This window comes from Pseudophryne corroboree, chromosome 5 (genome assembly GCF_028390025.1).
Source record: "Pseudophryne corroboree isolate aPseCor3 chromosome 5, aPseCor3.hap2, whole genome shotgun sequence".
In the NCBI taxonomy this organism is placed as follows: Eukaryota; Metazoa; Chordata; class Amphibia; order Anura; family Myobatrachidae; genus Pseudophryne; species Pseudophryne corroboree.
The window spans coordinates 819,518,839-819,640,734 of record NC_086448.1 but is presented as its reverse complement, the minus strand read 5'-3'; the positions used below and the strand labels follow the sequence as shown (position 1 = coordinate 819,640,734).

The 121,896-nt window shown below is 47.8% G+C and overlaps 1 protein-coding gene and 3 pseudogenes across 2 annotated transcripts; 2 read left to right on the top strand and 2 right to left on the bottom strand.

Moving 5' to 3' along the window:
• Positions 1-2,245: 2,245 nt before the first annotated feature.
• On the bottom strand, positions 2,246-85,357 carry EIF3E (eukaryotic translation initiation factor 3 subunit E). Of its 2 annotated transcripts, none has more exons than XM_063924506.1 (13): positions 85,177-85,357; positions 83,181-83,298; positions 82,346-82,463; positions 73,468-73,510; positions 72,992-73,096; positions 60,958-61,083; positions 60,304-60,428; positions 43,751-43,877; positions 42,236-42,337; positions 33,370-33,479; positions 11,568-11,670; positions 3,072-3,206; positions 2,246-2,425 (listed from the first exon to the last, which is right to left on the bottom strand). In XM_063924506.1, exons 1-13 carry the CDS (start codon positions 85,282-85,284, stop codon positions 2,387-2,389), a joined length of 1,359 nt encoding a protein of 452 aa, XP_063780576.1. In that variant the 5' UTR covers positions 85,285-85,357; the 3' UTR covers positions 2,246-2,386. The 2 variants fall into 2 exon arrangements, with proteins under 2 accessions (XP_063780576.1, XP_063780577.1); XM_063924507.1 differs by having other exon boundaries at positions 85,195-85,357.
• A 10,824-nt stretch (positions 85,358-96,181) lies between these two features.
• Positions 96,182-96,300, bottom strand: LOC134930086 (5S ribosomal RNA; annotated as a pseudogene).
• Positions 96,301-105,607: 9,307 nt separating this feature from the next.
• LOC134930045 (5S ribosomal RNA) lies at positions 105,608-105,726 on the top strand (annotated as a pseudogene).
• A 6,368-nt stretch (positions 105,727-112,094) lies between these two features.
• LOC134930044 (5S ribosomal RNA) lies at positions 112,095-112,213 on the top strand (annotated as a pseudogene).
• Positions 112,214-121,896: the final 9,683 nt, after the last annotated feature.

The window sequence follows — 121,896 nt, the reverse complement described above, 5'->3', positions numbered from 1 at the left end:
TCTACTTTCTTCCCATTTGTAATGTTTGACCTAAACAACTAAACCTCTTCACCCTATAATTATGAAATAGGTAGACACTGCCCACCACCATCGGACCAGCTCGCTTGGCAAACTTTGATGGCGGTGCGCACCATCAAAGTTTGCAGAGCAAGTTGGTTCGATGAAAAAAAAAAAAGTTGGTTAGGTGTATGGTATACTGTTTCAGTTGGATGAAAGTTGGTCTTGTGCAGGCATGGTCAACCTATGGCGCTCAAGCTGTTAATCTACAAGTCCCAGCATGCCCTGCTGCAGGTTTGGTATTAGGGAATGCTAAAACTATGGCAGGGCATGCTGGGATGTGTAGTTTCATAACAGCTGGAGATCTAAGATGTGGCCTGTTTTAAGCCAGCTACTCTCCCAAAGACATAAAGGCAATTGTGTGTTTGTGTCTCTATTTATAAACCTAATGCAGGAAGATTTATTTGGACTCTGTTGGAAAGAACGTCATCTGCTCACAGATCAGCAATCATGATGTAAATGCACAGAGTTTTATGATGATCCATCAGTGCATCAAAGACCCGTTTCATGCAGTTATCGGCTGCCTCCACGTCCAGCTCTGCCACTAACGTAAGATGTTAGAGTGCTCTGCGTATCAGGAGAGGTCTCTAATGAGAATGCACCAGACAGCAGTTAATTCACTTGCGCCATTAAAAACTGTAATACTTAACATATGTATTCGTTAAGAATGACAGATAGGATGTATTGCCGTCTGAGTAGTATGCAAATAACGTCACAGCATCATTTCTCAGAGGGAAAGAAAAGGATACGTGTGTGACGGAGTTTACAAATACAGACCATGGCGTTCCAATAACATCACCCAATATTCTGTACTAGGACAAGGCTCAGATATTAAAGTCTTACAAGAAGGGGGGGGGAAGGGTCAACTCTACAGACTGCAAAGTAACTGCAGGAAACAATGAACCCGCTGCATTGTATTTAAGAACTTTTTTTATTTTTATTTCCAAATATATTAGATCAATGGTTGGCGCTTGGATACTAGGAAGCCGGTTATCTCCTAACAGAAGTAGCCGTGCAGATAACTTGCGAGTCTTCACTCTCCAGAACCCCCTGAAGGCCCCAATGGGAAATGAACTTCTCTAGAATCCGCTTTCTCTCTAATACAAGCTATTGGGTTAAATGTGCAGATTGTAAGTAGTGCATGCAGTTACCAAGTACCCAAACCCTTCTCTCCCGTAGATACAACTAAACAGCACCCTAGTTATGGTCTAAGCTGCATCAATCAGATGTTCCCTCCTTGCCGGGCAAGGATGTGCTTTTCATTTTTGCAGACACTGCTTCCCTGGTCAGTTTTGTAAATAAATAGGAACCTTCGCCTACCCTCTCAAAACCTTCCAGGGACGCCCACTAAATTCCACACTCCCTGCGGTAATAGGCACTAGGGGCAAATGCGCAGTACGTAAAACATCAGTCGACTGCGTGCATGTAGTCATTGCTTGCCGTTAGCGGCACAATCAGACCCAAATTCTTTACTATGGGGGGTATTTAATTGAAGTCCGAAACAGACGTCTTGTCAGAAAGACGGCAGTTTCCGACTTTAGGTCGTGAGTGGTTCCGACCTATTCAATGCCTGCTCCAATTTTCCGACAAGTCAGGAATTCCCGACTTGTCGGAAAACACGTGGATTGTCGGAATCCACGTATCGTCGGAAGCGCGGCCAAACTCGACATATTTTAGCCCCGTTTCTGACAATGTCAATACGGCTTTAAAAAAAGTCAGATTGACATTGTCGGAAAGGCCAAGACCTGTCAAGTTTGGCCGAGTCATTGAATACTGACCTGTTGCAAATCAGACAGGAATTGAATATACCTCTAATACTCTAACGAAAAACACCAAAATACCCAACACTAACAAGTATCTTGTCACAATATTTCTGGAGACTAAAACAGATTTATTAGGTTAGATTTCAGACTCCAAACCTGCTGGGTGATCTCTATACTGACCAGTCACAGCACCAACACACAAACCATTACTTCTCGCTATACGCTGCAGAGTCATAGGAGAATAATCCTCTAATAATGGTTCACGACCATCTCATGGATCTCCCTAGTGATATGTACTTTGGCTGTTCATGTCCAACTCATAAACTCATGGAGCGTTCTCCGTATAAACTACAAACAAGGTATCCATACAGAATCTGCAGCATAAAACATGTATTATACAGACGTAAAACACACCACAGCATTGGTAAAAGCAACTGCAGCCCGTTTTATTCAAAACATAGTGTGCTTTAATCTTACACCGCGGTGAGGGTCTGTAAGAGAAAGCACATGCCTGAGGCTTGCACAGGGAGGGGGGATTTGGCTAAATATCTGTTCAGTTTAATTCATCAATAGAATCCAGAGTCTTGAGCTGCCCAGTTAGGTGCCTGCAACGAGAAAGGAAAATGCCTCATTAAAGTCCTTTTCCATCGCACATTGTACGAACGTTCAGTTCCTTACATTACAGCATTTTCTTACAGATTGACGGGAAGAGCAGCCCAGACAATAGCTCACTTCCATTGTAGGAGACCAGAACTCTTAAGGCGGCTAGAGGACCATACAGCCCGTATTACATCTCATATGATAATACAGAGAAGACTAGATTCTCTATGACAGCATTGATTACCTGCTATGTTTAGTGAAGCGCCACAGAACAGTCAAAAGTACAATAGAAAACATAAAATACAAATACAACAATAAAATATAGATGCAGTGTGCAAAGAAAATCTAAAAAACAGGGTAAAATACCAGGCAGAGAAGAAGCTAGACCCTAACCTAAACCACTAAGCCAACCCTAACCCCTAAACTAACTCTAAAGGGCAGACCGGATGGGTCATGTGGTTCTTATCTGCCGTCAAATTCTATGTAAGGTCCTATATAACCATAACTTATACAGAAGGATATTCAGCCAGAGAAACCCTCCGTAATGTCGCCGAGCCCTAGATAATGGACAGGCGATGATCCCCGCAGATGGGCTGCCCACGTGTACCAATGACAGTGCAGCTACCTGGCAGACCTAAGTCTCTCTCTCACCTCAGTCCGTGTATTCTGGTTCATTTTCTTCTCTATATTCATGGCCAGCATCTGGCTGCGAAAAGACAGACTCTTCGTCTTCTCAATCACTTGCTGGTAGGGCGATACGGCGTTGTTTCCCATTACGACGTGACCCTACAATAAAAGGAGAGGCACGTCATGCAGAGCCTGGCAATATTCATCGTCGGCTTAGAAGAACAGACTGTCCGAGCCAATCGAATTAAAGGACCGCGTGCGGAAACAGGCTGCTCCGTATTTATACGTCAGCCAGGACAAGCGTTTCATAAAATAGTTATAATGTTGCACAACGGTGATCGGTATCACATTCAGCCCTTCTGGGAGCAAACTGGATGTATACAGGGAATCCGAATATATATATATATATATATATATATATATATATATATATATATCTATATCTATATCTATATCTATATATATATATAATTGTGCTAGAAGTAAATGAACGGTTCACTCTCAATAATAAGAATTTACTTACCGATAATTCTATTTCTCGTAGTCCGTAGTGGATGCTGGGGACTCCGTAAGGACCATGGGGAATAGCGGCTCCGCAGGAGACAGGGCACAAAAGTAAAAGCTTTAGGATCAGGTGGTGTGCACTGGCTCCTCCCCCTATGACCCTCCTCCAAGCCTCAGTTAGGATACTGTGCCCGGACGAGCGTACACAATAAGGAAGGATTTTGAATCCCGGGTAAGACTCATACCAGCCACACCAATCACACTGTACAACCTGTGATCTGAACCCAGTTAACAGCATGATAACAGCGGAGCCTCTGAAAAGATGGCTCACAACAATAATAACCCGATTTTTGTAACAATAACTATGTACAAGTATTGCAGACAATCCGCACTTGGGATGGGCGCCCAGCATCCACTACGGACTACGAGAAATAGAATTATCGGTAAGTAAATTCTTATTTTCTCTGACGTCCTAAGTGGATGCTGGGGACTCCGTAAGGACCATGGGGATTATACCAAAGTTCCCAAACGGGCGGGAGAGTGCGGATGACTCTGCAGCACCGAATGAGAGAACTCCAGGTCCTCCTCAGCCAGGGTATCAAATTTGTAGAATTTTGCAAACGTGTTTGCCCCTGACCAAGTAGCAGCTCGGCAAAGTTGTAAAGCCGAGACCCCTCGGGCAGCCGCCCAAGATGAGCCCACCTTCCTTGTGGAATGGGCATTTACATATTTTGGCTGTGGCAGGCCTGCCACAGAATGTGCAAGCTGAATTGTACTACACATCCAACTAGCAATCGTCTGCTTAGAAGCAAGAGCACCCAGTTTGTTGGGTGCATACAGGATAACAGCAAGTCAGTTTTCCTGACTCCAGCCGTCCTGGAAACATATTTTCAGGGCCCTGACAACATCTAGCAACTTGGAGTCCTCCAAGTCCCTAGTAGCCGCAGGTACCACAATAAAGCTGGTTCAGGTGAAACGCTGACACCACCTTAGGGAGAAACTGGTGACGAGTCCGCAGCTCTGCCCTGTCCGAATGGACAATCAGATATGGGCTTTTGTGAGACAAAGCCGCCAATTCTGACACTCGCCTGGCCGAGGCCAGGGCCAACAGCATGGTCACTTTCCATGTGAGATATTTTAAATCCACAGATTTGAGCGGTTTAAACCAATGTGATTTGAGGAATCCCAGAACTACGTTGAGATCCCACAGTGCCACTGGAGGCACAAAAGGGGGTTGTATATGCAGTACTCCCTTGACAAACTTCTGGACTTCAGGAACTGAAGCCAATTCTTTCTGGAAGAAAATCGACAGGACCGAAATTTGAACCTTAATGGACCCCAATTTGAGGCCCATAGACACTCCTGTTTGCAGGAAATGCAGGAATCGACAGAGTTGAAATTCCTCCGTGGGGCCTTCCTGGCCTCACACCATGCAACATATTTTCGCCAAATGTGGTGATAATGTTGTGCGGTCACCTCCTTCCTGGCTCTGACCAGGGTAGGGATGACCTCTTCCGGAATGCCTTTTTCCCTTAGGATCCGGCGTTCAACCGCCATGCCGTCAAACGCAGCCGCGGTAAGACTTGGAACAGACATGATCCTTGCTGAAGCAAGTCCCTTCTTAGTATCTCTTGAAGTTCCAGGTACCAAGTCCTTCTTGGCCAATCCGGAGCCACGGGTATAGTTCTTACTCCTCTCCGTCTTATAATTCTCAGTACCTTGGGTATGAGAGGCAGAGGAGGGAACACATACACCGACTGGTACACCCACGGTGTTACCAGAGCGTCCCTGCTATTGCCTGAGGGTCTCTTGACCTGGCGCAATACCTGTCCAGTTTTTTGTTCAGACGGGACGCCATCATGTCCACCTTTGGTCTTTCCCAACGGTTCACAATCATGTGGAAGACTTCCAGATGAAGTCCCCACTCTCCCGGGTGGAGGTCGTGCCTGCTGAGGAAGTCTGCTTCCCAGTTGTCCACTCCCGGAATGAACACCGCTGACAGTGTTATCACATGATTTTTCGCTCAGCGAAGAATCCTTGCTGCCATTGCCCTCCTGCTTCTTGTGCCGCCCTGTCTGTTTACGTGGGCGACTGCCGTGATGTTGTCCGACTGGATCAGCACCGGTTGACTTTGAAGCAGAGGTCTTTCTAGGCTCAGAGCATTGTAAATTGCCCTTAGCTCCAGTATATTTATGTGGAGAGAAGTCTCCAGACTTGACCACACTCCTTGGAAATTTCTTCCCTGTGTGACTGCTCCCCAGCCTCTCAGGCTGGCATCTGTGGTCACCAGGACCCAGTCCTGAATGCCGAATCTGCTGCCCTCTAGTAGATGAGCACTCTGCAGCCACCACAGAAGAGACACCCTTGTCCTTGGAGACAGGATTATCCGCTGATGCATCTGAAGATGCGATCCGGACCATTCGTCCAGCAGATCCCACTGAAAAATTCTTGCGTGAAATCTGCCGAATGGAATCGCTTCGTAAGAAGCCACCATTTTTCCCAGGACTCTTGTGCATTGATGCACTGACACTTGGCCTGGTTCTAGGAGGTTCCTAACTAGCTCGGATAACTCCCTGGCTTTCTCCTCCGGGAGAAACACCTTTTTCTGGACTGTGTCCAGAATCATCCCTAGATACAGCAGACGTGTCGTCGGAATCAGCTGTGATTTTGGAATATTTAGAATCCACCCGTGCTGTCGTAGAACTACTTGAGATAGTGCTACTCCGACTTCCAACTGTTCTCTGGACCTTGCCCTTATCAGGAGATCGTCCAAGTAAGGGATAATTAAGACGCCTTTTCTTTGAAGAAGAATCATCATTTCGGCCATTACCTTGGTAAAGACCCGGGGTGCCGTGGACAATCCAAACGGCAGCGTCTGAAACGGATAGTGACAGTTCTGTACCACGAACCTGAGGTACCCTTGGTGAGAAGGGCAAATTGGGACATGGAGGTAAGCATCCTTGATGTCCAGGGACACCATATAGTCCCCTTCTTCCAGGTTCGCTATCACTGCTCTGAGTGACTCCATCTTGATTTGAACCTTTGTATGTAAGTGTTCAAAGATTTCAGATTTAGAATAGGTCTCACCGAGCCGTCTGGCTTCAGTACCACAAATAGTGTGGAATAATACCCCTTTCCTTGTTGTAGGAGGGGTACTTTGATTATCACCTGCTGGGAATACAGTTTGTGAATTGTTTCCAATACTGCCTCCCTGTCGGAGGGAGACGTTGGTAAAGCAGACTTCAGGAACCTGCGAGGGGGAGACGTCTCGAACTTCCAATCTGTACCCCTGGGATACTACTTGTAGGATCCAGGGGTCCACTTGCGAGTGAGCCCACTGCGCGCTGAAACTCTTGAGACTCCCCACCGCACCTGAGTCCGCTTGTACGGCCCCAGCGTCATGCTGAGGACTTGGCAGAAGCGGTGGAGGGCTTCTGTTCCTGGGAAGGAGTTGCCTGCTGCAGTCTTCTTCCCTTTCCTCTACCCCTGGGTAGATATGACTGGCCTTTTGCCCGCTTGCCCTTATGGGGACGAAAGGACTGAGGCTGAAAAGACGGTGTCTTTTTCTGCTGAGATGTGACTTGGGGTAAAAAAGGTGGATTTTCCAGCTGTTGCCGTGGCCACCAGGTCCGATGGACCGACCCCAAATAACTCCTCCCCTTTATACGGCAATACTTCCATGTGCCGTTTGGAATCTGCATCACCTGACCACTGTCGTGTCCATAAACATCTTCTGGCAGACATGGACATCGCACTTACTCTTGATGCCAGAGTGCAAATATCCCTCTGTGCATCTCGCATATATAGAAATGCATCTTTTAAATGCTCTATAGTCAATAAAATACTGTCCCTGTCAAGGGTATCAATATTTTCAGTCAGGGAATCCGACCAAGCCACCCCAGCCCTGCACATCCAGGCTGAGGCGATCGCTGGTCGCAGTATAACACCAGTATGTGTGTATATACTTTTTAGGATATTTTCCAGCCTCTGGAGACGGTAACGCCACTTGTTTTGATAAGCGTGTGAGCGCCTTATCCACCCTAGGGGGTGTTTCCCAACGCGCCGTAACTTCTGGCGGGAAAGGGTATAACGCCAATAATTTTCTATCGGGGGAAACCCACGCATCATCACACACTTCATTTAATTTATCTGATTCAGGAAAAACTACAGGTAGTTTTTTCACACCCCACATAATACCCTTTTTTGTGGTACTTGTAGTATCAGAAATATGTAACACCTCCTTCATTGCCCTTAACATGTAACGTGTGGCCCTAATGGAAAATACGTTTGTTTCTTCACCGTCGACACTGGAGTCAGTGTCCGTGTCTGTGTCGACCGACTGAGGTAATGGGCGTTTTAAAGCCCCTGACGGTGTTTGAGACGCCTGGACAGGTACTAATTGGTTTGCCGGCCGTCTCATGTCGTCAACCGACCTTGCAGCGTGTTGACATTATCACGTAATTCCCTAAATAAGCCATCCATTCCGGTGTCGACTCCCTAGAGAGTGACATCACCATTACAGGCAATTGCTCCGCCTCCTCACCAACATCGTCCTCATACATGTCGACACACACGTACCGACACACAGCACACACACAGGGAATGCTCTGATAGAGGACAGGACCCCACTAGCCCTTTGGGGAGACAGAGGGAGAGTTTGCCAGCACACACCAAAACGCTATAATTATACAGGGACAACCTTATATAAGTGTTTTCCCTTATAGCATCTTAATATATTATAATATCGCCACACAAAATGGCCCCCCCTCTCTGTTTTAACCCTGTTTCTGTAGTGCAGTGCAGGGGAGAGCCTGAGAGCCTTCCTAGCAGCGGAGCTGTGTAGGAAAATGGCGCTGTGTGCTGAGGAGAATAGGCCCCGCCCCCTTTTCGGCGGGCTTCTTCTCCCGTTTTTCTGACAACCTGGCAGGGGTTAAATACATCCATATAGCCCCAGAGGCTATATGTGATGTATTTTTAGCCAGCATAGGTACTTTCATTGCTGCCCAGGGCGCCCCCCCCCCAGCGCCCTGCACCCTCAGTGACCGTTGGTGTGAAGTGTGCTGAGAGCAATGGCGCACAGCTGCCGTGCTGTGCGCTACCTTAAGAAGACTGGGAAGTCTTCAGCCGCCGATTTCTGGACCTCTTCTCTCTTCAGCATCTGCAAGGGGGTCGGCGGCGCGGCTCCGGTGATCCATCCAGGCTGTACCTGTGATCGTCCCTCTGGAGCTAGTGTCCAGTAGCCTAAGAAGCCAATCCATCCTGCACGCAGGTGAGTTCACTTCTTCTCCCCTAAGTCCCTCGTTGCAGTAAGCCTGTTGCCAGCAGGACTCACTGAAAATAAAAAACCTAACAAAACTTTTACTCTAAGCAGCTCTTTAGGAGAGCCACCTAGATTGCACCCTTCTCGGCCGGGCACAAAACCTAACTGAGGCTTGGAGGAGGGTCATAGGGGGAGGAGCCAGTGCACACCACCTGATCCTAAAGCTTTTACTTTTGTGCCCTGTCTCCTGCAGAGCCGCTATTCCCCATGGTCCTTACGGAGTCCCCAGCATCCACTTAGGACGTCAGAGAAAAGATATTACGTACTTCCTTCTGCAAAAATAGGGATCAATGGCAGAACTTTTAAATGTGATGGGGACATTCACTGCTCACAGCCAATCACATGCTGCAGTCTACAGCAGGGATATTCTACACGCAGTCCTCCAGTTGATGTGGAACTACACATCACAGCATGCCCTGCCACAGTGTAGCATACGCTGATGGCAAAATTGTGGCAGGGCATGCTGGGTTATGTAGTTCCACAGCAGCTAGAAGGCCCCATGCTTAAACACCCCTGGTCTACAGCATCGAAGTCATACCCCTTTAACAGTTTTACCCCGACCCCTTGCTTTATTACGGGGACCAGCAGCAGGAGTGTATGAAACATACTGTACCTTATAAACCACTGCATGATGGGTAAACGTTCTAGAGTAAGATCTGACAATGCAAAATATTAAGTGTGTGTTTAAGTACACCCTAATAAAAGTTTGATTTCAAAACTTGCCATTTGGATTGTAATTTTTCTTTATCAAATATAAACACAAACTATTTTATTTAGGCTCAATCGTAAGCCCCGTCACATATCCTCTTTCACCAATCACTACAGTAACACGTGTAAGACCACCGCTACAGATGTGGGCGCAAACATTGCTGCTCAAGTCGCGGCAAACAGCCCCTGTCCAGACCTGACATGTACACTGCCAGATTACACTGGTCCATTTATTGTGCGACATATCTGTGTGCGACTGAGCCTGAATCTGTATAGGAAGTGCTATGATGCAGCAGCCGCAGCTTTTTCTCACGTCTAGTTCCGATGTGCCTCATCTGCGACTTTGTAGGTGTAAAACCAATTCCTGCGTAATTAAATCCGCAGCCTAGCGCGGCATGGGAAAAAGACTGAGGCTCCAGCTATAGGAGGTCATTGCTAAAATTTGGCAGTGTCGCTCCATGGAGTAGCTAACCAGTATCCTAAGGGGCTCGTCTAAGTTTTCTAAAGATCTGGGAACCTTAGACCTCCCGTTTCCAGGTCTTTCGTGACTTGTACACTCCATCATTCATATCCAGTTGAGTCTACCCCCTTACCCTCCTTCTCTTTCTTCTCTTGATACTTTTATTTCTTTCTTTAGAACTATGTTACACGTATAAAATGGCTGAGAATGGATAAGTATAGGTATACATTTGTTTAACTGTTGATGTGTGTGTGTGTGTGTGTGTGTGTGTGTGTGTGTCCTTGTATTTGAGTTACATGTACTATAGCCATCTAACCTCATGCATGTACCTCTACACAGGTTGCTATTGTACTACCTCTCATTCCTTCAATACATTTGGTTGCTCAAAAAACAAAAAGCTGCAGCCCGGTGTCTCGCTGCGTCTGCGATGTGAAGAATAATACGGTACGCCGCTCTTCCTGCTGTGGCTCAATTGCAGCGGGCGCCTTGCACTGTATGGCATATATAGACACTAGGTGTACGAGGACACTAATACAAATAACTGGATCTCTCTTTTCAATATATTATCTCAATGGCAACATTTGTCATGAAATTGTATTCCAATGTAATCTTTAGCTGGATATTTATGCAGCTAAAAGCAAGTGAAAAAAACCTCCAACAACCCACAGTGTAGGATACGGATTGCGATTAGTAGGAAGGAATAAACCAAAGAACAAACGTGATGGAAGATTTTAGTGAAATAGGTGACGAGTAAGATACACAAACGTAACAGTGACTGGAGAGAAGGAGTCATTCCGAGTTGTTCGCTCGCTAGCAGTTTTTAGCAGCCGTGCAAACGCTATGCCGCCTCCCACTGGGAGTGTATTTTAGTTTAGCAGAAGTGCGAACGAAAGGATCGCAGAGCGGCTACAAAATAATTGTGCCGTTTCAGAGTAGCTCCAGACGTACTCTCTGCTTGCGATAATTTCAGATCATTCAGTTCCGGATTTGACGTCACAAACACGCCCTGTGTTCTCCCAGCCACACCTGTGTTTTTCCTGGCACGCCTGCGTTTTTTCCAACACTCCCTGAAAATGGTCAGTTGACACCCAGAAACGCCCTCTTCCTGTCAATCACTCTGCGGCGACCACTGCGACTGAAAAGCTTCGCTAGACCTTGTGTGAAAATACATCGGCCGTTGTGAAAGTACGTCGCGCATGCGCAGAAGTGCAGTTTTTTTGCATCATCGCTGCGCAGCAAACATTTTCAGCTAGCGGTCAACTCGGAGTGACCCCCAAGGTGTATAAGATGGTTGAGATACACCTAGTGTGTTGGGATGCATTGGAGGCGTTCAGCGGGGTAACTTCCCGTAGGTACTGGATGTAAGCGACAGGGTTCTCAATTCAAATTTCCAATAACTCAGTTCTCAATATCTGTGGTGAGCAGTTTAATCCACAGTGGGCAGTCATGGTCTCCACACACACACACAGTAAAAAAACAAAAAATTGCAAAACTTTTTGAACGACCCCTAGGAAGAATAAAACCTTACCAGCTTGGAGTCTATCTTAGCATCCAGTCGGGCATTACGAATTAAATTGACAATCCACCTTTCCGCCTCCTCCGGGCTCATATTCAGCTTGTCGGCCAACATACTGAAAAGTAGATTAACACAGGAGATTAAATATACATTATATATAAAAGATTTTTTTAAAAAACACACAAGAAATGTTGGTAACAGGGGTTAACCCAATGAACCAGGGTTACACCAGACTTTTGAACATTTATTGTGATCTATTAAAAAGTCAGACTGTTCTTCTTACATTTTGCCCAGACCTGTTCGGCCAAAGAGATAATTGGTCTGAAGAAGTGTTTCTAATTAACTCAATTAGTAACATGGTAGCACTCAGCCGGAGTCTTGCTTTGATGTGTTGTGACAACACTTGTTCCCAAAAACATCACAGGCCTCTGCATACATAAACGTCGCTCTTAAATTAAAACGTACGTCCCACGCATTTCCAGCTTCTGGCCACAAGTCATCAGGCACCAACAAAGCCATATACATCATGGCAGGACGTATATATATATATATATATATATATATATATATATATATATATATATATATATATATATATATATATATATATATATATATACACATATATATACACACACACATATATATATATATATATATATATAGCATTTCCAGACAGCTTATATCAATTCCCAGCCTTGCTCAATGTTTAAGGCTCATACCTTAATATGCAAATGAGCAATCATCAAGTCATCGCTTTTGGCTTTTCTCCTCTTTTACGGTTTCCTGCGTTAATTTGCCTCTTTGCTGTGTAACAAACAATGAGTAAGTTCCAGGCCAGCGCAGACTGTTCCCCTCTCACGCCAGACATGTGAGTACATAAACTTGAAAGTGGCTTGCAGAGAGCACCGCTGTGACTCACTCAAAGGTTTAAAGCTCATATTAAGTTTCCCAAGTAGATTGTTCCCTTGCATGAAAGCGATACCGTGACAGGCAGAGAGAAAACGCTGAAGTGCTGCGTAAGGATAGGCTGGAGATAGGTTAATAAAGGCTCCATTTAGCCAAAAAGGTTATGAAATCTTTAAAAGGAAGAGTCCGGCTTCAGATCCTTACAGACTCGAACGTTTCCGAAATAAAACGCCATGCGGGATAAGTACTCCAGTTCCGGGTGACCGGTGAGCACCTGCTCGGAACACGCGCAGCACCTGCGCCAACATTCCAATGCCGTATTACCAATCCCGTCAAGAGTGCCGCACAAGAAAACTCTGCAAACACTTTTCAACGAGGCGATTTGATTCTTAAGACTCCCCATCAAACACGGGGGGGGTTAATGTAGCAAAGCAAGGGGGGGGGGGGGGGATAAGTGGGCAAGTGGACCACCTTAGGTGTTCAAAGCCTAATTAAAGGTAAAGATCCATAACAGGTGGACTTCTTTTTGTTCTATCAACCAGGATGCACAAGCCTCAGAAAAAAAACGAATGGTTTCATCTCCGCCACTGCGCAAACACGCGTGTAATGGCAGAGAGCATGCAGACGCGGGGCAACACTAGCGAGAATCCAGAGGAGCACACAGTGTGTCTTAATTAGACTTACAGAACAGAAATTGCCCACAAAAAAATAAAATAATAATTATGCCTAACACCAAAAACACTAATAACTGTTCAAACCTGTTGATTCAAGATACTCAAACCCATTTCTTCAGTATGGAAAAAGCCACCGAATTACACAAAACAATATTACAAGCCGTGTAGGGTTACGCAGACGTCCCAGCTCTTAAATGATGCAACCGACAAGTTTTTTGTAATAAATTGTGTCATTAAAACAAAGTGTAATAACAAGAATTGATTTGTGCTCACCCAGTGGTACCATTATTAAAAAGGCTTTTATTTCAGTCTCTTCCAGTAACACCTACAAAATGAGAAACATCGCTGCAATCACCGGCCACGCAGTGCGAGGTCACAAGGCGCAGCGGCACCGGGAGACCAGGCAGGTTGCTGCATTAATCGAAGCAAGGCCAGCGTGCGGTTAGGCTCACATTAATCTAAAATGGATTAACGTCTCTGTAAGGTTTCACAGGTCCATCGTCTCGTAATGGGCTGTGTGTGAAATGTGTCCCGGCTCACAGGTCGCAACGCTGGAGTATTAGATCTGCACAGAGGAAAGCAAGCAATGGAGCCAGCAAAAACTGTGGATGCCTGTACACTATCTGTAACATAAATAGGGAATTTCAACTTGCAATTTAGATTGTCCTCTCATTGTCCTGTATTTTACAGGTTAAATTAAATAGCATCGCACTCTTAGAATTGGTTTTAAAATTCTTGGAAACTTTCTCATGGTCTTTAAACTAACTGTGTGCTCCCGTCAGCGCCTTCACTGTAAGTCTGCTCCGCAATAATATGTCACAATAAGGGTTCCTCTCATGCATAGCGGGGGGGGTGGGGGATGGGGGGTAATCAAGTAGTGCCGTTTTTTTTTTTGACCGGACAAAAAAAAAAAAAAAAAGGCACTTTTCTCCCGTTTTTAGGTCGAACCTACATTCGACCTATTCAATGTTGTGCCGTTTTTTTTGGACTGGCCGAAAATACACGGCACTGGCGAAAACCACGCGCATTGTCAAATTCACTGCCGATACATGTGTTTTGGCAAATTTGCGGACGTTTTCGCCCGTTTTTTGCACAATTTTCGCCCATACGAATTTGATTTAAAATTAAAGGTAAAACGGCATGGGCGTTAACACCCGCAATTGAATATCCCGTGTCGAATTAGTGCGGTTTTATCGACTGTCGAAAAAATGCCACTTAATTGAATACCCCCCCCCCATAGTGTTGAAGTGGAAAGCATCAAGGATGACACCAGAGAAATAGTGCAGGATAATCCATGTACACAGACAGAAAAAGTATATACTACACAGGATGCAGTGTTACTTGCTTTGTGTTTGTAAAATAATACCCTAGTTTGGAGGAGACGTAGAGGGTAAGCGTTTAACCACAAGGGCCATGAACGCTTGGTCGATTTTTGGAAAACGAGAAAGTCAGTGTTTTAAAGGCGTGTACTTACTGGATTACCAAACAGAGATGAGACTGGTTACAGCTATTGTAGCCATTCAGTGGACGGACATCGCCAGATGGAAACCGCACTGAGAACGTCAGTGTAAATGTAGTCCGTTGGCACAGCAGCCAAACAGTACAGAAGCTAGCGTGCCAGTGGGAAGAGCACGGAGCATGCCAGTCTACACATAGCGAGACCCACCAGATGGAAAGGGCACGGAACACGCCAGTCCACATGTAGCGTGACCACACCAGATGAAGACTGCACTGCGGTCACGAGTTTACATGTAAACCTGCACACACCGGGAACGCTTCTGGACAACAAATGTATACATACCAAGCATATAAGTGACAGCCCATTCTAGAGCAGACAATTATGTATCTTTCTAGGAATTCCCATTTACTTTTTAATGACAAGCCAAGTCAACTTCAAATCACTGTATAATTAGATTCTGCACAACACCTGTCCCTGTGGGATAAAACGCGATACCACCCGATGGGATTATTACCACCATGTAAGGACAAGGAAAAAGATAAGAATAACTAGGAGTAAAAAAAACAAAATCCAAACATTTTCTTAATAAAAGCTATAAATAATTCAGAAACCAAACACCAGGTAGCTGCAATATCTGATGATTTACATTACACAGCGATGGCCAATATACTTCAAGCAGCCAGATGTGGAAGTACACGTACAAGGGCATTAGGACAGTCCATTTTAAACGCCCCTCGGCCATATGATTTGTGTGGGGATGATCCTATCTTAAACCACAAGTTTAGGCTTTCTTACCCTGTCAATATACTACAGTGTATACAGGCACTACTGTCTGCAAGCCGGAGCAGAGTCTAGAACGTCAGGGTACTGTACTTAAAGGTCCCCCCCCCAGAGACGGACATCCAAAAGCCACATTTGCGGCAATATAACCCCATTACAGTGTAACCAAAATATAACAGACATACACTGAAGACCTAGAATCAATTGCACATAAGGATCATTTATGGACAAAGAACCACAGTTAACTTTTTCAAGAGCAAATGCTCCTTTCAGAACACTCGCAAGGAACACCTTAATTTACACAGAAGAACCAAAAATACTCTGGATGCCAAAGTGGTATCAAACAAGGGTCAGCCTAGTAGGTTAATATAGGATTTTCATTACCTACCGGTAAATCCTTTTCTCGTAGTCCATAAGGGATACTGGGGTTCATTTAGTATGATGGGGCCCAAAGGAGCCGGTGCACTTTAAATTTCTTCAAATGGGTGTTCTGGCTCCTGCTCTCTATGCCCCCTCACACAGCCAGTATAGGTCAACTGTGCCCAAAGGAGAACGGACATACTTGAGAAAAGGAACATAATGAGTGGTGAGATTCATACACCAATAACATAAAACGGCCAGCAACGGCTGGTAACAAAACAGCAACAGCTGAACAGGTAAATTTTTCAAAAAGAAAAACCTGCAGACACGTCAACGCACTGAGGCGGGTGCCCAGTTATCCCTTATGGACTACGAGTAAAAATGATTTACCGGTAGGTATTAAAATTCTATTTTCTCTAACATCCTTAAGGGATACTGGCGTTCACTTAATACGATGGGGATGTCCCAAAGCTTCCAGAACAGGCTGGAAAGTGCGGAGACATCTACAGCACCGCCTGCCCAAACCGGATATCCTCTTTGGCCAGGGAATCAAACCTGTAGAACTTCACAAATGTGTTCTTCCCCAACCAGGTAGCAGCTCGGCATAGTTGCAAGGCTCAGACTCTACGGGCAACCGCCCAGGAAGACCCACTGATATTGTAGAGTGGGCCTTCAGAGACTGTGGGACAGGTAGGGCTGCCGACACATAGGCTTGTTGTATAGTCAATCTAAGCAAACGAGCAATGGACTGTTTAGAAGCAGGGCAACCCTTTTTCTTCGCATCAGAGCACAAACAAAGAATCAGTCTTTCTTATCCGAGCCATCCTTTTGATATAAATCTTCAAGGCTCGCACAGCATCCAAGTCTCCGGAGGAGCAGTAGTGACAGAACTCGACGGGAACGCAGACACAACCTGGAACTGCTGCTTAGTCCTGAGCTCCACTCTGTCCTCGTAAAAGACCAAGTAGGGACTTTTACACGATAGGGTCCCCAATTGCGAAACACGTGTGGCAGAAGCCAGGTCCAGTATCACCACAGTCTTACCCGTGAGGTACTTGTCTTCTACCGTCATCAGAGGTTCAAACCAGGACGACTGTAGAAAATCCAACACTACATTCAAATCCCAGGGTGCCGTGGACGGCACAAAAGGAGGTTTTATGTGATGTACCCCTTGCAAGAAGGTCTGAACTTCAGGCAACACTGACAATTTCTTCTGGAAGAAAATAAGAGCTGAAATCTGGATTTTTGTAGAACCCAGACGTAAGCCCTTATCCACACCAGCCTGCAGGAAACGTAAGAAACGTCCCACGTGGAACTCTGCAGGTGGATACATGCGTTCATCGCACCAAGAGACATATCACCTCCAAATATGACAGTGTTTAGACATCACAGGCTTCCTGGCCTGAACCATGGTAGGAATAAACTTTTTGGAAAGGCCTTGGTGAGCTAGGATGTTCCCCGCAACCTCCATGCCGTCAAACGGAGTCGCCGTAAGTCCGGGTAGATGAAAGGTCTTTGTTGAAGATCTCTTCTCATTGGCAGAACGCAAGCGTCTTTGATGGACATGTCCAGAAATCTGCATACCACACCCTGTCCAAGGCCAATCCAGGGCAATCAGAATTGCCTGGACTCTGATTCCCGATTCACTTTAGCACCCGTCGGAGCAATCAAATCAGAGGAAACCAGTAGACCAGCCGGTAAAGCCAAGGCGACGTTAGTGCATCTATTACCCTCGCCTGAGGGTCCCTGGTTCTTGAGCAATACCAGCAAAGCTTCTTGTTGAGTCGAGAAGCCATCATGTCTATTTGTGGGCAGCCCCACAGGTCGATGATCTGCTGAACCACCAGGTGGTGGGGACTCCACTCTCCCAGGTGGAGATTGTGACGACTCAGGAAGTCCGCTTCTCAGTTGTCCACTCCCGAAATGAAGATTGTGTATATTGCTCTTGCATTTCTTTCTGCCCAAAAGGAGTATCTTTGACACTTCTCGCATGCAGGCTCTGCTTTTTGTCCTTCCTTGTCGAGTTATGTAAGCCACCGCCGTGGCGTTGTCTGACTGAACCTGGATTACATGATCCCTAAGCAGAGGAGAGGCCTAAAGCAGGGCATTGTAGATCGCACGAAGTTCCAGAATGTAGATCGGAAGCAGGGCTTCGTGGGTTGACCATCTGCCCTGGTACTGCGCCCCTTGGGTGACAGCTCCCCATCCTCTCAGTTTCGCATTGGTCGTGAGGAGGATCCAATCCTGAATCCCTAAACTTAGACCTTCCAGTAGGTTTGAGGACTGTAGCCACCACAGTAGGGGAAATCCTGGCCTGAGGCGACAGCCGTATTATCCCGTACATCTGAAGATGTGAGCCAGACCACTCAGGAGATCCTATTGAAAAGTTCTGGCATGGAACCTTCCGTACTGGATAGCCTCGTATGAGGTTACCATTTACCCAGTATGCAAAGATGGATGGATATCAGATTAGGACACAGAACCATTCGGACCATATCCTTGAGTGTTCTTGCTTTGTGTCCTTTGGGAGGAACACCTTCTGAGCCACCGTATCCAGAAACATTCCCAGGAACAGGAGCCGCTCAGCAGGCTCCAGGTGGGACTTCTGTACATTGAGGATCCACCCATAGTGTGAAAGAAGCTGAACAGTGTGGTCTATATGGATCAATAAAAGCTCCCTGAATCTCGCCTTTATCAAGAGATCGTCCAGGTAAGGGACAATATTGACCCCCTGGACCCAGAGCTGGATCATCATTTCCGCCATCACCTTCGTGAAAACCCTCGGAGCTGTGGAAAGGCCGAAGGGTAGTGCCTGGAACTGGTAGTGATCGCTCAGCAGGGCAAACCGCAGGTAAGCCTGGTGAAGTAGCAATATCGGGATATGGAGATAGGCGCTCTTTATATCCAGCGAGACCATGAACTCCCGTTCTTCCAGACCCAGATTCAGAATGGGCCTTACCAAACTGTCCGGTTTCGGTACCACGAACAGGTTGGAGTAGTAACCCTTTCCCTGTTGTTGTAGCGGCACTGGAACTTTGAACTGGACCAACTTCAGGATGGCCTGTTGCAGCATAACTCATGTATCCTCCAAAACTGGTAAGCTCGATTTGAAAAATCGTTGGGGAGGAGCATTGTCTAACTCCAGCTTGTAGCCCTGAGAAATAAGGTCCTTTAGCCAGGCATCCTGGCAGGAGCTTTCCCAGATGCTGCTGAAATGACTCAGTCGAGCTCCCACCACGAGATCCCCTTGGGGTGGGTGGGCACAGTCATGCGAAGGCTTTAGTGAAAGCTGAACTGGTGCTCTGTTTCACAGAACCTGCGGCTGCTGGTTTTCTTGTCCTGCCTCTCGTTGCATTGGAGGCACCTCTGGCCCTAGACCTAAATCTGGTAGTCTGAAAGGACTGGGTAGACAGCCCCGGGTAGGAACGTCTAGCCGGCAGGGCCCCAGAGGGGAGAAACGTGGATTTCCCCGTAGTTACCAACTCAACCCCTGAGAAGGGAAGAGACTCCACACTGCGCTTGGAATCTGTGTCCGCTATCCACTGACACAGCCACAGGGCTCTGCGTTCAGACACAATCACACAAGACGTGTGCAGCGTCTTGGAGGTGTCTTATGAGGGTCACCGTAGTAACCAGGGGCATATCCCCCCAAAGACCCTCCTGAATTTGAGTCGCCCATGTATGAATGGCATGCGTCATCCAGCAACCCTCAAGCACAGGTCTTTGTCATGCGCCAGAATCTGGTGTGACATACACTGCATAATTGGTGTTTGACCAGGTTTACAGTAGACAACACACACACACATGTAATACAACAGCAAGCCTGCCTTACTGTATGTGAGAAGGAGACAGAGGAACAGCACACCCAAGCTTGTCAGGCTCAGTGAGACTGCAAGCTGTGTGTGTGTGTGTGTGTGTGTGTGTGTGTGTGTGTGTGTGTGTGTGTGTGTGTGTGTGTATGTATGTGTGTGTGTGTGTGTGTGTGTGTGTGTGTGTGTGTGTGTGTGTGTGTGTGTGTGTGTGTATGTATGTATGTATGTATGTATGTATGTATGTATGTGGCCATGGGCGGCATGCACCCCACCCTACGAGTGGTGAGTGCAGATATTGCACCCAGCTTCTGGGGTGGCGAGTGCTGTGGTTTTCTAGATTTGTTTGTATATTACGGGGTTAATCTTTGGTTAACTCTTATTAACCGTGGTCACAGGCCTTTTCATGCACCCCTGTGTAATCTCACTTGTTCTAAACCTGTGTCAGCTGCTCCTTAGTAATTTATCAGCCAGTGTCAGGTGACTAGTGTACCTTTAAAAGCCATAAGATACATGGCAGATACACATTAAACCTAGTGGGCATGTTTGCAGTTATATTATGTGTGATACAGTTGCCAGGTTTTAATTTTTTAGACTTTGTGATAGTGTAGGACCTGCATGAAGGTGGGGTACCTTGGCGATGAGCGGTGTGCAGGCTTCCGTGCATTGGCCCAATTCACTAACTAAACCCCCATCATTTATTTATTGATGTTGTGAGGATAAGTGAGCTTGCTATGGTGAGTGCTGAACCTTGTTTGTATATATTTGGGTTGGTGGCCATGTGCTGCATGCACCCCAGTGGTGAGTGCAGATATTGCACCCCGCTTCTGGGGTGGCGAGTGCTGTGAAAAAAAAAAAAATTATACATATATATATATATATTATATATATACATATATATTATATATATTATATATATATATATATATATATATATATATATATATATATATATATATATATATATATATATATATATATATATATATAAATAAATAAAAAGAATTTACTCACCGGTAATTCTATTTCTCGTAGTCCGTAGTGGATGCTGGGAACTCCGTAAGGTCCGTGGGGAATAGTAGCATGCTCCGAAGGAGACTGGGCACTCTAAGAAAGAATTAGGACTACCTGGTGTGCACTGGCTCCTCCCTCTATGCCCCTCCTCCAGACCTCAGTTAGGGAAACTGTGCCTCGGAAGAGCTGACACAATAAGGAAAGGATTTGGAATCCCGGGTAAGACTCATACCAGCCACACCAATCACACCGTACAACTCGTGATACTATACCCAGTGAACAGTATGAACAACAACTGAGCCTCTAGAATAGATGGCTCCAAACAAAAACCCTTTAGTTAGGCAATAACTATATACAAGTATTGCAGACAATCCGCACTTGGGATGGGCGCCCAGCATCCACTACGGACTACGAGAAATAGAATTACCGGTGAGTAAATTCTTATTTTCTCTGACGTCCTAGTGGATGCTGGGAACTCCGTAAGGACCATGGGGATTATACCAAAGCTCCCAAACGGGCGGGAGAGTGCGGATGACTCTGCAGCACCGAATGAGCAAACTCAAGGTCCTCCTCAGCCAGGGTATCAAACTTGTAGAATTTTGCAAATGTGTTTGAACTCGACCAAGTAGCAGCTCGGCAAAGTTGTAAAGCCGAGACCCCTCGGGCAGCCGCCCAAGAAGAGCCCACCTTCCTCGTGGAATGGGCTTTAAAAGAGTTAGAATGCGGCAGTCCAGCCGCCGAATGTGCAAGTTGAATCGTGCTACAGATCCAGCGAGCAATAGTCTGCTTTGAAGCAGGAGCACCCAGCTTGTTCGGTGCATACAGGATAAATAGCGAGTCAGCTTTTCTGACTCTAGCCGTCCTGGAAACATATTTTCAGGGCCCTGACTACGTCCAGCAACTTGGAATCCTCCAAGTCCCGAGTAGCCGCAGGCACCACAATAGGTTGGTTCACATGAAAAGCTGATACCACGTTAGGAAGGAATTGGGAACAAGTCCTCAATTCCGCCCTATCCATATGAAAAATCAGATAAGGGCTTTTACATGACAAAGCCGCCAATTCTGATACACGCCTGGCCGACGCCAAGGCCAACAGCATGACCACCTTCCACGTGAGGTACTTTATCTCCACGGTTTTAAGTGGCTCAAACCAATGCGACTTTAGGAAAACCAACACCACGTTGAGATCCCAAGGTGCCACTGGGGGCACAAAAGGGGGCTGAATATGCAGCACTCCCTTTACAAAAGTCTGAACTTCAGGCAGTGAAGCCAGTTCTTTTTGGAAGAAAATCGACAGAGCCGAAATCTGGACCTTAATGGAACCCAATTTTAGGCCCATAGTCACCCCTGACTGTAGGAAGTGCAGAAATCGACCTAGCTGAAATTCCTCCGTTGGGTCCTTCATGGCCTCACACCAAGCAACATATTTCCGCCATATGCGGTGATAATGTTTTGCGGTCACATCTTTCCTAGCTTTAATCAGTGTAGGAATGACTTCCTCCGGAATGCCCTTTTCTTTTAGGATCCGGTGTTCAACCGCCATGCCGTCAAACGCAGCCGCGGTAAGTCTTGGAACAGACAGGGCCCCTGCTGCAGCAGGTCCTGTCTGAGCGGCAGAGGCCATGGGTCCTCTGAGATCATTTTTTGAAGTTCTGGGTACCAAGCTCTTCTTGGCCAATCCGGAACCACGAGTATAGTTCTTACTCCTCTCCTTCTTATTATTCTCAGTACCTTGGGTATGAGAGGCAGAGGAGGGAACACATAAACCGACTGGTACACCCACGGTGTCACTAGAGCGTCCACAGCTATCGCCTGAGGGTCCCTTGACCTGGCGCAATATCTTTTTAGTTTTTTGTTGAGGCGGGACGCCATCATGTCCACCTGTGGCCTTTCCCAACGGTTCACAATCATTTTGAAGACTTCTGGGTGAAGTCCCCACTCCCCCGGGTGGAGGTCGTGTCTGCTGAAGAAGTCTGCTTCCCAGTTGTCCACTCCCGGAATGAACACTGCTGACAGTGCTATCACATGATTTTCCACCCAGCGAAGAATCCTTGCAACTTCTGCCATTGCCCTCCTGTTTCTTGTGCCGCCCTGTCTGTTTACGTGGGCGACTGCCGTGATGTTGTCCGACTGGATCAACACCGGCTAACCCTGAAGCAGAGGCCTTGCTTGACTTAGGGCATTGTAAATGGCCCTTAGTTCCAGGATATTTATGTGAAAATAAGAATTTACTTACCGATAATTCTATTTCTCGGAGTCCGTAGTGGATGCTGGGGTTCCTGAAAGGACCATGGGGAATAGCGGCTCCGCAGGAGACAGGGCACAAAAAGTAAAGCTTTTAACCATGTGGTGTGTACTGGCTCCTCCCCCTATGACCCTCCTCCAAGCCTCAGTTAGGTACTGTGCCCGGACGAGCGTACACAATAAGGAAGGATCTTGAATCCCGGGTAAGACTCATACCAGCCACACCAATCACACCGTACAACTTGTGATCTAAAACCCAGTTAACAGTATGATAACAGAGGAGCCTCTGAAAGATGGCTTCCTACAACAATAACCCGATGAAGGCAACAATAACTATGTACAATTATTGCAGATAATCCGCACTTGGGATGGGCGCCCAGCATCCACTACGGACTTCGAGAAATAGAATTATCGGTAAGTAAATTCTTATTTTCTCTATCGTCCTAGTGGATGCTGGGGTTCCTGAAAGGACCATGGGGATTATACCAAAGCTCCCAAACGGGCGGGAGAGTGCGGATGACTCTGCAACACCGAATGAGAGAACTCCAGGTCCTCTTTTGCCAGGGTATCAAATTTGTAGAATTTTACAAACGTGTTCTCCCCCGACCACGTAGCTGCTCGGCAGAGTTGTAATGCCGAGACCCCTCGGGCAGCCGCCCAAGATGAGCCCACCTTCCTTGTGGAATGGGCCTTAACAGATTTAGGCTGTGGCAGGCCTGCCACAGAATGTGCAAGTTGAATTGTGCTACAAATCCAACGAGCAATCGACTGCTTAGAAGCAGGAGCACCCAGCTTGTTGGGTGCATACAGTATAAACAGCGAGTCAGATTTTCTGACTCCAGCTGTCCTTGCAATATATATTTTTAATGCTCTGACAACGTCCAGTAACTTGGAGTCCTCCAAGTCGCTTGTAGCCGCAGGCACTACAATAGGCTGGTTCAGGTGAAACGCTGATACCACCTTAGGGAGAAAATGCGGACGCGTCCGCAGTTCTGCCCTATCCGAATGGAAAATTAGGTATGGGCTTTTGTAAGATAAAGCCGCCAGTTCTGACACTCTCCTGGCTGAAGCCAGGGCTAGTAGCATGGACACTTTCCATGTGAGATATTTCAAATCCACCTTTTTTAGTGGTTCAAACCAATGGGATTTGAGGAAATCTAAAACTACGTTTAGATCCCACGGTGCCACCGGAGGCACTACAGGGGGCTGTATACGCAGTACACCCTTAACAAAAGTCTGGACCTCAGGAACTGAGGCCAATTCTTTTTGGAAGAATATTGACAGGGCCGAAATTTGAACCTTAATAGATCCCAACTTGAGACCCATAGACAATCCTGATTGCAGGAAATGCAGGAATCGACCCAGTTGAAATTCCTCCGTCGGAGCACTCCGATCCTCGCACCACGCAACATATTTTCGCCAAATGCGGTGATAATGTTTCGCGGTTACTTCCTTCCTTGCTTTAATCAAAGTAGGAATGACTTCTTCCGGAATGCCTTTTCCCTTTAGGATCCGGCGTTCAACCGCCATGCCGTCAAACGCAGCCGCGGTAAGTCTTGAAACAGACAGGGACCTTGCTGAAGCAGGTCCCTTCTCAGAGGTAGAGGCCACGGATCGTCCGTGATCATCTCTTGAAGTTCCGGGTACCAAGTCCTTCTTGGCCAATCCGGAGCCACTAGTATCGGTCTTACTCCTCTTTTCCTTATAATTCTCAATACCTTTGGTATGAGAGGCAGAGGAGGAAACACATACACCGACTGGTACACCCAAGGCGTTACCAGCGCGTCCACAGCTATTGCCTGCGGGTCTCTTGACCTGGCGCAATACCTGTCCAGTTTTTTGTTGAGGCGAGACGCCATCATGTCCACCATTGGTCTTTCCCAACGGGTTACAAGCATGTGGAAAACTTCTGGATGAAGTCCCCACTCTCCCGGGTGAAGGTCGTGTCTGCTGAGGAAGTCTGCTTCCCAGTTGTCCACTCCCGGAATGAACACTGCTGACAGTGCCATCACATGATTCTCCGCCCAGCGAAGAATCCTCGCAGCTTCTGCCATTGCACTCCTGCTTCTTGTACCGCCCTGTCTGTTTACATGGGCGACTGCCGTGATGTTGTCCGACTGGATCAACACCGGTTTTCCTAGAAGCAGAGGTTCTGCCTGACTTAGAGCATTGTAGATTGCTCTTAGTTCCAGAATGTTTATGTGAAGAGACATCTCCAGGCTCGACCACACGCCCTGGAAGTTCCTTCCTTGTGTGACTGCTCCCCAGCCTCTCAGGCTGGCGTCCGTGGTCACCAGGATCCAATCCTGTATGCCGAATCTGCGGCCCTCCAATAGATGAGCGCTCTGCAACCACCACAGAAGAGATACCCTTGTCCTTGGAGACAGGGTTATCCGCCGGTGCATCTGAAGATGCGACCCTGACCATTTGTCGAGCAGATCCCTCTGGAAAATTCTTGCGTGGAATCTGCCGAATGGAATTGCTTCGTAAGAAGCCACCATTTTTCCCAGGACTCTTGTGCATTGATGTACAGACACCTTTCCTGGCTTTAGGAGGTTCCTGACAAGTTCGGATAACTCCTTGGCTTTTTCCTCCGGGAGAAATACCTTTTTCTGAACCGTGTCCAGAATCATCCCTAGGAACAGCAGACGTGTTGTCGGAATTAACTGGGATTTTGGAATATTCAAAATCCACCCGTGCTGTTTTAGCACTTCTTGAGACAGTGCTACTCCCATCTCTAGCTGTTCTCTTGACCTTGCCCTTATCAGGAGATCGTCCAAGTATGGGATAATTAACACGCCTTTTCTTCGAAGAAGAATCATCATCTCGGCCATTACTTTGGTAAAGACCCGAGGTGCCGTGGACAATCCAAACGGCAGCGTCTGAAACTGATAGTGACAGTTTTGTACGACGAACCTGAGGTACCCCTGGTGTGAGGGGTAAATTGGGACGTGGAGATACGCATCCTTGATGTCCAAGGATACCATAAAGTCCCCTTCTTCCAGGTTCGCTATCACCGCTCTGAGTGACTCCATCTTGAACCTGAACTTTTTTATGTACAGGTTCAGGGATTTCAGATTTAGAATAGGTCTTACCGAGCCGTCCGGCTTCGGTACCACAAATAGAGTGGAATAATACCCCTTTCCCTGTTGTAAAAGGGGTACTTTGACTATCACCTGCTGAGAGTACAGCTTGTGAATGGCTTCCAAGACCGTCACCCTGTCGGAGGGGGACGTTGGTAAAGCAGACTTCAGGAAACGGCGAGGTGGAGACGTCTCTAGTTCTAACCTGTACCCCTGAGATATTATCTGCAGGATCCAGGGATCTACCTGCGAGTGAGCCCACTGCGCGCTGAAATTCTTGAGACGACCCCCCACCGCCCCCGAGTCCGCTTGAGAAGCCCCAGCGTCATGCTGAGGCTTTTGTAGAAGCGGGGGAGGGCTTCTGTTCCTGGGAAGGAGCTGCCTGTTGCTGTCTCTTCCCCTTTCCTCTGCCTCGTGGCAGATATGAATATCCCTTTGCTCTCTTGTTTTTAAAGGAACGAAAGGGCTGCGGTTGAAAAGTCGGTGTCTTTTTCTGTTGGGGAGTGACTTGAGGTAAAAAGGTGGATTTCCCGGCTGTAGCCGTGGCCACCAAATCCGATAGACCGACTCCAAATAACTCCTCCCCTTTATACGGCAAAACTTCCATATGCCGTTTTGAGTCCGCATCGCCTGACCACTGTCGCGTCCATAAACTTCTTCTGGCCGAAATGGACATAGCACTTACCCGTGATGCCAGCGTGCAGATATCCCTCTGTGCATCACGCATATAAAGAAATGCATCCTTTATTTGCTCCAAAGACAGTAAAACATTGTCCCTATCCAGGGTATCAATATTTTCAATCAGGGACTCTGACCAAGCTACTCCAGCACTGCACATCCAGGCTGTCGCTATAGCTGGTCGTAGTATAACACCTGTATGTGTGTATATACTTTTTTGGATATTTTCCATCCTCCTATCTGCTGGATCTTTAAGTGCGGCCGTCTCAGGAGAGGGTAACGCCACTTGTTTTGATAAGCGTGTGAGCGCCTTGTCCACCCTAGGAGGTGTTTCCCAGCGCGCCCTAACCTCTGGCGGGAAAGGGTATAAAGCCAATAACTTCTTTGAAATTAGCATTTTTTTTATCGGGGGCAACCCACGCTTCATCACACACCTCATTTAATTCTTCTGATTCAGGAAAAACTATAGGTAGTTTTTTCACACCCCACATAATACCCTGTTTAGTGGTACCTGTAGTATCAGCTATATGTAACGCCTCCTTCATTGCCAAAATCATATAACGTGTGGCCCTACTGGAAAATACGGTTGATTCGTCACCGTCACCACTGGAATCAGTGCCTGTGTCTGGGTCTGTGTCGACCGACTGAGGCAAAGGGCGTTTTACAGCCCCTGACGGTGTTTGAGGCGCCTGGACAGGCACTAATTGATTGTCCGGCCGTCTCATGTCGTCAAACGACTGCTTTAGCGTGTTGACACTATCCCGTAATTCCATAAATAAAGGCATCCATTCTGGTGTCGACCCCCTAGGAGGTGACATCCCCATATTTGGCAATTGCTCCGCCTCCACACCAATATCGTCCTCATACATGTCGACACACGCGTACCGACACACAGCAGACACACAGGGAATGCTCTAAACGAAGACAGGACCCCACTAGCCCTTTGGGGAGACAGAGGGAGAGTCTGCCAGCACACACCAAAAGCGCTATATATGACAGGGATAGCCTTATAATAAGTGCTCCCTATATAGCTGCTTTAAATATATATAATGCCACAATTTTGCCCCCCCTCTCTTGTTTTACCCTGTTTCTGTAGTGCAGTGCAGGGGAGAGACTGGGAGCCTTCCTGACCAGCGGAGCTGTGAGAGGAAAATGGCGCCGTGTGCTGAGGAGATAGGCCCCGCCCCTTTTTCGGCGGGCTCGTCTCCCGCTCTTCAATGGATTCAGGCAGGGGTTAAATATCTCCATATAGCCCCCGGAGGCTATATGTGAGGTATTTTATGCCTAAAAAAGGTTTCTCATTGCTGCCCAGGGCGCCCCCCCCCAGCGCCCTGCACCCTCAGTGACTGCCGTGTGAAGTGTGCTGGGAGCAATGGCGCACAGCTGCAGTGCTGTGCGCTACCTTAAGAAGACTGAGGAGTCTTCTGCCGCCGATTCTGGACCATCTTCTGTCTTCAGCATCTGCAAGGGGGCCGGCGGCGCGGCTCCGGTGACCCATCCAGGCTGTACCTGTGATCGTCCCTCTGGAGCTTGATGTCCAGTAGCCAAGAAGCCAATCCATCCTGCACGCAGGTGAGTTGACTCCTTCTCCCCTAAGTCCCTCGCTGCAGTGATCCTGTTGCCAGCAGGAATCACTGTAAAATAAAAAACCTAGCTAAACTTTTTCTAAGCAGCTCTTTAGGAGAGCCACCTAGATTGCACCCTTCTCGGCCGGGCACAAAAACCTAACTGAGGCTTGGAGGAGGGTCATAGGGGGAGGAGCCAGTACACACCACATGGTTAAAAGCTTTACTTTTTGTGCCCTGTCTCCTGCGGAGCCGCTATTCCCCATGGTCCTTTCAGGAACCCCAGCATCCACTAGGACGATAGAGAAATGACGTTTCCATGCTTGACCACAAGCCCTGGAAATTTCTTCCCTGTGTGACTGCTCCCCAGCCTCTCAGGCTGGCATCCGTGGTCACCAGGACCCAGTCCTGAATGCCGAATCTGCGGCCCTCTAGAAGATGAGCACTCTGCAACCACCACAGGAGAGACACCCTTGTCCTTGGAGACAGGGTTATCCGCTGATGCATCTGAAGATGCGATCCGGACCATTTGACCAGCAGATCCCACTGAAAAGTTCTTGCGTGGAATCTGCCGAATGGAATCGCTTCGTAAGAAGCCACCATTTTTCCCAGGACCCTTGTGCATTGATGCACTGACACTTGGCCTGGTTTTAGGAGGTTTCTGACTAGCTCGGATAACTCCCTGGCTTTCTCCTCCGGGAGAAACACCTTTTTCTGGACTGTGTCCAGAATCATCCCTAGGAACAGCAGACGTGTCGTCGGAATCAGCTGCGATTTTGGAATATTTAGAATCCACCCGTGCTGTCGTAGTACTACTTGAGATAGTGCTACTCCGACCTCTAACTGTTCCCTGGACCTTGCCCTTATCAGGAGATCGTCCAAGTAAGGGATAATTAAGACGCCTTTTCTTCGAAGAAGAATCATCATTTCGGCCATTACCTTGGTAAAGACCCGGGGTGCCGTGGACAATCCAAACGGCAGCGTCTGAAACGGATAGTGACAGTTCTGTACCACAAACCTGAGGTACCCTTGGTGAGAAGGGCAAATTGGGACATGGAGGTAAGCATCCTTGATGTCCAGAGACACCATATAGTCCCCTTCTTCCAGGTTCGCTATCACTGCTCTGAGTGACTCCATCTTGAATTTGAACCTTTGTATGTAAGTGTTCAAGGATTTCAGATTTAAAATAGGTCTCACCGAGCCGTCCGGCTTCGGTACCACAAACAGCGTGGAATAATACCCCTTTCCCTGTTGTAGGAGGGGTACCTTTATTATCACCTGCTGGGAATACAGCTTGTGAATGGCTTCCAATACCGCCTCCCTGTCGGAGGGAGACGTTGGTAAAGCAGACTTCAGGAACCGGCGAGGGGGAGACGTCTCAAATTCCAATTTGTACCCCTGAGATACTACCTGCAGGATCCAGGGGTCCACTTGCGAGTGAGCCTACTGCGCGCTGAAATTCTTGAGACGACCCCCCACCGTACCTGAGTCCGCTTGTAAGGCCCCAGCGTCATGCTGAGGACTTGGCAGAAAGCGGGGGAGGGCTTCTGTTCCTGGGAAGAGGCTGCCTGCTGCAGTCTTTTTCCCCTTCCTCTGCCCCGGGGCAGAAATGAGTGGCCTTTTGCCCGCTTGCCCTTATGGGGACGAAAGGACTGAGCCTGAAAAGACGGTGTCTTTTTCTGCTGAGAGGTGACCTGGGGTAAAAAGGTGGATTTCCCAGCCGTTGCCGTGGCCACCAGGTCCGATAGACCGACCCCAAATAACTCCTCCCCTTTATACGGCAATACTTCCATATGCCGTTTGGAATCCGCATCACCTGACCACTGTCGCGTCCATAACCCTCTTCTGGCAGAAATGGACAGCGCACTTACTCTTGATGCCAGAGTGCAAATATCCCTCTGTGCATCTCGCATATATAGAAATGCATCCTTTAAAATGCTCTATAGTCAATAATATACTGTCCCTGTCCAGGGTATCAATATTTTCAGTCAGGGAATCCGACCAAGCCACCCCAGCACTGCACATCCAGGCTGAGGCGATTGCTGGTCGCAGTATAACACCAGTATGTGTGTATATACTTTTTAGGATATTTTCCAGCTTCCTATCAGCTGGCTCCTTGAGGGCGGCCGTATCAGGAGACGGTAACGCCACTTGTTTTGATAAGCGTGTGAGCGCCTTATCTACCCCAGGGGGTGTTTCCCAACGCGCCCTAACCTCTGGCGGGAAAGGGTATAATGCCAATAATTTTTTAGAAATTAGCAGTTTTTATCGGGGGAAACCCACGCTTCTTCACACACCTCATTTAATTCATCTGATTCAGGAAAAACTACGGGTAGTTTTTTCACACCCCACATAATACCCTTTTTTGTGGTACTTGTAGTATCATAAATGTTCAAAACCTCCTTCATTGCCGTGATCATGTAACGTGTGGCCCTACTGGAAATCACGTTTGTTTCCTCACCGTCGACACTGGAGTCAGTGTCCGTGTCTGGGTCTGTGTCGACCATCTGAGGTAACGGGCGCTTTAGAGCCCCTGACGGTGTTTGAGACGCCTGGACAGGTACTAACTGATTTGCCGGCTGTCTCATGTCGTCAACAGTCTTTTGTAAAGTGCTGACGCTATCACGTAATTCCTTCCATAAGACCATCCAGTCAGGTGTCGACTCCCTAGGGGGTGACATCACTATTACAGGCAATTGCTCCGCCTCCATACCATTTTCCTCCTCATACATGTCGACACAAACGTACCGACACACAGCACACACACAGGGAATGCTCTGATAGAGGACAGGACCCCACTAGCCCTTTGGGGAGACAGAGGGAGAGTTTGCCAGCACACACCAGAGCGCTATATATATACAGGGATAACCTTATATAAGTGTTTTTCCCTTATATAGCTGCTGTATTGATTAATCTGCCAAATTAGTGCCCCCCCTCTCTTGTTTTACCCTGTTTCTGTAGTGCAGGACTGCAGGGGAGAGTCAGGGAGACGTCCTTCCAGCGGAGCTGTGAGGGAAAATGGCGCTTGTGTGCTGAGGAGATAGGCTCCGCCCCTCTTCTGTCTTCTGGCTCTGTAAGGGGGCCGGCGGCGCGGCTCTGGGACCCATCCATGGCTGGGCCTGTGATCGTCCCTCTGGAGCTAATGTCCAGTAGCCTAAGAAGCCCAATCCACTCTGCACGCAGGTGAGTTCGCTTCTTCTCCCCTTAGTCCCTCGGTGCAGTGAACCTGAAAATAAAAAACCTATACTTAAACTTTTTCACTAAGCAGCTCAGGAGAGCCACCTAGTGTGCACCCTTCTCGTTCGGGCACAAAAATCTAACTGAGGCTTGGAGGAGGGTCATAGGGGGAGGAGCCAGTGCACACCAGGTAATCCTAAAGCTTTTACTTTTGTGCCCAGTCTCCTGCGGAGCCGCTATTCCCCATGGTCCTTACGGAGTTCCCAGCATCCACTAGTACGTCAGAGAAAAACCTAATAATACCTTTACTAGAAGCTCAGGAGAGCCCCTAGTGTGCAACCAGCTCGAGCCGGGCACAGATTCTAACTGAGGTCTGGAGGAGGGGCATAGAGGGAGGAGCCAGTGCACACCAGGTAGTCCTAATTCTTTCTTAGAGTGCCCAGTCTCCTTCGGAGCCCGCTATTCCCCATGGTCCTTACGGAGTTCCCAGCATCCACTAGGACGTCAGAGAAATATATATGTATAAATTTCCACAAACAAAGCCGCAGCACACTTCCAGGTCAATATCTATGTGTCAGGTAAGATAAATACAGTATTTTCCATAAACTAAAGGAATCCCACAGGAACCAAGCTCAGGATAGACCAGCACACTATTCAGTCATGAAACATCTTTCTGTGTTTTAATGTGTCAATAAAGTGCAAAAGTTCCAATGCAAACATGCAGCACAGGTAATTCAGCAGCAAAATATCAAATGCAATGATATACTCAACATTCCAACAGCCGTTACGTATGCCTTCATCAGGGGAATAGTAAAATCAGCGTGCTCCGGTAACGACGTCAGAGGACTGGCGTGCCCACACCTCCCTGCGTCACACCGCCACTCCCCCTGGAGAGTCTAAGCCCTCCAGGTCCTATATATCTATATATATCTATATATATATCTATATATATATCTATCTATATCTATCTATATCTATCTATATATATCTATATATATTTACACCCCTGTACCAGTTTTCCTGCGTATCCTGAGTGTCTGGAGGAGCTGCGTCTCCTTGCTGCTGCAGCAGTGAGCAGAAGGTGCCAAAACGCCGCTGGTCCCGCTCTGAGGAAGCTCCACCCCCTGTACTGGCACTGTAACTATGTAGTTCTTTATACTGGCAATGTCTCCTATTTAGTGTAAATCACCACCACCGCTGCCAGTGTACACAGAGGGGCTATAGCGGATCCCCCCAGGGAGAGTTCTGTATACCACCCCTGCGATTGCGCCACATCAAGAAACGGGTGACCTCCCTAGCGGGGCCCCCAGTTTGTACGCATCACTCTTCTCACCTTCAGGCTATGTTAGGGGTGTGCGGCGTGATGCGATAGCATTCGCCAAGGCGCAATGCCCTGCGGTACTAATAACCTATCAGGACGGTGGTCCTGCAGCAGGGAAGCGGCTCAGACGTCTTAAGAGACCGGTAACCGTCTACCCCCCTAACTCCCACGGTGCGGGTATACTGTTGCCCAAACAGCATACCGAAAATAAAGTTTAAAAGAAACTAAAGAAAACTCTCTGGAGTTACAGAGTGTGCATCCTCTCCTGAGGGCACTTTTTTCTATACTGCCTGTGGGAGGGGCCATAGAGGGGAGGAGCCAGCACACCCAGTTGAAGAAATTTAAAGTGTACCGGCTCCTTTGGACCCCATCGTATTAAGTGAACCCCAGTATCCCTTATGGATGTTAGAGAAATATAACCAAAGTAGGATATACAGGCCTTGGACTTGTAAAATGTAATCCTTTATGTACATTTTGCTGTAGTTTTGGCCCTAGAGCAGACCTGGCCAACTTGTGGCTCTCCAGCTATTGTGAAGCTACAAGTCCCAGCATTCTCTATCACAGTATTAGCATTCTCTAACAGCAAAACCGTGGCAGGGCATGCTGGGACTTGTAGTTTCACAACAGCTGGAGAGCCACAGGTCTGCCCTAGAGCACTAATGTTCAGTCCAGATCAATGGAGACTGTACGAGCATCACGTGCAGGGTCTACGGTAACCGAAGTGTAAACCTGGGAACTTACCTGATGCTAATACACTGGTGGATGCGACAAAAGGTTTCAAATATAAAGAGTCTGGCGTTTTCTATGAAGTCCTCCAGGCAGGCCACGAGGAAGAAGTCATTTACCAGCACCTGCAAAGACGACATATTATAGTACTACAGCCCATGCAGCTGGAAAGGCAAAAAGTGCAGGAATACGTTCAATAAAAATAAGAATTTACTTACCGATAATTCTATTTCTCGTAGTCCGTAGTGGATGCTGGGAACTCCGTAAGGACCATGGGGAATAGCGGCTCCGCAGGAGACTGGGCACAAAAGTAAAGCTTTAGGACTACCTGGTGTGCACTGGCTCCTCCCCCTATGACCCTCCTCCAAGCCTCAGTTAGGATACTGTGCCCGGACGAGCGTACACAATAAGGAAGGATTTTGAATCCCGGGTAAGACTCATACCAGCCACACCAATCACACCGTACAACCTGTGATCTGAACCCAGTTAACAGTATGATAACAGAGGAGCCTCTAGAAAAGATGGCTCACTACAACAATAACCCGATTTAGTTAACAATAACTATGTACAAGTATTGCAGACAATCCGCACTTGGGATGGGCGCCCAGCATCCACTACGGACTACGAGAAATAGAATTATCGGTAAGTAAATTCTTATTTTCTCTGACGTCCTAGTGGATGCTGGGAACTCCGTAAGGACCATGGGGATTATACCAAAGCTCCCAAACGGGCGGGAGAGTGCGGATGACTCTGCAGCACCGAATGAGAGAACTCCAGGTCCTCCTCAGCCAGGGTATCAAATTTGTAGAATTTAGCAAACGTGTTTGCCCCTGACCAAGTAGCTGCTCGGCAAAGTTGTAAAGCCGAGACCCCTCGGGCAGCCGCCCAAGATGAGCCCACTTTCCGTGTGGAATGGGCTTTTACAGATTTTGGCTGTGGCAGGCCTGCCACAGAATGTGCAAGCTGAATTGTACTACAAATCCAACGAGCAATAGTCTGCTTAGAAGCAGGAGCACCCAGCTTGTTGGGTGCATACAGGATAAACAGCGAGTCAGATTTTCTCACTCCAGCCGTCCTGGAAACATATTTTCAGGGCCCTGACAACGTCTAGCAACTTGGAGTCCTCCAAGTCCCTAGTAGCCGCAGGCACCACAATAGGTTGGTTCAGGTGAAACGCTGAAACCACCTTAGGGAGAAACCGAGGACGAGTCCTCAATTCCGCCCTGTCCGTATGGAAAATCAGATAAGGGCTTTTACAGAATAAAGCCGCCAATTATAACACGCGCCTGGCCCAGGCCAGGGCCAACATCTTTAAGTGGTTCAAACCAATGTGACTTTTGGAACCCAAAAACTACATTGAGATCCCAAGGTGCCACTGGAGGCACAAAAGGAGGCTGTATATGCAGTACCCCTTTTACAAACGTCTGCACTTCAGGGACTGAAGCTAGTTCTTTCTGGAAGAAAATTGACAGGGCCGAAATTTTAACCTTAATGGACCCCAATTTCAGGCCCATAGACACTCCTGTTTGCAGGAAATGTAGGAATCGACCCAGTTGAAATTCCTCCGTCGGGCCTTACTGGCCTCGCACCACGCAACATATTTTCGCCAAATGCGGTGATAATGTTTTGCGGTTACATCCTTCCTGGCTTTGATCAGGATAGGGATGACCTCATCCGGAATGCCTTTTTCCTTCAGGATCCGGCGTTCAACCGCCATGCCGTCAAACGCAGCCGCGGTAAGTCTTGGAACAGACAGGGTCCTTGCTGGAGCAGGTCCCTTCTTAGAGGTAGAGGCCACGGATCCTCCGTGAGCATCTCTTGAAGTTCCGGTTACCAAGTCCTTCTTGGCCAATCCGGAGCCACGAATATAGTGCTTACTCCTCTCCATTTTATCAATCTCAGTACCTTGGGTATGAGAGGCAGATGAGGGAACACATACACTGACTGGTACACCCACGGTGTTACCAGAGCGTCTACAGCTATTGCCTGAGGGTCCCTTGACCTGGCGCAATACCTGTCGAGTTTTTCCCAACGGTTTATAATCATGTGGAAGACTTCTGGGTGAAGTCCCCACTCTCCCGGGTGGAGGTCGTGTCTGCTGAGGAAGTCTGCTTCCCAGTTGTCCACTCCCGGAATTGCTGACAGTGCTATCACATGATTTTCCGCCCAGCGAAGAATCCTTGCAGCTTCTGCCATTGCCCTCCTTCTTCTTGTGCCACCCTGTCTGTTTACGTGGGTGACTGCCGTGATGTTGTCCGACTGGATCAACACCGGCTGACCTTGAAGCAGAGGTCTTGCTACGCTTAGAGCATTGTAAATGGCCCTTAGCTTCAGGATATTTATGTGAAGTGATGTCTCCAGGCTTGACCATAAGCCCTGGAAATTCCTTCCCTGTGTGACTGCTCCCCAGCCTCGCAGGCTGGCATCCGTGGTCACCAGGACCCAGTCCTGAATGCCGAATCTGCGGCCCTCTAGAAGATGAGCACTCTGCAACCAACACAGGAGGGACACCCTTGTTCTTGGTGACAGGGTTATCCGCTGATGCATCTGAAGATGCGACCCGGACCATTTGTCCAGCAGGTCCCACTGGAAAGTTCTTGCGTGGAATCTGCCGAATGGGATTGCTTCGTAGGAAGCCACCATTTTACCCAGAACCCTTGTGCATTGATGCACTGAGACTTGGCTCGGTTTTAGGAGGTTCCTGACTAGCTCGGATAACTCCCTGGCTTTCTCCTCCGGGAGAAACACCTTTTTCTGGACTGTGTCCAGGATCATCCCTAGGAAACCAAGACGAGTCGTCGGAACCAGCTGCGATTTTGGAATATTGAGAATCCAATCGTGCTGCCGCAACACTACCTGAGATAGTGCTACACCGACCTCCAACTGTTCCCTGGATCTTACCCTTATCAGGGAATCGTCCAAGTAAGGGATAACTAAAATTCCCTTCCTTCGAAGGAATATCATCATTTCGGCCATTACCTTGGTAAAGACCCGGTGTGCCGTGGACCATCCATACGGCAGCGTCTGAACTGATAGTGACAGTTCTGTACCATAAACCTGAGGTACCCTTGGTGAGAAGGGTAAAATTTGGACATGAAGGTAAGCATCCTTGATGTCCCGAGACATCATGTAGTCCCCTTCTTCCAGGTTCGCAATCACTGCTCTGAGTGACTCAATCTTGAATTTGAACCTCTGTATGTAAGTGTTCAAAGATTTTAGATTTAGAATCGGTCTCACCGAGCCGTCCGGCTTCGGTACCACAACAGTGTGGAATAATACCCCGTTCCCTGTTGCAGGAGGGGTACCTTGATTATCACCTGCTGGGAATACAGCTTGTGAAAGGCTTCCAAAACTGTCTCCCTGTCAGAAGGAGACATCGGTAAAGCCGACTTTAGGAAACGGCGAGGGGGAGACGTCTCGAATTCCAATTTGTACCCCTGAGATATCACCTGAAGGATCCAGGGGTCTACTTGCGAGTGAGCCCACTGCGCGCTGAAATTCATTGAGACGGGCCCCCCACCGTGCCTGATTCTGCTTGTAAAGCCCCAGCGTCATACTGGGGGCTTGGCAGAGGCGGGAGAGGGTTTCTGTTCCTGGGAACTGGCTGATTTCTGCAGCCTTTTTCCTCTCCCTCTGTCACGGGGCAGAAATGAGGAACCTTTTGCCCGCTTGTCCACGAAAAGACTGCGCCTGATAATACGGCGTCTTCTCATGTTGAGAGGCGACCTGGGGTACAAACGTGGATTTCCCAGCTGTTGCCGTGGCCACCAGGTCTGAAAAACCGACCCCAAATAACTCCTCCCCTTAATAAGGCAATACTTCCAAATGCCGTTAGGAATCCGCATCACCTGACCACTGTCGTGTCCATAACCCTCTACTGGCAGAAATGGACAACGCACTTAGACTTGATGCCAGTCGGCAAATATTCCGCTGTGCATCACGCATATATAGAAATGCATCTTTTAAATGCTCTATAGGCAATAATATACTGTCCTTATTTAGGGTATCAATATTTTCAGTCAGGGAATCCGACCACGCCAACCCAGCACTGCACATCCAGGCTGAGGCGATTGTTGGTCGCAGTATAACACCAGTATGTGTGTAAATACATTTTAGGATACCCTCCTGCTTTCTATCAGCAGGATCCTTAAGGGCGGCCATCTCAGGAGAGGGTAGAGCCCTTACAAGCGTGTGAGCGCTTTATCCACCCTAGGGGGTGTTTCCCAATCATCACACACCTCATTTAATTTCCCAGATTCAGGAAAACTACAGGTAGTTTTTCCTCACCGAACATAATACCCCTTTTTGGTGGTACTCGTATTATCAGAAATGTGTAAAACATTTTTCATTGCCTCCATCATGTAACGTGTGGCCCTACTGGAAGTCACATTTGTCTCTTCACCGTCGACACCGGAGTCAGTATCCGTGTCGGCGTCTATATCTGCCATCTGAGGTAACGGGCGCTTTAGAGCCCCTGATGGCCTATGAGACGTCTGGACAGGCACAAGCTGAGTAGCCGGCTGTCTCATGTCAACCACTGTCTTTTATACAGAGCTGACACTGTCACGTAATTCTTCCAACAGTTCATCCACTCAGCTGTCGACCCCCTAGGGCAGGCCTGGCCAACCTGTGGCTCTCCAGCTGTTGTAAAACTACAAGTCCCATCATGCCTTTCCACAGTTTTGCAATTAGGGAATGCTAAAACTGTAGCAGGCCATGCTGGTATGTGTAGTTTCACAACATCTGGAGAGCCACAGGTTGGCCAGGCCTGCCCTAGGGGGTGACATCACTATTACAGGCAATCTGCTCCGTCTCCACATCATTTTTCTCCTCATACATGTCAACACAAACGTACCGACATACAGCACACACACAGGGAATGCTCTGATAGAGGACAGGACCCCACTAGCCCTTTGGGGAGACAGAGGTAGAGTTTGCCAGCACACACCAGAGCGCTATATATATACAGGGATAACCTTATATAAGTGTTTTTCCCCTTATAGCTGCTGTATTTTTAATACTGCGCGTAATTAGTGCCCCCCTCTCTTTTTTAACCCTTTCTGTAGTGTAGTGACTGCAGGGGAGAGCCAGGGGAGCTTCCCTCCAACTGAGCTGTGAGGGAAAATGGCGCCAGTGTGCTGAGGAGATAGGCTCCGCCCCCTTCTCGGCAGCCTTATCTCCCGTTTTTCTATGTATTCTGGCAGGGGTTAAATGCATCCATATAGCCCAGGAGCTATATGTGATGCATTTTTTGCCATCCAAGGTGTTTTTATTGCGTCTCAGGGCGCCCCCACCCAGCGCCCTGCACCCTCAGTGACCGGAGTGTGAAGTGTGCCGAGAGCAATGGCGCACAGCTGCAGTGCTGTGCGCTACCTTGTTGAAGACAGGACGTCTTCTGCCGCCGATTTTCCGGAACTCTTCTGTCTTCTGGCTCTGTAAGGGGGGCGGCGGCGCGGCTCTGGAACCCATCCATGGCTGGGCCTGTGATCATCCCTCTGGAGCTAATGTCCAGTAGCCTAAGAAGCCCAATCCACTCTGCACGCAGGTGAGTTCGCTTCTTCTCCCCTTAGTCCAGGCATGTCCAAACTGCGGCCCTCCAGCTGTTGTGAAACTACATATCCCAGCATGCCCTGACACAGTTTTGCTGTCAGAGAATGCTAAAGCTGTGTCAGGGCATGCTGGGATGTGTAGTTTCTCAACAGCTGGAGGGCCGCAGTTTGGACATGCCTGCCTTAGTCCCTCGATGCAGTGAGCCTGTTGCCAGCAGGTCTCACTGAAAATAAAAAACCTAAAACTAAACTTTTCACTAAGCAGCTCAGGAGAGCCACCTAGTGTGCACCCTTCTCGTTCGGGCACAGAAATCTAACTGAGGCTTGGAGGAGGGTCATAGGGGGAGGAGCCAGTGCACACCAGGTAGTTCTAAAGCTTTACTTTTGTGCCCAGTCTCCTGCGGAGCCGCTATTCCCCATGGTCCTTACGGAGTCCCCAGCATCCACTTAGGACGTTAGAGAAATCAGTGTTTTTCCCCTTATAGCTGCTGTATTGTTTATACTGCGCCTAATTAGTGCTCCCCTCTCTTTAACCCTTTCTGTAGTGTAGTGACTGCAGGGGAGAGCCAGGGAGCTTCCCTCCAACGGAGCTGTGAGGGAAAATGGCGCCAGTGTGCTGAGGAGATAGGCTCCGCCCCCTTCTCGGCGGCCTTTTCTCCCGTTTTTCAGTGTAATCTGGCAGGGATTAAAATTCATCCATATATGTGATGTATTTTCGCCAGCCAAGGTGCTTTTATTGCTGCTCAGGGCGCCCCCCCCCCCCTAGCGCCCTGCACCCTCAGTGACCGAAGTGTGAAGTGTGCTGAGGAGCAATGGCGCACAGCTGCAGTGCTGTGCGCTACCTTGGTGAAGACAGGACGTCTTCTGCCGCCGATTTTCCGGACCGCTTCTTGCTTCTGGCTCTGTAAGGGGGCCGGCGGCGCGGCTCTGGGACCGGACTCCATGGCTGGGCCTGTGTTCGATCCCTCTGGAGCTAATGGTGTCCAGTAGCCTAAGAAGCCCAATCCACTCTGCACGCAGGTGAGTTCGCTTCTTCTCCCCTTAGTCCCTCGATGCAGTGAGCCTGTTGCCAGCAGGTCTCACTGAAAATAAAAAACCTAAAACTAAACTTTTCACTAAGCAGCTCAGGAGCGCCCCTAGTGTGCACCCTTCTCGTTCGGGCACAAAAATCTAACTGAGGCTTGGAGGAGGGTCATAGGGGGAGGAGCCAGTGCACACCAGGTAGTCCTAAAGCTTTACTTTTGTGCCCAGTCTCCTGCGGAGCCGCTATTCCCCATGGTCCTTACGTAGTTCACAGCATCCACTAGGACGTCAGAGAAATACATTTGCTTTTATTGGTTTAAATTGTACAGGACCAACCAACTTATTATTGATGGGTGACCAAGGGCTACTGCCCCGCTTACACATCCTTCCAGTCCTGTGCATTCAGGCCAAGTGAATCAACCACTTCCCGACCAAGCACTGTTTTTCTACACAGTTACGGCCCTCTAAGCTAAAGGACAGTAATGGCGGCTCTCTGCTACAGTGCTGTGCCACAGCCTAAGTACCAGGGATTATGTTCCTGCCTTCTCAATACCTTAAAAGGTGGTGCCTTAGCTATGTGGATTTTGAATAATCAAATAATGACCCCCACCCAGCATTCCCTTAGGCGTACGCTAGGTATGCACAGGGGTGGTGCATACCTGGATACCAGACACAAACCAAGGGGGACATTTACTAAGCAGTGATAAAAGCTGGAGAAGTGAGCCAGTGGAGAAGTTACCCACGGCCACCAATCAGCTGCTCTGTGTACTTTTATAGTATGCAAATTATATATGTTACATCAATGCTGACTGGTTGCCGTAGGCAACTTCTCCACTGGCTCACTTCTCGACTCTTATCACTGCTTAGTAAATGTCCCCCTAAATCCAGTATGACCTTGATCTCTTTACAGCTCACATTTACGCTCTTATGACATCTAGGTAATCAGACCCTGCTTCACTATAAAAGGTTTTCAAAGCTAGAGACACAAATATAAAAATTAGGAGTATTATGGGGAAAAAATAATAAAATGTAACAAAGATTTACCACCAAATTAAATGGCCCAGTCACAAAGTGGGGAAACCTAGTAAATCAATATGCTTGTACCATAGGATGTAGAGAGCCACTGCCTATGTCTGCATTAACCCACATACTGAAACTCCCTTTAAAAAAAATACAAAATAAAAACACTTGTGGAAACTAGACTGGACGCTGCACCTGTAACAGCTTTCATTTATTTCTCAGTGGCTGCTGCAAACTGGGAATCGAGTCCAATCAATCACAATTTACTGACGCACACAACAGGGACCAGACTACAGCGTTTGCTGCTTAATAGAAAAAACAATGAGTAACACAAAACACTTTCAGATGTGCGCTGTAAGCGTCTGCTTGTGACGCAGCGTCCTGCAGCCTCCTACAGCAGTTATTCTTCTAATATAACCACATGAACAGAGCTGACACAAGGAGGGGACATGGACAGGACCTAGAACATAGGGCTTAAGAGTTTACATACATGTATGGAGAAAGATCACAGCACATGTTGTGACTAACAATTCACAATCACCCACATGACTCACGTCGTCATTATTTGGTTATGATTCCCCCACTTCAATAACAAGCAAGGCGGCGTAATTGTGTAACGGATTGATAGTGTCGTTCTACTAAACACAAACACTAGGAACACTCATCTACTTCCTTTCCAGGACTGGTCACCATTATTAACCAGTCTGCTAATTAGTCAGATTAATAGGTTTCCCATCACATCAAAGTGGAAGCATGTGGGTAACCGGGACAGCTATCTTCTGGTGTCGCAGGTAAATAACGCCATCTGCGGAGGTTTGTACAGATCAGCGGTCATATATTCCCCCTCACAGGTTGGATGAAGTTGCTGTAACAAGGACAGGTTCCACACGCATTATACAGAAGTGGCGGATAATAGCCACTAATGCACATGGTCAAGGCTCGGAAAAAATCATACTTTGAGGTTTTTGGCTGCCTGGGAGGCCATTTGCACATGTTACGCACACCGCTGCTGGCCGAAACGCAACCTCATCGTTCCAAAATCCAACATCAGGGCCGTATTAACGTCTATAAAATAATCCAGGTGCTGATATCTGGATGAACGACTGGAGGCCAGCCCACGGCGAGTAACTCCAGAACGGTTATAGAATGCACATTTATACAGAATCTCCATAATGTATCATGGGATGAATCCATTTACGGGTCGGTCTGTCATCCACTGAGCCAAACACGCACCTACTAAATGGAACTATAGAATAACCCGATTACAGTTAACCCCTGCAGCCACTCACCGATTCACACTCTCTTAGTTTCTTCTGTGCGCCATCAAAGTCAAAATTAACGTATAAACACTCCACAAATTCAGTGATTGGGTCCTTGTAGGTGTAAGATTCCTGTAAAAAAACAAAAAACACACAATTCAGCAAACGGTACACTTTGGGATACAAGGATGTAATGTTAAGCCTGACACTCCCTAGATCAGTGGTTCCTTGGGGTTACATTTATTATAGAGCGCTTCCTGCTTCACCGCTTTAACGAGGCGAAGCAGGAGGCAGTAGCGCCATGATGTATAAAGTAAACATCTCGAATGTCGAAGTGGGGGGGGTAAAAACTCGCCCACAGCGCACACCAGCCTAGTGCTGATGCGCTGTCTCCCCTCCCCCGCCAGCTCACTGGGCATACGCGAGATCTTGCATGCAGCCAGCGCAGTCTCCGATGCGGTGAAAGGACAATGACACCTGCAGATGTTGGAACGGTCCGTGCTATAGACTGTTCACAGATTGCCAGCTATTTTGTAGATAGCAGTTACCGATATAGACAGGGGACTATACACAGCACGCTTCCCTGCAGTAATACATGGGGGGAGAAACGTGCACGTATACCACTTCTCCTCCCCCCATAGTGACCGTTCATACATCTACCCCAGATGGACAGATTCAAAGTCCCATTTGTTCTAAGCAGCCATGTTGATCTTCTCCCCTTCGCTGCAGGAATAATTCTCTGGTGAGACACTTGGTGGTGCATTTACAGTCATATCCAGCAATACCGTACTAAGGGGCATATGTACTAAGACTTGGAGAGAGAAAGTACTAAACTGCTCCTGTCATTTTCCAAACACAGCCTGTAACATGACAATTAGGAGCCGATTGGTTGGTACGTTACATCCATTTGCTTTCTCTCACTACACAGACCCCTATGTCACGCCAATCTTTATTGACAACGTTCCGCCCTCACTAGCTGCAATGTCATATCAGACAACACGTTTAGGGGAAAGATGTATGAAGCAGTGACCCGTTGAGGAAGTTGCCCATGGCAACCAATCAGCTACTACCGAGAGATTTTAAAGAGTGTACTTGAAAAGTGCTACCTCAAAGCCGATTGGTTAAATGAACCTATGGCATCAGTGTGAAGATTCTACGCTTCCTCCGCTTGTCATTCATACAGAGCCAAAGAAATACGCAGATGTTCCCGGTTACACTGCTACATCCCGCATCCGATAGTGGCACATTCCGTTGCCACTGGTTACATACATGAGAATGACAGAGCTTTTCAGCGTTCCCTTGTAAGTTTGAGTGACAGACCCTAATGCAAAGGCTTTACATGCGACTTATCAATAGAAAAAGTATTTGAAATGTACATGAAGCCTCTGATCCAGGAGGAGGAATATTCTCTGCACTGAATGAACCTCAGAGAAAAAAAAGAAGAACTAAGCAAAAAACTGCTGATAAAAAAGTTCGTAAAATTAAGATGAAATGTTCCCCCAAAAAAACCCTTTTAAGTAGATGAGGAGGTGGTTCCTCTCTTACCTGCTGGATCACTTTCACCAGATCTTTCAGGACCTGCCTCCTTTTCCGGACGTCTTTGTTAGTGATCACGGCTGTGGTCAGGTATCGGAGGATGTGCGGGCACATGGTCTGAATGGCATTCAAATAGCTGAAAACACAATACGGTTCCCGATTCAGTAGGATCACGTTTATACTGTAACGCTTGCAATGGGAATACAGTTACAGACTCCTTCTACAGTGCGACGGGGTTGAAGCGTCACCTGTTTGAGGGATTCTGGAGATGTTGCTCTTATCAACCACTATTTTTTTTATTACAGTCTATAAAAATGATAGCCAGAATCTGATTGGTTGCTACTTCTTTCTGGAAGCTGTAGTTCATCTGCCACCCAGACATGGATTATGTCATACAAATAACTTGCTATGGACTAAACAAACTCAAATTGTAAGGAGCGATATATATCCCTACTATACACTAAATGAGGATATTAAGAGTCACTTGGGAGTTCAGTGAACTGTACAGCAGAACGTTCTTGTAATCCATATGTAATAACTACAGAATAAAGCAGCGTGTTACTTCATTACGTACGGCGCCTACTAAAAATAAACGCCACTTTAATAACCTTCACTGAATTTATAGCATTATCAGTAAAACGACTCAAGAAAGTAGACTATATCTAAATATTCTGATCTAAATAGAGATACAAGGTGTTCATAGTCCTTTTTTGATGGCAATATAAATAGGGTTTTGGTTACCTACTGGTAAATCCTTTTCTCGTAGTCCGTAGAAGATGCTGGGGTACACATTAGTACCATGGGGTATAGACGGGTCCATCAGGAGCCATTGGCACTTTAAGAGTTTAACTGTGTGGGCTTGCTCCTCCTACCAGACTCAGTCGAGAAACTATGCCTGAGGAGACGGACACCTTCGAGAGAAGGATTTAACACAGATAGTGGAGAGATTCACAACAGCTCACACATACAAGGCACATCAGGCTAACCTAGCTTGAAAACTCAGCAACCGCTGAACCATTACTTACCACAGGCCTGGCCAACCTGTGGCTCTCCAGCTGTTGTGAAACTACACATCCCAGCATGCTCTGCCACAGTTTTAGCATTTCCTAATAGCAAAAGTGTAGAAGGGCATGCTGGGACTTGTAGTTTCACAACAGCTGAAGAGCCGCCGTTCGGCCAGGCCCAACTTACAAAGTAACAATGCAGTACTCAACTAAAACGAAGTTGTACTGAACCAAATGACGATAGCAGGAAAACGAAGCGCTGGGCGGGCGCCCAGCATCCTCTACGGACTACAAAAAATAAGAATTTACTCACCGGTAATTCTATTTCTCGTAGTCCGTAGTGGATGCTGGGAACTCCGTAAGGACCATGGGGAATAGCGGCTCCGCAGGAGACTGGGCACAAAAGTAAAGCTTTAGGACTACCTGGTGTGCACTGGCTCCTCCCCCTACGACCCTCCTCCAAGCCTCAGTTAGGATACTGTGCCCGGACGAGCGTACACAATAAGGAAGGATTTATGAATCCCGGGTAAGACTCATACCAGCCACACCAATCACACCGTACAACTTGTGATCTGAACCCAGTTAACAGTATGATAACAGAGGAGCCTCTGAAAAGATGGCTCACAACAATAATAACCCGATTTTTGTAACTATGTACAAGTATTGCAGACAATCCGCACTTGGGATGGGCGCCCAGCATCCACTACGGACTACGAGAAATAGAATTACCGGTGAGTAAATTCTTATTTTCTCTGACGTCCTAGTGGATGCTGGGAACTCCGTAAGGACCATGGGGATTATACCAAAGCTCCCAAACGGGCGGGAGAGTGCGGATGACTCTGCAGCACCGAAAGAGAGAACTCCAGGTCCTCCTCAGCCAGGGTATCAAATTTGTAGAATTTAGCAAATGTGTTTGCCCCTGACCAAGTAGCTGCTCGGCAAAGTTGTAACGCCGAGACCCCTCGGGCAGCCGCCCAAGATGAGCCCACCTTCCTTGTGGAATGGGCTTTTACAGATTATGGCTGTGGCAGGCCTGCCACAGAATGTGCAAGCTGAATTGTACTACAAATCCAACGAGCAATAGTCTGCTTAGAAGCAGGAGCACCCATCTTGTTGGGTGCATACAGTATAAACAGCGAGTCAGATTTCCTGACTCCAGCCGTCCTGGAAACATATTTTCAGGGCCCTGACTACGTCCAGCAACTTGGAGTCCTCCAAGTCCCTAGTAGCCGCAGGTACCACAATAGGCTGGTTCAGGTGAAACGCTGAAACCACCTTAGGAAGAAACTGAGGACGAGTCCTCAATTCTGCCCTATCCGTATGAAAAATCAGGTAAGGGCTTTTATAGGACAAAGCCGCCAATTCTGACACGCGCATGGCTGAAGCCAGGGCCAACAGCATTACCACTTTCCATGTGAGATATTTTAAGTCCACAGTGGTAAGTGGTTCAAACCAATGTGATTTTAGGAACCCCAAAACCACATTGAGATCCCAGGGTGCCACTGGAGGCACAAAAGGAGGCTGTATATGCAGTACTCCTTTGACAAACGTCTGAACTTCAGGAACTGAAGCCAGTTCTTTCTGGAAGAAAATCGACAGGGCCGAAATTTGAACCTTAATGGACCCTAATTTGAGGCCCATAGACAGTCCTGTTTGCAGGAAATACAGGAAACGACCCAGTTCAAATTCCTCTGTAGGGGCCTTCCTGGCCTCGCACCACGCAACATATTTACGCCAAATACGGTGATAATGCTGTGCGGTTACATCCTTCCTGGCTTTGATCAGGGTAGGGATGACTTCATCCGGAATGCCTTTTTCCTTCAGGATCCGGCGTTCAACCGCCATGCCGTCAAACGCAGCCGCGGTAAGTCTTGGAACAGACAGGGTCCCTGCTGGAGCAAGTCCCTTCTTAGAGGTAGAGGCCATGGGTCCTCTGTGAGCATCTCTTGAAGTTCCAGGTACCAAGTCCTTCTTGGCCAATCCGGAGCCACGAGTATAGTTCTTACTCCTCTCCGTCTTATAATTCTCAGTACCTTGGGTATGAGAGGCAGAGGAGGGAACACATACACTGACTGGTACACCCACGGTGTTACCAGAGCGTCCACCGCTATTGCCTGAGGGTCCCTTGACCTGGCGCAATACCTGTCTAGTTTTTTGTTGAGACGGGACGCCATCATGTCCACCTTTGGTTTTTCCCAACGGTTTACAATCATGTGGAAGACTTCTGGATGAAGTCCCTACTCTCCCGGGTGGAGGTCGTGTCTGCTGAGGAAGTCTGCTTCCCAGTTGTCCACTCCCGGAATGAACACTGCTGACAGTGCTATCACATGATTTTCCGCCCAGCGAAGAATCCTTGCAGCTTCTGCCATTGCCCTCCTGCTTCTTGTGCCGCCCTGTCTGTTTACGTGGGCGACTGCCGTGATGTTGTCTGACTGGATCAACACCGGCTGACCCTGAAGCAGAGGTCTTGCTTGGCTTAGAGCATTGTAAATGGCCCTTAGTTCCAGGATATTTATGTGAAGTGACGTTTCCAGGCTTGACCACAAGCCCTGGAAATTTCTTCCCTGTGTGACTGCTCCCCAGCCTCTAAGGCTGGCATCCGTGGTCACCAAGACCCAGTCCTGAATGCCGAATCTGCGGCCCTCTAGAAGATGAGCACTCTGCAACCACCACAGGAGAGACACTCTTGTCCTTGGGGACAGGGTTATCCGCTGATGCATGTGAAGATGCGATCCGGACCATTTGTCCAGCAGATCCCACTGAAATGATCTTGCGTGGAATCTGCCGAATGGAATCGCTTCGTAGGAAGCCACCATTTTTCCCAGGACCCTTGTGCATTGATGCACTGAGACCCGGTCTGGTTTCAGGAGGTTTCTGACTAACTCGGATAACTCCCTGGCTTTCTCCTCCGGAAGAAACACTTTTTTTCTGGACTGCGTCCAGAATCATCCCTAGGAACAGCAGACGTGTCGTCGGAATCAGCTGTGATTTTGGGATATTTAGAATCCACCCGTGCTGCCGTAACACTACTTGAGATAGTGCTACTCCGACTACTAACCGTTCCTTGGATCTTGCCCTTATCAGGAGATCGTCCAAGTAAGGGATAATTAAGACGCCTTCTCTTCGAAGAAGTATCATCATTTCGGCCATTACCTTGGTAAAGACCCGGGGTGCCGTGGACAATCCAAACGGCAGCGTCTGAAACGGATAGTGACAGTTCTGTACCACAAACCTGAGGTACCCTTGGTGAGAAGGGTAAATTGGGACATGGAGGTAAGCATCCTTGATGTCCAGAGACACCATATAGTCCCCTTCTTCCAGGTTCGCGATCACTGCTCTGAGTGACTCCATCTTGAACTTGAACCTTTGTATGTAAGTGTTCAAGGATTTCAGATTTAAAATAGGTCTCACCGAGCCGTCCGGCTTCGGTACCACAAACAGCGTTGAATAATACCCCTTGCCCTGTTGCAGGAGGGGTACCTAGATTATCACCTGCTGAGAATACAGCTTGTGAATGGCCTCCAATACCGCCTCCCTGTCGGAGGGAGACGTCGGTAAAGCAGACTTTAGGAAACGGCGAGGGGGAGGTGTCTCGAATTCCAATTTGTACCCCTGAGATACCACCTGAAGGACCCAGGGGTCTACTTGCGAGTGAGCCCACTGCGTGCTGAAATTCTTGAGACGTGCCCCCACCGTGCCTAAGTCCGCTTGTAAAGCCCCAGCGTCATGCTGAGGACTTGGCAGAAGCGGGAGAGGGCTTCTGTTCCTGGGGATTGGCTGTCTGTTGCAGCCTTTTTCCCCTTCCTCTGCCCCGGGGCAGAAATGAGGAGCCTTTCGCTCGCTTGCCCTTATGGGGACGAAAGGACTGCGCCTGATAATACGGCGTCTTCTTATGTTGAGAGGCGACCTGGGGTAAAAATGTGGATTTCCCAGCCGTTGCCACCAGGTCTGACATACCTACCCCAAATAACTCCTCCCCTTTATACGGCAATTCTTCCATATGCCGTTTGGAATCCGCATCACCTGACCACTGTCGCGTCCATAACCCTCTTCTGGCAGAAATGGACAGCGCACTTACTCTTGATGCCAGTCGGCAAATATCCCGCATATATAGAAATGCATCTTTTAAATGCTCTATAGTCAGTAATATACTGTCCCTGTCTAGGGTATCAATATTTTCAGTCAGGGAATCCGACCAAGCCAACCCAGCACTGCACATCCAGGCTGAGGCGATTGCTGGTCGCAGTATAACACCAGTATGTGTGTAAATACATTTTAGGATACCCTCCTGCTTTCTATCAGCAGGATCCTTAAGGGCGGCCGTCTCAGGAGAGGGTAGAGCCACCTGTTTTGATAAGCGTGTGAGTGCTTTATCCACCCTAGGGGGTGTTTCCCAACGCGCCCTAATCTCTGGCGGGAAAGGATATAATGCCAATAATTTTTTAGAAATTATCAGTTTTTTATCGGGGGAAACCCACGCTTCATCACACACCTCATTTAATTCCTCAGATTCAGGAAAAACTACAGGTAGTTTTTTCTCACCGAACATAATACCCTTTTTAGTGGTACTGGTATTATCAGAGATATGTAAAACATTTTTCATTGCCTCAATCATGTAACGTGTGGCCCTATTGGAAGTCACGTTTGTCTCTTCCCCGTCGACACTGGAGTCAGTATCCGTGTCGACGTCTGTATCTACCATCTGAGGTAACGGGCGTTTTAGAGCCCCTGATGGCTTTTGAGACGCCTGGACAGGCACAAGCTGAGTAGCCGGCTGTCTCATGTCGTCAACTGTCTTTTGCAAAGAGCTGACACTGTCACGTAATTCCTTCCATAAGATCATCCACTCAGGTGTCGACTCCCTAGGGGGTGACATCTCTATTATAGGCAATTGCTCCGCCTCCACATCATTTTCCTCCTCATACATGTCGACACAACGTACCGACACACAGCACACACACAGGGAATGCTCTGACAGAGGACAGGACCCCACTAGCCCTTTGGGGAGACAGAGGGAGAGTATGCCAGCATACACCAGAGCGCTATATATATATACAGGGATAACCTTAAATAAGTGTTTTTCCCCCTTATAGCTGCTATTTGTTAATATTACGCCAAATTAGTGCCCCCCTCTCTTTTTTACCCTGTTTCTGTAGTGCAGGACTGCAGGGGAGAGTCAGGGAGACGTCCTTCCAGCGGAGCTGTGAGGGAAAATGGCGCCTGTGTGCTGAGGAGATAGGCTCCGCCCCCTTCTCGGCGGCCTTTTCTCCCGCTTTTGTGTGGAATCTGGCAGGGGTTAAAATTCATCCATATAGCCCTGGGGGCTATATGTGATGTATTTTCGCCAGCCAAGGTGTTTCTATTGCTGCTCAGGGCGCCCCCCCCTAGCGCCCTGCACCCTCAGTGACCGGAGTGTGAAGTGTGCTGAGGAGCAATGGCGCACAGCTGCAGTGCTGTGCGCTACCTTGGTGAAGACAGGATGTCTTCTGCCGCCGATTTTCCGGACCTCTTCTTGCTTCTGGCTCTGTAAGGGGGCCGGCGGCGCGGCTCTGGGACCGGACTCCGAGGCTGGGCCTGTGTTCGGTCCCTCTGGAGCTAATGGTGTCCAGTAGCCTAAGAAGCCCAATCCACTCTGCAAGCAGGTGAGTTCGCTTCTTCTCCCCTTAGTCCCTCGATGCAGTGAGCCTGTTGCCAGCAGGTCTCACTGAAAATAAAAAACCTAAAACTAAACTTTCACTAAGAGCTCAGGAGAGCCCCTAGTGTGCACCCTTCTCGGTCGGGCACAAAAATCTAACTGAGGCTTGGAGGAGGGTCATAGGGGGAGGAGCCAGTGCACACCAGGTAGTCCTAAAGCTTTACTTTTGTGCCCAGTCTCCTGCGGGCCCGCTATTCCCCATGGTCCTTACGGAGTTCCCAGCATCCACTAGGACGTCAGAGAAAAAGGATTTACCAGTAGGTAATTAAAATCCTATTTTCTCTTGCATCCTAGAGGATGCTGTGGTCCACATTAGTACCATGGGGATGTACCAAAGTTCCCAGTATGAGGGGGAGAACGCGGAGGCTCCTGCAGAACTGATTGGCTTCTGATGATCTGAAGTTCGGTCAAAGTATCGAACTTGTAGAACTTTGCAAACGTGTTCGACCCAGACCAAGTTGCAGCTCGGCAAAGTTATAAAGCAGACACACCCCGGGCAGCCGCCCAGGAAGACCCCACCTTACGAGTAGAGTGGGCCTTGACAGATGTATGACACAGCAATCCTGCCGTAGAATACGCATGCTGGATAGTGAACCTGATCCAGCGAAAGCAGGTCACCCAATCTTCTTGGGATCATACAGGACAGACAGAGTCCGATTTTCTGTGACGAGCAGTCCTCTTCACAGACTTTCAGAGCCTTTACAACATCCAAGGACTTTGATGAAATTGAGGAGTCAGTAACCACTGGCACCACAATAGGTTGGTTGATATGAAATGCAGACACAACTTTCGGAAGAAACTGCTGACGTGTCCGGAGCTCAGCTCTATCTTCGTGGAAGAACAAGTATGGACTTTTACAGGACAAAGCCCTCCAACTCCGACACGTCTAGCAGAAGCGAAGGTCAACAACGTGACAGCCTTCCGTGTAAGAAATTTGACCTCAACCCCTTGTAGAGGTCCGAACCAGTCCGATTGGAGTAAATGCAAAATGTAAATGTTAAAGGTCCCAAGGTGCCGTAGGTGGCACAAAGGGAGGTTGGATGTGCAGAACTCCCTTCAAAAAGGTTTGAACCTCAGGGAGGGCAGCCAATTGTTTCCGGAAGAAAACGGATAGTGCTGAAATCTCGACCTTAACAGATCCCAACCTTAGGCCCATAGCCACACCGGCTTGTAGGAAGAGGAGAAACTGTCTCAGTCGAAACTCCACTGCAGGAAATTTCTTGGACTCACACCAAGATACATATTTTTTCCAAATTCGATGGTAGTGTTTAGACATTACTCTTTTCCTAGCCTGTATCAGGGTAGGAATAACATTGTTCGGAATGCCCTTCTGAACGAGTATCAGGCGTTCAACCTCCATACCTTCAAAACATAGCCACGTTAAGTGTTGATAGGCGAACGGCCCCTGCAGCAGCAGGTCCTCCCAAAAAGGAAGAGGCCCACGGAGTCATTAAGGCGTCCACCGCCACTGCTTGCGGGTCCCTCGACCTGGAACAATACCACCGAAGCTTCTTGTTGAGACAAGGCCATAATGTCGATCTGGGGTACGCCCCAAAGATCTGTTACCTACTTGAACACCTCCAGATGGAGACCCCACTCCCCTGGATGGAGATAGTGTCTGCTGAGGAAGTCTGCTTCCCATTTGTCTACTCCCAGAATGAAGATTGCTGACAGTGCCAACGCATGTTTTTCTGCCCAGAGGATAATTCTTGTTACCTCTGCTCTTCGTTCGGCCCTGTCGGTTTATGTAAGCCCCTTGCGTCACATTGTCCAACTGCACTTGAATGGCCCGATTTTTCAGAAGATGGGCCGCTTGGAGAAAACCGTTGTAAATGGCTCTTAGTTCCAGAAAGTTTATCGGCAGGCCGGCTTCCAGACTTGACCATCTTCCTTGGAAGGTTTCCCCTTGAGTGACTGTGCCCCGGAGACTTGCCTCTGTGGTTAGAAGGATCCAGTCCTGAATCCCGAACCTGCGGCCCTCCAGAAGGTGAGGCAGTTGCAGCCACCAGAGGAGTGAAATCCTGGACTTTGGTGACAGACGTATTCTCTGGAGCATGTGTAGATGGGATCCCGACCACTTGTCAAGGAGATCCAGTTGGAAGGACAGAGCGTGAAACCACCCGTACTGCAGGGCCTCGTAAGAGGCCACCATTTTCCCCAAAAGGCGAATGCACTGATGTACAGACACCCGGGTTGGCATCAGGACATCCTGGACCAATGTTTACATCACCAACGTTTTTTCCTCTGGAAGAAACGCCCTCTTCACTTCCGTGTCGAGGATCATTCCCAGAAAAGACAACCTCCTGGTTGGTTCCAAATGTGATTTTGGAAGATTCAGGATCCAACCATGTTCCCTGAAAAGCTGGGTCGTGAGAACTATGGACCGTAACAGCTTCTCCTTGGATGATGCTTTTATCAGCAGATCGTCCAGATATGGAATTATGTTCACCCCCTGTCTGCCGAGGAGAATCATCATTTCCGCCATCACCTTGGTGAACACCATCGGTGCTGTGGCGAGGCCAAATGGCAGGGCCTGGAACTGAAAATGACAGTCCAACAGTGCAAATCGAAGATAAGCTTGATGCGGCAGCCAAATCGGAATGTGGAGGTACGCATCCTTGATATCCAGGGATACCAGGAATTCCCCCTCCTCCAGACCCGATATCACTGCCCTTAGAGACTCCATTTTGAACTTGAACTCCCTCAGAAAGGGGTTTAGTGATTTTAAGTTCAAAATGGGCCTGACCGAACCATCCGGTTTCGGTACCACGAAAAGGTTCAAATAGTAACCTTTGTTTTGCATATGAGGTGGTACTCCACCAACTTCTGGATGGCTTCTTGCAGGACAGTCCTGTCCACCAGCAGAGCTGGCAAGCCTGATTTGAAAAATCGGTGAGGGGGGAGATTTTGAAATTCCAGCTTGTACCCCTGAGACACAATATCTTGCACCCAGGGGTCCAGGTTGGATGACACCCAGACATGACTGAAATGTGTGAGTCTAGCTCCCACCAGCCCCACCTCCGGGGCGTGCAGTCCACCGTCACACGAAGGACTTTGGTGTACCTGAAGCAGGTTTCTGTTCCTGGGAACCTGCAGCTGCAGGTTTCTTGGACTTGGGACGACGTCACCGAAACAAGGTGTTGGACGGCTTGGCCTTTCTGGGCTTGGTAAACCGAAAGGGTTGTGATGTAGCCGAAGAAAAGGGTTTCTTCGGAGCAGGTGTAGCGGAGGGAAGAAAAGGTGACTTACCAGCCGTAGCCGTGGAGATCCATGCATCTAACGCTTCCCCAAAGGAGAGCCTGACCTGTGTAGGGTAGGGTCTCCACAAGTCTCCTGAATTCTGCGTCAGCAGACCACTGGCGCAACCACAGCCCTTGACGAGCCGATACAGACATGGAACCCAGGTCTTTCATGGATTCCACCAGAAATCCTGCCGAATCCTGAATGTTACGTAAAAACAATTCAACATCACATTTCTCCATAGTATCCAAGTCTTCAACTAACGTGCCTGACCACTTTACTATAACTTTGGCAATCCAAGCACTGGCAAAAGTGGGACGTAGTATTGCCCCAGAAGCCGTGTACATGGATTTGAGCGTATTATCAATCTTACGATCAGCCGGCTCTTTCAAAGGCGGTCGATCCTGGAACAGGTAAAACCACCTTTTTTGAGAGTCTGGATACTGACGCGTCAACAATAGGTGGGTTTTCCCATTTTTTCCTATCCTCTACCGGGAAAGGAAATGCCACCAGAACCCTTTTAGGTATCTGGAATTTTTTATCCGGGATTTCCCAAGCCTTTTCAGAATTAGCATTTAATTCCTTTGACGCAGGGAAGGTTAGCGAGGCTTTCTTATTGTCAGTGAAGTAAGCCTCCTCAACCTGTTCAGGTGTTGTATCAGCAATATTCAACACATCTCTAATAGGCTCTATCATCAACTGCACCCCTTCAAGCAAGAGATGCTGCCCCCCCGCGACACATCCCCGTCTGCAGTGTCAGAATCGGTATCCGTATCATCCTGCATGATCTGCGCAAGAGTGCGTTTATGTGACTATACAGCGGGGAGCCCTGAGGTACCAGAACTGGGCCAGACTGCCATAGAGTCCTGTAAAGCCTGAGTTGCAGATTCATTTTGTGCAACCCTATTTGAAATCTGAGAAATCATAGATTTGAGAGAGGATAACCACTCAGGCTCCCTTGCTGGTATCTGCGCTAAACCAGTGCAATCCTGATTACATGGAATGGGATCATCCTGAGAGGACATATCCTCTGCAGCATATGACACAGAGTCCCTGGACATTGCTTAATGGAGACCACAGACACCACACACACACACACACACACAGGGGAGGACAGACAGAGTTTCACCCCCAAGAATGGCAAGAGACACAGAGATTGGAGACAACCCACACACAGCGCTTTTAATGTAAAGGGAGACCCCTACTAGCGCTGACTGTGCACCTTAATAGGTTACACAGTCTTAATGCAGCCTCACCACCCCTTTCTACAACCCCCTGGTACCGTGAGAGATAGCTGGAGTTGCTGTGGAGGGACTTGCTCTTCCTGGACAGCGCTGTACAAGCAGGAAAATGGCGCTGAAACGCTGCTGGGTCCACTCTGAGGAGAAGCTCCGCCCCCAAAATGGCGCTGTCTTCACAAGGATTATACTGGCCTGAGGTAAAATGCTGGCTGAGATCCACAGACAGACCCCGACAGGCTTGCTGACCAGTGCAGGGTTCAGGTGCTGGCTCAGGGTGCCCCTCACAGCGCCGCACTAAGTACCGCTGAGCCTCCGGACCTACCCTGTTGCCCGCCATCTTCACACCGGCCCCGTGCTTGCTAGGTGGGTCGCTGACTCACTCGCCACTGATCTTCAGCTCTGTGAGGGGGTGGCGGCATGCTGCTGGGGTAAGCGATCCCCTGTGGCAGGGAACGATCTATCCCCTCAGAAGCTCAGTGTCCTGTCAGCGGAGATAGTGGCTCAGACCCCGCAGGGCGGACACTACTCACCCCCCCCCCCCCCCCCACCCCCCCTAGTCCCACGAAGCAGAGAGGCTGTTGCCAGCAGCCTCCCTGTAAAATAATAAACAAAACAAAACAAAACAAAAAAAAAAAAAAAAAAAACCCCACACCTTTACTAATGACCAGCTTCTCAGAGCACATTTACTAAACGGAGTCTGGTAGGAGGGGCATAGAGAGAGGAGCCAGCCCACACTCTCAAACTCTTAAAGTGCCAATGGCTTCTGGTGGACCCATCTATACCCCATGGTACTAATGTGGACCCCAGCATCCTCTAGGACGCAAGATAAAAATATTTAACTTATCAGGGATATATGTAAAAAAACATCTATACACTTTTTAAACCAAATCAAACTTATTTGGAACGAAACCTGTAGACTCAGGCAGAAGAACACAGAGTGCAGCGTCTATCCCAGAAATAAAAGCCAAATGTGACCGACGCGTTTCGGTAGCATGTGGACATCTGTAGGAGTATGTTTGCTTTTCTCGCTCTAAGACTTAATGTGAATGGCAAACAGATGTTCCCTGAACTGGAGGCTTAGAGAGGATGGCTGAGACTTTGAAGTGCAGCTGTAAATTCGGGCAATACAAAGCTCCACACCAGAATTGCTCCTAGTCAGGTAGAAAGCGCCATAAAACTGGAGTAACCCCTTCTACGCCATCGTAGCAATGTGTAAAACTTTAGAAAACCAGTTGCAAACCCCCCCCCCCCCCCCCCTCCCAGGCCTTTTATTTGCTATTTTTCTACATTTCTCTGACGTCATGAGTAATGTTCCATGTTATCTAACCTCAATGATTTAACAGCTGCAAATGCCCATCTTACTACATTATAAAATCGTGTAGCTTTACATCACTTCTCAGCTGCTTATAACAGATTCTATATTCCTCCTTTCATACATTTGCATGAAGATTAACATTTTCTGACCCAGTATAAATAGGACTTTTATTTCTGGATAAACAAAGTTCTACTTGATCTGCAGTCCTCTTCTCAATATACAGTCAGGTCCATAAATATTGGGACATCGACACAATTCTCATATTTTGGGCTCTATACACCACCACAATGGATTTGAAATGAAACAAACAAGATGTGCTTTAACTGCAGACTTTCCGCTTTAATTTGAGGGTATTTACATCCAAATTAGGTGAACGGTGAAGGAATTACAACGGTTTCTATATGTGTGCCTCCCACTTTTTAAGGTACCAAAAGTAATGGGACAAACTAAACAATCCTAAATCAAACTTTCACTTAATACTTTGTTGCAAATCCTTTGCAGTCAATTACACCCTGAAGTCTCGAACGCATAGACATCACCAGACGCTGGGTTTCATTCCTCCCTGGTGATGCTCTGCAAGGCCTCTACTGCAAATGTCTTCAGTTCCTGCCTTGTTCTTGGGGCATTTTCCCTTAAGTATTGTCTTCATCAAGTGAAATGCATGCTCAATCAGATTCAGGTCAGGTGATTGACTTGGCCATTGCATAACATTCCACTTATTTGCCTTAAAAAACTCTTTGGTTGCTTTCGCAGTATGCTTCAGGTCATTGTCCATCTGCACTGTGAAGCGCCGTCCGATGAGTTCTGAAGCATTTGACTGAATATGAGCAAATATTGTCTGAAACACTTCAGAATTCATCCTGCTGCTTTTGTCAGCAGTCACATTATCAATAAATACAAGGGAACCAGTTCCATTGGCATCCATACATGCCCACATCATGACACTACCACCACCATGCTTCACTGACGAGGTGGTATGTTTTGGATCATGAGCAGTTCCTTTCCTTCTCCACACTCTTCTCTTCCCATCACTCTGGTACAAATTGATCTTTGTCTCATCTGTCCATAGGATGTTGTTCCAGAACTGTAAAGGCTTTTTTAGATGTTTGTTTGGCAAACTCTAATCTGGTCTTCCTGTTTTTGTGGCTCACCAATGGTTTACATCTTGTGGTGAACCCTCTATATTCTTACTCTTGTGAAGTCTTCTCTTGATTGTTGACTTTGACACATATACACCTACCTCCTGGAGAGTGTTCTTGATCTGGGCAACTGTTGTGAAGGGGGTTTTCTTCACCAGGGAAATAATCTTGTCATCCACCACAGTTGTCTTTCGGGTCTTTTGGTGTTGCTGAGCTCTCCGGTGCGTTCTCTCTCTTTTTGGAACATTCTTAAAACAGTTGATTTGGCCACACCTAATGTTTTTGCTATCGCTCTGATGGGGTTTGTTTTGATTTTTCAGCCTAATGATGGCTTACTTCACTGAGTGGCAGCTCTTTGGATACTCATATTGAGTCGACAGCAACATATTCCAAATGCAAATGTCACACCTGGAATCTACTCCAGACTTTTACCTGCTTAATTGATGAAATAACGAGGGAATAGCCCACTTCTGTCCATGAAATAGCTTTTGAGTCGATTGTCCCATTACTTTTGGTCCCTTAAAAAGTGGAAGGCACATATAGAAACCATTGTAATTCCTACACCGGTCACATGATTTGGATGTAAATACCCTCAAATTAAAGCGGAAAGTCTGCAGTTAAAGCACATCTTGTTTGTTTCATTTCAAATCCATTGTGGTGGTGTATAGAGCCCAAAATATGAGAATTGTGTTGATGTCCGAATATTTAAGGACCTGACTGTACATAGTTATAGGTGATGGGCTACAGATGTTAAGGTGTGTACCATTCACTTCTGTAATAACCCTTCACGAGATTAGCGACATAAGGTCAAAAATACACCACTGAAATAAAAGACCAAGTTTGAATTGTAAACTAGAGGCAGTGGTACAATTTTGTACCAGAATCCTTGCCCCATAAAAGAAGGGTCAATAACTACATTGTAATCAGTCTTATAGGGGGGTATTCAATTGCAGCCGGAATCTGCCTTCTTGTCGGAAAGACGGCAGTTTCCAACTTTAGGTCGGAAACTGTTCCCACCTATTCAATGGGGCTGCTTACACCCCCCCCCCCCCCCCCCACCACCACCACACACAAGTTGGCAATTCCAACTAGTCGGGAAACACATGGATCGGCAGATTCAGGTGTTTTGTCGGATTCCGCGGCCAAATCTGACAGGTTTTGGCCCCAGTTCAGACAATATGTACATCATTTCTGCGTTCTCTAAAATTTGGGCTCATCTGTAATTTCTGTTCACACTGCAATGTAGATCTGAGCCTGGACATCGCCCTCTCAAATCTACACCTCTCTGCCACATCTTACACCTCCCCACACCTGCAGAGCAGCATGGTTTAACCCAGGTGCAAAAAGGATTGCTTTGCCCATTTGGATACAGCTCTGATACACAAGGTGGAGGTAACAAGATGGTATCAGGATAATATTGCAAAGGAAAGTTTTACAGCCTAAGGAGGAATTTAATTACTGGCGATGGGACGCGCAAATCGGCACGCTACAGTACTGCCGACACGGCGAGTTTTCCTGTGTACCTCTATGCAACGTGAACGGATACAAAGTGTCATTTTGGAACGACGCAAAGTGTCAAAATGACCCCCCCCCCCCCCAAGCGGGAAAACCGGATGCTTTAGATGTGTGTACCAAATGTCATTATTAAGATTTATACCTTCATTATTCAAACAATGGAGAACATAATACACGATTGTTGTGGCCTACTGTTGTGATATGGAAGATCTACAGTACTCAGGAAAAGATAGACAGGTTGTTATTCCCAATCGTAATCCACATGGATACTAAATCAAGCATATGTAGGGAATAAAATCTAAAAAACCACCCATCCAGTGTCGACCACATGGTGTCGACATATTGACCACCTACCTGGACACCTATTCTGATATCTCCAACAATAGGACACCTGTACTATGCGGTGAGAAGAGTACCTGTAACCAAGATCTAACACGTGCTGCTATTGCTAGTCACAATGATTACCGTATATACACATTACAATAGAGGGCTCAGCATTCCTACTTTAAGGAGTTTGCGAGCAAAATACTGTTCAAATACAGGTCATGTAGTCTACAAAGATTTTACGGTAGCTGTGATTCCGAACACACAGCTTAGACAAGTGCACAATTGTACTCCTGCCCAGAACGGTTCCCACTGATGCTTTACAACAAACCATCAATATAATATATTTGCTATACCACCCGTTTTGCTGCACAGAGTACACATGTAGACTGCAGGACAGTTACACGGATCACATCTAACAGCCACGCATGTGGCCAACTAGACGGACAAGATGTAAGAATGTTACGATGAAAGTAGGACTAACCGCATATCAACATCTAACGTCCTTTATAATCAGTCCCCTGCTAATCAAGGCCCCATCCATAGCCGGGAGGCAAGAGGATATGTGAAACATTTGTTAGTATTTATAGGAGCAGAACAAGTTGTGAAACAGCAGATGCACTGCACTCAGCCAGGTTTATAGGCACTCACCAGAACAGATTTGTGCACAACTCACAGGGCAAAAATCATTATTTTAATGCAAGAAATCAGATACTAGGGTACTCCAATACAAGCTCAGGCAAACTATGGGTAGTGCAGATATTGTGCAACTACAAGCTCCAGCAAGACTTAGTAGGCAGGGGGTAGAAAGCAGAAAACTTATATTTCTCCTGTCCCAGTATGCCCTAATACACGGGAATGGCTTCCGGGGCTACTACTTCTGTAAATTAGTCCAATATGAAGTGTGCACAGCAGAGAAGATGGGCTATCTGAAAATCGGTGCAATGACTGAATTCTCAACTTTCATAGGGTAAGATCTAGTCCTCCTAATCCTTAACGTCAACGTTAAATTTTTGCACATTTTTAAATCACCACATGAAGGGTACTGCAGGACGGCTGGGGACATTTGCCTGCTGCAGCTATACTTACTGAGGCTGGTAGAGGAAGAGGTCAATGATATTGTCTCGCCCCTTGGGATGGTTGAAGAACACGAAGAGAGACCAGTGTATAAGCCAGGTCCTGTGCTGGAGAGACTGGAGTGGAGAACTGACGGACTGGGGGGAGATAGAAAATAAAAGGGGTGAGCTAGAACGCAGACAGCGGTGGAGAACGAAAAAGCTCAGGAAAGAAAAACAATGAGCAAAATAAACCCAAATCCACAGCAGTAGAATAATGAGTTCTAAAACACTGAAAGAGAGAGAAGGGATTGTGTAACAATGAACATGCAGCCAACCCCCAAATAAAATATTCCACTTATCAATTCTTTATCCTTTCTGCAAGTTAATACATCTCCCCCAATATTCCAAAATGACATCCCCCTTTCTTCTTGTACTGCAGGAATGGATTCAGACTACCTGAAAGCAGGCACGTATTGTTTGCCCTGGAGCAAAACATCAAATTGCGTGTGAATATCTCAGAGGAGGGGTCACTGGCTAGATTGCATGTGAATATATACATATATAACTCTTTATTGCTATGATAAGAACAGCCCGGCCATAACAAAAGCTTTTTGAGATATGTCCCATTTACAGCGTGGAGACAGAAGGTTACTGCAGACAGACTAAGATGAGCGATGGCTCTTACATTGTTATCTATGGTCTCCTTAAGCCTGGTCAAATCTTCCATAGCAGCGTCCCAATTCTGCATCAAGATTTCCGAAGCCAGCTTTCCCCAGAGAGAGCTGAGTGCGTTTCTGTCCGTCGACGGAACCTGTTGTAAAGAGAATGTAGTTTAAGAGTCTTGACGTTATATGCCCTGCTGAGTGACCCTGCTACTTCCAGCATCTAATACTCAGTCTGTGGCCTCCCACTGGGGTCACATGACAATCCTGTTATCATACAATCACACAAGTGGGCTTGCTTCCTTAAGCCAAAACCAAGTGACGGGCATTCAGCAATGTCTGTGCTTACGTGACGAATGGACGTTAATATGCCGTGAGGGACCTTTGTGTTTTGTATTCAGCCTATCGACTCACCAGAAGCTGCGCCTCACTGGAGGTCACCAGTTCCAAATTGAACAATAAATCAATCACATGACAGATCACCCCAAGCTCACATAGCGGCAGCTTACGCAGCACAGACGACCGGCACGCCGGCTTCCGTTTAAAAGCAATTTGCAGAAGGTTGCAAGTATACGGTACCTTTGAAAGTTTCAATAATGAAAACCAGGTCTGGAAGGACGAGTTACAAGCTGGCCATTTAAATCTCTGTATGAAATAGAAGCCCACATCCCCCCCAAGATCAACAGAAGTGCCCAACCACCCCCTCTGCTCAATATCCAGCGCAGGGCTAGTTATTTTTATCCAGTTCAGTTCAAGTCTTCTGAAAGCCAGGGTAACACCGGGGTCATAAAGCTGTAATTTATACAACACTGAACTACACTAGGTCATTCAAAGTGTCAAATTCTAATCTCAGAGAGCGTGTACAATGGGCCTTTCATAGCTTCTGTTTCCGCACCCAACAAGCTAGTCCCTCAGTACGTCGCAGGTAAGGTCGTACTATTTCACACGGCCACAGAAGCCCGTCTCGCTTTCTCAGTTACCAGCGATTCTATACGTAGAACGTTTATAGATCATTTCGTTACGCACTTGTATGGTTAAATTAACCGTTTCATTCCCCATTCATTGCAGAAAAGTAAATTAGACTTTTGCAACATGTAATATATATTACAGCGTAAATATTAAAGTGACTGTGCAGACTACTATGGGGGTAACTCAGAGTTGATCGCAGCAGCCAATTTGTTAGCACTTGGGCAAAACCATGTGCACTGCAGGTGGGGCAGATATAACGTGCAGAGAGTTAGATTTGGGTGGGTTATTTTGTTTCTGTGCAGGGTAAATACTGGCTGCTTTATTTTTACACTGCAATTTAGATTTCAGTTTGAACACACCCCACCCAAATCTAACTCTCTCTGCACATGTTACATCTGCCCCGCCTGCAGTGCACATGGTTTTGCACAACTGCTAACAAATTTGCTGCTGCGATCAACTCTGAATTAGGCCCTAAGTACAAACTCCTAAGAAAGCCTTTGTGGCATTAACCCAAGTGAAGAAAATACTGGAGGAGGGTTTTATCATACAGGTTTGGAAACCCTGAAGCTACTATAACGTTCATGTGCGTTCACACCAACACGGTGGAACGGCGAATGTGCTATTGGGAGCCAGGGACTTTGTGCGGCACTGACTGTGTATAAAGTCCTCGGATCACATTGTTACTGCACCAACTAAAGCGAGTAACATCAATGTTCTTCCGTACTTAGTTGTACATAGAATAGACAAGGGGAAGCTAGGCTATGGAGTAACTAAAATATACAGCAGAATAAGGCTCTGATGTCTTTCCTTTAGTGTTTATTGGAAGAACGTATTAAACTTGATAACATCTATGGGCATCAACTAAATAAAAAATCCCTTGCAATTTACGGTCAATTACAGATTAAGTCACATTGGAGAGACTTGCATAAAATGGTCATGGAATAACCTGGTGAAATAAGATGCGTATAGTTCCTAGTAGGAGGTAGGTACAATGTCTGATATAAACTTCACTAGGGCAGCGACTGATGTGAAAGGTCCAATATTATACAGTACGGTGCAAAGGATTTGGGCATGTCTGGAAAAAATGCTGAAAAGTAAGAAAGCTTTCAAAAATAGAAGTGTTAATAGTTTATTTTTATCAATTAACAAAATGCAAAGTAAATGAACAGAAGAGGAATCTAAACCACATCAGTATTTGATGTGATCACCCTTTGTCTTCTTAACAGCATCATTTCTTCTAGGTACACTTGCACACAGTGTTTGAAGGAACTTGGCTGGGAGGTTGTTCCAAACATCTTGGAGAACTGAATACAGATATTCTGTGGATGTTGGCTTGCTCAAATCCTTCTGTCTCTTCATTTAATGGATATTGAGATCAGGGCTCTATGGGGGCCATATCATCAGTTCCAGGACTCCTTGTTCTTCTTTACACTGAAGATAGTTTTTAATGACATTGGCTGTATGTTTTGGGTCATTATCCTGCTGCAGAATAAGTTTGGAGCCAATCAGATCCCTGACGGTATTGCATAACGGAAAAGTACCTGCCTCTATTTCTTGTTAATTGGTATAAACTATTAACACTTCTATTTTTGAAAGCATCCTTACTTACCCAGACCTGCAGAAGGACCATGCCAGCCTGTGGTACATCCACTGGTAGCCATGTATTCAGTTCATTCTTCTAATCACATTGTGGCTACAAACTTATCCCAGGAGAATTAGAAACACACTAAACTGACAATGCTTAAGGATACGGATGTGTGTTCTCCCCCCCCCCCCCCCTCCCTTACCTTCTTGTGGCTGGCAGGCTTAGTTCTGTGCCAGTTAGTACCAATCAGCCAGAGTGTAGATTGGTAGTGTTCATTCTAGCACCCTGCACCTTTCAAAACCTGTGCAGTATCTCTTTCCTGCCTGGGGTGTCTCTCTCTCTGCTATGGCGCTTCTCAGCACACTCAGATCTGTTACTCAGGGCTGTGATACAGACCTGTGTGTGCTGAGAGCAGAGAGCGACACCCCTGGCAGGATAGAGGAACTGCACAGGTTTTGAAAGGTGTAGGGTGCTAGAATGAACACTAGATTGGGAAGTCTAGTTACTCAGAGTCCACTTTTAGATAATGATTTAACCCTATAAGCAAGCCAACTTTCACAGCATAGGGATTGGAGCCGCTAAGATCGCAGGATATGGAAACTAACCTGTATAAGTAAACGTTTGCAACGCCAATTTAAATAAAAATTTAATGACCTTATATCCATTAGATCAATACCGGGATAATCAAAGTGACTTCATCTTCATTTCAGTTTGAAGTGGAAGTGAAATCTAATGAATGTAATGTACAGATGGGTCCATGTTTATCTTGGCCTTTAATAGGATTAATTGAGCCAGGTCAGTCAGACTTAATCCCTTGCTGTATTGCAGTGGAGAATAAATGAATGGTTTATGCTAATAAACCATGGGGTGCCTGGGCGCAGCAAAGAAGTCAAGATAAATGTGGACCCATCCGTAAAACACTAATTCACCCTCTACATTTTCCGATCTTCGCTAAGCACTGGTGTTTTTTCTGAAGACGCAGCGGATTATTCAGTAACACTAGTGGGAAATGGGAGCACCCTACATGTGTAAGTGTGAGAGAAAGCTGGTGCGACAGACGCGTTTCGCATGGAGAACAGGGTCAGCACTTTTGCTATATTTTTGTCAACAGAAATGCACAGCTTCTTGAAACGGAGATTTGAAAAACATTTCAGGGGAAGGTAGACACAGGGACTCCGGAACACCCATCCCCCACTCTTACATGGCCTCCTTAGGGGTGTGGATCATAGGGTCGACATGGAAAAAGGTCAACATGAGTTTATATTTTTTTGATGTTTTCTTTGTGAAAAAAAAAAAAAGTGACCGGGAACCCCAATTAAAGCACCCTGTCCCCTCCCATGGCTCGCTAACTTCAGGCAAGGTGTCTCGCTCCGTAACCACTGCGCTCTGCACAGATTACTATTCCCAAATCATAGTCCACATGGATCGTAAAGTATGAAAAAGTTCAAAAAAGTAAAAATAAATAAATTTAAATAAAATATCTGGAAAAAATAAGATTTTACTCACCGGTAAATCTATTTCTCGTAGTCCGTAGTGGATGCTGAGACTCCGTAAGGACCATAGGGAATAGCGGCTCCGCAGGAGACTGGGCACAACTAAAGAAAGCTTTAGGACTACCTGGTGTGCACTGGCTCCTCCCCCTATGACCCTCCTCCAGACCTCAGTTAGGATACTGTGCCCGGAAGAGCTGACACAATAAGGAAGGATTTTGAATCCCCGGTAAGACTCATAACAGCCACACCAATCACACCGTATAACTCGTGATACTATACCCAGTTAACAGTATGAAAACTTAACTGAGCCTCTCAACAGATGGCTCAACAATAACCCTTTAGTTTAACAATAACTATATACAAGCATTGCAGACAATCCGCACTTGGGATGGGCACCCAGCATCCACTACGGACTACGAGAAATAGATTTACCGGTGAGTAAAATCTTATTTTCTCTGACGTCCTACGTGGATGCTGGGACTCCGTAAGGACCATGGGGATTATACCAAAGCTCCCAAATGGGCGGGAGAGTGCGGATGACTCTGCAGCACCGAATGAGCAAACTCAAGGTCCTCCTCAGCCAGGGTATCAAATTTGTAGAATTTTGCAAAAGTGTTAGACCCAGAGCAAGTAGCTGCTCGGCAAAGTTGTAAAGCAGAGACCCCTTGGGCAGCCGCCCAAGAAGAGCCCACCTTCCTTGTGGAATTGGCTTTTACAGATTTAGGATGCGGCAGTACAGCCGCAGACTGCGAAAGCTGAATTGCGCTACAGATCCAGCGAGCAATAGTCTGCTTTGAAGCAGGAGCACCCATTTTGTTGGGTGCATACAGGATAAATAGCGAGTCAGTTTTCCTGACTCCAGCCGTCCTGGAAACATATTTTCAAGGCCCTGACTACGTCCAGTAAGTTGGAATCCTCCAAGTCCCTAGTAGCCGCAGGCACCACAATAGGTTGGTTCAAGTGAAAAGCTGATACCACCTTAGGAAGAAACTGGGGACGACTCCTCAATTCTGCCCTATCCATATGGAAAATCAGATAAGGGCTTTTACATGACAAAGCCGCCAATTCTGACACAAGCCTGGCCGAAGCCAAGGCCAACAGCATGACCACCTTCCACGTGAGATATTTTAAATCCACGGATTTAAGTGGCTCAAACCAATGTGACTTTAGGAAATCCAACACCACGTTGAGATCCCAAGGTGCCACTGGAGGCACAAAAGGGGGCTGAATATGCAGCACTCCCTTATCAAATGTCTGAACTTCAGGCAATGAAGCCAGTTCTTTCTGGAAGAAAATCGACAGAGCCGAAATCTGGACCTTAATGGAACCCAATTTTAGGCCCATAGTCACTCCTGACTGTAGGAAGTGCAGAAAACGACCCAGCTGAAATTCCTCCGTTGGGGCCTTCCTGGCCTTACACCACGCAACATATTTTCGCCATATGCGGTGATAATGATTTGCAGTTACATCTTTCCTAGATTTAATCAGCACAGGAATGACTTCCTCCGGAATGCCTTTTTCCTTTAGGATCCGGTGTTCAACCGCCATACCGTCAAAGGCAGCCGCGGTAAGTCTTGGAACAGACAGGGCCCCTGCTGAAGCAGGTCCTGTCTGAGTGGCAGAGGCCATTGGTCCTCTGAGATCATCTCTTGAAGTTCTGGGTACCAAGCCCTTCTTGGCCAATCCGGAACTACGAGTATAGTTCTTACTCCTCTTCTTCGTATTATTCTCAGTACCTTGGGTATGAGAGGCAGAGGGGGGAACACATACACCGACTGGTACACCCACAGTGTCACTAGAGCGTCCATCGCTATCGCCTGAGGGTCCCTTGACCTGGCGCAGTACCTTTTTAACTTTTTGTTGAGGCGGGACGCCATCATGTCCACCTGTGGCTTTTCCCAACGGTGTACAATCATTTGGAAGACTTCTGGATGAAGTCCCCACTCTCCCGGGTGGAGGTCGTGCCTGCTGAGGAAGTCTGCTTCCCAGTTGTCCACTCCCGGAATGAACACTGCTGACAGTGCTAACACGTGATCTTCCGCCCATCTGAGAATCCTTGTGGCTTCTGCCATCGCCATCCTGCTTCTTGTGCCGCCCTGTCGGTTTACATGGGCGACCGCCGTGATGTTGTCTGACTGAATCAGTACCGGCTGGTTTTGAAGCAGGGGTCTTGCTTGACTTAGGGCATTGTAAATGGCCCTTAGTTCCAGAATGTTTATGTGTAGTGAAATCTCCTGGTTTGACCATAGTCCCTGGAAATTTCTTCCCTGTGTGACTGCCCCCCAGCCTCGAAGGCTCCCAGCCTCGAAGGCTGGCATCCATGGTCACCAGGACCCAGTCCTGTATGCCGAAACTGCGGCCCTCTTAAAGATGAGCACTCTGCTGCCACCACAACAGCGACACCCTGGCCCTTGGAGACAGGGTTATCCGCCGATGCATCTGAAGATGCGACCCGGACCACTTGTCCCACAGATCCCACTGGAAGATCCTTGCATGGAACCTGGCGAATGGAATTTCTTCGTAAGAAGCTACCATCTTTCCCAGGGCTCGCGTGCATTGATGCACCGACACCTGTATCTGTATTAGGAGGTCTCTGTCTAGAGACGACAACTCCTTGGACTTCTCCTCCGGGAGAAACCCTTTTTATCCTGTTCTGTGTCCAGAAGCATACCCAGGAACAGTAGACGCATCGTAGGAACCAGCTGCGACTTTGGAATATTCAGAAACCAGCCATGCTGTTGTAGCACTTCCCGAGATAGTGCTACTCCGACGAACAACTGCTCCCTGGACCTCGCCTTTATAAAGGAGATCGTCCAAGTACGGGATAATTATTTCGGCCATTACCTTGGTAAATACCCTCGGTGCCGGGGACAGACCAACGGCAACGTCTGGAATTGGTAATGACAATCATGTACCACAATTTTGAGGTACTCCTGTTGAAGAGGGTAAATAGGGACATGCAGGTAAGCATCCTTGATGTCCAGTGATACCCTGAGATTCTCCAGGCTTGCAATAATCGCCCTGAGCGATTCCATTTTGAACTTGAACCTTCGTATATAAGTGTTCAAGGCTTTCAATTTTAGAATGGGTCTCACCGAACAGTCTGGTTTCGGTACCACAACATTTTGGAATAGTAACACCCGCCTTGTTGAAGGAGGGGTACCTTGATTTCACCTGCTGGAAGTACAGCTTGTGAATTGCCGCAAGTACTACCTTTCTCCGAGGCAGCAGGCAAGGCTGATGTGAGGTAACGGCGAGGGGGAGTCGCCTCGAACTCCAGCCTGTATCCCTGTGATACTATTTGCAGAACCTAGGGATCCAACTGTGGGCAAGCCCACTGGTCCCTGAAGTTCCCGAGACGCGCCCCCCACCGCACCTGTCTCCACCTGTGGAGCCCCAGCGTCATGCGGTGGACTCAGAGGAAGCGGGGGAAGATTTTTGATCCTGAGAACTGGCTGCTGGTGCAGCTTTTTCCTTCTTCCCTTGTCTCTGTGCAGAAAGGAAGCGCCTTTGACCCTCTTGCTTTTCTGAAGCCGAAAGGACTGTACCTGAAAATACGGTGCTTTCTTAGGCTGTGAGGAAACCTGAGGTAAAAATTTTTTTCTTCCCAGCTGTTGCTGTGGATACGAGGTCCCAGAGACCATCCACAAACAATTCCTCACCCTTATAAGGCAGAATCTCCATGTGCCTTTTACAGGCAGCATCACCTGTCCACTGCCAGGTTTCTAATACCCTCCTGGCAGAATGGACATTACATTAATTCTGGATGTCAGCCGGCAAATATCCCTCTGTGCATCCTTTATATAAGACGACGTCTTTAATATGCTCTATGTTAGCAAAATATTATCCCTGTCTTAGAGTATTAATATTATCTGACAGGGTATCAGACCACGCTGCAGCAGCACTATTTATGCTGAGGCAATTGCAGGTCTCAGTATATAACCTGAGTGTGTATACACCGACTTCAGGATAGCCTCCTGCTTTTTATCAGCAGGCTCCTTCAAGGTGGCCGTATCCTTAGACGGCAGTGCCACCTTTTTTGACCAACGTGTGAGCGCCTTATCCACCCTAAGGGATATCTCCCAACGTGACCTATCCTCTGGCGGGAAAGGGTACGACATCAGTAACTTTTTAGAAATTACCAGTTTCTTATCGGGGGAACCCACGCTTTTTCACACACTTCATTCATTCATCAGATGGGGGAACAAAACACTGGCTGCTTTTTCTCCCCAAAAATAAAACCCCTTTTATGTGGTACTTGGGTTCATATCAGAAATGCGTAACACATTTATCATTGCCGAGATCATGTAACGGATGTTCCTAGTGGATTGTGTATATGTCTCAACCTCGTCGACACTGGAGTCAGCCTCCGTGTCGACATTTGTGTCTGCCATCTGAGGTAACGGGCGTTTATCTGAGCCCCTGATGGCCTTTGAGACGCCTGGGCAGGCACGGGCTGAGAAGCCGTCTGTCCCATAGCTGTTACGTCATCCAGCCTTTTATGTAAGGAGTTGACATTGTCGGTTAATACCTTCCACCTATCCATCCACTCTGGTGTCGGCCCCACAGGGGGCGACATCCCATTTATCGGCCTCTGCTCCGCCTCCACGTAACCTTCCTCATCCAACATGTCGACACAGCCGTACCGACACACCGCACACACACAGGGAATGCTCTGACTGAGGACAGGACCCCAAAAAGTCCTTTGGGGAGACAGAGAGAGTATGCCAACACACACCAGAGCGCTATAACACACAGGGATTAACACTATAACTGAGTGATTTTTCCCCAATAGCTGCTTGTATATACAATATTGCGCCTAAATTTAGTGCCCCCCCCCCCCCTCCTCTCTTTTTAACCCTTTGAGCCTGAAAAACTACATGGGAGAGCCTGGGGAGCTGTCTTCCAGCTGCACTGTGAAGAGAAAATGGCGCCAGTGTGCTGAGGGAGATAGCTCCGCCCCTTTTTCACTGACTTTTCTCCCGCTTTTTTATGGATTCCGGCATGGGTAATTTATCACATATATAGCCCTGGGACTATATATTGTGATGATTTGCCTGCCAAGGTGTCTTATATTGCCCTCAGGGCGCGCCCGCCCCCCCAGCGCCCTGCACCCATCAGTGACCAGAGTGTGAGGTGTACATGAGGAGCAATGGCGCACAGCTGCAATGCTGTGCGCTACCTTGGTGAAGACCGAAGTCTTCTGCCGCCGATTTTCCGGACTCTTCATGCTTCTGGCTCTGTAAGGGGGACGGCGGCGCGGCTCCGGGAACGAACATCAATGGCCGGTTACATGCGGTTGATCCCTCTGGAGCTTATGGTGTCCAGTAGCCTAAGAAGCCCAAGCTACCACCAGTTAGGTAGGTTCGCTTCTTCTCCCCTTAGTCCCTCGTTGCAGTGAGTCTGTTGCCAGCAGATCTCACTGTAAAATAAAAAACCTAAATATACTTTCTTTCTAGGAGCTCAGGAGAGCCCCTAGTGTGCATCCAGCTCAGCCGGGCACAGAAATCTAACTGAGGTCTGGAGGACCTTTCTTTAGTTGTGCCCAGTCTCCTGCGGAGCCGCTAATCCCCATGGTCCTTACGGAGTCCCAGCATCCACTTATGATGTCAGAGAAAGAAACCCTACACTATTGTACATTTGACATATATTGTGATGTGTAATTGTGAAAGAGGGTTACCTCTGTCTAGATTGGGCAATAATTTGCTTTTAATAAATTGTGTAAAGCAATAATCATTTGGTCAATTTTTAGTTGGTAACCAGTTAAAGTGGTTGAGAGCGCCCTCTGATTCAATTTGCTGGAGATAAAATCTCCCATCTACGCACTCACCGCCAGTTTACGACATTTTGCTGTATGCTAAAGTAAAAGCCCTAATCCGAGCTCTTTGGGCCGGCTCCATGTCATTACAGTTGGCTCCGCATACTAACCTTTCAGGAGAGGATATGGTAGAATAGTTTCAATTTCTGGATTTTACAGGGGTTACCTTAAGTTTCCATTTGCGAGGGGAACGGCACTTTCACCCTCTGGCCAGCAACAATAAATTTACTGTGCAGAGCCCCGAACAAGACATCAAATCTTCATTCTCAAAATTCACTCCCAGCATTAACAAATGATATGAATAACCAGCTCTTTTCAGGGGCTTGTAATGAAACCACGGCACCGGTTTTATTAACCTCATTTAAGCTGTTTACATTTCCCAAGTAAATGACTCCTGCGCTCTTAAATCCCTAGTAATATTCTGGAGAGGCCAGATGGAAGTGGCTGATAAGAGGAGGCAGGGCCGCTATGGAACATTACTGCCGATTACCTGCAATTTGCCAGTCTGCTTTTCTGCATTTGAATTTCGTGCTGGAGATCTAGATTACAATTGCTGATTTAGCACAGGTGGGCTACACGAGCTATAGGAGCAGCAGCAACCAGAAGCTAAATGGATCCCAGATTTGCAACGTTTCTTCAACCAATGCAGTTTATAAGAGCAGAAACCTCAGTCCCAACGCTTACAGAGAAAAATATATGTATGTCTTGGAGAATTAAACTAGAAAGGCCTGGTAAAACCTCAGTCACACACCCCCCCCCCCCCCCCCCCCCCAAAAAAAAGAAAAAAAAAAAGAAGTTTTTGCTTAACATCAAGCGCACTGCATGAAATCAACAGAACGACAGAGGGGAATATTCAGTTACACCCAAAAATAAAAATATGCACTTTATGGCCAATTCAATTATCCCACGTTTTGTGCCCAAATAAAACTTTCGATTGTTGGGACAAAACACACGATCCACAATAAATTCCCGGACCTGTGCGTTTTCAGGGCCGCAAACGTGAAAATGGGGCATTTTATTTCAGGTAAAAAAACAAAACAGATTGCTGGATTTGGGGGCAACTGGATAGCACTCGAGGGATCAATTAAGTAAATTACCAAGGCTAATTGAATAACTCCCAAAGTTTTTAAATGGTTTACAACTCTTGGATTGGATTCATTATCTGTCAGTGTGCTTTAAGAAAGAGGGGTGTGTGTGTGTTGGGGGCAGTGAATTTGCACTTTACAAACTGCATTTGTAAAGTAACACAACCATCATATTACGGTACATGACTAACGGACAGTATACACAAACAGGCTTACAGCAGGTTCTAGCACACATACACAGAGCAATTGTGAATACGCGCAACAGGAAACTTTTATTCAACTAATCTGCTTTAGACCACACGATGGGGAGTTTAGAAGTGTAAAGGGCCCTACAGACATGCCGAGCTGCCCGACGGCGGATACGGCCGATGGGCGACCCGGCGGCGGGGGGAGTGACGTTTCTTCACTCCCCCTGTCACGCGGCTCCATTGAAGTACAGGCAAATATGGACGAGATCGTCCATATAGGCCTGCATGTACAGCCGACGGGGCACCAGCGATGAACAAGCGCTGGGCCGCGCATCGTTCATCGCTGGAGCCTCCACACTGAAAGATATGAACGAGTTCTCGTTCATTTATGAACGAGATCGTTCATATCTTTCAAACAATTCGGCATGTGTGTAGGGCCTATAACATTTAGGTGTATTGTTCTAGTACACAGTGTGGAGGCTTCCTCTGATCATGAGAGAGAGCGCAGAGAAAAAGCAATGTGTACAGTCAGCCAGAAGTTTGCATTACCCTGATCCCCCAGGCTGGTGTACACACGCGTCCCTACAAAACGCAGTATCTTTCCCACGCTCTCCGACCACAAGAACCTGGTTTTGGGTTTAGTACATTAATACGGTGCACAAAACACTTACAGAAATATGACAAGTCACCTTAATGCAAAGTGTTAACATTTTAAAAGAGGTCAGACCTGCAGCCCGCAATAACACAACACACTCATTGCATTGACCCCTTGCAACACAAACTGTAATATGGTGAAACAGCAACCACTGCAGCCTCCCCCGTGTACGGACAACCCCTTACACACTACGCACACTGGAAGGTAACGTAACAACCTCATTCCTTTCACACATTTACAAAGCTGGTAATGACGCAGACTCACCAGAACTCTGAAGAAGTACAGGTACTCAGCGGCTCCGGAATAGTTGCCACACTCATACTGGAACTTGGCGTATCGGTACAGCGTGTCCAGGTACTCCTGCCTGAACTACAAGGAGAGGAAATTGGACGCAGTTGGTAAGAGCTGTATATCCAAAAAAGACAAATGCTTAAAAACAACCGGTCGTGCTTAAGCAAAACCACTGCACAAGAACGTACTGCCAATACCAAAAAAACAAGCAGGACAGGAGCGCAGAACATATAGGCACATATACAAACGCTGGATTGGAAAAACAAAGCAAAAATTAAAAAAAAACACATTACACTTCATAACATGCACTATGTGTAAATAGCGTGTAGCCTAGCAATCGCCATTGCCGCCACAGGTCCAGTCATGTTGGGTTACGGAATACATTATAAGGACTGGCAGCCTAGGTTTGTGAAACAGTGACAGACAATTCAAAAAGGAGTTCTACATACCCCATGTTTTTCTGCGAGGTGTTCAAACAGCATCCGGCCATCCCTGCAGAGAGAAGCACACAGTCAGGGTTATTGTCTCTTAGGCATTCAGGTTAGTAAATGCTAGTACGCCTCACGTGTAAGACCACTGATAACACGTAGGTTATGGGTCTGTAATGGAGAAGATAAGCACAAGGAAACTATCCTAGCTTTCCTGGTCAGTCTAAGAGGTTGTACTGTAATAGGACAGAATTGCAGCTGGTAAAACGTTACTACCTTTCCGGGCCTACACCAATAACCACCCAATCATAGGAAGAATGATCATCGCATGCAGAAGCGGACAATATTTACCCTGCATGCAAACTTAATAAATGTATCCCCCCCCACACACACACTGCAGCGCGGTTTGTTCCACGTGTAAAATTACTGGCTGTTTTTCCTGCCTCTGTCCAAGAGGGGCTCACCAATAACACAATAAGATAGTTTCTGCACACAGTAGCGAGGGTCCACACATCATGGCGGCCTTTGTCGTCACTACAAGGAAGCACTAGTGGAGCGCTGGACTGTGCCCATCCAGTCACGTGATCTAATCGCCCTTCTCAGAATCCACGGCCGGCTTATGAATTCCTTTCTGTCTGTCCATTTGGGAATTCCCGGCATCTCTAATTAGCTTTAGTGCGCACTAAAAGCCTGCAATCTCATTAGTGGACTTTACAAGGTAAGATCCAGCAACTTCCAGCTTTCAGGGAGCTGTAGATGGCCAGCGGCAGAGAAGGATGACTTGCATTGCGTAATACAGCGCCCTGGCAGGCTTTAAGCAGCGACACCACCTAATGTCATTAAACGCAACCCGAACAGTCAGCACTCCAACGTACAGTAATACAACTGCGCATTATGATAAATAAATCAGCTTCCCAATGGTTTAAAAGGGAAATAATCCAAAAACATTTTTTTTCCCCCTTAAGATCAACATTACCCACTTTATGTAAGCACAAACCCGCAGCTGTTACCCCCTTTACCCGCTACCAGCAATGGCACTACAGCAATGGTTAGTAGTGATGCCCTTAACTTGCTACTACGATCATCCTAATAGACTGGCTTAATACCACACTTAGGGGCAGATTTATTAAGCTCGGTGAAGTGATAAAGTTAGGATCTGATTGGCTGGTCCTTTATCACCTTCCACCTTATCACGTCACCGAGCTTAATAAATCTGCCCCTCAATACTGTAGATATCCGGGAACTTAACACACCTAACCGTCGGACTTGGCTAATTAGGTCACCTGCTCATGTGATTCGAGCGTTTACATACATACGCCACTACACATGTGGCGTAATGCAAAGGACAATTTGTGCTGGTTTTATATGCGCTCAGAATATGCGATGCCCTGGGCGGAATTTATGTAGTTAAAGGACTAGCGTCATTGTAACAACTGCTGTGTTCAGGTCTTCTAGAAACAGAAGCCTTCAAAACACACGTACAATCCTAACAAACATTGGATGGGATTCTTTTGCTTTAAAAAAAATAATAGAGAAACATTTTTAGGAGCAGTTTGAAAATAGGATTTTGGTACTCACCGTTAAATCCTTTTCTCCTAGTCAGTAGAGGATGCTGGGGACTCCAAAAGGACCATGGGGTATAGACGGGATCCGCAGGAGCTTGGGCACACTAAAAAGACTTAAGACTGGGTGTGAACTGGCTCCTCCCTCTATGCCCCTCCTCCAGACCTCAGTTAAAGGAACTGTGCCAAGGAGAGACGGACATTACAAGGAAAGATTTTTGTCTTAACTAAGGGCTACCAAATTACCAGCCCACACCATAAACATACCGTACAACCGGAATAACGCCAAAACAGATAACAGTATGCATAAAACTCCAGCAACCAGCTGCAACAAACCAATACACAAGTCGTGTATAAACTAACTTAACCAGTAAGTAACTATATAATGCAAGTAATAGTCCGCACTGGGACGGGCGCCCAGCATCCTCTAAGGACTAGGAGAAAAGGATTAAAGGCGAGTACCAAAATCCTATTTTCTCTTACGTCCTAGAGGATGCTGGGGACTCCAAAAGGACCATGGGGATTATACCAAAGCTCCAGAACGGGCGGGAGAGTGCGGACGACTCTGCAGCACCGACTGAGCAAACGCCAGGTCTTCACCGGCCAGGGTATCGAACTTATAGAATTTAGCAAAAGTGTTCGAACCCGACCAAGTAGCCGCTCGGCAAAGCTGTAGTGCCGAAACACCTCGGGCAGCCGCCCAAGATGAGCCCACCTTTCTGGTAGAATGGGCTTTAACCGACTTCGGCACCGGCAACCCCACCGAAGAATGAGCTTGCTGGATCGTACTACAAATCCAGCGTGCAATAGTCTGTTTTGACGCGGGATGACCAACCTTGTTGGCCGCATACAAAACAAACAACGCTTCAGTTTTCCTAGTAACAGCTGTCCTAGAAACGTAAATTTTTAACGCTCTTACAACATCCAGAGATTTTGGAATCGCCACTTCTTCCGTAGCTACCGGAACAATAGGTTGGTTAATGTGAAATGACGAGCCCACCTTTGGTAGAAATTGTTGACGAGTCCTCAATTCCGCCCTATCCGCATGAAAAATCAAGTACGGACTCTTATGAGATAAAGCTGCCAATTCCGATACTCGCCTGGCAGATGCCAGCGCCAAAAGCATAACCACCTTCCAAGTGAGAAATTTTAATTCAACCTTCCGCAAAGGTTCAAACCAGGAAGACATGAGGAACCGCAAGACGACATCAAGGTCCCATGGCGCTACAGGCGGTACAAACGGTGGATTGATACGCATTACACCCTTCACAAAAGTCTGAACCTCTGGGAGGGCAGCTAACTCTTTTTGAAAGAAAATAGGCAAAGCCGAAATTTGCACTTTGATGGAACCCAATTTCAGGCCTGCATCTACGCCCGCCTGTAAAAAGTGGAGAAAACGACCCAAGTGAAAATCCTCCGCAGGAGTCTTCTTAACCTCACACCAGGAAACGTATTTCCTCCAGATACGGTGATAGTGTTTCGCCGTAACCTCTTTCCTAGCCTTAATGAGAGTTGGAATGACCTCCCTGGGAATACCCTTACGAGCTAAGATCTGGCGCTCAACCTCCATGCCGTCAAACGTAGCCGCGGTAAGTCCGGAAATACGCATGGACCCTGTAACAACAGATCCTCTCTTAGAGGAAGCGGCCAAGGATCTTCCACCAGTAAGTCCTGAAGATCCGGGTACCAGGCCCTTCTTGGCCAGTCTGGAACGACGAGAATCGCCTGAACCTTTGCTCGACGAATGATCCCCAGCACCTTTGGGATGAGAGGAAGAGGAGGGAACACATACACCGACTGGAAAACCCACGGAGACAACAGGGCGTCCACCGCCGTGGCTTGAGGGTACCTTGACCTGGAACAATACCTCGGGAGCTTCTTGTTGAGCCGAGACGCCATCATGTCTATCAACGGAATTCCCCAGCGTCTTGTCACTTCTGCAAATACCTCTTGGTGCAGAGCCCACTCTCCCGGATGGAGGTCGTGTCAGCTGAGGAAATCCGCTTCCCAGTTGTCCACCCCCGGTAGGAAAACTGCTGACAGTGCGCTGACGTGTTGTTCCGCCCAGCGAAGTATCTTTGTGGCCTCCGCCATTGCCGCTCTGCTCCTCGTTCCGCCTTGCTGGTTTATATGGGCCACCGCTGTGATGTTGTCTGACTGTACCAGGACCGGTCGACCTTGAAGCAGACTTCTTGCTTGGAGTAGGCCGTTGTAAATGGCTCTTAACTCTAGAACATTTATGTGGAGACAGGCTTCCTGGAGCGACCATTTTCCCTGGAAATTTCTTCCTTGGGTGACTGCGCCCCAACCCCGGAGACTTGCATCTGTTGTCAGAAGTACCCACTCCTGGATACCGAATCGGCGTCCCCCCAGGAGGTGATGAGCTTGTAGCCACCACAGGAGAGAAATCCTGGCTCTGGGAGATAAACTTATCTTCCGGTGAATGTGTAGGTGAGACCCGGACCATTTGCTCAGCAAGTCCCACTGAAACACGCGGGCGTGAAATCTGCCGTATGGAATGGCTTCGTATGCCGCAACCATCTTCCACAGAACCCGGGTACAATGATGGATCGACACACTCGTCGGCTTCAGAAGTTCTCTGACCATCGTCTGCAATTCCAAAGCCTTTTCTTCTGGAAGGAATACCTTCTGTAACTCCGTGTCCAGAATCATGCCCAAAAAAGTAAGCCAAGTGGTTGGGATCAACTGGGATTTCGGCAAATTGAGGACCCATCCGTGTTGTCGCAGAACCGATAGAGACAACTCTACACTTTTCAGCAATCGTTCCTTGGACCTCGCCTTTATCAGGAGATCGTCCAAGTACGGGATAATTGAAACCCCTTGTTTGTGCAGAAAAACCATCATTTCCGCCATGACCTTGGTGAAAATCCTCGGAGCCGTGGAAAGCCCAAACGGCAACGTCTGAAATTCGTAATGAGAATCCTGTATCGCAAACCTGAGGAAAGCCTGATGCGGAGGATATATCGGGACATGTAAGTAGGCAACCTTTATGTCGACTGACGCCATAAAATCCCCCCCTTCTAGGCTGGAGATCACAGCTCGAAGGGATTCCATCTTGAACTTGAAAACTTTCAAGCATGGATTGAGGGATTTTAGATTTAGAATTGGTCTGACCGAACCGTCCGGTTTCGGCACAACAAAAAGGCTGGAGTAGAACCCCTCCCCCCGCTGAGACGAGGGAACGGGAATAATGACCCTCTGTAGACACAGTTTTTGAATCGCTGCTAGCACCACCTTCCTGTCTGGAAGAACTACTGGTAATGCCGAAACGAAGAACCGGTGAGGGGGCATCACCTGAAACTCCAGTTTGTATCCCTGAGACACGATCTCTAGTACCCAAGGATCCAGGCCTGATTGAATCCAGACCTGACTGAAAATTCGTAGACGGCCCCCCACCGGTTCGGACTCCCCCAGGGAAGCCCCAGCGTCATGCGGTGGACTTGGTAGTAGCATGGGAGGACTTTTGGTCCTGGGCGCCCGAACCTGCAGAATGTTTCCTTCCCCTTCCTCTACCTCTACCTTTTGAAGCGAGGAAGGACGAGCCTTTTCCACGCCTGTATCTATTGTGACGAAAGGACTGCATTTGCTGATGTGGTGCCTTTTTCTGTTGTGTGGGAACATATGGAAGAAACGAGGACTTACCCGCAGTCGCGGTTGAGACCAGGTCAGCCAAGCCGTCCACAAACAAGACAGTACCTTTGAAGGGTAGCGCTTCCATAGCCCTCTTGGAGTCGGCATCAGCATTCCATTGATGGATTCACAGGGCCCTCCTGGCTGATATCGAGATGGCATTGGTTCTTGAACCCAAGAGACAGACGTCCCTCGCCGCATCTTTTATGTAATCTGCAGCGTCCTTAATATAACCAAGAGTTAGAAGGACATTATCTTTATCAAGCATATCCATATCATTAGCTAAATTCTCAGCCCATTTAGCAATAGCACTACTCACCCATACTGACGCCACAGCGGGTCTGAGCAATGCACCCGAATTAGCGAAGATGGACTTCAGAGACGTCTCCAGCTTGCGATCCGCCGGATCTTTGAGAGCTGCCGTGTCAGGCGACGGAAGTGCCTTTGAAAATGCCCCCCCCCCGTTACTGGGAGAAGCGTGGAGGTCCCGCCAGCGTCTATCCCTCAGCCGCGTGGAGCAGGGAAAATGGCGCCGGTGAGCTGCGGGTCGAAGCTCCGCCCTCTTCCCAGATCGCTTCGGCCCGCCAAATTCAAACAGTGTAAAAATGCCGGCGGGGGTCCGTACACGGTGCTGAGGCACCCACAATCTTTCTGCCGCCCAAAAAAAAAGCTCCAGTAACATGCTGCCCAGGGCGCCCTCCCAGCGCCCTGCACCCAGTGAATACCGTTGGTGATGTGTGTGGGAGCATGGAGCACAGTGTTACCGCTGTGCTTTACCTTCCGTTACTGAAGTCTTCTGCCGTCCTGAAGTCTTCAGATCTTCTCATACTCACCCGACTTCTTTTTTCTGGCTTCTGTGAGGGAGGTGACGGCGTGGCTCCGGGAACAAGCAGCTAGGCGCACCAAGTGATCGAACCCGCTGGAGCTAATGGTGTCCAGTAACCGAGAAGCAGAGCCTTGAAACTCACAGAAGTAGGTCCTGCTTCTCTCCCCTCACTCCCACACTGCAGGGAGCCTGTAGCCAGCAGGGCTCCCTGAAAATAAAAAAACCTAACAAAAGTCTTTTCTAGAGAAACTCAGTAGAGCTCTCCCCTAGTGTGCATCCAGTCACTCCTGGGCACAAAGTCTAACTGAGGTCTGGAGGAGGGGCATAGAAGGAGGAGCCAGTTCACACCCAGTCTTAAGTCTTTTTAGTGTGCCCAAGCTCCTGCGGATCCCGTCTATACCCCATGGAGTCCCCAGCATCCTTTAGGAGGTAAGGGAAATCGGAGTGATTTTGTGTAAAGTAGTCCCGCAGGCAAGTACTGGTAATTATGCACCGGTTAAGACTATGGGGGTTATTCAGAGTTGCTCGCAGCAGCAAATTTGTTAGCTAATGGTCAAAACCATGTGCAGTGCAGGGGGGGGGGCAGATGTAATATGTGCAGAGAGTTAGATTTGGGTGGGGTGTGTTCAAACTGAAATCTAAATTGCAGTGTAAAAATAAAGCAGCCAGTATTTACCCTGCACAGAAACAAAATAACTCACCCAAATCTAACTCTCTGCACGTTAGATCTGCCACACCTGCAGTGCACATGGTTTTGCCCAACTGCTAACAAATTTGCTGCTGCGATCAACTCTGAATAACCCCTATGGCGTTCCAATTGTTATGGCGGTATGGGGAAAATTTAATTGTTTTGCCTGCAGCTCCCATCTAAAGCAAATCAATTGTTTGTGCCAATGGGTGTCAGTGCCGTAAGCTCCCAATATTTCTGATAGTTGGCACAATCCGGCGCAAAAAACGACTGAATTTCCCCCTAAGCATTATAAATAAGGACACGCCAGGGACCCTTAAGAGGGGGTTAAACAACAGACGATAAAGGCAACTATAATACACCACGTGCAGAACACCCCATGTTATTACGTTGCTGAGTGCTGCAGGCTTTGGGCCATGAAAGGCAGACAGAATCTCCTATAACCTTTAATAAGTTACTGAAGAAACAAACATTCGGAGATAATTACACAGAAGGAACAATTTCCCCATCCTCATTAAAGGACACACTGGCGAGTACTAACGACATAAAGGCAATTACTACCAATAGACTGCAGTTACAAGGATCAGTACTGCAGGTGGAAGGCTGTAGGATAAAACGTTTGAGGCAGGCCAGGTAGCACAGTGGAAGTTGCACACAGGAATCCGTCATGTAGCACGGGAGTTATTACTCCGCTCACACTCCTGTCAGGACACACATAAGTAGAGAAACTTTCTAACTTTCATTTACATCACTCTTTACAAAGACCATTTTTAGCATTCAAATCAGTTCTGCCAATGGAGCGCAGTCTAAACACCCTAACAGTATGTTACTGTACTCTGGGAGGAAAACCACCCTGCAATCTCCATACACACTGGGCCCTGGTCACAGCAGAAGCCATGACCCCATGCAGCAAAGCTCCCAGGACTAGCCGACAGCAGACCTAGGGACATAATAGGGGTCTATTCACTAAGTCGCCTTGGATGGAGATAAAGTATCAGCCAATCGGCTCCTAACTTTCATTTTTCAAACACAGCCTGTAACATGACAGTTGGGATCTGATTGGCTGATACTTTATCTCCACCCATAGCTTAGTAAATAGACCCCATAAATTCCATCTTAAATATCACAGCATTGTACCCCAAACTGAAACGGAATAGTTTGGTAAACATCACTGCAATTCTAATTCATCCAGTGATCCAGTCTGCTGGCTGGATAAACCAATCAGATAAATACCTACAATGAGTGTTCACCACAATCCAGTCTGTGTGCTGAGCCAATGGTCAGACAATGCATTTGCTAGGAACAAGTGACATGCTGTAGACCGCTTCTACTCAACCAATAAGCTGTATACCTAGGCTAAACATAAAATCCCTTTAAACACTCAAAATTATACAGGTTCTGTGGCTGGCTGGCTGACTTCACACCTGCATTTCATTTGATTTTAATCCGCCACAGAACCCGTGTAATTCATGAGTATCCCAGTTTAAAGGGACAGTATGGTAAATCTAGGGGGTCGTTCCTATTATCTGCGAAGAGTGCAATGTGCCGTTGCCGCAGAGTTTAAACGCCGGCAATGGCACCCGAACTCGCACCCTTCGCAGGCTGGTTTGGGGCTGAATTCGCACCAAAGTGATCAGAGCCCTATGGGACCGCGAGAACTTTTTTGCGAATCTGGGCCTCCGAAAAGTGAGGCCACTGCCGCAATGATTGGCTACTAATAGGATCGCCCCCTATCTATACTGTTTCAGTGTGCAGCAGGGATAATCAACAAGTAGTGCTCCAGTTTTTGTGGTACTACACATCCCAGCATGCCCTGCCAAAATTTAGCATGCCCCAGTAATAAAATGGTGGTAAGGATTACGGTGATGTGTTATTTAACAGCTGGAGGGCAGCACCTTAAATTCCCAGGGCTCGGAGATATTGCTATAGAAAGCAAAATTAACATTGGTTTCACTCTCGGAACAGCTGTGCCCTCTGTAAGCGATGGGTACATGTCAAAGCCAAGTGCACAAATTCATTGCACTCACGGTATGCGTGGCCTGAGCTGCATGAACGCTATAGGAGAAGTGGTAGTCCCGTTTATTCCTAACGAGATCAACTGCTCACTGTCCAATTTCACTTCCATCATGTTCCAAAACATTCCCAAATAACCATGAAGTCGCCTATCCATACCTGGTAGACTGCATCTGACGGGTCGTCTCAGGATCTTCAAACATCTTCACTATGGGTTCAGTTTCTGCCTGGAGTTGCTTCAGTTGTGCCACCACCGTGGTCCTCTTCTCCCGCAGTGCTGTAGAGAATGACCCACGTTACACGCCACCAACACACAACAGTACATATCAGCACACTGCGGTCAGTTTGGGCTATACAAACATCATCTGTGAATGGAGGGGTATGGGTATAGACGGTCAAATACATGGCTATATGCCCATTTGTGACCTTAACGCAGTGATGGAGAACCTTGGCACTCCAGCTGTTGCTGAACTACACATCCCAGCATGCCCTGCAACAGTTTTGCTCCTTGGCTATGCTAAAACTGTTGCAGTGCATGCTGGGATGTGTAGTTCAGCAACAGCGGGAGTGCCAACGTTCCCCATCACTGCCATAACATATTAATGAGACCTGGAATCGACAGATACAAGCTAAAGCAGAGTGTGCCAGCATAAGGGGAGGAGGGGCTCTTGCTGTCTCTTATTAGCACCCACAAATGGGCATCTGACAGGGCAAATTGTGGCTCAGGACCAAAGCATGAGCAGCGGATTCCAAAGTATGGCTTCATCACAAGAGATTAGGTAAATAACATATACAGGACAGATGTGAATATGGAATGCTGGCACATGCTTTGCATCAGGTGGCAAATTAAGTCAACTGTAAAGCCACCGATTTCCAATCAATAGATATTGGCCATTGTGCAGTAGTCCAGGGGGCCTGGCGGGACCATAACCCTCTGACACCCTCCAGTAGCAGCACTATGTAATGAATCAGGATGAAGCGTAGAGATAATTACCATGAGGGATCTCCTTGTCAGGATAGAGGTTTTTATACACATCCATGGCAAAGTCCACCATGTTGGTGTCACTGAGCAGGTCCAGCTTCCCATGGAGGAGCTCCTTCTCATTGTAAATCTGCAGAGACAAGACCACAGCATGAAGGCAACGCTCACACGGTGAACAGAGGAATCACGTGATAACAGCAAACATTCAAACGTGTCGTCAATCAACCCAATAAGCGCATTTAAAAAGGACCGCCCTGGGGAAAAGACAATACTGCCCTAAAGAGCTGGAAAACCACACATGGGGCCAGCTGTAATGGCGTCCGAGGAGGCCAGAGGCGCGGGTTGCTGTCTTAACACAGACGTTTCTTTAAAGGGGCAATCATTCACGAGGCATGGTTTTGCCTTGTAAGCCAAGGGGTCAAAACAATTAAACATAGAATTTGACGGCAGATAAGAACCACTTGGCCCATCTAGTCTGCCCATTTTTTTTATCCTTTAGGTAATCTCAACCCTTTTTGAACCTTAATTCTTTGTAAGGATATTCATATGCCTATCCCAAGCATGTTTAAATTGCTCTACAGTCTAAGCCTCTACCACCTCTGATGGGAGGCTATTCCACTTATCCACAACCCTTTCTGTGAATAATTTTTCCTTAAATTTCCCCTGAACCTCCCCCCCCCCCTCCAGTCTCAGTGCATGTCCTCGAGTTCTAATACTTCTCTTCCTTTGAAGAATGTTTCCCTCCTGAACTTTGTTAAAACCCAACGTAATCTCTCACGCCCCAGTGCAATGTATGGGCGATGAGCAGTTACACATCTCTTGGATACAGTAGACTAACACTGAGCATTTTCCTTAGCGCCCCTGTGATGATGCAAAGCAAATTGCAGGGTACCACCGCCGCCATACAAATACCCCCAGATCACATCTAATGGGACTGACCCCAAAAATATTCAGAACAAGTGCATCTGGCAAGCATTTATGGGAGACGATAACATTAAAACTTGCAATGCAGATCTGTAATCTATATTGTAGCTTTAATGCTGAAATGTACCCCACCACACCAGGGGCCCGGGATGCCTTGACGGCGTCGACAAGAAGATCGGCGGCATGGTCAGTGGCACAATGTTTAATACACAACTTGAAGCGTTATTATGAAGTTGGTTGTATAGTTGTAGACGTACTGCATTAACACTTACACTGCCGAAACAGTCACAATGCTTTAATCGGCCATTTTAACCTTGTCGGCATAGTGCAGCCGACATTGTCGCACCAATCGCCTGCATGTCAACGTTTTCCCTGGTGTCTACTAAGTGAAGCCAGTTCATCCGGGACTCAACCAGTAACGCAATCTGACAAGCTGTAAACGGCGGCAGAGAAGGAAGGGCGAGGTTACGGCGAGGGACGAAGAACGCAGATGTTGACGGAGGGGAATGGAAGGGGCAAATCTGCTCTCTTAGGAGACGGTAGTAGAGCTTTAAATGGGACTATAGTGTCGCGTACAGCAACGTATATATGATCACAGATGACTGGTCCCATCTCTGCGCTGGCATATGGTCGGTATAGCGAGGCAAGGGCATACAGTGGGTGCAAGAATAACACTGACATGTACCCCACCCCCTCCCAAGACTGGTCAGATGGCTAGCAGGCAGTGCTGGGACTTGTAGTCCCACTGCAATGGGACAGCGACTGAGAGACAGGCCAGGCGAAGAAAACCCCGCAGAGCTGGCATATGGTCAATATAGCGGGGCAAGGGTGTACAATGGGTACAAGTATAATACGGACATGTACCCCACCCCCTTCCAAGACTGGTCAGCTGGCTTGCAGGCAGTGCTGGGACTTGTAGTCCCACAGCAGACTGGAGAGCAGTCCCTTGCTGAGACAAGGAGTCTATGGAGCTACTGCAGCAGCACTGCCCAGGCCCACGTCCCAGCAGGGCCTATGGGGACCCCCCAGCACCATACATGCGGCTGCCCCACGTGCAGCGCCGCGCCAGGCCGCAGCGACCCACCCTGCCCGGGCCCCGCACCTCCTTCACGGACAGGAACTCCAGCAGCGGGAAGACCAGGTGCCGGTCCAGAAAGTGCGCGATGCGGGTGGTCAGGTCGTACTCCGCCATGGCTGCCGGTTGCCGGGGGAGGAAAGGAGGAGCTCACACACCCGGCACCGATATATCAAAGCGGCGGAAGACAGAGGGGAACACGGGAGAAGCACGCGGCAGAGGGAAGACAAATGGCGCGTCACGTGTCCGCAGCACTGGCGCCATTTTGTCGGAGCCCAGCTTTTCCCCTCAGACTGAGTGCATAGTCATTAAAGTCATTTTTATGAGGAAATACTCGCGAAATTTCAGCATCCCCAGGGGGAACAACAGCAGATATCTCCAGTATTTGCTACAGTTTCCAATTGTGAAAGCTACTCACTAGTTTCCTACATGGGGGCCGCTATATTGCGAGATTTACCAAGCTCTGGAAAGCACCAAAGTTTCTGGGGGAGGATCTGTGGGATCCCTCCCCAGCAATAGGAACTGACATATGCACCGTGTGCAGACTGACCGCGCTTGCATTGTAGTGCGGCCTACTTGCCTACCCTCCCGGAATGGCCGGGAGACTCCCGAAAATCGGGTGTCCCTCCCGTAGTGTGACCATATTATTTATTATTTATTACCAGTTATTTATATAGCGCACACATATTCCGCAGCGCTTTACAGATATATTATCCCTTTTACCTGAGACGCTCATGGATTACACAGGTTCTGTGGCTGGCTGACTTCAAGCCTACATTTCAGCTGGTTTTAATCAGCCACAGAACCTGTGTAATTCATGAGCGTCCCAGGTAAAAGGGATAATATGGTCACCCTACCCTCCCGGCCGCCAGGAAAGGTGGGCAAGTCTCCCGCTTTCTCTGCCATCCCCTCCGCAACCCCCCTCCTCAGCCGCCCACAGCAGTAAACAAGTGGGGATCCGATGATGCGATTCGTGCTGAATCGCTGCCCCGTGGGGGCAGTGGAGCCACGATGACGCAATTGTGATGCCACGCCCCCGGACTGCCCACTACCCTGCTGGCCACACCAGATAGCCCACCTTGCCTCCTGGCCACGCCCCTGGACAGCCCATCTTGCCGCCTGCCATGGCCCCATGCGCCTACAACGCGGACTCCTCCTTGTAGGGGGGGGGGGCAGCAAAGTAATCAAGTATGGCCAGCCCCAGAACCAGCAAACGCATCTTGAGTCCTAATGCAGAAAAGCGCTATATAAATAAAATTATCATTGCTCAGAAGTAGAGCGATCACATTAGCGACCACTTTACTATTACACATCGCAGGGATAAGCTCCTATCGGAGCACCCGTCCCTGCCTGAGAGTCTCGTTAAATGTTGGTGATACTTAGGGGGACATTTACTAAGCAGTGATAAGAGCGGAGAAGTGAGCCAGTGGAGAAGTTGCCCATAGCAACCAATCAGCACTGAAGTAACAACTATAATTTGCATACTATAAAATGATACAGAGCTTCTGATTGGTTGATGGAGAAGCTTCTCCACTGGCTCAATTCTCCGCTCTTATCACTGCTTAGTAAATGTCCCCCTATAATGTCTTATTGCTGAAATAAACGTCGATAAGTTGTTTTAATTATCAGGACCAATAATTATTAAGCAGTCCCCAACTGAGTTTAATTGATCCCCCTTGTAGCATACCTCCCATCTGTTCCGATTTTAGCAGGAGAGTCCCGTTTTGCAGGCACTGCCAGGCCGCAATGTTCAGCAATGGGGCATGGGGGTTGGGAGGGCCCCCTGTCAGCCACAAAGTAGCGGTAAATCGATACTGTGTGCAGGTGAAGAGCATCTGTTCAAGGGCGAGAGAGGCTCCCGAAGCCCTGGGCATGCCCCCCCACAGTGGCGGAAAATAGGAGGGGTTACTCATGGAGACGGCATTTTCAGAAAGTCACACCCCTTTACAGAGGCCACGTACTCTTTTTGGTATCTGCCCTGTCACAGTGACAGGAGGACTCCCGTGTGTGCACTTAGGGATGGCCATCAACTATCTATGGTTTTGCAACCATCAATGGTCTATTACCAATGCAAAGTGTTTCTGCCATCGATGGATTTCTGCCCTGATTTGGGACTGGTCACCTGCAATGTCTCTGGTGGGCATGATGTACAGCTCTGCGGATATTAAAATCCAACATCTGCTGTTCAGTGGCAGCCATTAATTTATCACAGGGATCACATAATTTATTTACATGAACATTGCTTGGTGTTGAGGGGTTGGGATTTGGGGGGTGGATCTCCAGGAATCGATGATGCATGAGGTGGCAACTCTAGGAGGGGTGCCAATGCTGTGAAAGTCCAGTGTGGATATGTGCGCATGCTCAGCTGTATTCTGAGCCCAAACAGATGCCTTGCATGTGCTAGTATAGCAGTGCACTACTGCGCATACTCCAGTATGGTTCCTCTGGGGATTCTTCATTCCCTATCCAAGATGGCCGCCGGAGATAGTACTGCACACGCAGTATTGTGTAGAGTGACAATAGTGTGAGGCAGATGGCTGCCTCTTAGCACCAGAGAGATCCTGTTCCAGCATCCTGCAGCGCTACCCGCACCTTAAGTACAGTCACCGGCTGGTAAGCTGCTATGACACTGATCCAGTACAGACTCCATTTCATGCCTCAACCAGTGTTACCACAGTGAGCACGGCTGTACTGTCCTCAGTAAACCACACTACTGGTTAAGCCACTGGACCGGTTTTTTGGTCAGGAACATTCCGCTGGTGTGTACAGTACATAGTAAATGCTCCATGATGGGTGTGGATCACAGGGTCGATACTGATTAGGTCGACAGTCAACAGGTTGACCACTATTGGTCAACATGTGAAAAATCGACATGGTCAAAAAGTCAACACAGGAAAAGGTTGACAGAGAGAAAAGGTCAACACTGGAAAAGGTCAACATGACAAATGGTCGACACAAAGATTTTTCACGGCACATGGTACCGCAATTAGTGTACCACGTCCCCTTGCATCGCTCACAATGCTTCGGGAAAGGCTACTATTCCCAATCGGAGTCCACGTGGATGGTCAGTATGAAAAAAGTAAAAAAAAAAAAAGCTGTGTCAGCCATATGTATGTCAGCCATTTACCCCTGTCAACCTTCTGTCTCAGAATGAGCGTCTCACCCAAGACGCCTGAACCTCTCCTGCTGCGAACGAATTTCCAGTGCAATACTGAAACACCCAGAAAACAGACCCCACACACCAGCCTTTCTCTAGCCGCCCCCTGTTAACCACCCCCAAACGTCAGCTCCCTGTCATTTCCTTTGCGACTAATCGCCTCTACAACCGCTGTCACAAGACATTGAAGTTTGTGCTCCTCTGAATCAGTCCCAGACTGTGTCACAGACACCTGCGGGCCCCCCTCTGAACCCGGGCCTGGTACATCAGCATCGGCTGTACTACCCTGATGGTGGCCCTGGTCAGGAGTGAAACACCACCTGTTGGCGTGCCAACTTACTTTACTCTGCCATTTTATCTTTGACCTTGGGCACAGGTGCAAAATGGGGGGGGGGGGGGGGGGGGGCACTTGACATATAGAAATATACATGTTAAGATGTATGTAATACTAGTTACCAGCCTGTTAAAATGCCAGAACAAGATAACAGTAATGTCAGCGCCAGCGGCTGTGCACGCCCGAACGGAGCAGCCCTTGAATTGCTCCGTTGGACGCTACCTAGTTGCAGTGGCACGCAAAACACTTGAATTCCCCCCATAGAGGTGAGGAGCAGCGTTAGCCTTTTATTATATAGGATATGTGCTGGCTTGTTTATCCCAGGATGGCAGTGCTGTGCATCCGGGACTCAGCATTAGGCATTACTCAACTTCTAAGCCCGTCCACAGACTCCCATTGGCTAGGTTTCACAGTGGGCGGGCTTTGAAGGACAATGAAGCCGGATGCTGCATCCTTGGTGCAGCGGCGGCTGTGACGGACACACCGCTGCCGATCCTGGGGACCTGCAGCCAGCACATATATTACATACATCTCTGCATGTATGTTTATGTGTTAGCCAGCGCCCCCTGCGCTATGTGGTGTGATCTGCAGCCCAGTGGCAGCAGCCGCCACTGATAACAGTAGAGACATAGGCAAACGCAGGGGGAGATTCCGGTTGCCTGGAAACCCCCCTCCTCTTGGCAAATGACTGAGATTATGACCAGGCCCGGCGCTACCCGCTCAGCAAGGTCCACAAAGCAGGTAGGCGCCGGGCAGGAGAGGCGCTCTCCCCGCTCTGTCACCTTGCTGAGCTATGCTATTGTGTGCACTGTTAGTACTGTCGGTTGCCGCAGACTACGCCTGTAATAGCGATATGACTGACATGCAGCAGCGGCGCCGGCAGCATAAAGAGGACCTCTCCCCCTCTGTCTCCTTATTGATTGTGCCTGGCAAAACAAAGGGGTGGTCCAAGTGTGCAGCGGACCACCCATTACCCATATAGCATACGTTTTTAAATATAATTAGCATCCGCTGTTGCCGCCCGCCCAGATTAAACTAGCAGGTCCGAGTCCCGTCCCAGGACTAGATGCTCCTGGTTATTGCGCTCCGCTCCTCCCCGGTTAGTCATTGCAGGGGGAGGGTTAGGCTTTGCTCCTGGCGTGACATCATCACGTGACGCCGCAGCTACCCGTGGATTTAAAGAAGCACACATGGGAAGCGGAGCCCGGGAGGAGGCATCAGAGCGCCAACTGCTGCTTGTCCCGGAAGAAGCGAGGAGGCACTGCTTCAACCAGTATCATGTACTGTAAGTGACAGTCATGGACACTCGTTGCATAGCATATACTCTACATATGAAGTTTGTCATCCCACACTTAGATTTAGCTGCATTCTTTTATTCTAATAATCTATATTTTTTTATGTTACACACGAACACACTACAGAACTACAGAAAGAATATGTCAGGAGAAATACTGTATGTCTTACTTCACACGACCTCACCCTCCCTCTAACTCTCCTACAGTGTCCCTACTTTCACCTTCCCCCTAACTCCCCCCCCCCCCAGCGTCCCTGCCTTCACCCTCCCCCTAACTTCCCCCAGCGTCCCTACCTTCACCCTCCCCCTAACTTCCCCCAGCGTCCCTGCCTTCACCCTCCCCCTAACTTCCCCCAGCGTCCCTACCTTCACCCTCCCCCTAACTTTCCCCAGCGTCCCTGCCTTCACCCTCCCCCTAACTTCCCCCAGCGTCCCTGCCTTCACCCTCCCCCTAACTACCCCCTCTCCCCAGCGTCCCTGCCTTCACCCTCCCCCTAACTTACCCCAGCATCCCTGCCTTCACCCTCCCCCTAACTTCCCCCAGCGTCCCTGCCTTCACCCTCCCCCTAACTACCCCCAGCGTCCCTGCCTTCACCCTCCCCTTAACTTCCCACTCTCCCCAGCGTCCCTGCCTTCACCCTCCCCCTAACTACCCCTTCTCCCCAGCGTCCCTACGTTCACCCTCCCCCTAACTACCCCCTCTCCCCAGCGTCCCTGCCTTCACCCTCCCCCTAACTTCCCCCAGCGTCCTTGCCTTCACCCTCCCCCTAACTTCCCCCAGCGTCCCTGCCTTCACCCTTCCCTTAACTACCCACTCTCCCCAGCGTCCCTGCCTTCACCCTCCCCCTAACTACCCCCTCTCCCCAGCGTCCCTGCCTTCACCCTCCCCCTAACTACCCCCTCTCCCCAGCATCCCTACCTTCACCCTCCCCCTAACTACCCCCTCTCCCCAGTGTCCCTGCCCTCACCCTCCCCCTAACTTCCCCCAGCGTCCCTGCCTTCACCCTCCCCTTAACTACCTACTCTCCCCAGCGTCCCTGCCTTCACCCTCCCCCTAACTACCCCCTCTCCCCAGCGTCCCTGCCTTCACCCTCCCCCTAACTACCCCCTCTCCCCAGCGTCCCTACCTTCACCCTCCCCCTAACTACCCCCTCTCCCCAGCGTCCCTGCCTTCACCCTCCCCCTAACTACCCCTTCTCCCCAGCGTCCCTACCTTCACCCTCCCCCTAACTACCCCCTCTCCCCAGCGTCCCTCCCTTCACCCTCCCCCTAACTACCCCTTCTCCCCAGTGTCCCTACCTTCACCCTCCCCCTAACTACCCCCTCTCCCCAGCGTCCCTGCCTTCACCCTTCCCCTAACCACCCCCTCTCCCCAGCGTCCCTGCCCTCCCCCTCCCCCTAACTACCCCTTCTCCCCAGCATCCCTGCCTTCACCCTCCCCCTAACTACCCCCTCTCCCCAGCGTCCCTGCCTTCACCCTCCCCCTAACTACCCCCTCTCCCCAGCGTCCCTGCCCTCACCCTACCTTTAACTCCCCCTCAGCATCCCTGCCTTCACCCTCCATCTAACTCTCCCCCAGCGTCCCTCCCTCACCCTCCGTGTAACTCCCAAAGTAGTGGGAGTAAGAAGAGGAAAGAGGGGAGGGAAAATATATAGGGGTGGGTGTGTTTTATATATATATATTAGTGATGAGCAGGTTCGGTTCCTCGGAAACCGAACCCCCCCGAACTTCACCCTTTTTACACGGGTCCGAGGCATACTCGGATTCTCCCGTATGGCTCGGTTAACCTGAGCGCGCCCGAACGTCATCATCCCGCTGTCGGATTCTTGCGAGATTCGGATTCTATATAAGCAGCCGCGCGTCGCCGCCATTTTCACTCGTGCATTGGAAATGTTAGGGAGAGGACGTGGCTGGCGTCCTCTCCGTGTATTAATGTTGATGCAAATATTTGTGCTTATTGCTTAATTGTGGGGACTGGGGAGCAGCAGTATTATATAGGAGGAGTACAGTGCAGAGTTTTGCTGACAGTGACCACCAGTATACGTTGTCTGCCTGAAGAACACTCCATATCTGTGCTCAGTGTGCTGCATATATCTGTGCTCACACTGCTTTATTGTGGGGACTGGAGACCACCAGTATATTATATAGGAGGAGTACAGTGCAGAGTTTTGCTGACAGTGACCACCAGTATACGTTGTCTGCCTGAAAAACACTCCATATCTGTGCTCAGTGTGCTGCATATATCTGTGCTCACACTGCTTTATTGTGGGGACTGGGGACCAGCAGTATTATATAGGAGGAGTACAGTGCAGAGTTTTGCTGACAGTGACCACCAGTATACGTTGTCTGCCTGAAAAACACTCCATATCTGTGCTCAGTGTGCTGCATATATCTGTGCTCACACTGCTTTATTGTGGGGACTGGGGACCACCAGTATATTATACAGGAGGAGTACAGTGCAGAGTTTTGCTGACAGTGACCACCAGTATACGTTGTCTGCCTGAAAAACACTCCATATCTGTGCTCAGTGTGCTGCATATATCTGTGCTCACACTGCTTTATTGTGGGGACTGGGGACCAGCAGTATTATATAGGAGGAGTACAGTGCAGAGTTTTGCTGACAGTGACCACCAGTATACGTTGTCTGCCTGAAAAACACTCCATATCTGTGCTCAGTGTGCTGCATATATCTGTGCTCACACTGCTTTATTGTGGGGACTGGGGACCACCAGTATATTATATAGGAGGAGTACAGTGCAGAGTTTTGCTGACAGTGACCACCAGTATACGTTGTCTGCCTGAAAAACACTCCATATCTGTGCTCAGTGTGCTGCATATATCTGTGCTCACACTGCTTAATTATGGGGACTGGGGAGCAGCTGTATTATATAGCAGGAGTACAGTGCAGAGTTTTGCTGACAGTGAACACCAGTATACGTTGTCTGCCTGAAAAATACTCCATATCTGTGCTCAGTGTGCTGCATATATCTGTGCTCACACTGCTTTATTGTGGGGACTGGGGACCAGCAGTATTATATAGGAGGAGTACAGTGCAGAGTTTTGCTGACAGTGACCACCAGTATACGTTGTCTGCCTGAAAAACACTCCATATCTGTGCTCAGTGTGCTGCATATATCTGTGCTCACACTGCTTTATTGTGGGGACTGGGGACCACCAGTATATTATATAGGAGGAGTACAGTGCAGAGTTTTGCTGACAGTGACCACCAGTATACGTTGTCTGCCTGAAATACACTCCATATCTGTGCTCAGTGTGCTGCATATATCTGTGCTCACACTGCTTTATTGTGGGGACTGGGGACCAGCAGTATTATATAGGAGGAGTACAGTGCAGAGTTTTGCTGACAGTGACCACCAGTATACGTTGTCTGCCTGAAAAACACTCCATATCTGTGCTCAGTGTGCTGCATATATCTGTGCTCACACTGCTTTATTGTGGGGACTGGGGACCACCAGTATATTATATAGGAGGAGTACAGTGCAGAGTTTTGTTGACAGTGACCACCAGTATACGTTGTCTGCCTGAAAAACACTCCATATCTGTGCTCAGTGTGCTGCATATATCTGTGCTCACACTGCTTTATTGTGGGGACTGGGGACCAGCAGTATTATATAGGAGGAGTACAGTGCAGAGTTTTGCTGACAGTGACCACCAGTATATATAGCAGTACGGTACAGAAGGCCACTGCTCTACCTACCTCTGTGTCGTCAAGTATACTATCCATCTAGATTCTATACCTGTGGTGCATTTTAGTTTTGCAGTTTGTTGACAGTGACCACCAGTATATATAGCAGTACGGTACGGAAGGCCACTGCTCTACCTACCTCTGTGTCGTCAAGTATACTATCCATCTAGATTCTATACCTATGGTGCATTTTAGTTTTGCAGTTTGCTGACAGTGACCACCAGTGTATATATAGCAGTACGGTACGGAAGGCCACTGCTCTACCTACCTCTGTGTCGTCAAGTATACTATCCATCTAGATTCTATACCTGTGGTGCATTTTAGTTTTGCAGTTTGCTGACAGTGACCACCAGTATATATAGCAGTACGGTACGGAAGGCCACTGCTCTACCTACCTCTGTGTCGTCAAGTATACTATCCATCTAGATTCTATACCTGTGGTGCATTTTAGTTTTGCAGTTTGCTGACAGTGACCACCAGTATATATAGCAGTACGGTACGGAAGGCCACTGCTCTACCTACCTCTGTGTCGTCAAGTATACTATCCATCCATACCTGTGGTGCATTTCAGTTGTGCGCAGTATATATAGTAGTAGGCCATTGCTATTGATACTGGCATATAATTCCACATATTAAAAAATGGAGAACAAAAATGTGAAGGTTAAAATAGGGAAAGATCAAGATCCACTTCCACCTCGTGCTGAAGCTGCTGCCACTAGTCATGGCCGAGACGATGAAATGCCATCAACGTCGTCTGCCAAGGCCGATGCCCAATGTCATAGTAGATAGCATGTAAAATCCAAAAAAACCAAAGTTCAGTAAAATGACCCAAAAATCAAAATTGAAAGCGTCTGATGAGAAGCGTAAACTTGCCAATATGCCATTTACGACACGGAGTGGCAAGGAACAGCTGAGGCCCTGGCCTATGTTCATGGCTAGTGGTTCAAATTCACATGAGGATGGAAGCACTCATCCTCTCGCTAGAAAAATGAAAAGACTTAAGCTGGCAAAAGCACAGCAAAGAACTGTGTGTTCTTCTAAATCACAAATCCCCAAGGAGAGTCCAATTGTGTCGGTTGCGATGCCTGCCCTTCCCAACACTGGACGGGAAGAACTTGCGCCTTCCACCATTTGCACGCCCTCTGCAAGTGCTGGAAGGAGCACCCGCAGTCCAGTTCCTGATAGTCAAATTGAAGATGTCACTGTTGAAGTACACCAGGATGAGGATATGGGTGTTGCTGGCGCTGGGGAGGAAATTGACAAGGAGGATTCTGATGGTGAGGTGGTTTGTTTAAGTCAGGCACCCGGGGAGACACCTGTTGTCCGTGGGATGAATATGGCCATTGACATGCCTGGTCAAAATACCAAAAAAAATCACCTCTTCGGTGTGGAATTATTTCAACACAAATGCGGACAACAGGTGTCAAGCCATGTGTTGCCTTTGTCAAGCTGTAATAAGTAGGGGTAAGGACGTTAACCACCTAGGAACATCCTCCCTTATACGTTACCTGGTCCGCATTCATCAGAAGTCAGTGACAAGTTCAAAAACTTTGGATGACAGCGGAAGCAGTCCACTGACCACTAAATCCCTTCCTCTTGTAACCAAGCTCCTGCAAACCACACCACCAATTCCCTCAGTGTCAATTTCCACCTTACACAGGAAAGCCAATAGTCCTGCAGGCCATGTCACTGGCAAGTCTGACGAGTCCTCTCCTGCCTGGGATTCCTCCGATGCATCCTTGAGTGTAACGCCTACTGCTGCTGGCGCTGCTGTTGTTGCTGCTGGGAGTCGATCGTCATCCCAGAGGGGAAGTCGGAAGACCACTTGTACTACTTCCAGTAAGCAATTGACTGTCCAACAGTCCTTTGCGAGGAAGATGAAATATCACAGCAGTCATCCTGCTGCAAAGCGGATAACTCAGGTCTTGTCAGCCTGGGTGGTGAGAAACGTGGTTCCGGTATCCACTGTTAATTGAATGTATTGGGGGTATACCGCACTGGAGAATGGTAAGGTATCTAATAGATATTGTTAGAACCAAAATACATAATACAACGAGAAAATCTGAGTTTTCTAATGTTATCTTGAGTTTGGTGGTGCACCCTGAGTCAGTGGTAAGACATACAACAAAAGGGAGAGAAGAAGACTCTTTTGTGGGTGCACTCTTGTATGTTTAAGAGGTCTCAGAAGAGACAATAAGTAAAGATTATAAATGAATTTTTAAATATAACTTTTATTAACAATAATTGATAAAATAGTAGAGTTTACTGTCAAAAATTGGAGGTAGGGGTGGGGGGGAGTTGGGGAAAAGAAAGGGGGAACACAGAACGAATTAATTACAGTGTAAATACTGAATATTGTTCTGGAATGCCTGGGTGCGATAATAACAGCTGGAGACCCTGAAAATTGAAGCGTTTTTATTCTCTCATGAGCGATGATGAGGAGACAGATGGGATGATTAAAGATGGAATGAGCAAGATGAATCTGCTGTCAGTGTTAGACGCTGAGCAAAACCGTCCAGGAATTTCTACTAAACTGAGTATTCCACGAGAGTCTCCCACTCGAGTACTGACCCAGCCCTACACTGCTTAGCTTCCAAGATCGGAAGGATTCGGGCGTTACCAGTGTGGTATGATAGTAGAAAAAATATTAGATATCGAGGGCTCGAGAATCACTGATGAGAGTTCACGAAAATGGAGAAATAAGAGAAAAGAAAAGACAAGAGAATGGGTGGAGGAGGAAAATAGGGGATCTGCTGCCACCGTTAGACCGGGATAATTACCCCTGAATCAGTGGTGAGAGTCCTGAAGATAGTATAAAGTGAGGAAAAGGAAACGATACTGATAGGTAAAAAATTTTTTTTGAGATTGGTTGATAGACAATGGGCTGCTTGATTGCAGGATGCTGATAGTACCTATGATAAAGGTACTAGGTGTGATAAAAAGCAATTTGTACACAATTAGCAGTCAAATAAATTGATTAGACCCATACATCACCATCAATTTGCTACTATCAGATTTTCTCTATCGTCCTTGTGGATGCTGGGGTTCCTGAAAGGACCATGGGGAATAGCGGCTCCGCAGGAGACAGGGCACAAAAAGTAAAGCTTTCCGATCAGGTGGTGTGCACTGGCTCCTCCCCCTATGACCCTCCTCCAGACTCCAGTTAGATTTTTGTGCCCGGCCGAGAAGGGTGCAATCTAGGTGGCTCTCCTAAAGAGCTGCTTAGAGAAAGTTTAGCTTAGGTTTTTTATTTTACAGTGAGTCCTGCTGGCAACAGGATCACTGCAACGAGGGACTTAGGGGAGAAGGAGTGAACTCACCTGCGTGCAGGATGGATTGGCTTCTTGGCTACTGGACATCAGCTCCAGAGGGACGATCACAGGTACAGCCTGGATGGTCACCGGAGCCGCGCCGCCGGCCCCCTTGCAGATGCTGAAGTAAGAAGAGGTCCAGAATCGGCGGCTGAAGACTCCTGCAGTCTTCTAAAGGTAGCGCACAGCACTGCAGCTGTGCGCCATTTTCCTCTCAGCACACTTCACACGGCAGTCACTGAGGGTGCAGGGCGCTGGGAGGGGGGCGCCCTGGGAGGCAAATGAAAACCTTTTTTGGCGAAAAATACCTCACATATAGCCCCCAGAGGCTATATGGAGATATTTAACCCCTGCCAAGATTCACTAAATAGCGGGAGACGAGCCTGCCGAAAAAGGGGCGGGGCCTATCTCCTCAGCACACAGCGCCATTTTCTCTCACAGAAAGCCTGGAGAGAAGGCTCCCAGGCTCTCCCCTGCACTGCACTACAGAAACAGGGTTAAAACAGAGAGGGGGGGCACTGATTTTGGCGATATTGAGATATATATAAAGATGCTATAAGGGAAAACACTTATATAAGGTTGTCCCTATATAATTATAGCGTTTTGGTGTGTGCTGGCAAACTCTCCCTCTGTCTCCCCAAAGGGCTAGTGTGGGTCCTGTCCTCTGTCAGAGCATTCCCGGTGTGTGTGCTGTGTGTCGGTACGTGTGTGTCGACATGTATGAGGACGATGTTGGTGAGGAGGCGGAGAAATTGCCTGTAATGGTGATGTCACTCTCTAGGGAGTCGACACCGGAATGGATGGCTTATTTAGGGAATTACGTGAGAATGTCAACACGCTGCAAGGTCGGTTGACGACGTGAGACGGCCGACAAACTATTAGTACCGGTCCAGGCGTCTCAGAAACACCGTCAGGGGCGTTAAAAACGCCCATTTACCTCAGTCGGTCGACACAGACACAGACACGGACACTGAATCCAGTGTCGACGGTGAATAAACAAACGTATTTCTCATTAGGGCCACACGTTAAGGGCAATGAAGGAGGTGTTGCATATTTCTGATACTACAAGTACCACAAAAAAGGGTATTATGTGGGAGTGAAAAAACTACCTGTAGTTTTTCCTGAATCAGATAAAATAAAATGAAGTGTGTGATGATGCGTGGGGTTACCCCGATAGCAAATATTGGCGTTATACCCTTTCCCGCCAGAAATTAGGGCGCGTTGGGAAACACCCCTTAGGGTGATAAGGCGCTCACACGCTTATCAAGTGGCGTTACCGTCTCCAGATACGGCCGCCCTCAAGGAGCCAGCTGATAGGAAGCTGGAAAGATATCCTAAAAAGTATATACACACATACGGTGGTTATACTGCGACCAGCGATCGCCATCAGCCTGGAGACGCAGTGCTGGGTTGGCTTGGTCGGATTCCCTGACTGAAAATATTTTATTCATATAGAGCATTTAATAGGATGCATTCTATATATATGTACGTGAGAGGCACAGAGGGATATTTGCTCTCTAGCATCAAGATAAGTACGTTGTCCATATCACCCAGAAGATGTCATGGACACGACAGTGGTCAGGTGATACAGATCCCATACGGCACATGGAAGTATTGCCGTATAAAGGGAAGGAGTTAGTTGGGGTCGGTCCATCGGACCTGGGGACCACGGCAACAGCTGGGAAATCCAACCTTTTTACCCCAAGTTACATCTCAGCTGAAAAAGACACCGTCTTTTCAGCCTCAATCCTTCCTTTCCCATGAGGGCATGCAGGCAAAAGGCCAGTCATATCTGCCCAGACATAGAGGTAAGGGAAGTAGACTGCAGCAGGCAGCCCCTTCCCAGGAAAAGAAGCCCTCCACCGCGTCTGCCAAGTCCTCAGCATGACGCTGGGGCCGTGCAAGCGGACTCAAGGTGGGGGGGTAGTCTCAAGAGTCTCAGCGCGCAGTGGGATCACTCGCAGGTTGACCCCTAGATAGTACAAGTATTATCCCAGGGGTACAGATTGGAGAGTCGAGACATCTCCTCGCAGGTTTCTGAAGTCTGCTTTACCAACGGCTCCCTCCGACAGGGAGGCAGCATTGGAAACAATTCACAAGCTGTATATCCAGCAGGTGATAATCAAAGTACCCCTCCTACAACAAGGAAAAGGGTATTATTTTTCCACACTATATTGTGGTACTGAAGCCAGACGGCTTGGTGAGACATAGTCTAAACTGAAATCTTTGAACACTTACATAAAAGGTTCAAATCGAGATGGAGTCACTCAGAGCAGTGATAGCGAACCGGAAAAAAGGGGACTATATGGTGTCCCTGGACATCAAGGATTACCTCCATGTCCAAATTTGCCCTTCTCAACAAGGGTACCTCTGGTTCGTGGTACAGAACTGTCAATATCAGTTTCAGACGATGCCGTTTGAATTATCCACGGCACCCCGGGCCTTTTACCAAGGTAATGGCCGAAAAGATGTTTCTTCAAAGAAAAAAGGCATCTAAATTATCCCTTACTTGGACGATATCCTGAAAAGGGCAAGTTCCAGAGAACAGTTGGAGGTCGGAAGAGCACTATCTAAAGTAGTTCTACGACAGCACGACTGGATTCTAAATATTCCAAGAATCACAGCTGTTTTCCGACGATACGTCTGCTGTTCCTAGGAATGATTCTGGGCATAGTCCAGAAAAAGGTGTTCCTCCGGGAGGAAAAAGCCAAGGAGTTATTCGACCTAGTCAGAAACCTCCAAAAACCAGGCCAAGTATCAGTGCATCAATGCACAGGAGTCCTGGGAAAAATGGTGGCTTCTTACGAAGCGATTCCATTCGGCAGATCTCAGGGGATTTGCTGGACGAATGGTCCGGATCGCATTTTCAGATGCATCAGCGGATAATCCTGTCTCCAAGGACAAGGGTGTCTCTTCTGTGGGGGCTGCAGAGTGCTCATCTTTTAGAGGGCAGCACACTCAGCATTCAGGACTGTGTTCTGGGGACCACGGATACCAGCCTGAGAGGCTGGGGAGTAGTCACACAGGGAAAAAATTTCCAAGGAAGTGTGGTCAAGTCTGGAGACTTCTCTCCACATGAATATACTGGAGCTAAGGGCAATTTACAATGCTCTGAGCCTAGGAAGACTCCTGCTTCAAAGTCAACCGGTGCTGATCCAGTAGGACATCATCATGGCGGTCGCCCACGTTATCAGACGGGGCGACACAAGAAGCAGGAGGGCAAGGACAGCAAGGATTCTTCGCTGGGCGGAAAATCATGTGATAACACTGTCAGCAGTGTTCATTCCGGGAGTGGGCAACTGGGAAGATTTCCTCAGCATAAATGAATTCCACCCGGAAAAGTGGAAACTTAATCTGGAAGTTTCCACATGATTGTAAACCGTTGGGAAAGACCAAAGGTGGTTATGATGGCGTCCCACCTGAAGCGCCAGGTCAAGAGACACTCAGGCAATAGCTGGGACGCTCTGGTAACACCGTCGGTGTACCAGTCGGTGTATGTGTTCCATCCTCTGCTTTTCATACCCAATGTATTGAAAATGATAGGAAGGAGAGGAGTAAGAACTATACTCGTGGCTCCGGTTTGGCCAAGAAGGACTTGGTTCCCGGAACTTCAAGAGATACTAAGAAGGGTCTTGATTCGGCAAGAACCGTGTCTGTTACGGGACTTACCGCAGCTGCGTTGACGCCAAGGCGGGTGAACGCCGGATCCTAAGGGAAAGAGGCATTCCGGAAGAGGTCATCCCTACCCTGGTCAGAGCCAGGAAGGAGGTGACCGCACAACATTATCACCACTTAGGTGAAAATATGTGCCAGGGTGTGAGTCCAGGAAGGCTCCACGGAAGAATTTCAACTAGGTTAATTTCTACAATTCCTGCAAACAGGAGTGTCTATGGGTCTCAAATTGGGTCCATTAAGGTTCAAATTTCGGCCTGTTGATTTTCTTCCAGAAAGAAATTGGCTTCAGTTCCTGAAGTCCAGAAGTTGTTAAGGGAGTACTGCATATACAGCCCCTTTGATGTCTCCAGTGGCACTGGGCGATCTCAACGTAGTTTTGGGATTCCTAAAAAATCACATTGGTTTAAACAACTCAAATCTGTGGATTTGATATATCTCACATGGAAAATGACCATGCTGTTGGTCCTGGCCTCGGCCAGGCGAGTGTCAGAATTGGCGGCTTTATCTCACAAAGCCATATCTGATTGTCCATTCGGACAGAGCAAAGCTGCGGACTCGTCCCCAGTTTCTCCTTAAGGTGGTGTCAGCGTTTCACCTGAACCAGCTTATTGTGGTACCTGCGGCTACTAGGGACTTGGAGGACTCCAAGTTGCTGGATGTTATCAGGGCCCTGAAAATATAGTTTCCAGGTTGGCTGGAGTCAGGAAATCTGACTTGCTGTTTATCCTGTATGCACCCAACAATGCTGGGTGCTTCTGCTTCTAAGCAGTCGATTGCTCGTGGGATTGGTAGCACAATTCAACTTGCACATTCTGTGGCAGGCCTGCCACAGTCTAAATCTGTTAAGGCCCATTCCACAAGGAAGGTGGGCTCATCTTGGGCGGCTGCCCGAGGGGTCTCGGCATTACAACTTTGCCGAGCAGCTACGTGGTCGGGGGAGAACACGTTTGTAAAATTCTACAAATTTGATACCCTGGCAAAAGAGGACCTGGAGTTCTCTCATTCGGTGCTGCAGAGTCATCCGCACTCTCCCGCCCGTTTGGGAGCTTTGGTATAATCCCCATGGTCCTTTCAGGAACCCCAGCATCCACAAGGACGATAGAGAAAATAAGAATTTACTTACCGATAATTCTATTTCTCGGAGTCCGTAGTGGATGCTGGGCGCCCATCCCAAGTGCGGATTATCTGCAATACTTGTACATAGTTATTGCTAACTAAATCGGGTTATTGTTGTTGTGAGCCATCTTTTCAGAGGCTCCGCTGTTATCATACTGTTAACTGGGTTCAGATCACAGGTTGTACAGTGTGATTGGTGTGGCTGGTATGAGTCTTACCCGGGATTCAAAATTCCTCCCTTATTGTGTACGCTCGTCCGGGCACAGTACCTAACTGGAGTCTGGAGGAGGGTCATAGGGGGAGGAGCCAGTGCACACCACCTGATCGGAAAGCTTTACTTTTTGTGCCCTGTCTCCTGCGGAGCCGCTATTCCCCATGGTCCTTTCAGGAACCCCAGCATCCACTACGGACTCCGAGAAATAGAATTATCGGTAAGTAAATTCTTATTATTACAATTATACCAAAATGGTATCAGGTGGAAAAAGAAGGAGAAAATGAACAACAATTTCTTATTTGTGTTCCGCTATATGCAGAGCTGCAGAAATACTATATAATATGATTGCAAGATGCTGATAGTAACTATGATAAAGGTACTTGGTGTGATAAAGAGCAATTGTACACAATTAGCAGATAATTAAATTGATTGGAACCATGCATCACCATCAATTTGATGCTGACAGATTATTGCACATTGTACCAAAATGGTATCAGGTGAAAAGAGAAAGAGATAATGAACAACAGTTGATTATACAGAGCTGCAGCAATGCTATATAATACGCAGTATAGAGGATAGTGATAAATTGCTCAGCCAAATGATTAGATCAATATTAATGACTGAAAATAAAGGTTTAAACAGTATCCTATGTGGTATTAAGCCGCTAAATGCCGACTATCTGTAAAACGGGTACTTGCAAAAAACAGCTTGATGAATGCTATTAAAATATAAATATGCAAAAAGATGCTGATATTGAGCAGATATTACCCGGAATTGTATGGAACGATCAGTCACTAATATGAGCAGGATACTTTCTGAGTGCGGAATGTCCGTGTCAAAGTCCAGGCAAATTGAAGATGCAGGATACACTGGTTCCCAGGAGCTGAGCAGTTCGTTTATAGCCGCACTGCCGATCAAAGTACCTGATGTATTGTGGAGACGTGGTCAGGTTGGCTGAGGAGAAGAGAGACACAATGTTCCTGGTCCCATCGCGGCAGTATCTAGCGGCGGCGGGTTGATGCAGCGGCTGCTGGGGAAAGAGCGGCTCGTGGTTCAGGATGTCCGGAATCAGCTGTCACACCCAGGCAGTGGGGGTAGGGAACGGAAAACTAGTTTCACCCGTTCACCGGGCTTGATCACTTCCTGTTCCCAGAGGGGATAGTGCAGGCTTTATCTTGCAAGGGAGCTGGTCGTTGTCCAATCAAAAGGGAGGCGTGTCCTGTGTTTGTAAATTGCTGCACAGGTGGAACGGTTGTTCTGTTTAGTATTGGTTCCCTATTATGCTTGCAATTAGTGGCCCATTGCACAAAAGGAAAAAACAGAGAATATGTGTGAGAAATATACAAGGTTGTTAGATAAAAAATGAGCATCTTGCTTATTATATAAGTGGACATAGTGAAAAAATGGAAATAAAAATAAAAATAAATAAAAATAAAATGGGGAAAATTAGCAAAAAAGAATAAATGAATGAAAATAATAAAATTGAAGCTTTCACACAGCACTCCCATTGTCAACCCACTCCTATCCCTTACATCTCCACCCCCCTTCCTCATCTCACCATATCATTATACTTCTCGCCCACACAGGATCATCACCTTCGACACCACACACACATTCCCACCACACTGCAAACCACAACACCCCAACCATATCCCAACACCCCAACACCCCACAATCTTAAACCCCCTCCCCCCTTCCCCCTCTCTCCCCCGCCTTTCCCCCCCCCCCCACTCCATCCCCCCCATTCCTTTCCACCTCACTCCCCATCCTTTCCATACCATCCTTTCTCACAATCATTCCCACCACTTCCATCGACGTCACTTGCATTATTAATCCAAATTAACATATTTATGAATATCCTCATGCAATGTTTACAACGTGTTTGTTTATAACTCCAGACAAGATATGCTGTCCTAACATATTTTTCCAGCAATTATCATTTATTATACTTAAATTTAATCTATTCTTATCATCTAAATATTTCATAAACAATTTGTGAAAGCTTCAATTTTATTATTTTCATTCATTTATTCTTTTTTGCTAATTTTCCCCATTTTATTTTTATTTATTTTTATTTTTATTTCCATTTTTTCACTATGTCCACTTATATAATAAGCAAGATGCTCATTTTTTATCTAACAACCTTGTATATTTCTCACACATATTCTCTGTTTTTTCCTTTTGTGCAATGGGCCACTAATTGCAAGCATAATAGGGAACCAATACTAAACAGAACAACCGTTCCACCTGTGCAGCAATTTACAAACACAGGACACGCCTCCCTTTTGATTGGACAACGACCAGCTCCCTTGCAAGATAAAGCCTGCACTATCCCCTCTGGGAACAGGAAGTGATCAAGCCCGGTGAACGGGTGAAACTAGTTTTCCGTTCCCTACCCCCACTGCCTGGGTGTGACAGCTGATTCCGGACATCCTGAACCACGAGCCGCTCTTTCCCCAGCAGCCGCTGCATCAACCCGCCGCCGCTAGATACTGCCGCGATGGGACCAGGAACATTGTGTCTCTCTTCTCCTCAGCCAACCTGACCACGTCTCCACAATACATCAGGTACTTTGATCGGCAGTGCGGCTATAAACGAACTGCTCAGCTCCTGGGAACCAGTGTATCCTGCATCTTCAATTTGCCTGGACTTTGACACGGACATTCCGCACTCAGAAAGTATCCTGCTCATATTAGTGACTGATCGTTCCATACAATTCCGGGTAATATCTGCTCAATATCAGCATCTTTTTGCATATTTATATTTTAATAGCATTCATCAAGCTGTTTTTTGCAAGTACCCGTTTTACAGATAGTCGGCATTTAGCGGCTTAATACCACATAGGATACTGTTTAAACCTTTATTTTCAGTCATTAATATTGATCTAATCATTTGGCTGAGCAATTTATCACTATCCTCTATACTGCGTATTATATAGCATTGCTGCAGCTCTGTATAATCAACTGTTGTTCATTATCTCTTTCTCTTTTCACCTGATACCATTTTGGTACAATGTGCAATAATCTGTCAGCATCAAATTGATGGTGATGCATGGTTCCAATCAATTTAATTATCTGCTAATTGTGTACAATTGCTCTTTATCACACCAAGTACCTTTATCATAGGTACTATCAGCATCTTGCAATCATATTATATAGTATTTCTGCTGCTCTGCATACAGCGGAACACAAATAAGAAATTGTTGTTCATTTTCTCCTTCTTTTTCCACCTGATACCATTTTGGTATAATTGTAATAATCTGATAGTAGCAAATTGATGGTGATGTATGGGTCTAATCAATTTATTTGACTGCTAATTGTGTACAAATTGCTTTTTATCACACCTAGTACCTTTATCATAGGTACTATCAGCATCCTGCAATCAAGCAGCCCATTGTCTATCAACCAATCTCAAAAAAATTTTTTTACCTATCAGTATCGTTTCCTTTTCCTCACTTTATACTATCTTCAGGACTCTCACCACTGATTCAGGGGTAATTATCCCGGTCTAACGGTGGCAGCAGATCCCCTATTTTCCTCCTCCACCCATTCTCTTGTCTTTTCTTTTCTCTTATTTCTCCATTTTCGTGAACTCTCATCAGTGATTCTCGAGCCCTCGATATCTAATATTTTTTCTACTATCATACCACACTGGTAACGCCCGAATCCTTCCGATCTTGGAAGCTAAGCAGTGTAGGGCTGGGTCAGTACTCGAGTGGGAGACTCTCGAGGAATACTCAGTTTAGTAGAAATTCCTGGACGGTTTTGCTCAGCGTCTAACACTGACAGCAGATTCATCTTGCTCATTCCATCTTTAATCATCCCATCTGTCTCCTCATCATCGCTCATGAGAGAATAAAAACGCTTCAATTTTCAGGGTCTCCAGCTGTTATTATCGCACCCAGGCATTCCAGAACAATATTCAGTATTTACACTGTAATTAATTCGTTCTGTGTTCCCCCTTTCTTTTCCCCAACTCCCCCCCACCCTTCCCCCCACCCCTACCTCCAATTTTTGACAGTAAACTCTACTATTTTATCAATTATTGTTAATAAAAGTTATATTTAAAAATTCATTTATAATCTTTACTTATTGTCTCTTCTGAGACCTCTTAAACATACAAGAGTGCACCCACAAAAGAGTCTTCTTCTCTCCCTTTTGTTGTATGTCTTACCACTGACTCAGGGTGCACCACCAAACTCAAGATAACATTAGAAAACTCAGATTTTCTCGTTGTATTATGTATTTTGGTTCTAACAATATCTATTAGATACCTTACCATTCTCCAGTGCGGTATACCCCCAATACATTCATGTATTCAGTACACTGAGCCAAGACTCAGTTTTCCATACCTTGCACGGATTTATATACCTTGCTATAGGATCTCTTTCCTTTTGTATAGTAGTCGCTTCTGTTATAACAACATTCCCTTTCCTCTTTTCATTTTTTCCCCCCACTGTATATTGTTATATTCAAGGCAATGACAGCATTTTCATTAAAAACTGAACTAACATCCAAACGTAGAAACGTAGAGGAATTTGGAGATATTTTTTCAGATACCTTCCACAATCCCAGCACTCCCAAAGACTGGAAATCTGATTTATCAAAATTACAGAAAAACCTTCAAAAAAGGATTAGGCTCACCTGGGATATCACTACATTAGAAAACTACCACAAAAATAAATTATCACCCAGAGGCTTACGACCACGTATCTTCCCCTCCTTCCCTTTGGCCACAGACAACCTTAAAACTGAATGGGAAAACAGCCTATTAAAATGTTCTAATGAACTAATTCTAATCTTGATCAAACATGACAATCTGATATTAAATCAAGTAGAAAAAAATATCGAAGAATTGGGTCAAAACTTAGAAACCTGGGAGAAAGACCTATCTTTCCAAAACACATTTGAAAAATACAAGAAAGATCTGGATATATATGAAACCAATATTATAGAAAGGAAACGCACCAAATTCCTACGAGACAAAAACGACTTCTCCCTAGGAAAAATCTTTCGTTGGCATTCTCCCACTCCACGTCCTAGAGGAGGACCACCTAGAGAAGATCCGAGCTCTTCGGAATTAGAATCATCATACAGTGAAGACTCCGCCACGGAACATCCTGAAGGAAGTACCCACACCCATAGATACAACAAAAGTGAGGACCCTTTTTTAGGGAGAGGCCAACATACCAGAGGCAGAAGCAAGCCACAAGGCCGACAAGAAGGGGGGGGACGAAACACAGACAGAAACAAGCGAGATTGGACCACCCCAAGAACATCTCACTATCCGGTACGGACAACCAGGAAGTGACAACTACCGACAAATTACAAATTATCAACCTCAGTACCAAAATCATTACGGAAGATCAATTAGAGGTTCTTAGCAAGGGTCTATCTTTTTCACCCACATCACCCTTTGATAGGTTTCTGTGGGAGAAGGATCTCAGACTCTTCGGCCGCAAATTATTATTAAAAATTTTTTTTGCTAAATCCTCTGTTGACTCAAGTATTATGACTTCACTATCCAGCCATTCAGGACCTTTGGAGGATCCTAGTGTATCAATAACACCACTGACCGAAGAAGATTATACAGCTATCCAAATACTGGAGGAGCTGCATATGGAATCAGCCTCGGACATCCCTGCTTCACGAAAAATAAGACCCACATGCAAACTGAAGTCCACCTTTTTCCCTCCTGACACCAACAGCCCAGAAATCAGGGTCTTTTTGGATCTAGTCTCCAAAGAATTTGACGAGATCCAGACCAATTCTCGCAAAAGATGTCTCACCAAAAATCTCAAATACAGAGAGAGACAAGCTCTTAAAGAGATTAAAACATGGTCTGACACCGTTATCAAACCCTCGGATAAGGGTGGTAACATTGTCATATGGCCCATCGCAATGTATGAAGAGGAAGCACGGAGACAACTGTTGGACACATCCTGTTATATCAGATTGCCACTTAATCCCACAATAAAATTCCACAAGCAATACATGCACATGATTACAGAGGCATTTGCCACTGGAGCTATCACACAACAAGAGGCTAAATACCTTGAGGTCTCGAATCCCAGGGTTCCTACCTTTTACTTATTGCCAAAAATACACAAGAATATCAACAAACCACCTGGGAGACCCATAGTGTCAGGGAATGGGGGACTCTTGGAAACCCCAAGCAAATTTCTGGATTTACATCTCAGAGACCATGTCATGACATTACCCTCCTACCTTAAGGACACTTCTGATCTCCTAAGGAAAATACATGACATATGTCTAAATGAGAACTGTATCCTAGTCACCTTAGATGTGGAAGCCCTGTATAGCAGTATTTCACACTCACAAGGAATACAAGCCACCAAATTCTTCCTGGATATGGAAGAAAAAAATGTATTTCATGATTTCCTATGTGAAATGTTGAGTTTTGTTCTCAATAAAAATTATTTCACCTTTGGTGACCAATTTTTTCAGCAAATTCGGGGAACAGCAATGGGTGCAGCCTGTGCACCCACATACGCCAACCTGTTCCTCGGCTGGTGGGAACAAACAATAGTCTTCAACGATGATAATCATATCTACACAAAACATATCATCAATTGGCTGAGATATATTGATGATATCTTTGTGATCTGGGAAGGAGATGAGAAACTCCTGTTGGACTTCATTAACATCCTCAATGTAAACGATTTGAACATTTTTCTCACTCACTCAATCAGCAGAGACAAGATATCTTTTTTGGACTTGAATATCTACAAGACAACAAGTGGGACTTTGGCTACAGAACTCTTTCGTAAGGATACAGCCACAAACAGTATATTGCACCAAACAAGCTCACATTTCCCACCTACTATTGAAAACATCCCAAAAGGGGAATTTCTTCGTCTTAGACGCAACTGCACAGAGGAGAAGGTGTTCAAACAGAAAAGCAGAGAACTTATGACCAGGTTACAAGCTCGGGGATACAGTAAACGCTCTCTGAAGAGAGCTCAACAATCTATTTCAAAAACCAACAGGGAATCCCTGATCTTCCAGGACAAACTCCAAGAACAAAAGGCTGACACCAAGATTCGATTTGTAGGGACCTTCTGTCCCGAATGGCGTCTACTAAAAAAGGCCATTCAGAAACATCTACCTGTCCTACATCTGGATCCAGAGTTATCACCTTTATTGGATCCCACTTTACAAATCAGTTGGAGGAGATCTAAGAACATCAAAGACACGTTGGTTCAGAGCCATTTTTCACGTGAAATGACAAAATCCAAACTCCCTAAGGGATCCTTTCCATGTGGGCAATGTAAGGCTTGCCCACAGATACAGATAACTGACTGTGTCAAGGACAGACATGGCAAGGATATTTCCATACAACACTTCTTCAACTGCGACACACAAGGAGTAGTCTATTGTCTAACCTGTCCTTGCAATCAACGATATGTAGGCATGACGACTAGAAAATTCAAAACTAGGATTTTAGAACATATGGGCTCCATTCGCAACTCATCGTCAGATCTTCAAAAAGGCAAAAAACTAACATCAGTAGCCAGACACTACCATGCTGCACATCATGACTCACCAAGTGATATGCGCGCCTTTGGCCTAGATAGGGTCCATCTAGGCATACGCGGTGGTGACTTAAGCAAAGAACTTATTAAGAAGGAAAGTGAATGGACTTTCAGGTTAGGTTGTCTCAAACCATTGGGTCTGAATGAATACATCAATTACAGTGCATTTCTGTAACCTACTTTCTATATAGCACCCATCAAGTGTCCTCGCTTCCTTCCCTTACACCCCTCAGTACACTCACATCCAGTACACCCCTATTCATAACACATCACATTCACCCTTCTTTCATCAGCACTTTCACGCCCACCTCCACCACATACTCGGCACCATCACATCCGCAGTCCATTCACATGCACCTCACATCCATCCCATTACAGTGACCCAGCAAATTCCGACATATTTCACAACCTACTAACACGTTTCCACACAGCACTCCCATTGTCAACCCACTCCTATCCCTTACATCTCCACCCCCCTTCCTCATCTCACCATATCATTATACTTCTCGCCCACACAGGATCATCACCTTCGACACCACACACACATTCCCACCACACTGCAAACCACAACACCCCAACCATATCCCAACACCCCAACACCCCACAATCTTAAACCCCCTCCCCCCTTCCCCCTCTCTCCCCCGCCTTTCCCCCCCCCCCACTCCATCCCCCCCATTCCTTTCCACCTCACTCCCCATCCTTTCCATACCATCCTTTCTCACAATCATTCCCACCACTTCCATCGACGTCACTTGCATTATTAATCCAAATTAACATATTTATGAATATCCTCATGCAATGTTTACAACGTGTTTGTTTATAACTCCAGACAAGATATGCTGTCCTAACATATTTTTCCAGCAATTATCATTTAGTATACTTAAATTTAATCTATTCTTATCATCTAAATATTTCATAAACAATTTGTGAAAGCTTCAATTTTATTATTTTCATTCATTTATTCTTTTTTGCTAATTTTCCCCATTTTATTTTTATTTATTTTTATTTTTATTTCCATTTTTTCACTATGTCCACTTATATAATAAGCAAGATGCTCATTTTTTATCTAACAACCTTGTATATTTCTCACACATATTCTCTGTTTTTTCCTTTTGTGCAATGGGCCACTAATTGCAAGCATAATAGGGAACCAATACTAAACAGAACAACCGTTCCACCTGTGCAGCAATTTACAAACACAGGACACGCCTCCCTTTTGATTGGACAACGACCAGCTCCCTTGCAAGATAAAGCCTGCACTATCCCCTCTGGGAACAGGAAGTGATCAAGCCCGGTGAACGGGTGAAACTAGTTTTCCGTTCCCTACCCCCACTGCCTGGGTGTGACAGCTGATTCCGGACATCCTGAACCACGAGCCGCTCTTTCCCCAGCAGCCGCTGCATCAACCCGCCGCCGCTAGATACTGCCGCGATGGGACCAGGAACATTGTGTCTCTCTTCTCCTCAGCCAACCTGACCACGTCTCCACAATACATCAGGTACTTTGATCGGCAGTGCGGCTATAAACGAACTGCTCAGCTCCTGGGAACCAGTGTATCCTGCATCTTCAATTTGCCTGGACTTTGACACGGACATTCCGCACTCAGAAAGTATCCTGCTCATATTAGTGACTGATCGTTCCATACAATTCCGGGTAATATCTGCTCAATATCAGCATCTTTTTGCATATTTATATTTTAATAGCATTCATCAAGCTGTTTTTTGCAAGTACCCGTTTTACAGATAGTCGGCATTTAGCGGCTTAATACCACATAGGATACTGTTTAAACCTTTATTTTCAGTCATTAATATTGATCTAATCATTTGGCTGAGCAATTTATCACTATCCTCTATACTGCGTATTATATAGCATTGCTGCAGCTCTGTATAATCAACTGTTGTTCATTATCTCTTTCTCTTTTCACCTGATACCATTTTGGTACAATGTGCAATAATCTGTCAGCATCAAATTGATGGTGATGCATGGTTCCAATCAATTTAATTATCTGCTAATTGTGTACAATTGCTCTTTATCACACCAAGTACCTTTATCATAGTTACTATCAGCATCTTGCAATCATATTATATAGTATTTCTGCAGCTCTGCATACAGCGGAACACAAATAAGAAATTGTTGTTCATTTTCTCCTTCTTTTTCCACCTGATACCATTTTGGTATAATTGTAATAATCTGATAGTAGCAAATTGATGGTGATGTATGGGTCTAATCAATTTATTTGACTGCTAATTGTGTACAAATTGCTTTTTATCACACCTAGTACCTTTATCATAGGTACTATCAGCATCCTGCAATCAAGCAGCCCATTGTCTATCAACCAATCTCAAAAAAATTTTTTTACCTATCAGTATCGTTTCCTTTTCCTCACTTTATACTATCTTCAGGACTCTCACCACTGATTCAGGGGTAATTATCCCGGTCTAACGGTGGCAGCAGATCCCCCTATTTTCCTCCTCCACCCATTCTCTTGTCTTTTCTTTTCTCTTATTTCTCCATTTTCGTGAACTCTCATCAGTGATTCTCGAGCCCTCGATATCTAATATTTTTTCTACTATCATACCACACTGGTAACGCCCGAATCCTTCCGATCTTGGAAGCTAAGCAGTGTAGGGCTGGGTCAGTACTCGAGTGGGAGACTCTCGAGGAATACTCAGTTTAGTAGAAATTCCTGGACGGTTTTGCTCAGCGTCTAACACTGACAGCAGATTCATCTTGCTCATTCCATCTTTAATCATCCCATCTGTCTCCTCATCATCGCTCATGAGAGAATAAAAACGCTTCAATTTTCAGGGTCTCCAGCTGTTATTATCGCACCCAGGCATTCCAGAACAATATTCAGTATTTACACTGTAATTAATTCGTTCTGTGTTCCCCCTTTCTTTTCCCCAACTCCCCCCCACCCTTCCCCCCACCCCTACCTCCAATTTTTGACAGTAAACTCTACTATTTTATCAATTATTGTTAATAAAAGTTATATTTAAAAATTCATTTATAATCTTTACTTATTGTCTCTTCTGAGACCTCTTAAACATACAAGAGTGCACCCACAAAAGAGTCTTCTTCTCTCCCTTTTGTTGTATCCACTGTTAATTCACAGGCAACTAGAGACTTGTTTGAGGTCACCAGTGTCCTAAAAAATGCAGTTGTACCCAATGTCCACTTAACCACGGACATGTGGACAAGTGGAGCAGGGCAGACTCAGGACTATATGACTGTGACAGCCCACTGGGTAGATGTATTGCCTCCCGCAGCAAGAACAGCAGCGGCGGCACCAGTAGCAGCATCTCGCAAACGCCAACTCGTTCCTAGGCAGGCTACGCTTTGTATCACCGCTTTCCATAAGAGGCACACAGCTGACAACCTCTTACGGAAACTGAGGAACATCATCGCAGAATGGCTTACCCCAATTGGACTCTCCTGGGGATTTGTGACATCGGACAACGCCACCAATATTGTGCATGCATTACATCTGGGCAAATTCCAGCACGTCCCATGTTTTGCACATACATTGAATTTCGTGGTGCAGAATTATTTAAAGAACAACAGGGGCGTGCAAGAGATGCTGTCGGTGGCCCGAAGAATTGCGGGCCACTTTCGGCATTCAGCCACCGCGTGCCGAAGACTGGAGCACCAGCAAACAGTCCTGAACCTGCCCTGCCATCATCTGAAGCAAGAGGTGGTAACGAGGTGGAATTCAACCCTCTATATGCTTCAGAGGATGGAGGAGCAGCAAAAGGCCATTCAAGCCTATACATCTGCCCACGATATAGGCAAAGGAGGGGGAATGCACCTGACTCAAGCGCAGTGGAGAATGATTTCAACGTTGTGCAAGGTTCTGCAACCCTTTGAACTTGCCACACGTGAAGTCAGTTCAGACACTGCCAGCCTGAGTCAGGTCATTCCCCTCATCAGGCTTTTGCAGAAGAAGCTGGAGACATTGAAGGAGGAGCTAAAACAGAGTGATTCCGCTAGGCATGTGGGACTTGTGGATGGAGCCCTTAATTCGCTTAACCAGGATTCACGGGTGGTCAATCTGTTGAAATCAGAGCACTACATTTTGGCCACCGTGCTCGATCCTAGATTTAAAACCTACGTTGTATCTCTCTTTCCGGCAGACACAAGTCTGCAGAGGTTCAAAGACCTGCTGGTGAGAAAATTGTCAAGTCAAGCGGAACGTGACCCGTCAACAGCTCCTCCTTCACATTCTCCCACAACTGGGGGTGCAAGGAAAAGGCTAAGAATTCCGAGCCCACCCGCTGGCGGTGATGCAGGGCAGTCTGGAGCAAGTGCTGACATCTGGTCCGGATTGAAGGACCTGGCAACGATTACTGACATGTCGTCTACTGTCACTGCATATGATTCTGTCACCATTGAAAGAATGGTGGAGGATTATATGAGTGACCGCATCCAAGTAGGCACGTCAGACAGTCCGTACGTATACTGGCAGGAAAAAGAGGCAATTTGGAGGCCCTTGCACAAACTGGCTTTATTCTACCTAAGTTGCCCTCCCTCCAGTGTGCACTCCGAAAGAGTGTTTAGTGCAGCCACTCACCTTGTCAGCAATCAGCGTACGAGGTTACTTCCAGAAAATGTGGAGAAGATGATGTTCATCAAAATGAATTAGAATCAATTCCTCCGTGGAGACATTCACCAGCAATTGCCTCCAGAAAATACACAGGGATCTGAGATGGTGGATTCCAGTGGGGACGAATTAATAATCTGTGAGGAGGGGGATGTACACAGTAAAAGGAGTGAGGAATCGGAGGATGATGATGAGGTGGACATCTTGCCTCTGTAGAGCCAGTTTGTGCAAGGAGAGATTGATTGCTTCTTTTTTGGTGGGGGCCCAAAGCAACCAGTCATTTTAGTCACAGTCGTGTGGCAGACCCTGTCGCTGAAATGATGGGTTCGTTAAAGTGTGCATGTCCTGTTTATACAACATAAGGGTGGGTGGGAGGGCCCAAGGACAATTCCATCTTGCACCTCTTTTTTCTTTCATTTTTCTTTGCATCATGTGCTGTTTGGGGAGTATTTTTTTGAAGTGCCATCCTGCCTGACACTGCAGTGCCACTCCTAGATGGGCCAGGTGTTTGTGTCGGCCACTAGGGTCGCTTAGCTTAGTCACACAGCGACCTTGGTGTGCCTCTTTTTTTCTTTGCATCATGTGCTGTTTGCAGGGCCGGCTCCAGGCACGTTCCAATAGAGCGGCCGAACAGGGCGCCACGCTTAATGGGCGCCGCTATTCTCGCCGCTATATTGGAGCCTGGAGACAGCAGCAGCGCGTCCATCCCGCAGCCCCCTAGCAGTGGCTGTGAACTACAGTATGTGCGCGTCTGACGTCGGGTCCTCTGATCCTCCTCCAGTATGAGGAGGAGTTACAGTACTGCATCTCCCGCCCAGTGCGGCCCCAGCAGCAAGTCACATACAGACATGATTGATTCAATGCTGTCACGCTCACTGTTGGCCACTCACCAATCACAGCACCGCAAGCCATAACATAGTAGTAACCCGTCAGCGTGACTGGTGTATAGCTGGTGTATGCACCAATCACAGTGACTGAGAGTCCTGCCAGCTTACTCCTTCACCTAATTGGTGCCTTCAGCTGCCACGCCGCCATAGCACCGGAGCACAAAGGGAAAGTGAGGGGGGTGCAAACCTTTGACATCGGCGCTGTCAGTACTGGCCAATCGCGGGGGCAGAGTCCGGATAGTGTTCCCCACAGCCTCTTCCCTCTCCAAGCCCTTGTCTGCCTGCCTCTGAGTCCTCACTCCCCCCGCCCCTCACCGTTCATCCTACCCCTGCAGTGTGTGGCTGCACGTGGGCTGGTGCCTCCTCTGAGACCAGCCCTCCGCCCTTCCCTCCTCCAGCATTACATGTTCCTCCCCTCTTCTTCCCTTTCGGCTCTCCCGCCCTTAACCCTCTTTCTCCCCTCAAAGTACCCAAATGCTTAAAACTTTGTGGACGATCCTTATGCCCACTGACATCCACCCCCCTGCCATAGCGCCTGCTATACTGTCAGCCAGGCACTGGGAGATTCAGAGCAGCTGCACTTTATTTATTACAGCCTGCTTTCTGACCCCCTATCTATTGCAGCCTGCCCTCTGACCCCTCCTTATCTGTTGCAGCCTGCCCTCTGACCCCTCATCTGTCGCAGCCTGCCCTCTGACCCCTCCCTACCTGTCGCAGCCTGCCCTCTGACCCCTCCCTACCTGTCACAGCCTGCCCTCTGACCCCTTCTTACCTGTCGCAGCCTGCTCTCTGAACCCTCCTTACCTGTCGCAGCCTGCCCTCTGACCCCTCCCTACCTGTCGCAGCCTGCCCTCTGACCCCTCCCTACCTGTCGCAGCCTGCCCTCTGACCCCTCCCTACCTGTCACAGCCTGCCCTCTGACCCCTCCTTACCTGTCGCAGCCTGCCCTCTGATCCTCTATCTGTCGCAGCCTACCCTCTGACCCCTCCCTACCTGTTGCAGCCTGCCCTCTGACCCCTCCTTATCTGTTGCAGCCTGCCCTCTGACCCCTCATCTGTCGCAGCCTGCCCTCTGACCCCTTCCTACCTGTCGCAGCCTGCCCTCTGACCCCACCCTACCTGTCGCAGCCTGCCCTCTGACCCCTTCTTACCTGTCGCAGCCTGCCCTCTGACTCCTCCTTACCTGTCGCAGCCTGCCCTCTGACCCCTCCTTACCTGTCGCAGCCTGCCCTCTGACCCCTTCCTACCTGTCGCAGCCTGCCCTCTGACTCCTCCTTACCTGTCGCAGCCTGCCCTCTGACCCCTCCTTACCTGTCGCAGCCTGCCCTCTGACCCCTTCTTACCTGTCGCAGCCTGCTCTCTGACTCCTCCTTACCTGTCGCAACCTGCCCTCTGACCCCTCCCTACCTGTCGCAGCCTGCCCTCTGACCCCTCCCTACCTGTCGCAGCCTGCCCTCTGACCCCTTCTTACCTGTCGCAGCCTGCTCTCTGACCCCTCCTTACCTGTCGCAGCCTGCTCTCTGACCCCTCCTTACCTGTCGCAGCCTGCCCTCTGACCCCTCCCTACCTGTCGCAGCCTGCCCTCTGACCCCTTCTTAGCTGTCGCAGCCTGCTCTCTGACCCCTCCTTACCTGTCGCAGCCTGCTCTCTGACCCCTCCTTACCTGTCGCAGCCTGCCCTCTGACCCCACCCTACCTGTCGCAGCCTGCCCTCTGACCCCTTCTTACCTGTCGCAGCCTGCCCTCTGACTCCTCCTTACCTGTCGCAGCCTGCCCTCTGACCCCTCCTTACCGGTCGCAGCCTGCCCTCTGACCCCTTCCTACCTGTCGCAGCCTGCCCTCTGACTCCTCCTTACCTGTCGCAGCCTGCCCTCTGACCCCTCCTTACCTGTCGCAGCCTGCCCTCTGACCCCTTCTTACCTGTCGCAGCCTGCTCTCTGACTCCTCCTTACCTGTCGCAACCTGCCCTCTGACCCCTCCCTACCTGTCGCAGCCTGCCCTCTGACCCCTCCCTACCTGTCGCAGCCTGCCCTCTGACCCCTTCTTACCTGTCGCAGCCTGCTCTCTGACCCCTCCTTACCTGTCGCAGCCTGCTCTCTGACCCCTCCTTACCTGTCGCAGCCTGCCCTCTGACCCCTCCTTACCTGTCGCAGCCTGCCCTCTGACCCCTTCCTACCTGTCGCAGCCTGCTCTCTGACCCCTCCTTACCTGTTGCAGCCTGCCCTCTGACCCCTCCTTACCTGTCGCAGCCTGCCCTCTGACCCCTTCTTACCTGTCGCAGCCTGCTCTCTGACTCCTCCTTACCTGTCGCAACCTGCCCTCTGACCCCTCCCTACCTGTCGCAGCCTGCCCTCTGACCCCTCCCTACCTGTCGCAGCCTGCCCTCTGACCCCTTCTTACCTGTCGCAGCCTGCTCTCTGACTCCTCCTTACCTGTCGCAGCCTGCCCTCTGACTCCTCCTTACCTGTCGCAGCCTGCCCTCTGACCCCTCCTTACCTGTCGCAGCCTGCCCTCTGACCCCTCCTTACCTGTCGCAGCCTGCCCTCTGACCCCTCCTTACCTGTCGCAGCCTGCCCTCTGACCCCTCCCTACCTGTCGCAGCCTGCCCTCTGACCCCTCCTTACCTGTCGCAGCCTGCCCTCTGACCAATCCTTACCTGTAGCAGCCTGCCGCCGCCTGCCCTCTGACCCCTTCTTACCTGTCGCAGCCTGCCCTCTGACCCCTCCCTGTCTGTCGCAGCCTGGCTTCTGACCGCTCCTTACCTGTCGCAGCCTGCCCTCTGACTCCTCCTTACCTGTCGCAGCCTGCTCTCTGACCCCTCCTTACCTGTCGCAGCCTGCCCTCTGACCCCTTCTTACCTGTCGCAGCCTGCTCTCTGACCCCTCCTTACCTGTCACAGCCTGCTCTCTGACCCCTCCCTACCTGTTGCATCCTGCCCTCTGACCCCTCCTTACCTGTCACAGCCTGCTCTTTGACCCCTCCCTATCTGTCGCAGCCTGCCCACTGACCCCATCTTACCTCTCGCAGTCTGCCCTCTGACCCCTCCCTGTCTGTCGCAGCCTGGCTTCTGACCGCTCCCTACCTGTCGCAGCCTGCCCTCTGACCCCTCCCTACCTGTCGCAGCCTGCCCTCTGACCCCTCCCTACCTGTAGCAGCCTGCCCTCTGACCCCTCCCTACCTGTTGCAGCCTGCCCTCTGACCCCTACCTACCTGTCGCATCCTGACCTCTAACCCCTCCTTACCGGTCACTGCTTGCCCTCTGACCCCTTCTTACCTGTTGCAGCCTACCCTCTGGCCCCTCCTTACCTGTTGCAGCCTGTGCTCAGACCCCTCCCTACCTGTCACATCCTGCCCTCTGACTTCTCCTTACCTGTCACAGCCTGCCCTCTAATATCCTACCAGTTACAGCCTGCCCTCTGACCCCTCCATACCTGTCGCAGCCTGCCCTAAATTGGGGGTACTATTGTTTGGCTACGTCCCTTCCTTGTGAGATCTTCAGCGTGTGCTGTCCCATTACAAAGTTTGTCTCATCAAGGGGCACCAAAATCTACATTCACTTACCAAAAAAAATTAAGCTCAGGCCGCCCTGCGTGGAAACATCCTCCTAGCTCACACCACGTGCCTGCCGCACTCTCTCTCTTTTGCTCCCATACCATGCTCTCAATCATCTTGTGACACTGCAGCCATGCCAACACTACAGGCACAGTCAGCGTTCCTCTCAAGAAGACACAGAGAGATGACGCAATGGACACAGGTGAGACAGTTCAGCAGAGACTGTCACTGAGGCAGTAAGTCACCGCTCACTGGGGGTCATTTCAAGTTGTTCGCTCGTTGCAGATTTTCGCTATGCTGCGATTAGTTGCAAATTGCGCATGCGCAAGGCACGCAGGGCGCATGCGCCTAGTTATTTAACACAAAACTTAGCTGTTTTGCTGTGGCTTCTGCGGCGCTTTTCAGTCGCACTGGTGTTTGATAAATGATTGACAGGAAGTGGGTGTTTCTGGGTGGTAACTGAGCATTTTCCGGGCGTTTGTAAAAAAACGCAGGTGTGTCAGGGAAAAACGCGAGAGTGTCTGGAGAAACGGGGGAGTGGCTGGCCGAACGCAGGGCGTGTTTGTGACGTCAAACCAGGAATTAAACGGACTGAGCTGATCGCAATCTGTGAGTAGGTCTGGAGCTACTCAGAAACTGCAGGGAATTATTTAGTAGCAGTTCTGCTAATCTTTCGTTCACTATTCTGCTAAACTAAGATACACTCCCAGAGGGCGGCGGCCTAGCGTGTGCAATGCTGCTAAAAGCAGCTAGCGAGCGAACAACTCGGAATGAGGGCCTCTGAGTACTGCAGGGGAAAGAGAGGGGTCCAGGTATATAAAATATATAATATATATATATATATATATATATATATATATACTGTATATATATATATATCTCATGATTATCTAAATATTATGGAATTGCAGCACCCCAAATGAATTATACACTGAACAGTGTGCGGTTTTATTTATTTATTTATGAGCCAAGCATTCAGTAGTTTCCCGAGTGCACCTTCAATATATGCTTGGCTTTTCTTATTTGTAACTTACTGCATTTGTCCAGACCAACCAGGAGCAATAACATGTACCATGTGGCATAATGTGAATTTGGCTCATACCTTGTGACATAATGTGTATTTGGCTCATACCGTGTGGAATAATATGAATTTCGGCTCATACCATGTGGCATAATGTGAATTTCATCTCATACCATTTGGCATAATGTGAATTTCGGCTCATACCATGTGGCATAATGTGAATTTCTGCTCATACCGTGTGGCGTTATGTGAATTACTGCACTGTGTGGGCATTTATGTATCTGGCACTGTGGGGGCATGTATGTATCTGGCACTGTGGGGGCATTTTATGTATCTGGCACTGTGGTGGCATTTTATGTATCTGGCACTGTGGGGGCATTTATGTATCTGGCACTGTGGGGGTATATCGACACTGTGGGGGCATTTATGTATCTGGCACTGTGGGGGCATATCTGCACTGTGAGGGCATTTATGTATCTGGCACTGTGGAGGCATATCTGCACTGTGGGGGCATTTATGTATCTGGCACTGTGGGGGCATTTATGTATCTGGCACTGTGGGGGCATATCTGCACTGTGGGGTATTTATGTATCTGGCACTGTGGGGGCATTTATGTATCTGGCACTGTGGGGGCATATCTGCACTGTGGGGTATTTACGTATCTGGCACTGTGGGGGCATTTATGTATCTGGCACTGTGGGGGCATTTACACTGGGGGCATTTATGTATCTGTCACTGTGGGGGCATTTATGTATCTGGCACTGGGGGCATTTACGTATCTGGCACTGTGGGGGCATTTATGTATCTGGCACTGTGGGGGCATATTTGCACTGTGGGGGCATTTATGTATCTGGCACTGTGGTGGCATATCTGCACTGTGGGGGCATTTATGTATCTTGCACTGTGGGGGCATTTATGTATCTGGCACTGGGGGCATTTATGTATCTGGCACTGTGGGGGCATTTATGTATCTGGCACTGTGGGGGCATATCTGCACTGTGGGGGCATTTATGTATCTGGCACTGTGGGGGCATATCTGCACTGTGGGGGCATTTATGTATCTGGCACTGTGGGGGCATTTATGTATCTGGCACTGTGGGGGCATATCTGCACTGTGGGGTATTTATGTATCTGGCACTGTGGGGGCATTTATGTATCTGGCACTGTGGGGGCATATCTGCACTGTGGGGTATTTATGTATCTGGCACTGTGGGGGCATTTATGTATCTGGCACTGTGGGGGCATTTATGTATCTGGCACTGGGGGCATTTATGTATCTGTCACTGTGGGGGCATTTATGTATCTGGCACTGGGGGCATTTACGTATCTGGCACTGTGGGGGCATTTATGTATCTGGCACTGTGGGAGCATATTTGCACTGTGGGGGCATTTATGTATCTGGCACTGTGGTGGCATATCTGCACTGTGGGGGCATTTATGTATCTTGCACTGTGGGGGCATTTATGTATCTGGCACTGGGGGCATTTATGTATCTGGCACTGTGGGGGCATTTATGTATCTGGCACTGTGGGGGCATATCTGCACTGTGGGGGCATTTATGTATCTGGCACTGTGGGGACATATTTGGCACTGTGTGGCCATTTATGTAGCTGGCACTGCTGGGGGGCATGTCACGTGTAGCTGGCACTGCTGGGGGGCATGTCACGTGTAGCTGGCACTGCTGGGGAGTATATCATGTAGTGTTCCCGCTAGGCATCTGTGGCTAGGCAATGTGTCTCAGTGCTCTACCTGGCGCAATGTGTCTAACATGCTCTGCCTGGCGCAATGTGTCTCAGTGCTCTACCTGGTGCAATGTGTCTCAGTGCTCTGCCTGCCGCAAAGTGTCTAACGTGCTGTGCCTGGCGCAAAGTGTCTAATGTGCTGTGCCTGGCGCAAAGTGCATAGGAGGTTCTACCTGGTGCAATGTGTATTAGCTGCACTAAGTAACTCCCCTTAATTTTTGCTGCGCGCCACTCTCCATGCTTTAGATTGTAGGTATGGGATCAACAAGCATTACAGTATGTACATCATTTTGCCCTCCTAACTTAAAAATGTGCCCTCCCTGTGATCAGCACCCTGCCCTAAAAAGTGAACACTATCATGTGTAGCTGGCACTGCTGGGGGGCATGTCATGTGTAGCTGGCACTGCTGGGGGGCATGTCATGTGTAGCTGGCACTGCTGGGGGGCATGTCATGTGTAGCTGGCACTGCTGCGGGGCATGTCATGTGTAGCTGGCACTGCTGCGGGCATGTCATGTGTAGCTGGCACTGCTTCGGGGCATGTCATGTCTATCTGGCACTGCACATT

Excerpts from the sequence above, each read along its gene's own strand:
- EIF3E (XM_063924506.1), bottom strand. The coding sequence starts at position 85,284 with ATGGCGGAGTACGACCTGACCACCCGCATCGCGCACTTTCTGGACCGG. Across the intron at positions 42,338-43,750 it reads TGGTGAAAGTGATCCAGCAG|GAATCTTACACCTACAAGGA; the intron begins GTAAGAGAGGAA and ends GTTTTTTTACAG. Across the intron at positions 2,426-3,071 it reads ACCAGAATACACGGACTGAG|GCACCTAACTGGGCAGCTCA; the intron begins GTGAGAGAGAGA and ends TTCTCGTTGCAG.